General features: G+C 36.8%; 3 protein-coding genes, 1 long non-coding RNA gene, 1 other non-coding gene and 1 pseudogene across 6 annotated transcripts; 4 read left to right on the forward strand and 2 right to left on the reverse strand.

Annotated features, from left to right (window-relative positions):
• Positions 1 to 9,275: 9,275 nt before the first annotated feature.
• On the reverse strand, positions 9,276 to 85,254 carry LOC112717450 (organic cation/carnitine transporter 4-like; annotated as a pseudogene).
• On the forward strand, positions 12,684 to 16,303 carry LOC140175830 (uncharacterized). 2 transcript variants are annotated; one of them, XR_011866535.1, is made up of 4 exons: positions 12,684 to 13,481; positions 13,553 to 13,635; positions 13,745 to 13,858; positions 15,477 to 16,303. It is a non-coding gene; the product is annotated as an uncharacterized lncRNA (long non-coding RNA). The 2 variants fall into 2 exon arrangements; XR_011866534.1 differs by having other exon boundaries at positions 16,026 to 16,303.
• LOC112715458 (glutathione S-transferase T1-like) lies at positions 18,219 to 21,524 on the forward strand. The gene is given in 9 exon segments (XM_072205700.1): positions 18,219 to 18,273; positions 18,850 to 18,880; positions 19,066 to 19,124; positions 19,423 to 19,483; positions 19,806 to 19,859; positions 20,107 to 20,186; positions 20,349 to 20,557; positions 20,807 to 21,031; positions 21,270 to 21,524. Coding segments are annotated over 8 exon segments (708 nt in total). The 3' UTR covers positions 20,966 to 21,031; positions 21,270 to 21,524.
• LOC112715459 (uncharacterized) lies at positions 30,855 to 33,720 on the forward strand. Its single transcript, XM_072204730.1, has 7 exons — positions 30,855 to 31,002; positions 31,112 to 31,217; positions 32,221 to 32,366; positions 32,498 to 32,666; positions 32,805 to 32,999; positions 33,187 to 33,287; positions 33,398 to 33,720. Exons 2-5 carry the CDS (start codon positions 31,122 to 31,124, stop codon positions 32,850 to 32,852), a joined length of 459 nt encoding a protein of 152 aa, XP_072060831.1. The 5' UTR covers positions 30,855 to 31,002; positions 31,112 to 31,121; the 3' UTR covers positions 32,853 to 32,999; positions 33,187 to 33,287; positions 33,398 to 33,720.
• Positions 43,536 to 43,643, forward strand: LOC112719382 (small nucleolar RNA R71). Its single transcript, XR_003161686.1, has one exon. It is a non-coding gene; the product is annotated as a small nucleolar RNA R71 (small nucleolar RNA).
• An 11,735-nt stretch (positions 85,255 to 96,989) lies between the features above and the next one.
• On the reverse strand, positions 96,990 to 99,861 carry LOC112717451 (protein FAR1-RELATED SEQUENCE 5-like). Its single transcript, XM_025769474.1, has 3 exons — positions 98,998 to 99,861; positions 97,823 to 98,950; positions 96,990 to 97,196 (listed from the first exon to the last, which is right to left on the reverse strand). Exons 1-3 carry the CDS (start codon positions 99,859 to 99,861, stop codon positions 96,990 to 96,992), a joined length of 2,199 nt encoding a protein of 732 aa, XP_025625259.1.
• Between the last annotated feature and the right edge of the window lie 12,456 nt (positions 99,862 to 112,317).

Below are 112,317 nucleotides of genomic sequence, written 5' to 3' on the forward strand. Positions count from 1 at the left end.
AAATAAGAATAAAAATAAAAATAAATTATTCCTAATCTAAGAAATAAAATAAACCTTCAATTGTTCAAACTCAATAATCCCCGGCAACGGCGCCAAAAACTTGGTGGACGAAATTGTGATTCTTAATTAATGGCTCCTTGGCATGTGCCAAGGAGAACTAATTTAACTAACTGATTACTTGCACAATTCCGTTCAACTAACCAGCAAGTGTACTGGGTCGTCCAAGTAATACCTTACGTGAGTAAGGGTCGAATCCACAGAGATTATTGGTTTGAAGCAATCAATATTTATTTTATTAATCTTAGTCAGGATATCAATAGGATTATTTGGATTAAAAGTGAAATTACTAGATTTGATTATAAAAATAAAAGAGGGAACAATGTTACTTTGATATGCAGTACTGGGGAATATGTTGGAGTTTTGGAGATGCTTTGTCTTCTGACTTCAACTCTTCCTTGAAATCCTCTTCTCACACGCAGGTTCCTTCCATGGCAAGCTCTATGTAGGGTGTCACCGTTGTCAGTGGCTACTTCCCATCCTCGCAGTGAAAACTATGCTCACGCACTCTGTCACAGTACGGCTAATCACCGGTTGGTTCCCGCTCCTACTGGAATAGAATCACTCTTTTGCGTCTGTCACTAACGCCCAGCAGGTTAAAGTTTGAAGCACGTCACAGTCATTCAATCCCGGAATCCTACTCGGAATACCACAGACAAGGTTTAGACTTTCCGGATTCTCATGAATGCTGCCATCAATCCGGCTTATACCACGAAGATTCTGTTTGGGGAATCTAAGAGATATTCATTCAATCTGATGTAGAACGGAGGTGGTTGTCAGGCACACGTTCATGGATTGAGGAAGGTGATGAATGTCACGGATCATCACCTTCTCCACAATTAAGCGCGAATAAACATCTTAGATAAGAACAAGCGTGTTTGAATGGAAAACAAAGGAATTGTATTAAATCATCGAGACGCTGCAGAGCTCCTCACCCCCAACAATGGAGTTTAGAGACTCATGCCATCACAAAGTATGTAATTCAGATCTGAAAATGTCATGAGTTACAAGAAATGTCTGTAAAAGTTGTTTAAATAGTAAACTAGTACCCTAGGTTTACAGAAAATGAATAAACTAAGATAATTGGTGCAGAAATCCACTTCTGGGGCCCACTTGGTGTGTGCTGGGGCTGAGACTAAAGCTTTCCACGTGTAGAGGCCTTTCTTGGCGTCAAACTTCAGGTTATGACGTGTTTTGGGCGTTCAACTCCGGATAATGACGTTTTTCTGGCGTTTAACTCCAGACAGCAGCATGAACTTGGCGTTTAACGCCAAGTTACGTCGTCTATCCTTGCGCAAAGTATGGACTATTATATATTGCTGGAAAGCCCTGGATGTCTACTTTCCAACGCCGTTGAGAGCGCGCCAATTGGACTCCTGTAGCTCCAGAAAATCCATTTCGAGTGCAGGGAGGTCAGGATCCAACAACATCAGCAGTCCTTTTTCAGCCTAAGTCAGATTTTTGCTCAGCTCCCTCAATTTCAGCCAGAAAATACCTGAAATCACAGAAAAACACACAAACTCATAGTAAAGTCCAGAAATATGATTTTTGCCTAAAAAATAATAATATTCTACTAAAAATTAACTGAAACATGCTAAAATCTACATGAAATTACCCCCAAAAAGCGTATAAAATATCCGCTGATCAGGAGTCGTATACGAGTAGTCGATCAGGTTCAAATTCCCCATTTCAAACAACCAAGCAGAATACGAAGCCCTCATAGGGGGCTTAACCCTAGCAGCAGAAGTCGGAGCAACAAGGCTGGAAATATGCAGCGATTCGCAGGTCGTCACCTCCCAAGTAAACGGGAACTATCAAGCCAGAGACTCATTATTACAAAAGTACTTGGAAAAAGTCAAGAACTTAAGCCAAAAGTTTGAGGAGGTCACGGTCCACCACGTTCCCAGGGAGAGGAACACACGGGCAAATCTTCTATCAAAATTGGCCAGCACAAAACCGGGAGAAGGCAACCGGTCCCTCATCCAAGGCATGACGAGGGAGCCGGCGGTCACCCTGCATCTATCAAGGCTGGGCTCTTCATGGCTAGACCCCATCACAAGCTTCCTTGAAAATGGCAAACTCCCTGAAGATGAAAAGGACGCCGCGAAATTGAGAAGGGAAGCAGCCAAATACGCGGTCATTCAAGGACAGCTATTCAAGAAAGGGCTCAACCAGCCCCTACTGAAGTGTTTACACCCCGACCAAACGGACTACGTCCTCAGAGAAGTCCATGAAGGCTGCTGCGGACACCACATAGGAGGCAAAGCCCTAGCAAGAAAGTTAATTCGAGCTGGATACTATTGGCCGACAATGATGGCAGACTCTAAAGAATTCGTCAGAAAATGTGTCAAGTGTCAAGAGAACGCCAATTTCCACAGAGCACCGGCCTCCGAGTTAAGCCTGTTAACGTCCTCCCGACCATTCTCGCAGTGGGGAGTCGACCTCTTGGGGCCCTTCCCATTCGGTCCCGGGCAAGTCAAGTATCTCATAGTCGCCATCGATTACTACACCAAATGGATAGAAGCCGAGCCGCTGGCCAGCATATCCTCATCCAATTGCAAGAAATTCATGTGGAGGCAGGTGATAATGCGATTTGGGATTCCAGAAGTTGTTATCTCGGACAACGGCACACAGTTTACCGACAAAAAGTTCACGGAATTCCTCACCGGCTTGGGTATAAGACAGAAGTTCTCCTCGGTAGAGCACCCCCAAATAAACGGACAGGTGGAATCCACGAACAAGATTATCCTGTTAGGGCTGAAGAAGCGATTGGATAATAAAAAAGGTGCTTGGGCCGACGAACTAGCCTCGATCCTATGGTCTTACCGAACAACCGAACAGTCTTCCACTAAGGAAACTCCTTTCCGACTGACATACGGGTTAGACGCGGTAATACCCATGGAGATCGGGGAACCGAGCCCCCGTCTACTTTTGAAAGGAGTGGAGGAAGCCATGGAGAAGGACCTAATAGATGAAGCAAGAGAAATGGCCCATTTGACGGAAACAACACTGAAACAAAGAATGACCCTGCGCTACAACACCAAAGTGCTCAAAAGGGAGTTCGAGCCAAACGATCTCGTCCTAAGGCGTAACGACATCGGCTTACCGACCCCTGGAGTAGGCAAACTAGCAGCGAATTGGGAAGGTCCCTATAGAATCAAAAAAGTGATGGGCAAAGGCACTTTCAAGTTAGAAAGGCTCAATGGCAAGGATGTCCCAAGAACATGGAACGCGGACAACCTGAGAAGATTCTACTCCTAGCACATGAGGCGACATACCGACCAATCGAGCTAAGTATTAGTTCGTGGATTTGCACTTTTCCTTATGTCCTATGGGCCTTTTATGCAATTACCGAATAAGATATACTTGTGCAAATTTTCTGTCTTTTGTTTTGTTCGCCTTTTCTGGACAACCCACTACGCAAGCGAATTCATCACAAACCGACAACGATGCGCGGCCCCAGGACTGATCACCCCGGGAGCCCATCAATAACAACAATAGTAAAACGGCTACACCAAAAAGCCACGACCCGGCCCAACCGAGATATCATCAATACGGCAAAACGAACAACAGCCACAAGTCAATAACGGTTAATATAAACGATAACACGACCAGGCAAATAAGAAAGTATTAACTACAATAGAACGCGTAAGCAACTCAAAGAGTCAATTGTTCACCAAAGCCAAAACAAAACGGCTAAACCAGAGTTTTAAAATAGAAAAAGAGAATTCACTTCTTGGGTACGTCAACAATTTTGCCATCCTTGATCACCTTGAAGACACCAATTGCCGACGTGTCAAAGTCAGGAGCAACAACTTTGACCTGAGCTTTAAGAGCCTCCTCGGTTGCTAGGATCGCACCTTTCCCCTGCTTGACGACGTCTTTATACTTTGTTTTTAACGCTGCCAACTCAGCCTCCACAGCTTGCTTCTCCTTCTCCATCTCGGCCACCCGTTTTTGTGCTGCGCCGACCTGACTCTCTAAAGCCATTTCGCGATCGACAAGACGTGAAACCGTGGCGTCCGACTCCTCCAACTTCTTCTCGGCGGTAGTGGCTTTCTTCTCGGCGGTAGTGGCTTTCTTCTCGGCAGCAGTAGCTTTCTTCTCGGCGGCATCAAGCTTCTCATTTGATTGGGTCAGCTGCTCCCGGAGAGTCTCAACTTCACTTTTAAGCTCGTTGTTAGCCTTCCCAGCAGATTCCAACCTTCTACGAAGGGACTCCATCCCAGATAGCTCGAACTCGGCCTTCCGAGCTATCACTGCGCCGCGTAAAAAGGTACGGTACATCCACCTCGCCTGCCCGGCAAGGGATGACTCATGAAAATGCTCCTCAGTACCAGGAATCAGCTGGGAATCTATGAAGTTTCCGGCATCAAAATTCCTCTCCATGACAGTAAGAACCCCCTCAGGACTGGACGACGTCTTTCTTTTCCTCTTGAGGCTAGGAACCTCTTCCACCTCGTCGTCGGCGTCCGGGTTAGATGTCGAACCCCCGGTGCCGATCACCTCACGGAAGGGAGAAACACGAACCGCCTTGTCACCTTGAGCCGAGGTGCCGGTCTCGCCGACCTCGACCCCTTTTTCCGAAGCGGCCTTGTCCTCTGGGGGAACGGCAGATTTCTCAGCAACAGACTTCTCACTACCTCCCTCGTCGTCACTTGCACACAGGAAGGTTTGAAACAAGTTAGGGAGACCCGTTATCTCGGCAGACATTCCCACTGAAAAGAAAAAGAAGTCGGTTAGTGACAATAAGATATTAAGGAAAGCAAGAAGCTGACACAAGACAAGCAAAGGCTTCTCACAAATATAATTGCGACCGGCCTCCCGATCACCCATGAGGAGGTGAGGATTCACATGATTCCTCCCAAAGATTGCCATCAACACGTCGGCAATCTTTCTATCCACCGCCGACATGCCCTTATAGGTTACTTTAACGAAGGCATTGGACCCTGCCCCGAAGCTCCAATAGGTCGGGATAAGGCGTGCCCCCTCCAACGACAACCAAAAGGGATGACGACCTTTGACAGGGCGGACCTTGAAATATTTATCCTTAAATCCGTGATAGGAGTCCTCAAATAAACCAAAAATCCTCCGACCTTGGGCAGACCGGAAGGACATGAACCCCTTTTTATGTTTCCCCTCTTTCGAAGGGTTTGTAAGATTGAAAAAGAAAAGAAAGACATCTACAGACACCAGCAGCTCAAGGTATTCACAAACCATCTCGAAACAGCGAATCGAAGCCCAGCTGTTCGTATGCAATTGCGACGGCGCAACGGAAACCCGACCTAGAAGCGCCATCTGAAAGGCGGAAAATGGAATACGAACCCCGACTTGGGTAAACGGATTTATAGAACCAAATCCAATCGGTGACCCGGGGATGGTTGAAATTAAGCTCATACAAGCGCTCATGAGGAGCCGGGACGAAGACGTCATAATTGGCTTCCTCATCGGTCCCTCCGCACAAGTACTCGGCTTGACGGAACTCGGTGAGCTCTTCCTCGCCCATTTGGTTAGGAGAATCCCTTACGTCGGAAACGACCCAGGCGTAGGGATCATACGCCGCGGGAGAAGGGGAAGCCCGGGAGGTCGTGCGAGCCATACCTACATGAGGGGACCATCCAGTCAGTCTAAAAGGTCGGGTGCTCGTGGCGAATACAGATACTAACCCCACTACTCCCCAACTAAGACCAAACGCAGTTAAAAATGTAAAAACCCCAAACAAAGCCTATCCTGGAATGGTACTCCTCCCCTAACACGCCTAACCAACTTCGAGAGACCACATCACAATAAAAATCAAGCAGGACAACAGAAATGATAAACAAGCACAAACAACAAGCATGTAAGAACAAAGCAGAAAAGAGAAAGATCCAAGAACTACCTGAATTAGTTGAAAAAAGCTAAAAAAGATGAAGGGAGGATGCACAAGGGCACTGCAACAGCACTTTGAAATTTTTTGAAGAAGGGAACAGGAAAATAGGAAGAATGGGAGAGTGCAGAAGTATAAGAGATAAAGAAACAAAACCAACTGTTTAAAACTGCCTCCCAGAAAGCGCGAAAAACCTGGGGGCAAAATAGTCTTTGCAAACAGGGTTTTCCCCTCTTTTATGAGCATTCAATGCCCGACGCGAAAGACGAGGCGACGGAACGGTTGTTGGGCAACCAAGAGACGCGCGCATAGGGGGCACGTCCCTCCCACGAGCGACCAACCTGACGAGGGGCGTGAACATTACACGCCATTGATAGCTCCCACGACTACCACTGGCGCATGGGGGCACTGTTACGGCCTGGCCCAGGCCACTTGCGGGCCAACCCGACCCGAACGGTCGGGCACATACGGTTCACTGCGCGACCCGGACACGCGTCCCTGGCAGCTCCCCACTACAGCTGGGAGGAAGTTTCGAGGAAGGTGGGCCTGTCCTTGAAGGGCCCACCTCTGACACGGTATAAATGGGGAAGGACCTACCCTTCCCCCAAGGTACGTCACTTTGTCCACCTATCATATTCCCCACCTGCACACTAGCTGACTAGAGCGTCGAAGTGTCTTTGCAGGTGGCATCCCCTCCTTCCTTCCACAACAAGAGCTCGGCTACCCGGCTGATCTAAATCTGGCACGACCGCGATTGAAGCGTTTTTCCCCTCAAATAACCACCTGATCTGTCCGGCAACCGACCACCGAACAATATCATCGCATTTCTTTTTCGCTATGTTTTTAAAAGCACTCAAGTGAGAATATACATGTTTACTTACAGGTCAATTATTACAAAACTGAAGTTCTTAATGTATTTCACTCATATTAATTCCCGGCTAGCTAACAACAACATTTCAAGTTCCATACAAAAGCTAAGCTGTCGTGTAAATTACAAAGCACTAAAATACCCCGCTTCAATTGAAGAATTTGGTAACACATTGAAGGACATGCTTGCATTTATTGGCTGCTGTCACAGTTTGACTGTAGAAGAAGATGAGTAACTAAGACAAATGCATTATGAAGTCTGTCAGTGGAAGGAGAAAGAGATTAATGGGACCGAGAGAGGATTGCTTGGAGGCTGCCCGTTAACTCCTAGGGAAACTTCCGTGTTACTTAGAGCACTTGGTTAATGCAGGATGAATTTTGTTAAACTTGTTGACCAATTAGATGATAGTTTTAGTATGGTTGAACAATATATTGAGAATTATAGTTGATGTATCAATACACTTTATTTATATTTTGAATTATATTGACTTGCTTGTTTATAGTATTTTTCTTTTAGTTTGATAATATGATGAACTTGTTTATTTTTTGAAATATTATAAATGTTTGAATATAAGTTGGATGAAAATTTATATTCATTAAATTTATACTTCTTTTGTAAGAAAACAGGTTTATTTTATAATGAAAAAATCTAAAAATTTTGTTTTATCTTATTGACGAATTTATAGATGGATTTTCTATTTGTATTCAAAGTTCGGAATGCTTTTTCAGGCTCCAATTACCGATGAAAAATCTGTTGAAAAATCTGACTCTAGTTACCGGCGAAAAATGTCGGAAAAATTGATATTTTTAGTGAAATGGAGGAGATGATTATCGAGGAAAAATTTGTCGGTAACGAAGAAAAATCTGTCGGTAAATTACAAATGGAAAAAATTATCAATAAATAAATTTTAACAAGACTTTTATAGAGGGACAAAATTCGTCGGTAATTTTATTGGTAACTAAAACTCCATATTTGTCTATAATAAGCAATTTTTTAGTTGTAAATATTCTTTTTAAAATCAATCATTTTAAAAATTAAACACATATCATCATGTTTCACAATTAAACCTTATCCTTATGACTACATTATATCTTGATTATTTTTCTTATTAGTTTCTTTCTATTAAAAAAATAAAATCTAATTTATTATATTTTTATTTTTTTATTACATACTTAAAAATGAGGATTGATTCTTTCTTTAAAGGTATATATAGAAGGGAAGCAATTCGAAAACATACAGGTCTCCTTTGTATTTTTATTTTGTCTGTTATATTTTTATTTCTCCGACCAGTTGGACTAAAAAATTGATAAACCGTACATAAATTCGGTCCGGTTGAAGTTTTAGACCACAGAAAACAAAAAATCGATATGACCAGGTTTAAATTGGCTGGTTTTACTGTAAACCAGAGAACCGATGTTTTTATAACTCGACCGGTTCAATGTTTTTTAAAAAAAAACCTAGCTAACCTAACCCTCGAAGAAGTGAATCCCAGCCTCCTTGTCCCTTAGGTTCGAAGAGGTGAAGAGGACAAGAGGCACTCTCTCTCTCTCACACTCACAATCGCAGGCTCCTCTGTGTGTCGTTGCGTCGTTGCCTTTGTTATTGGCTCGCCTGCCCTGCGTCGTCACGTCTCTGTGTGTCTCTCGTCGTTGTCATCGCGTCTTCATCCAGTGTGGCTCGCCGTCGCTACTGCCTCCCCCCTCGCTAGTCACTACTTCGCCGTGAAAACTTGGTTTCTATCTTCTCTCTGGTATTCTGCAACTTGGTATTTATTGTTGTTTTGGTTGCTGTCAATGTGCTATACTGTTGCTGTTAATTTTCAATTTATAGAAAAATTAAGGAGAGTAAGAATGTGACCTTGCCATTTTAGTTAGAAAAAATGGTTTGAGCATTTGAAGTGTTGTTTGTTTAGTTAATGAGAATTGAGAGGAGAGGATTTTATGTAGGTTTGAGTTGAAATTATGAAAATTGTGGATCAAAAACATTTTAGCAGAAAATGAACTAGGCATGCATTTAGAACAAATTAGGATGAAATGAAAAATGTGATTTGGAATGCAAGGTAAGATTAAATGAAAGTTGAAACACATCATTTTCTCTCTTACAAGTACTAATATGTAAATTAGAAATTTAGAATTGCTCGATAACCTTGAACTTTACCAAAATTTGACTACTAGAAAACAATATTAATTGAGATAACCATATTTTTTTCTTTTTTTAAATGGATTGGATAGTCCCCAGTTATAGACATTACAAATTCAGTCCCACCATACTCACACACACAATATTTAAGGGTTTCATCCATTACTTGGCCTAACCAAGTTTTTAACCATTACAAACTTACCCACACCACACTCATTCATACACACAATATTCAAGAATTCCATCCAAAGTTGTTGCAAGACATACATGATCACCATAAGATTAAAGTCTTGCTTGAAGATGATAGTAAAAAGTTAATCTTAGTGGACCAATAATATAAAAACATCAAACAAGCCCAGCTTCCAACCTAAAGAATGTATCATACAGTGGTTGATTCAAAGTTTTCGGCAAATAAAATGCAAACATGCCACCCATAATCCCACACACAGCAAACACCACGAATGGCAGCCTTCCCAAAACCACCACCACTTGCGACAATATCGCCCCCATTTGCCCCGCTTGCGTAGTGTGGCATTCCTCACCACCGTGGGAATAACTTGTCCGTGTAAATAAACAATGAGTTGTAGGTTCCCGCCATCTCAAATATTCTCAAAATACCACACACCATTCTAACTAACTTCCACACTCCAACATTTCCCATTAAACTACCCAATAAACAAAACAAACCACTGAACCACATTGTTCCTATTGACAACGGCTTCCTCCCAAACTTGTCCAACAAGCGCCATTATCCCATATGCCGGCATCTCCGCCACCGCGTTCAGCACCACGTTCATGTAAAGGTTAGTATCAAGATTCACCATGTTCAAACTCAGACCATAGTACACAATAGCGCAAAGGAAGTTAATTGCCACCATTAGAATCAACCTTATTCTAGTGACTGGCGATTGAAGCACGTCAATGATAGAACCACCAACTACATATTTGTTTTCCAAAGACTTGTTCTTATAGGTCAAGGTTAGTGCTTCTATTTTTGCTTCTTTTTTCTACTTCGACTTCTTCATCGAGTGCAAGAGGAACACCATTAGGGACGTGTTTTCCATTGGTGGAAGCAATGGTGGACATGATTTTCATGGCTTCGATTACTCTCCCTCGAACAAGATACCATCTTGGAGACGTTGAGAGGAAAGGGACGACGAGGATCAAGAAGAGAATGGAGGGGATGGAGGATGCAATGTAAAGCTAGCGCCATGTTTGGAAGACATAGGCAATGGTGGAGAGGATGGCAATGCCGATGGAGAAGAAGTAGAAGGTGGACATTCTGGCGATGTCACTTTTTGCGGGGCCGATGGATTCGGTGGCAAGGACAAATGCACATAGGCCAACGCCACCGATGCTAAAACCGGTGAAGAAGTGGAGAATGACGTAGATCCAATAGTTTGGGGAGAATGTTGTGAAGCAACCAAAGATGGCGTTTAAGACACAAACCACCATTAATGACACTTTCCTTCCAAAAAATGAGTCTGACAGGTGACCAAATATTCCGGCACACTAAAAAATACAAATTAATTCTATAATTAAATAACAACGATAATAATACTAGTATATAAATCATTTTTTATATTGATATCAAAATTACTTTCATAATTTTGAACCTACATAATTTTTCCTTTTTGTGATTAATGGATTCTTTCATAATTCTCTCTCTCTCTCTCTCTCTCTATATATATATATATATATATATATATATATATATATATATATATATATTTTGGAGAAGAATATATTTTGAAATTAAACTTTTAGTTTATGAAAATACTTTTAGATTAAGAAAGTGTTCAGAATTATTAAAAAAAAATCTAATTATATTACAGTATTTTTTATGTAAATTTAAAAACAAAATATTTTCTATTTTATTTATTAAAATATTTTGTTATTAAATATTATATATAGTCTAAGATAGAAAATATTTATTTTTCTAGTAATGCAAATATTTTAAGAAAAACGCGATGAGTTTATATTTTTAATTTTAAAATTGGACTAACAATAATGTTTTTTAATGTTATTAGGATTTGGTATGTTTTACTATAAAATAGAGTTGGATAATTAGATTTAAGGCTTTACAAATCTAAATGTTAGATTTATAGTTTTAATTTTTTTAAATATACAAATTTGATCCTTAAATTATGTTCTACTAAATTTTAACACTAATTAAACTTTTCTATTTATGTTATACGACTAAATTTTAAAATTTGCCAACTAGATTTATTAATTAAATGAAAAAATAATAACCATAATAAAAAAGACATCAAATTATCATTACACTATAGGATGATATTCACGTGTGTCACTCTACTTGGTTGGAATATAATATTTCAATTTCTACCACCATTGAGATATATATTAAATAATACATGTGGTCAAGATTTGGTGAATAAAAATATTGTGCATATCAATCATGGAAAGTCTAAAAAAGCCTGCAATAGATTTTTCTTCTTTTCATTTTGGAATGGATGAAAATATTCAATTTATCCAACTTAGACTATTTCATTAAAATATATAATGAGTAAATCTGTCCATGACTTATGTGAATTATGTCAAGCCATTTTTTTTAAACAATTTTTTACAGTAAAATTTTATTTTTTATTTTTTATTTTTAATTTTTTTAAAATTAACTCTTAAATACATATGTTATCATTAATTTTGTAGAATTAAAAGTTCATTGAAAAAATCGATGAAAAATAATGCTAGAATATTTAATTTTGGTATTTTTTTCATTTCTCTCAATTTTTTTTAATTTGTGTAAAATCTTAAAATTTAGTATTTTATATATCATTTTCATATTTCACTAACAAACTAACAAAATATATATTAAAAGTTTTAGTCATATTTTGTAATTTTATATATGAAAAATATGTAAATATTTTACTTAAGTATTTTGCTTCTATATAAGTAAAACATACACAAACTGAACCAAAGAGAAAAAAAAATCAAAAGAAAAAAATATATTTTAGATCCTATACTAAAAAAATTGTATTTTTACGTTTAATGTATTTTTTATTTTTTATTTTTATCTAAGTTATTTCTCAAACATTACATTAAATAGTTTAAATTTATTGTCTTTTATACTTTAAGATTGAAATAATTGAGTTATTCTTTTTACCTCGTAAATATCAACCTTTTTTTTACAATTTTTATTAATTATTTAGACTTTTTTACAAATTTAAACTATTTTTAATATATATCTTGTATTATATGTCTTTTTTTATTTTTGTTTTTAGCATATAACCTTTTTCATTACAAATTAAGATTATATCTTTGTAAGACCCAAAATCTTTGAAAAGTTTTATTATGATCAAGTCTCAAATCATAGTTATTTATAATCTTAATTTCAGAAATTATTTTATTAAAGATAATTAAGGCAAATTTTGATTTATTGGATTTGAGATGAGTTATGATTATTATCTAATTTTATAATTATTGGAATATTTTCTAAATTTTAAGTATAAAGTTGATAGTTATGAAATAATAAGGATTTTTATGATTTGGATTAGATAAGTAATATTTTAAATATTAATACTCCTATTTTGGAAAGTAGAGAAATTAACTATATTATTTCTAGATTTTTGGATTTGGGCATTTTATTGAAAATAAAGTGTGAAATTGATGAACAAATAGTATTTTTATACACTATTATTGTTGAATTAGAATTTATTTCTAATTACTACATTATACCTATTTTAAGTGAAATTACAAAAGTACCCCTAACCCTAATTTTATTCAAAAAACCCTAACCCTAAAACCCTGACCCAGTACCCGTTTCCCCTCCTTGAACCACCAGCAGCTGCTGCTGCTCCTCTGACCTAAACACACACATACAATATCTGAAGCAAAGAAGAAAGGGAAGGCAGAAATCGGGGGAAGGGAAGAAAGGAGGAGCGGCGCCGGCGAGGAGCCCACTACCGCCGCCGCTGCATCGTCGCTGGGTTTGGAGGGAGGTCATACCTGGAGCTTGTCACCGTCGATCCACCGCGAGCCGCCATCGCAAGTCAGGCCCGAGGCGAGAGACAGAGAGCTGCCGTGAAGGAGAAAGAGGAAGGAGGGGGGAGATCGGGCGTGCCCAGTCGTCGTCGCCGTGCCTCCATCGCGACTGACCCGCCGCCGCTAGGGTTTGTGACCGCCATCTCTGTCAGTGCCGACAAGCACCGAGGGAGAGGAAAATCGGAGTTTGCACAGCACACAGAGAGAGAGAGAGAGAGAGTCGCCGTGGAGCCACGAGCTGCGCCGTTCGCCGCCACGTCGCGTCGGAGAAGAAGGCTGAGACTGAGCTCCGCTGGGAGAGGACGACGCGAGCTAGAGGTCCGGTTGCTGCTGTCCTATGGAGTAGACTGAACCACGCCGCGCTGATGGGGTTCTCACCGTCGCCGGAAATAGATTCAGGCTACCGCAAGTGTCGCGGTCGGAGGAGGAAGCTGCGCCCCTGTGTTCTGACCGCCGGGAATGGTTCTGTGACTTCTGGGATCACCGCCGGAGCTCCAGACTGAGCTTCTGCCACTTGAGACCCTGCTGCTGTCGCCGAAAAAGTTGCCGGTAAGGGTTTTATTTGAGGTTTCTGCCTTTTTGGTTTTCGAGAAGGTTTTGATGTTGTGCGGTTTTTACAGTTGATCCACCGGAGCTTCTGGCCACCGCCGGAGCTGTTACCGGGGCCGGTTCGGAATCGCAGCTGCCTCATTGTGTTATTTCGGTAAGAAATTATGTTTCGAATAATCTCGCGTTAGTATTCTGTTGTTTTTGGTTAATGAATGAGTCTTGGTAACGTGGATCGAGTCCTGATTATTATATGTTGCGATTAGTGATGCTATGGTTATTGCGAAAGTGGCTGGGAGCTGAGGTTTTGGTTGCCGTCAGTTCGGGTTGAGGCGGAAAGGACTCTATGAGACATTTGGGTTATGGAATTGCGTTTTGAGGTAGGGGCGCTTTCCAAAAACTATGTTTTATGTATTGGAATTATTACATATGGATACTGATGTGAGATATTGTGTATTTGGTGATTGTATCTGCCTTATGTATTATTTGATTGACTCGAATGATTATGGATGTTGGTTTGGCTGAGTTGTTGTACGGCTTTGTGAGATGTAATGTTTTGAAGTTGATTCTTTAAAGATTTGAAATCTGAGTTTAAACCGTTGAGGATTGGTTTGAATTGAGTCAATTATTTCAATGATGTGAAAAGTCGAATGCACTTTTGAATTCAGCCTGGTTTACTTTAATTGATTTGGTTTTGATAAATGATTTGTTGCTGAACCGATTCTTTAAAGCTTTGGAAATGAGTTAAATCGGTTGATATTGAGTTGATTTTGAAATAGTTTCCTTGAGATATGCCACTGAGGCGACTGTTGGCTTTAACTTGTTTTTGAATTGATTTCTGGTTTTGAGTTGTTGAAAAGGAATGAGGAACGGTTTAGTTGGGACCCGAACCGGATGGCAAAGTCCAAGTTTTAGGGGAGGTGCTGCCGAAATTTCTATAAAACCTGAGTCTTTATTGAAATGTTGTCTGGCAAAATGATGAGTTAAAGACTTCAACTATTTTATTTGAATTATCAAGAAAAGGATGATTCGTGCTTTTGAAATGAGTTATTAAAGCGGAAATTGTGATTTAGTCTTGCTTCTTAAGAAAGGCCTTGTGTCTCTTTCAGGAGAAGGTTATTTAGATGAAACTTGTGTTTTAAAGCTGTTTGAAAGTAAAAAGGGTTTATGCCTTTGAATTTGACTTGGGGGTTTCAATTAAAGAAGTTTCAATGACTTTGAAAGAACCTGAATGCCTATTGACAAGTCTCTTCTTGAAATGTTTTGAGAAATATTTTAAGTACTTTTTGAATTTTGAATTACTGCAAGACTAAAACAATTTTGATCAGTTGAAACGTTCTACAATTTATCATGGGGGTTGAAGTTGGTTTTGCCTAAGTAAAGGAAACAGCTTTGATAGAAGTAAATGATTACGTGACTCGGTTTGGCTTAGATCCTATTTTATTACTCAAAACGGAAAGCCAAGGTTTTAATGATTTTAAATGAATTTGGCGAATTGAGTTTTATTATTCTCCCCTAAAGACTTGGGACTCTGCCGAGAAGCTTTTTTTATAAGATCCCATTATTGGATGGGTGGTTTTGAGTACTTTGAAATAAATCATTAACTTGCCATGGTTTTGGAAGTTTTGGAAAGAGAATGCCGAGAGTGGCTTTGTTTTAAAAAGGGAACTCACTTTGAGTAAATTTGGCTTATGAGCCTGAGATGATTTGAGAAATGAGATCTTTAAAGCCAAGGCTGAAAAGAGTTGAAATTTGATTTCAACGTGAAATGGCTTGAGAAAAGTGATTTATGGCTTGAATGCCGGTTTTATGAATTTGATGATGTTGAATGGTGGAAGTGCTGTTTTGTTATGGGCCGGAATGGCAATGTATGATTATGAATATTGGCTGGTTCTGGATTGAACCGTGAGCCGGAATGGCTATGTATGATATTGATTTATGGCTGATTGCCGAATGAATTATGGGCCGTATGACTGACTATGAAATTTTGAATTTAAGCTGGATGGCTGAGATGGATGTTGATCCATCGCTAGGACTGAATGAATATATGCTTGAGATACCTGGGCAGTAGCAAGGGTTGTGGTTCGTTCCACTTGCTCCAGGTCAGAGACTGTGACGCCTGGGTAGTAGCGGTAGTAGTGGTGAATCCACTCGCTCCAGGTTGAGCTTTTAAACACCCGCCTGGGTAGTAGCCGCAGTAGTGGTTATTGCACTGGCTCTAGGTTGAGCAGGTAGTTGTAAGGGGGTTGTAGCTCAAACTTACTTGCTCCGCGATGGGTGTTTCTGTCCATGGTTAGCTACCAGGACTTGTCGGGTTGGCTCTATAACCGACAGATGATATCATCAGCCACTAGGACAGGCATGCATCATAGATTTCCGACTTTACTTTTATTGTAAACTGTTGTTTTTGAAAAGAGGCATAGGACGGTTATTAATCACTGGTATGGTTTATCTTCATATATCCTATTACAGTAATTCCCAAAAATCCTCTACTGAGAACCCTTTCGAGGATGATGTTCTCACCCCCCTATATTTTTCCCCTTTCAGGATATGGGTGCAGAAGTCATAAAGAGTTTATTTAATTGTTGTTGAGATGCTTTGTATTGCTTTAGATTATTATTTTTGTACCCTCGCCTTCACCTTGATATATTCTGTAAGAGGGATAGGAATTGTATTGGGTAATGTTTGTAGTATTATTTATATATATGTATGTATATATATATGGATGCACTCTTTATGAGTTTCTGGAAGTTGTATGGTATGTATGGATGTACGTTGTATAGCAAAAGTATTTTTGGAAGTGGTATTGCGGTTTAAAGTTTTAATCAGGCTCATATTTTAGTATTAAATAGTATAAGTGTCGTCGTAATGTCCGATCTATCAGAGTTGCGCAGCCGAAAGCGTGAGTTTTGGTAGTTAGGGTGTTACAATCTTAATTAAAGCGTACGTGTATTTAATATTAACAATTAAATAATATTCTTTTCATATATAATTTTGTTAATCTTTTATCTTTTGGAGCCAAATTTATAATTTTTTTCTTGTAAATTTTGATTTGATATATTCATAATTTGCTTTTACAGATTTTATTTTCTAGAAAATAAAGTTCTTAAATTTTTGAGTTAACTTTTAAATTTTTACAAGTTTACGAATTTAGATTAATAAAATAAATTTAATAATTAATAATTTATATTTAAATAAACTAGGATGAATTTGTGTAAATTTTATAAATTCACATAAATATGTATAAATTTGATAACCCTTGAATATATTATTTTAAACCTATTTTGGCCTCTTAAGTATTAAAACATGTAATTTCATAAAAAAATTCTTCAAATTAAAATTTTAAAATAAAAAATGATATTTAGCTATATCTAATAAATTTTAGTTTTCAATATCACATGTTTATAATTTTTCAAAGATAGATAATCAAAAAAAATATTTAATAAAATAAAGTAAAATTTTATTATTGAGTTTTGATTGCTTAATTGATATGAAAAAAATAATTTAGAAAAGACTTGAAGTTATTTTATGGTAAAATATTGATATATAAGTTAAAGAATTTGCATCTTTCAACTTTCAAGTAATCTTTAAAATAAATTCAAATTCTATTTAGATGATTTATTTGATCAAATCAAACTTTATAATTTAATTATCAAATAATAATTAAATAATAATTTAACAAATATTAAAATACTTATTAGTATATGATGAACTTATAAATTTTAACACTAAACAGATACTAATTTAACAAATAATAATAAGTATTGCTATTTAACACTATATTAGTAACTATTGCTATTTCACTACTAGAAAACTAGTTATTACAGACAGATATTTTCGACGAATTTTATCCTACAGAAATACAGACGAAATTTCAAGAAATTTTTTGTCAAAAAACAAAAAAAAATGAATTAGCATAAATTACAGACGGAAAAGAGAATCCGTCGATAATTCCGTCGAAAAAATTAATTTTTTTCGTGGGAAATGGTTACAGACGGAAAAGCCGTCTATAATTAAATGGACAAAACGCTGCGTTTTATTAAATTATTACAGACGGAAAATCCGTCTGTAATTTAAAATTTCCATCGAAAATGTTATATTCTGCGTTTTATGATCGATTGTGCCCAAGTTCTATTCATTCATAGCACCAAATCAAACGAGCTCAACCTAGCATTCTCCTCTCCGTCGACGAGCTTCTTCTTCTCCTTTCCTCACTCACAGCGCCATCGCCGGCTACCGTAACCGCCGCAGCTACCTTATTCTTCTTCTCTTTTTTAAACACTGAACCAGTAGAACATAGCTCCTGTCTCTCTCGTTCTTTCTTGTTCGCAGAATAAAGCAAGCTCAAGCTCCACCCCCGTCGTGCCTCTCTCGTTCTGGCTCGCATATCTTCTCAGTGCTACAGCCAACATCTCCTCTAGTCAATGCCGCGGCTACCTTTGCGCAAGCCCTAGCTCCATGGTGACCAAAATCGGTTCCACCGTCAGCCGCGGTTCCACCTCTCTCTTTCCCCCTGTTCGAACCGTAGAGAGTTCAATTAATTTTGTTTAGTTAGTTTGATTGTCTCTACTTCCAGCTTTTGGTTTCAAAATTCTTTTAATTTCTGTTGAGTTCAATTAATTTCGTTTAGTTAGTTTGATTTTAGTAATTTGTTTAGTTAGATTTGTTTTCTGATTAGTGGATTTTTAGGTTGTTAAAATAGGATTAGATTAGGTTTTGATTCTGAATAGCTGATGAGAAATGTTTAGATTGTTAATCTGGATTGCTGAACAAAACGGAATTCAGAGAAACACTCGTGAGTTTTTCTTTTTCTTCTTCCCTCCCCTCTATGAATTTCGCTGTGCACACCAAGTGTTCGATGGTTTGCTTATTTGTTGGTTTGACCTAACATGCACATCAAATATTTGTTAATTAGTCTCAGTGGATAATTAGGTAGATATATGTGCTCAATGTTGTGTTTGTGCAGATGAGGTGTTTGATCTAATGACTTAACTGCTTTTGAAATAGGTGTTGTTTTCTTTCTTTGGAGCCATAATGGATTATTGTTTTCTTTTTTTGAAAATTGATTAGGCCTCAATCTGGCTTTGATTTTTCTTCTTTTGTGGTGTTTAGGCATTAGTGACTAGCTTCTGCTCGTAGTAATTATATTAGTATCTTCAATTGAGTCTCCATTTTTGAATTCAGATTCAGTCTCTGTTTTCTTCACTGATGTGCTTTTCTTTTATGTGTACACAAGTAGTAATATGTATCTTTATTCTTGCTATTTCACTCATAATTAATTATTTTTATGTTGCAAGTTCTGTCAAGGGGAGGGGAGGTTGTACAGATGACTACTGACCATGAACCTAATACTGAGCGGGGCAGCATTGAGAACAGAGGTGGCTTTGTCTCAAACATGCCAGGTTCTTCAACTAACCCTGAATTCTATTCTTTGTTGCTACTGATATTCAATGCTAATTTTTGTGTTTTCATTCATCATTCCTTTTACTATAGGAACTTGAGTTTCGTTTGTTGTGATATTAATTTACTCAATTTCTTTTACTATAGGGCAATGTTTCTTCTCTAAGACTGATATTCTCTTTCCCAGAAAAAAAACTTCTTTTGGAACAGAATGGGCCACATGTTGCAAGAATATCAGTTTACGAGGTATGCTATAAGAACCGTTTACTCAATTAAAACCTCCTTGTCTTTTTATTGTTCCTTTGTTGCTTTTTATAACTCGAGTTTTTGTGCAGGGGTGTGAGAGAGAGGTTGTTCTGATGAGTTCTTGCAATAGTTATCTATTTATCTATCTATCTATCTCTATTTGTTGGTGTCTATTATCTCTGCTCTACTGATTCAACAAATTTCTATCTAACACGTCTTATATTTCTTGTATGATTTGGTTGCAATAGTTGGTGATGTCCGCTCTGCTACTTACATCCATTGTTTGATGCCTTTGCAGAAGTAAACCCTCTGCAAAAAGTTCCGGCTATTGTTCATGGAAACTTGAAGCTCTCCGACAGGTAATTCTTGATAAGGAACCATGCTTTTTAACCCTCCTTTCTTATTTTAATGCTTATGGCGGTGCTCCATTGCACCTGTTGGTTATCATTGGGTTGTCAAGGTTATTTATGTACATCTTGGCTATCAAAATAAAGGAAACATGTTGGGATATCCTAATTTAAATCTGAAACATGACATGTATTTTATTTAAGTATCCTCCATTCTGTTCACTTTTTGGTTTTGTTAGTCTAATTTGTGTAATTCACTTTATAAATACGTGAATTTGTGTTTCTTTACAATGCTTATGTAAGTGGTGGAATTAATCTTGTTTTCTTTTGGCAGCCATGCAATCCTAGTATATCTTGCTTCTGCTTTAACTGGAATTGCTGACCAATGGTTAGTAGAACCATCTCATCTGCTTCTTGTGACCTGATGAATTGCTATTGTTCCAATCTATATAGAGTACTCATTACTTGGGAACTCATAGATTTCAGAATTGAACCGTTACATTGTCCATTAGTAAAACACGATTTTGGGTTCATTTCCCTCATTTCTGTATGTTCATTGAAAGGATAGATTAAGGTGACAGAGATTAGAATAAATAACTTAATAAATTATAACATCTTCCATTTTGATTCATCAGGTATCCAACTGAGCTATCTAGAAGAGCCAAAATTAACTCAGTAATGGATTGACATCATTCTAATTTATGAAATGGAGCAGGTAGATACATTCTAATTTCCATTTTGAATTCCTTTAAGTAATGTGACTAGCCATGAGCAGTTGATTTTTTTTTTATAAACTTGTATGCTACTTAGCGATTAATTACTAGAAGAAAATCTAGGAATGTGGTTATTATCCATCATTTGTTGTATGACTTTGCAGTGAATTATGTAATACATACTACACTAGCACATGTCCTTGGCCGTCAACTAAATCCAAAAGCAGCTACTGAAGGAGAAAAAGTTTTATTATCTTCTCTGAAAGCACTGGAGGATTTTTGGCTCAATGGAGATAATGGAAGCTTTCTGTGTGATAGCACCCAACCATCGGTGGCTGATCTCAGTATGATTTGTGAACTTATGCAACTTGAGGTAACTAGATATGACTTGATCATTATTATTTTCATTAATGGTTCATTACCTGATAAATAGCTCTTGTGAGTATGGTAGCTATATTCCTAATTTGTGAGCTTAAAATTTCTTATTGTAAACGATGCTATCAATTGACTCGTCATCTTGAAATCTTTGGTTGAACCACAATGGTGGTTGGTAATGTGTGATATCTCTTAGCATGAACCTATAAGATATCTAATTCTCTAATTGAACTCTAAATTAGCACAGGTTTTGGATGAGAGGGATCGCAGTCGAATATTATCTCCTTACAAGAAAATTTTTCAGTGGATTGAGAATACAAGAAAGGTCAAAGTAATAAATTTGTGGCATATTGTGGGCTTTGTTCTATATGCAAATCAGGAAGAAATAGTCTTTCCTCCCTGGTAGGTCTGTCCTTTTCATGGGTGAAGATGATCAAGCATGCAAATCAATGGTGCCACATAATGGTAGCAGGTATTGGTTGTTGTCTTCACTTTAGTTTTATTGCTCAGAGTTATAAGTACTTAATGTCAGTGTATAGAAAGTACTGTTAATTAATTAATAGAGGTATGCTAGAAGAATGGATATTAATCATATTATATGTGGCAGAAATATGAACTGAGTAAATCACAGTCCTTCGTGGAATACTCAATTATATTGAGAGACAGAATTTTGTGGAATACTCAATTTTTTTATTTATTTATTGTCACAGGCTGCTGGTGCACGGAATTGTGATCATCAACAATGGCGCCAAGAACTCAGTAACGCTCTCAAACGTGAATCACACTTAGTCACAACTCCGCACAACTAACCAGCAAGTGCACTGGGTCGTCCAAGTAATACCTTACGTGAGTAAGGGTCGATCCCACGGAGATTGTTGGTATGAAGCAAGCTATGGTCATCTTGTAAATCTCAGTTAGGTGGATAATAAATGTTATGGAGTTTTCGAATAATAAATAAAGCAAAATATAAAGATAGAGTTACTCATGTAATTCAATGGTGGGAATTTCAGATAAGTGTATGGAGATGCTTGTCCCTGTTGGATCTCTGCTTTCCTACTGCCTTCCTTCAATCCTTCTTATTCCTTTCCATGGCAAGCTATATGTAGGGCATCACCATTGTTAATGGCAGCATCCCATCCTCTCAGTGAAAAAGGTCTAAATGCTTTGTCACGGCACGGCTAATCATCTGTCGGTTCTCGATCATGTTGGAATAGAATCCCTTGATTCTTTTGCGTTTGTCATCACGCCCAACAATCGTGAGTTTGAAGCTCGTCACAGTCATTCAATCCCTAAATCCTACTCGGAATACCACAGATAAGGTTTAGACTTTCCAGATTCTCATGAATGCCGCCATCAATCTAGCTTATACCACGAAGATTCTGATTAAGAAATCCAAGAGATATGCGCCCGGTCTGAGGTAGAACGGAAGTGGTTGTCAGTCACGCATTCATAGGTGAGAATGATGATGAGTGTCACGGATCATCACATTCATCATGTTGAAGTGCAACGAATATCTTAGAACAGGAATAGCTGAATTGAATAGAAAATAGTAGTAATTGCATTAAAACTTGAGGTACAGCAGAGCTCTACACCCTTAATCTATGGTGTGCAGAAACTCCACCGTTGAAATTACATAAGTGATGAAGGTTCAGGCATGGTCGAATGGCCAGCCCCCAAACGTGATAAGAAGACCGAATGGTCAAAAGACCTTACAATCCAAAGACTCTGAATACAATAGTAAAAAGTCCTATTTATACTAGACTAGCTACTAGGGTTTACAGAAGTAAGTAATTGATGCATAAATCCACTTCCGGGGCCCACTTGGTGTATGTTTGGGCTGAGCTTGATCTTTACACGAGCTGAGGCTTATCTTGGAGTTGAACGCCAAGTTGTAACGTGTTTTTGGCATTCAACTCTGGTTCGTGTCGTGTTTCTGGCGTTTGACTCCAGAATGCAACATGGAACTGGCGTTGAGCGCCAGTTTACGTCGTCTAATCTTGAATAAAGTGTGGACTATTATATATTTCTTGAAATTTCTGGATGTCTACTTTCCAACGCCGTTGAGAGCGCGCCATTTGGAGTTCTGTAGCTTCAGAAAATCCATTTTGAGTGTAGGGAGGTCAGATTCCAACAGCATCAGCAGTCCTTTGTCAGCCTTTTATCAGATTTTTGCTCAGGTCCCTCAATTTCAGCCAAAAAATACCTAAAATCACAGAAAAACACACAAACTCATAGTAAAGTCCAGAAATGTGAATTTAGCATAAAAACTAATGAAAACATCCCTAAAAGTAACTAGATCATACTAAAAACTACCTAAAAACAATGCCAAAAAGCGTATAAATTATCCGCTCATCACAACACCAAACTTAAATTGTTGCTTGTCCCCAAGCAACTGAAAATCAATTAGGATAAAAAGAAGAGAATATACTATAAATCCCAAAATATCAATGAATATTAGTTCTAATTAGATGAGCGGGACTTGTAGCTTTTTGCTTCTGAACAGTTTTGGCATCTCACTTTTTCCTTTGAAGTTTAGAATGATTGGCATCTCTAGGAACTTAGAATTTCAGATAGTGTTATTGATTCTCCTAGTTAAGTTTGTTGATTCTTGAACACAGCTACTTTTATGAGTCTTGGCCGTGGTCCTAAGCACTTTGTTTTCCAGTATTACCACCGGATACATAAATGCCACAGACACGTGACTGGGTGAACCTTTTCAGATTGTGACTCAGCTTTGCTAGAGTCTCCAGTTAGAGGTGTCCAGAGCTCTTAAGCACACTTTTTTTGCTTTGGATCACGACTTTAACCACTCAGTCTCAAGCTTTTCACTTGGACCTGCATGCCACAAGCACATGGTTAGGGACAACTTGATTTAGCCGCTTAGGCCTGGATTTTATTTCCTCGGGCCCTCTTATCCGTTGATGCTCAAAGCCTTGGATCCTTTTTACCCTTGTCTTTTGGTTTTAAGGGCTATTGGCTTTTTCTGCTTGCTTTTTCTTTTTCTTTCTAATTTTTTTTGTCACTTTTTTTTCGCAAGCCTTTTGCTTTTTCACTGCTTTTTCTTGCTTCAAGAATCAATTTTATGATTTTTTCAGATCATCAATAACATTTCTCTTGTTCATCATTCTTTCAAGAGCCAACAATTTTAGCATTCATAAACAACAAGATAAAAAATATGCACTGTTCAAGCATTCATTCAGAAAGCAAAAAGTATTGTCACCACATTAATATAATTAAACTAAATTCAAGGACAATTTTCAAAATTTATGTACTTCTTGTTCTTTTGAATTAGAAATATTTTTCATTTAAGAGAGGTGAAGGATTCATGGAATTATTCATAGCCTTAAGACATAGTTACTAAATACTAATGATTATGTAGGAAAGACACAAACATAAATAACATAAAGCTTAGATATCGAAAAACAGAGAAATAGAACAAGGAATGAGTCCTCCTTAGTGAGGGTGGTGCCTTCTTGAAGGATCAATGGTGCTTTTTGAGCTCCTCTATGTCTCTTCCTTGCCTCTATTGCTTGATCCCTAGTGATTTTGGTGCTCCTATCCTTAGTTGCTCCCAATAATTGTGTGGAGAAAAATGTATCCCCTGAGGTGTCTTAGGGATCTCTTGATTTGCAGTCAAATGCTCTACTACTGAGCTATGGACCCTTGAGATGAATCTCTCCATCTCCCATGACTCAGAGTTGGAAGCTTTTGTCTTCTCTTTTCTCTTCTTTTTTTTTTGAGGTTTCTCTGGCCTTAGGTGCCATCAATTGTTATGGAAAAACAAAAAACCTATGCTTTTACCACACCAAACATAGAATGTTCATCACCATCGAGCAAAAAAAGAAAGAATGGAAGGAGAAGATGTTATGGAGGAGAGGGAGAGATGTGTATGTGTTGGCCATATGGGTGGGGAAGAGATGGATGGATGTGAGTGTTGAAGAGGTGATGGGGAAGAGAGATTGAGGTAATCGGGGATCCTGTGGGGTTCACAAATCCTGAGGTGTCAAGGATTTACATCCCTGCACCAATGAGGCATGTAAAACGCCCTCTGCATGCAATCTTGGCGTTTAACGCCAGATTGATGCTTGTTTCTGGCGTTAAATGCCAGCTCTAAGCTTATTCTGGGCGTTCAATGCCCATCTGCAGCATGTTTCTGGCGTTGAACGCCAGCTTTTCTCAGTGTGCAATCTTGGCGTTTAAACGCCAGATTGCTGCATGTTTCTGGCATTCAACGCCAGATTCATGCTCTGTTCTGGCGTTGAACGCCAGCCAGATGCTTCTTACTGGCGTTTAAATGCCAGTAAGTCCTTCTTCCAGGGTGTGATTTTTCTTCTGCTGTTTTTGATTCTGTTTTTAATTTTAAAATTTTTTTCGTGACTCCACATGATCATGAACCTAATAAAACATAAAAGAACAATAAAAATAAAAATAAAATTAGATAAATAAAAATTGGGTTGCCTCCCAATAAGCGCTTATTTAATATCAATAGCTTGACAGTGGGCTCTCATGGAGCCTCACAGGTGATCAGGTCAATGTTGTAGACTCCCAACACCAAACTTAGAGTTTGAATGTGGGGATTTAACACCAAACTTAGAGTTTGGCTAAGGCCTCTCAACACCAAACTTAGAGTTTGATTGTGGGGACTTTATTTGACTCTGTACTGAGAGAAGCTTTTCATGCTTCCTCTCCATTGTTAAAGAAGAAGATCATTGAGCCTTAAACACAAGGTAGTCCTCATTCAATTGAAGGACTAATTCTCCTCTATTAACATCTATCACAGCTCCTGCTGTGGCTAGGAAAGGTCTTTCAAGGATGATGCATTCATCCTCCTCCTTCCTAGTGTCTAAGATTATGAAATCAGCAGGGATGTAAAGGCCTTCAACCTTTACCAACACGTCCTCTACCAATCCATAAGCTTGTCTTACTGACTTGTCTGCCAATTGTAATGAAAATATGGCAGGCTGTACCTCAATGATCCCCAGCTTCTCCATTACAGAGAGTGGCATAAGATTTATGCTTGATCCCAGGTCACACAGAGCTTTTTCAAAGGTCATGGTGCCTATGGTACAGGGTATTAAGAATTTTCCAGGATCTTGTCTCTTTTGAGGTAAGGTTTGCTGAACCCATGTATCTAGTTCACTGATGAGCAAGGGAGGTTTACCTTCCCAAGTCTCATTACCAAATAACTTGGCATTCAGCTTCATGATAGCTCCTAGATATTGAGCAACTCACTCTCCAGTTACATCTTCATCCTCTTCAGAGGAAGAATAGTCTTCAGAGCTCATGAATGGCAGAAGGAGGTTTAATGGAATCTCTATGGTCTCTATATGAGCCTCAGATTCCCGTGGGTCCTCAATAGGGAACTCCTTCTTGCTTGAGAGATGTCCTATGAGGTCTTCCTCATTGGGATTCACGTCCTCTCCTTCCTCTCTAGGTTCGGCCATATTGATTATATCAATGGCCTTGCACTCTCTTTTTGGATTTTCTTCAGTATTGCTTGAGAGAGTACTAGGAGGGGTTTCAGTGATTTTCTTACCCAGCTGGCCCACTTGTGCCTCCAGATTTCTGATGGAGGACCTTGTTTCATTCATGAAACTTAAAGTGGCCTTAGACAAATCAGAGACTAAATTTGCTAAGTTAGAGGTATTCTGTTCATAATTCTCTGTCTGTTGCTAAGAAGATGATGGGTAAGGCTTGATATTAATGAGCCTATTTCTTCCACCATTATTAAAGCCTTGTTGAGGCTTTTGTTGATCCTTCCATGAGAAATTTGGATGATTTCTCCATGATGAATTATAGGTGTTTCCATAAGGTTCACCCATATAATTTACCTCTGCCATTGCAGAGTTTTCAGGATCATAAGCTTCTTCTTCAGAAGATGCCTCTTTAGTACTGTTGGATGTATTTTTCCATCCATTCAGACTTTGAGAAATCATGTTGACTTGCTGAGTCAACATTTTGTTCTGAGCCAATATGGCATTCAGAGCATTAATTTCAAGAACTCCCTTTCTTTGAGGCGTCCCATTATTCACGAAATTCCTCTCAGAAGTGTACATGAACTGGTTATTTGCAACCATGTCAATAAGTTCTTGAGCCTCTGCAGGCGTTTTCTTTAGGTGAATGGATCCACCTGCAGAATGGTCCAATGACATCTTAGAGAACTCAGATAGACCATAATAGAATATATCTATCATGGTCCATTCTGAAAACATGTCAGAAGGACATCTTTTGGTCATCTGTTTGTATCTTTCCCAAGCTTCATAGAGGGATTAACCATCTTTTTGTTTGAAGGTCTGAACATCCACTCTAAGCTTGCTCAGCTTTTGAGGAGGAAAGAACTTAGCCAAGAAGGCCGTGACCAGCTTATCCCAAGAGTCCAGGCTATCTTTAGGTTTAGAGTCCAACCATGTTCTAGCTCTGTCTCTTAGCAAAAGGGAAAAGCATGAGCCTGTAGACTTCAGGATCTACTCCATTAGTCTTAACAGTCTCACAGATCTGCAAGAACTCAGTTAAGAACTGGTAAGGATCTTCTGATGGAAGTCCATGAAACTTGCAGTTCTGTTGCATTAGAGCAACTAATTGAGGTTTCAGCTCAAAATTGTTTGCTCCTATGGTAGGAATTGAGATGCTTCTTCCATCAAACTTGGACATAGGTGTGGTATAATCACCAAGCATCCTTCTTGCATTATTGTTGTTAGGTTCGGCTGCCATCTCCTTTTCTTGTTCAAAAATTTTAGCAAGGTTATCTCTGGATTGTTATAATTTAGCTTCTCTTAGTTTCCTCTTCAGAGTCCTTTCAGGTTCTGGATCAGCTTCAACAAGAATGCCTTTTTCCTTGTTCCTGCTCATATGAAAGAGAAAAGAATAGAAAAAGAAGAGGAATCCTCTATGTCACAGTAAAGAGGTTCCTTATTATTAGTAGAAGAAGAAGGGAATAAAGAAAGGAGAATCCAAACACAAGGGTAAGGATAGGGGCAATGATTTGAGATGAAGAGAAGTGAAGATGGGTGTTAGTAAATGAATAAATAAATAGGAAAAGATGAGAGAGGGAGAAATTTTTGAAATTAAATTTTGAAAAGGAGTTAAATGATTTTCGAAAATAAAGATAAGAAATAAAATTAAAATTAAAATTTAAAACAATTAATTAATTAAAAAAAGAATTTTTGAAAAAGAGGGAGTTATTTTCGAAAATTAGAGAGAGAAAAAAGTTGTTAGGTGGTTTTGAAAAAGATAAGAAACAAACAAAAAATCAAATAGTTAGTTGAAAAAGATTTGAAAATCAAATTTGAAAAGATATGAAGATAAGAAGTTAGAAAAGATATTTTAAAATCAAATTTTTGAAAAAGATAAAATTTTGAAAAAGATATGATATAAAAGATAAGATAAGATAGATTTAATTTTTAAAATTAAAATTAATTACTTGACTAACAAGAAACTAAAAGATATGATTCTAGATTTTAAAGATTGAACCTTTCTTAACAAGAAAGTAACAAACTTTCAAATTTTTGAATCAATCACATTAATTGTTAGCATAATTTTCGAAAATAAAGATAAAATTAAGAAAAAGATTTTTGAAAAATATTTTTAAATTTCGACAATCATAAGATAAAAATGAAAAAAATTTGATTTTTGAAAATTTTTTGAAAAGATAGGACTTTTAAAATTGAAAATTTGACCTGACTTATAAGAAATAGCTAAGTTTTAAAATTTTTTTGACTAAGTCAACTCAAATTTTCGAAAATTAGGAGTAAAATAAGGAAAAGATATTTTTTATTTTTGAATTTTTTAATGAAGAGAGAGAAAAACACAAATATGACCCAAAACATGAAAATTTTGGATCAAAACATATGATGCATGCAAGAACACTATGAATGTCAAGATAAACACCAAGAACATTTTGAAGATCATGATGAATATCAAGAACATATTTTTTTGAAAAATTTTTTATGCAAAGAAAACATGCAAGACACCAAACTTAGAAATCTTTAATGCATGGACACTATGAATGCAAAAATTCACATGAAAAACAATAAAAGACACAAAACAAGAAAACATCAAGATCAAACAAGAAGACTTACCAAGAACAACTTGAAGATCATGAAGAACACTATGAATGCATGAATTTTTGGAAAAAAAAAGTGCAAGAATAAGATGAACATGCAATAGACACCAAACTTATAACTTGACTCAAGACTCAAACAAGAAACACAAAATATTTTTGGTTTTTATGATTTTATGATTTTTTTGTATTTTCTTTTATTTTTTTTTTGAAAAACATATAGGAAAAGAAATTAAGAGATTCAAAATTTTTAATAAGAATTCCAGGAATCTTTCAATGTTAGTCTAAAGCTCCAATCCAAGGGTTGGCCATGGCTTAATAGCCAGCCAGCTTTAGAAGATATAAATCAGGCATGCAACAGCTGATATTTCATCCAGCTCCATATACATACCCGTTATGTTGACAAGTGGAAGCCTCAATCCAAAAGGATTTGGATATGGCTTTACAGCTAGTCAGGCTTCAACATGTTACCATGAAACTCTAGAATTCATTCTTAAAAATTTTGGAATAAATTTCGAAAACAAAGGGAAAAATTTTGAAAAATATTTATTTTTGAAAAAAAATTTTTTTTTGAAAAGAAAATAAAAAGAAAATTACCTAATCTGAGCAACAAGATGAACCGTCAGTTGTCCAAACTCGAACAATCCCCGGCAACGGCCCCAAAAACTTGGTGCACAGAATTGTGATCATTAACAATGGCGCCAAGAACTTGGTAGCGCTCTCAAACGTGAATCACACTTAGTCACAACTCTGCACAACTAACCAGCAAGTGCACTGGGTCTTCCAAGTAATACCTTACGTGAGTAAGGGTCGATCCCACGGAGATTGTTGGTATGAAGCAAGCTATGGTCATCTTGTAAATATCAGTTAGGCGGATAATAAATGTTATGGAGTTTTCGAATAATAAATAAAGCAGAAAATATAGATAGAGTTACTCATGTAATTCAATGGTGGGAATTTCAGATAAGTGTATGGAGATGCTTGTCCCTGTTGGATCTCTGCTTTCCTACTGCCTTCCTTCAATCCTTCTTATTCCTTTCCATGGCAAGCTGTATGTAGGGCATCACTGTTGTCAATGGCTACATCCCATCCTCTCAGTGAAAAAGGTCCAAATGCTCTGTCACGGCACGGCTAATCATCTGTCAGTTCTCGATCATGTTAGAATAGAATCCCTCGATTCTTTTGCGTTTGTCATCACGCCCAACAATCGCGAGTTTGAAGCTCGTCACAGTCATTCAATCCCTGAATCCTACTCGGAATACCACAGACAAGGTTTAGACTTTCCGGATTCTCATGAATGCGGCCATCAATCTAGCTTATACCACAAAGATTCTAATTAAGGAATCCAAGAGATATGCGCCCGGTCTGAGGTAGAACGGAAGTGGTTGTCAGTCACGCGTTCATAGGTGAGAATGATGATGAGTGTCACGGATCATCACATTCATCATGTTGAAATGCAACAAATATCTTAGAACAGGAATAGCTGAATTGAATAGAAAATAGTAGTAATTGCATTAAAACTTGAGGTACAGCAGAGCTCCACACCCTTAATCTATGGTGTGTAGAAACTCCACCGTTGAAATTACATAAGTGATGAAGGTTCAGGCATGGTCGAATGGCCAGCCCCCAAACGTGATCAGAAGACCGAATGGTCAAAAGACCTTACAATCCAAAGATTCTGAATACAATAGTAAAAAGTCCTATTTATACTAGACTAGCTACTAAGGTTTACAGAAGTAAGTAATTGATGCATAAATCCACTTCCGGGGCCCACTTGGTGTATGTTTGAGCTGAGCTTGATCTTTACACGAGCTGAGGCTTATCTTGGAGTTGAACGCCAAGTTGTAACGTGTTTTTGGCATTCAACTCTAGTTCGTGATGTGTTTCTGGCGTTTGACTCCAGAATGCAGCATGGAACTGGCGTTGAGTGCCAGTTTACATCATCTAATCTTGAATAAAGTGTAGATTATTATATATTGCTGGAAAGCACTGGATGTCTACTTTCCAACACCGTCGAGAGTGCGCCATTTGGAGTTCTGTAGCTCCAAAAAATCTATTTCGAGTGCAGGGAGGTCAGATTCCAACAGCATCAGCAGTCCTTTGTCAGCCTTTTATCAGAGTTTTACTCAGGTCCCTCAATTTTAGCCAGAAAATACCTGAAATCACAGAAAAATACACAAACTCATAGTAAAGTCCAAAAATGTGAATTTAGCATAAAAACTAATGAAAACATCCCTAAAAGTAACTAGATCATACTAAAAACTACCTAAAAATAATGCCAAAAAGCATATAAATTATCCGTTCATCAGCTGCTCTCAAGGCTGGCAAACAAACACAAGATGGGAGAGATGAGGAAAATCATAGCCCTTTGTGTGGAAATTCAGGTAATTTTTGAAGAAATTATGCATTTCTTTCCATAGTTAGATTATTATATATATATGGTGTACTCTGATATTCGATGTGAAGTTATAGTTATCTTCTTTTCTTTGTTAGAATCTAAAAGATGATGCAACAACAGCAGCTTTTGAACAACAACAAGAAGCTTCAATCTTTCCCCTGCTTCTGGATTTTGATCTCTGCCTCTAAAAGTGAAGAAAAGGTGAGTTTCTCTTTCATTTTTTCATTTTGCTTCTGATTCATGTTGATTTTCTCTGGACCCATATTGACATTCTGGTAGCATCTGGAACTCATGTTCATTTTCTCTGGAACCATGTTGATTCATATTCATTTTCTCTTCTCAGCGTGCTTCTAATCTTCATCTAGTTGAGGTTTGTGCTAAAATGGTTGTGACTATACTGAGGAATCCAGTCTTTGATAGTTTAACGGTTTCTAATAAAAAACCATCCTTGATGTTCTTATTATACAGTGATTTTGCTTTATCCATTGAACCCAGAAAGGCAGAAATAATGATATAGATTGGTACTTAATTATTGCCAGCCAATAAGGATTTTGATATTTTATTAATTTTAGGGTAAACTATATTTGCTGCTTCTTGGGACCACAACTCTTAGTCTGGTACGAAACATTTTTATATATTTGCATTAACAGCTACAGGGATCCTTTACTTTGCTAATATGTAGAAACTATAATCAGATATTTAGTCATGTTTTGCTACATTTGTAAAAGTAGTTGTGTTCATGCTTGCTATTTGAATGGTTTGGGTAAAAGATTGGATTTGATAGAATAAGATAATACTAATGTGGGATTGGTAAGGTGATAAAGATCTTGGTTCCTTAATTAATGAATCTAGGGAACAGAAAAAATATTTGCTAAGGGATCAACCCTCTTCATGGGACTTAAGCTAGGTCAGGCCGGGTTAGCAAGGTTCCTGTTAAAGAGCTTGATTCTGTAAATTTTGTGTAAAATTATTTTTTAAACTGACATCTAATTAGGTGTTTTATATAATTAAAAGTAACTTCTTTTTGAGATATTTGGTGTGAAAATGAACTGTTTTTCTTTTTTCCTTTTTTAATTTATCTGTAAGATCTGATTGGAAGTAATACATGGAAATCAAATTATTATTCCCTAATGTCATCCATTTTCATATCTTTTTATTTTGTATTAAATTTTTGGATTAATTCTTCCCCCGCCCCCTGTATTAGTCAAGGGACATGTATTTCCTGCAAAAGCTTCTGAATTTGAAAGGAGATGATGGTTTCAGAATGAATGAAGTGCTTGTGTCATTGTGGTACATAATGGGTTTGTGGCCTTTGGCCTATAGCATGCCGTTACTTCCTACAGAAATGAGGTATTTCACTCTGAATCTGATATTCCCTTAAAAATTAACATGGTTTGCTAATGTTAATTACACTCTAATTGCAATGTTAACTCTGTTATTACTTTGCATGCCCTTGCAATGTTGACTATGATGTTCTACAGCTTAAAAAGCAAAGTTCCTGTTTGGCCCTTCCTTTTACTTTCATGTTTTGGCGGTGCATATGCGCTTCTTCCTTATTTCATACTTTGGAATCCACCAGCACCTCCGATAGAAGAAACTAAGCTTAAATCATGGCCATTGATCTTTCTTGAATCAAAAGTAACTACAGTGGTAAGCACTCATCTTAGTTTTATCTTGAAAATTGTTGCTGGCAGATACTTGAAATTTAATCAAAAGTAACTATAGTGGTAACAACTCCTTTTTGGTTCTTTTTTTCTAATAATTGCCTTATTTATTGTCTGAGTGTAGATCAGATATAGTAAGGTAGACATCCTCTGCTCAGAAAGTGGGAAGTAGCAAATAATTTTGATGGACCAAGAATCTCATGATTCTTGATAAGTGCCTTTTTTTTGCAAGACGTAAGTTTTGATGGGTTCTCCAAGGTGGTGTTGATAAGAATTTCACCTAACTGCAGTTTTTCAGAAGGATGCTACTCCTCCATCAGTGAGTAACTACTCTTAAGATTGAAATTATGACATTTTTTCTGTCTTTACCCTGTTTAATTTTAGGTTAATATTGTTGTAGCTATTCTTTGGAAATATATTTTGAAGTTATGAGAAAATTTGATTTGTTAAACATTCGTTGACTGTTATTAATCTCGACATTCACTTCACTTATTGTTGTTTACTAGGGTTCAACTGTGGAAATGATAGATTTAGATAGGGATGATGCGGGATCAGAAGATGCTAACCTTTTGTTTAGTGGTCATAGAGCAAGAATCACCTGTATGAGGTAATAATGCTAACCTTTATAATTTACATGTTCCTAGTTATATTTCTACCCATATGAAATTTTTTGTTGCCTCATTGGTCATAATTAATTCTCTACTGAATTGGAAGCAGAGATAGACTGCCTCAATCGGATATACATTCGGCGGCGGCATGTTCGAGATGAATGAAGTGAAGGGTGGCAGTCAATACGGTGCCCGAACTTATGCTGGTGGTGATGGATCAAGACAACCAACTAAACTTGAGTTGGAGCAAGCATTCCACCAAGGCAAGTATATTGCCACCATCACTAAGAAGCTCAAGAAAGAATGAAACTATCCATAAATTAGGATATTGAATCCTTATGAGTCCACTAGTAGTTACTTATCATCTAATGTATTCAGATTGTGTTATTGCATGGAAATAATTGCTTCTTATTATAAAGAAAGCGCTTTGTACTCACTGGTGTGTTTTTCTATTTGTACCATCATTAAAAATTTGTATTTATTAAATTTATATTTATTTTGTATGAAAACAAGTTTATTTTGCAATGAAAAAATCTAAAAAAATTCTATTTTGCAATGGAAAAAAATTCTAATTACAAAAGATATGAGGTTATTTGCAACTCAATTAAAATTTAATATTATTAGTAAAGATTTGATAATAAGCAATGTTATTTCATTTGATTTATACTAATTTATTACAAGAGCAAAATTGTTTGTTGTTCTAGGGATATGACTTTAGTTATTTCACTTATTTCTTGCCAAAGAAAATTGATATTTGTAAAACTAAATTGTTGTTTGTTTTTGCATATTTAATGTATAAGTAACTATTAATTCTATAAAAAATTTTAGGTATCAAAAATTAAATTTAGGTTAATATCTCAAATAGATATAAATTTAAGTTGGAAATAATATTTGACATTTGATATATCATTTTCTACCAAGCGAGTCATAAGTCAATGATAATAAGGTGGTACGACTCTTAAGGGGGATTATAATACACAATGTATAAGTATAATTGAAAGGAGTATTAATCGAGAAGCCTGAAAAGAGTGAAAATAAAATCGCGAAGTCGTATCACTCATGCATCGACAACTAAAAGATAAAGCATGAAGTCGAAAGCGATATATAGAAAAAGGCATTAAAAAGAATAAGAGAAGGACAATATATAGATATATAACATAAGTAAATAGCCATTAGTCGCGACCTGCGAAGTTTAGGCCGACTAGGATACAGTATAAAAGAAGATGACAACGGTACCTCCTAATCTCTCCCAAATAGAATATGAAACCTTCTATAGGCAAGCTCAAAAGAGTTCAATACATAATATAAGCTTTTCAAAATAAAGGTGGACATATTCTAAGCAAAAAATAAAGTAAGGAATATAAAGATCTTTGCCATCTCTCAGATGAACCACAGCTCACTTCTGAGCACCTGGACCTGTATCTGAAAAATAAGAGATATATACGGAATGAGAACCCCCGACCCATGAGTTCCCAGTACGGTAAAAGTGCCAAATAAATACAATGCATCGTAATAAAAACTCACTAAGCATCCTAAACTTCCTTTCACCAATTATTCATCCTATGTTCTCGCTAATCCATAAATAGGCAACTGTCACAAGGGAATGCTAATCTGATTTGTGTTCCTCAGGCTTCCCAACTTTCTAACTCTTCGACAATTCACAATCAGAATTATAAACGAAACCACCCCCAATTATTCTGTCTCAACAACTATATATCATTATCTCATATCCTCACATGGAGCAAGTGAAATCACTTCACTGCATCTACCCAGGGAGCTTAAATCATCACATTATCTACTTGTAGCAAGTGAAATCCCTTCACTACGTTTATCTAGGGATCTCATTTATGTCATTCAATAACCGTCATCATTATTCAATTATATCATCAACTCATCTCATCAAGAACAGCCCTCAGCGTCAACCGACACCAGCATGAGGTACCTCTCAGTTGTACAAACACAAGCAATACAGGCAAGTAATACACAATAAGGTACAAGTAGAACAAGTAGCACACAATCAGGTAATATAGCATATATGATATAGCAATCCAAAACAAATAGGCAAACCCAAATAATTTAAACATATACAAATGATGTATGCCTGCCCTATGGCTGATGAGTCTCATCTGTCGGTTATAAAGCCAACCCAACAAGTCCTGGTAGCTAACCATTGGACTGTCCCTCTGTCGTGCATCCCCAACTCGAGTTATTCACAATCATAATCATAATCACACAACACCCACACTGGTGTTTATCCACGGGGGCGAGCTTATCCGGAACTTTCATAGTGTCCAACAACACTTACGACATAGGGTCAACAGAATCTCGGATCTCAACTTGGAGCAAGTGGAGCCGACTCACTACATCTACCCAAGGAAATCCGAAACTCAAATAATTTCACAAATCTCAAATCAACCTCGACTGGGAGCAAGTAGGGGCTAACCACTGCATCTACCACAGGAGTTGCAAACCAAACCCAGAGCAAGTGGAATCAATGCCACTGCATCTACCCAAGCAGGTATATCTCACTACATCCTGGAGCAAGTGGACCAATGCCACTGCATCTACCCAGGCAGGTGTTTAAAAGCTCAACCTGGAGCGAGTGGAATAACCACTACTGCCGCTACTACCCAGGCGTCACAATATGTGACCCGGAGCAAGTGGGACGAACTACAACCCTTGCTACTACCTAGGCATCCCAAACACACGTTCATTTCATCTCCATAATTAAACTCATTTAACATAATCCTCCTTCACCATCTCATACCCGAAGCAAGTGGACATCGCCACTGCCTACTACTCGAGGTCACACATCACATTCAACATTTTCCATCATTATTCATTTACCACATTTAATCATTAATCATATACATATACATACTCAGCCATAATTCAATTCTTATCACAGCCATCCGACTCATACTATACACAACACTTCCACCATCATACTCAGCAACTCACACAATCATCATTACTCATCATTCATCATTGATTCTCATTTTACTTCATCCACAAGTTACCACATGTCCTACTGGTGCACAAAATTATGATACACAATGGCGCCAACAACTTAGTACGCACAATTGTAATCTCACTTCTTTTTCACAACTTTGCATAACTAACCAGCAAGTGCACTGGGTCGTCCAAGTAATAAACCTTACGTGAGTAAGGGTCGATCCCACGGAGATTGTCGGCTTGAAGCAAGATATGGTCACCTTGTAAATCACAGTCAGGTGGATTCAAATGGTTATGGAGTTTTAATGATTAAAATATAAATAAACAGAAAATAAAGATAGAGATACTTATGTAAATCATTGGTGGAAATTTCAGATAAGTGTATGGAGATGCTTTATCCCTCTTGAATCTCTGCTTTCCTACTGCCTTCATCCAATCCTTCGTACTCCTTTCTATGGCAAGCTGTATGTAGGGCGTCACTGTTGTCAATGGCTACTTCCCATCCTCTCAGTAAAAAAGGTCCTCTACGGTTTTCCGCATGGCTAATCAGCTGTTGGTTCTTGATCGTGTAGGAATAGGATTTACTATCCTTTTGCGTCTGTCACCATGCCCTACAGTCGTGAGTTTGAAGCTCGTCACAGTCATCCCAGCCCAGATCCTACTCGAAATACCACAGACAAGGTTTAGACTTTCCGGATCTCAAGAATGCTGCCAATGGATTCTAGCTTATACCACGAAGACTCTGATCTCATGAAATGGAAGGCTCTGTTATTAGGAGAGGCAACCATGCATCATGGACCAGGAATCCAAGAGATACACACTCTAGCTTTCGCAGGTAAAACGGAAGTGTTTGTCAGGCACGCGTTCATAAGTGAGAATGGTGATGAGTGTCACGGATCATCACATTCATCAGGTTAAAGTGCAAATGAATATCTTAGAATAAGAATAAGCATGAATTGAATAGAAAACAGTGGTAATTGCATTAATACTCGAGGAACAGCAGAGCTCCACACCCTTAATCTATGGTGTGTAGAAACTCCACCGTTGAAAATACATAAGTGATAAAGGTCCAGGCATGCTCGTGAGGCCAGCCCCCAATGTCTAAGATTGCATAAACTGATCAAAGATAGATACCAAGATGAAAATATAATAGTAAAAAGTCCTATTTATACTAGACTAGTTACTAGGGGTACAGAAATGAGTAAATGATGCAGAAATCCACTTCTGGGCCCACTTGGTGTGTGTTTGGGCTGAGCATTGAACCTTTCACGTGTAGAGGTCTTCCTTGGAGTTAAACGCCAGTTTGTAACTTGTTTCTGGCGTTTAACTCTACTTTGCAACTTGTTTTTGGCGTTTAACGCTAGAATAAGGCAGAAAGCTGGCGTTAAATGCCAATTTACGTAGTCTAAACTCAGGAAAAGTATGGACTATTATATATTTCCGGAAAGCCCTGGATGTCTACTTTTCAACGCAATTGAGAGCGCGCCATTGGAGCTTCTGTAGCTCCAGAAATTCCATTTCGAGGGAATTCCTCATACTCTTGTTGAGGTCCATGAGTGGGCTCTCTTGATGTGCAGTCAAATGCTCTACTACTAAGCTATGGACCCTTGAGATGAATCTCTCCATCTCCCATGACTCGGAGGTGGAAGCTTTTGCCTTCCATTTCCTCTTCCTAGAGGTTTCTCCAGCCTTAGGTGCCATAAATGGTTATGGAAAAACAAAAAGCAATGCTTTTACCACACCAAACTTAAAAGGTTTGTTCGCTGATGCACCACTATTTCGTGGTACATCTTGTATTTAATTGAGTAGATTTTATCCGCTAGTCTCACACTTATTCATTGAATTCGCATGTTTTACATTTTCCTTCCTGATTTTGTGCTATGATTGAAAACATGCTTCTTTGGTCTTAATTTTGCTATGTTTAATCCTCTCTTATTACCATTTGACACCTTGATATGTGTGTTAAGTGTTTTCAGAGATTACAGAGCAGGAATGGCTCAGAGGATGGAAAGGAAGCATGCAAAAGTGGAAGGAATACAAGAAGTTGAAGGAACTGCAAAGCTGTCAGCCTGACCCTCTCGCACTAAAATAATCATAACTTGAGCTACAGAGGTCCAAATGATGCGGTTCCACTTGCATTGGAAAGCTAACGTTCGGGACTTTGATTTGATATATAATTCGCCATAGTTTCCATATAGATAGGCGACGCGAACACGCGCTCCACGTGGACACGTCGCATCTGCGAATCTCATTCCACGCAAACGCGTGGATGACGCCTCCACGTCACTTTGCCGTGACCTGTTGATAAATCCCAATTTTTGGTTTATCTTGTATTTATTTTGGGGGATTTTATCACATTTTCTCATATTTATTCAATGAAATAGCATGGTTTTATAATTCTCCCTTAATTTGTGCTTAAATGTGAACACATGCTTTTTAGGCCCTAAAATTGGTGATTTTAATTCACTTTAATTCCATTCGATGCCTTGATATGTTTGTTGAGTGATTTCAGGTTCATAAGGTAAGTATTAGATGAAAGAAGTGAGGAGAAAAGCATACAAAGTGGGATAACTCATGAAGAAATGAAGGAACCGTAAAGCTGTCAAGCCCGACCTCTTTGCACTCAATCAACCTTAACTTGAGCTACAGAGGTCCAAATGAGGCGGTTCTAGTTGCGTTGGAAAGCTAACATCCGGGGCTTCAAAATGATATAAAATTTGTCATATGTTACTTCGCGTTAAGGGGCACGCACGTGCCATGTTCGCGCGCGCACTGATTCTGTCCGTGGGTCCACTTTAATGAAATCGCCCTCAGCGATTTTGCAGCTCATTTTGGGCCCAATCCAACCCATTTCTGATGCTATTGAACCCAAGGATTGAGGGGGGAGTGAAGAAAGTAGTCATAGTTTAGTTTTCATCATGTTTTAGGGGAGAATTCTAGAGAGAGAAGCTCTCTCTTCTCTCTAGAATTTAGGGTAGTTTAGGTTTAATTTTCTTAAATCCAACTTTTAATTCTTGTTTTGATTTAGTTTCTCCTTTTAATTTCTTGTTGCTACATCTCTACTCTTCTAGTTTTTACTTGTTCATTTCTTTTATTTTGTTGCTTTTATGTTCCTGAACCTTGTTGGATCTTAATTTTCCTTTAATGCAATTTTATGTTTGATGTTATTTTTATTGTTGATTTGAGTTATTGATTTTACTTTTCTTGCTATTGGTAGTTGGTAGATTTTATTATTCTTGCACATTTACTATGCTTTCCTTTTGTGCCCACCAAGTGTTTGACAAAATGCTTGGTTGGATGTTAGAGTAGATTTTGAGCATTCTTGGCTTGGAAAGAGTAATTAGGCAATCTTGAGTCATGAAAACCCAACTTATGTTGGTGATCTAGAGTTGTTAGCTAATATTGTTTCCATTGACGCTAATCTTTTGCTAATTTAATTAATGAGTTGATTAGGACTTATGGAATATTGTTTCCATTGACGCTAATATTTTGCTAGTTTAATTAGTAAGTCGGTTAGGACTTTTGGATTGAGATTATCTAGTCTCGTTAGACTTTCTCCCTATTTGTTGGAGTTGACGTAATGAGATAAATTCTTGTTTATCATTGTGATATGATTGATTATCTTGTTTGACTTTCTCCCTATTTGTTGGAGTTGACTAAATAAGATGAATTAATCATGCATGACTAGGATAGAAAGCCTATGATCTCAATTCATTGCCATGAATGTCTCTTTTTCTTTAATTGCTTCCTTTAATTGCTTGTTTGATTTACTTTTCGTATCATTTACTTTCTTGCTTTTACATTTCCTTGCCCAATATCAAATCAAACCCCCCTTGATCCCCATAGCCAATAATTAAGCACTTCATTACAATTCCTTGTGAGACGACTCAGAGTTTTAATACTTCGGTTAATTTTCATTGGGGTTTGTACATGTGACAACCAATATTTTTGATTGGGAGGATTGTTTGTTGGTGTAGAACTATACTTTCAACGAGAATTCATTCAATTGAGGAAATTCTATACCACGACAATTTTCTTAAATCACCTGTACGGATCAGAAAGCGCTGGGAGTGATTTCTTGGCTGTTTTTGACCCAGTTCTCGGCCCAGAAAACACAGATTAGAGGCTGAGAGTGGAGCAGAATCAGATAATTCAATCATTACTCACAATTTTAGGTTTTAGATGTAGTTTTTAGTGAGAGAGGTTCTCTCCTCTCTCTTAGGTTTTAGGATTAGGATTTCTTTAGTCATTAGGATTACTTCATCGTATCAGGTTCAATAATTTATGTTTCTCTTCTACTTTTATTTACTCCGATACTTTTATTTGTGTTTGATTTATGTCGCCAATTTGGCTTAATGACATTCATGTTAGGATTTTCTTATTTAATATAATTTGAGGTATTTCAGACTTATGATTATTTTCTCTAATTTATGTTATTGATGCTTGGGCTCTATCCAAATTATTTTCATTCAAGTAGATTTTATTCCCTTTTTGGCTTTGGTTGATTAATTGGTAACTCTTGAGTTGTCAAACTCAGCAGTGGTTAAAATTGGCAGATTCTAATTGATCTAGATCGCTCTAAAGCTAGTCTTCCCACAGGGATTGACTAGGACTTGAGGATCAAACTAATTAGTCCACTTGACTTTCCTTTGCTTTAGTAAAGGTTAACTAAGTGGGAGAAAAATCTAATTCTCATCACAATTGATAAGGACAACTAGGATAGGACTTCCAGTTTTCATACCTTGCCAAGAGTTTTACTTTACAGTTATTTATTTATTTTACTTGTCATTCAACATACTCCTTCCTCACTTTCAAAACCCCCAATTTACAAGACTCATAACCAATAATAAATCATACCTCCCTACAATTCCTTGAGAAGACGACCCGATGTTTAAATACTCGGTTATCAATTTTAAAGGGGTTTGTTACTTGTGACAACCAAAATGTTTGTACGAAGGGATTTTCTGTTGGTTTAGAATCTATACTCACAACGCGACTATATCTTTATAAAATTCTTTACTAGCAAAAATCCTAACGTCGTTTGCTCTCGAGCAAAAGAAGAAAGAGGGGAGTAGATGGGGATCCTGTGGGGTCCACAGATCCTGAGGGGTCAAGGATTTATCATCCTTGCTCCTATTAGGCGTACAAAATGCCCTTACTGTGCAATCCTGGCATTTAACGCCAGACTGCTACTTGTTTTTGGCGTTAAACGCCAGCTTTTATTCCTTTCCTGGCATTAAACGCCAGGTTGCAACCTGTTTCTGGCGTTTAACGTCAGATTGTAGCCTGTTTCTGGCGTTTAACGCCAGTCTGGTGCTTGTTTCTGGCGTTTAATGCCCAGAATGGTGCTAGACTGGGCGTTAAATGCCCATACTGCTACCCTTACTGGCGTTTAAACGCCAGTAAATCTCTCCTCCAGGGTTTGCTATTTTTAATGCTGTTTTTTATTTTTCTTTAATTTTTGCAATTATTTTTGTGACTCCACATGATCATCAACCTAAAAAAAAGAAAATAACATGAAATAACATAGATAAATAAAAATTGGGTTGCCTCCCAATAAGTGCTTCTTTAATGTCAATAGCTTGACAGTGGGCTCTCATGGAGCCTCACAGATATTCAGAGCATTGTTTGGACCTCCTAACACCAAACTTAGAGTTTGAATGTGGGGGTTCAACACTAAACTTAGAGTTTGGTTGTGGCCTCCCAACACCAAACTTAGAGTTTGACTGTGAGGGCTTTGTTTGACTCTGTAGTAAGAGAAACTTTTCTTGCTTCCTCTCCATGGTTACAGAGGGAGATCCTTGAGTTTTAAACACAAGGTAGTCCTCATTCAGTTGAAGGATCAACTCTCCTCTGTCTACATCAATTACAGCTTTTGCTGCGGCTAGGAAGGGTCTTCCAAGGATGATGGATTCATCCTCATCCTTCCCAGTGTCTAGGATTATGAAATCAACAGGGATGTAAAGGCCTTTGACCTTTACTAGCACGTCTTCTACCTGTCCATAAGCCTTTTTCATGGATTTGTCTGCCATCTCTAAAGAGAATATGGCAGCCTGTACCTCAAAGATTCCCAGTTTCTACATTACAGAGAGTGGCATTAAGTTTATGCCTGACCCCAGGTCACACAGAGCCTTGTCAAAGGTCATGGTGCCTATGGTGCAGGGAATTAGGAATTTACCAGGATCCTGTTTCTTTTGAGGTAAAGTGTGCTGAATACAGGTATTTAGTTCATTAATGAGCAATGGAGGCTCATCCTCCCAAGTCTCATTACCAAATAACTTGGCATTCAGCTTCATGGTTACTTCTAAATATTGGGCAACTTGTCCTTCAACAATATCTTCATTTTCTTCAGAAGATGAATAGTCATCAGAGCTTATGAATGGTAAAAGGAGGTTCAATAGAATCTCTATGGTCTCTAGGTGAGCCTCAGATTCCTTAGGTTCCTCAGTTGGGAACTTCTTTTTGTTCAGAGGACGTCCCAGGAGGTCTTCCTCACTGGAATTTACGTCCTCCTCCTCCTCTGTGCATTCGACCACACCAAGCAGGGCTATGGCCTTGCACTCTCTTTTTGGGTTCTCCTATGTATTGGTTGGGAGAGTACTAGGAGGAGTTTCAGTGACTCTTTTACTCAGCTGGCCCACTTGTGCCTCTAAATTCCTAATGGAGGACCTTGTTTCATTCATGAAACTGAGAGTGGCCTTAAATAGATCAGAGACTATGTTTGCTAAGCTAGAGGGGCTCTACTCAGAATTCTCTGTCTGTTGCTGAGAAGATGATGAAAAAGGCTTGCTATTGCTAAACCTGTTTCTTCCACCATTATTAAAGCCTTGTTGAGGCTTTTGTTGATCATTCCATGAGAAATTTGGATGATTTCTCCATGAGGGATTATAGGTGTTTCCATAGGCTTCACCCTTCACCTCTGCCATTGCAGGTTTCTCAGGATCATAGGCTTTTTCTTCAGCAGATGCCTCTTTAGTACTGTTGAATGCATTTTGCAATCCATTCAGACTTTGAGAAATCATATTGACTTATTGAGTCAATATTTTGTTCTGAGCCAATATGGCATTCAGAGCATCAATTTTAAGAACTCCCTTCCTCTGAGGCGTCCCATTACTCACAGGATTCCTTTCAGAAGTGTACATGAACTAGTTATTTGCAACCATGTCAATGAGTTCCTGAGCTTTTGTAGGCATTTTCTTTAGGTGAATGGATCCACCTGCAGAATGGTCCAATGATATCTTAGACAATTTAGACAGACCATCATAGAATATATCTAGGATGGTCCATTCTGAAAGCATGTCAGAAGGACACTTTTTGGTCAGTTGCTTATATCTCTCCCAAGCTTCATAGAGGGATTCACCTTCTTTCTGTCTGAAGGTTTGAACATCCACTCTAAGCTTACTCAGCTTTTGAGAAGGAAAGAACTTGGCTAAGAAAGCCATGACCAGCTTATCCCAAGAGTTCAGACTATCTTTAGGTTGAGAGTCTAACCATACTCTAGCTCCTTCTCTTACAGCAAAAGGGAAAAGCATAAGCCTGTAGACCTCGGGATCAACCCCATTGGTCTTAACAGTATCATAGATATGCAAGAATTCAGTTAAGAACTGAAAAGGATCTTCTGATGGAAGTCCATAAAACTTGTAATTCTGTTACATCAGAGAAACTAATTGAGGCTTTAGCTCAAAGTTGTTTGCTCCAATGGCAGGAATTGAGATGCTTCTTCCATGGAAGTTGGAATTTGGTGCAGTAAAGTCACCAAGCATCTTCCTCGCACCTCCACCATTGTTATTGGGTTTGCCCATCTCTACTTCTTTTTCAAAAATTTCAGTAAAGTCTTCTTCAGAGTGTTGTGTTTTAGCTTCTCTTAGCTTCTTTTTCAGAGTCCTTTCAGGTTCTGGATCAGCTTCAACAAGAATATTCTTATCCTTGCTCCTACTCATGTAAAAAAGAAGAGAACAGAAAAGAAGAGGAATCCTCTATGTCATAGTATATAGATTTCTTTATGTGAGTAGAAGAAGAAAAAAATAGAAGAAGGAGAAAATTCGAACACAGAGAGAGAAGAGAAGAGGGTTCGAATTATGAGTGGAAGAGAAATGTTAGTAAATAAATAAATAAATAGAAGGAGATGGGAGGGAGAGAATTTTTGAAAATTAACTAAAATAAAAGAAAAATATTTTTGTTTCTATTTTAAATTAAAATTAAAATTCGAAAATTAGGAGAAGAAATAAAATTAAAATTAAAATTTGAAACAATTAGTTAATTAAAAGGAATTTTCAAAAAGGGTGAGGAATTTTTGAAAATTAGAGAGAGAAAAGTAGTTAGGTAGTTTTGAAAAAGAGAAGAAATAGAAAAAAAAAAAACAAAAAGTTAATTAGTTAGTTGAAAAAGATTTGAAAATCAATTTTGAAAAGATAAGAAGTTTGAAAAGATTTTGAAATTAAAGTTTGAAAAAGATATGATTTGAAAAAGATATGTTTGAAAAATATATGATTGAAAAGATATGATTAAAAAGATATGATTGAAATTTATTTTTGAAAAAGATTTGAAAAGGAAATTAAAAAGATTTGATTTTTAAAATTAAAATTTATTACTTGACTAACAAGAAACTAAAAGATATGATTCTAGAATTTAAAGATTGAACCTTTCTTAACAAGAAAGTAACAAGCTTCAAATTTTTTAATCAAAATATTAATTGTTAGTGTAATTTTGAAAATAAAAGATAAAATTAAGAAAAAGATTTTTGAAAATCAATTTTAAAGAGTTTTCAAAAATAATAAAAAATAAAAAAAATTTGATTTTTGAAAAAGATTTTGAAAAGATAGGATTTTTGAAATTGAAATCTTGACTTGACTAACAAGAAACAACTAATTTTAAAAATTTTTGACTAAGTCAACCCAAAGATTTCAAAATTTATGAGAGAAATAAGGAAAAGATATTTTTTTATTTTTTTGAATTTAATGAGGAGAGAGAAAAACAACTAAATGATTCAAAACATAAAAATTATGAATCAAAACACATGATGTATGCAAGAACACTATGAATGTCAAGATAAACACCAAGAACACTTTGAAGATCATGATGAACATCAAGAACTTATTTTTGAAAAAATTTTCAAGAAAAGAAAAACATGCAAGACACCAAACTTAGAAATTTTTAATATTTAGACACTAAGAATTCAAAAATGCATATGAAAAACAAGAAAAGATACAAAATAAGAAAATATAAAGATCAAACAAGAAGACTTATCAAGAACAACTTGAAGATCATGAAGAACAGCATGCATGAGTTTTCGAAAATTTTTTAGAAAAATAAAAATATGCAATTGAAACCAAACTTAAAAATTGACTCTAGACTCAAATAAGAAACACAAAATATTTTTGGTTTTTATGATTTTATTAATTTTTTTGGATTTTTTTCGAAAATTATTTTTTTGAAAAACGAAAAAGAAGAAAAATTTTTCAAAGATTATTGAAAACTTTTTGAAAATAAAATAAAGGTTGAAATAAGAAGAAAATTACCTAATCTGAGCAACAAGATGAACTGTCAGTTGTCCAAACTCGAACAATCCCCGTCAACGACGCCAAAAACTTGATGCACGAAATTGTGATACACAATGGCGCCAACAACTTGGTATGCACAATTGTAATCTCACTTCTTTTTCACAACTTTGCACAACTAACCAGCAAGTGCACTGGGTCGTCCAAGTAATAAACCTTACGTGAGTAAGGGTCGATCCCACGGAGATTGTCGGCTTGAAGCAAGCTATGGTCACCTTGTAAATCTCAATCAGGCGGATTCAAATGGTTATGGAGTTTTAATGATTAAAATATAAATAAACAGAAAATAAAGATAGAGATACTTATGTAAATCATTCGTGGGAATTTCAAATAAGTGTATGGAGATGCTTTATCCCTCTTGAATCTCTGCTTTCCTACTGCCTTCATCCAATCCTTCATACTCCTTTCTATGGCAAGCTGTATGTAGGGCGTCACCGTTGTCAATGGCTACTTCCCATCCTCTCAGTGAAAAAGGTCCTCTACGGTTTCCCGCATGGCTATTCAGCTGTTGGTTCTCGATTGTGTAGGAATAGGATTTACTATCATTTTGCGTCTGTCACCACGCCCTACAGTCGCGAGTTTGAAGCTCGTCACAGTCATCCCATTCCAGATTCTACTCGAAATACCACAGACAAGGTTTAGACTTTCCGGATCTCAAGAATGCTGCCAATGGATTCTAGCTTATACCACGAAGACTCTGGTCTCACGGAATGGAAGGCTCTGTTGTCAGGAGAGGTAACCATGCGTCGTGGACCAAGAATCCAAGAGATACACACTCTAGCTTTCGCAGGTAAAACGGAAGTGTTTGTCAGGCACGCGTTCATAAGTGAGAATGGTGATGAGTGTCACGGATCATCACATTCATCAGGTTAAAGTGCGAATGAATATCTTAGAACAAGAATAAGCATGAATTGAATAGAAAATAGTAGTAATTGCATTAATACTCGAGGAACAGCAGAGCTCCACACCCTTAATCTATGGTGTGTAGAAACTCCACCGTTGAAAATACATAAGTGATAAAGGTCCAGGCATGGCCATGAGGCCAGTCCCCAATGTCTAAGATTGCATAAACTGATCAAAGATAGATACCAAGATGAAAATACAATAGTAAAAAGTCCTATTTATACTAGACTAGTTACTAGGGGTACAGAAATGAGTAAATGATGCAGAAATCCACTTCCGGGCCCACTTGGTGTGTGCTTGGGCTGAGCATTGAAGCTTTTATGTGTAGAGATCTTCCTTGGAGTTAAACACTAGTTTGTAACTTGTTTCTGGCGTTTAACTCTGCTTTGCAACTTGTTTCTGGCATTTAACGCCAGAATAGGACAGAAAGCTGGCGTTAAACGCCTGTTTGCGTCGTCTAAACTCAGGAAAAAGTATGGACTATTATATATTTCTGGAAAGCCCTAGATGTCTACTTTCCAACGCAATTAAGAGTGCGCCATTTGTACTTCTGAAGGCCCAAAAATTCTATTTCGAGTGCAGAGAGGTCAGAATCCAACAGTATCAGTAGTCCTTTGTCAGTCTCTGAATCAGATATTTGCTCAAGTCCCTCAATTTTAGCCAGAAAATACCTGTAATCACAGAAAAACACACAAATTCATAGTAAAGTCCAGAAATGTGATTTTTGCTTAAAAACTAATAAAAATATACTAAAAACTAACTAAATCATACTAAAAACTATATAAAACAATGCCAAAAAGCGTATAAATCATCCGCTCATCACCTACCTTCTTTACATTACTAGGCATATTATAAAAATTTAGGACTTAGAGGATAAAAACGGAGGCTTAGAAGTCTAAAATTCGGCTTTTAATAACTCAAAAATCAACTTTTACTGAAAACGGAGTCATGCGTGCACGTCGCCCACGCACATGCGTGGAAGGAGAAGAAGTAAAGTGACGCGTGAGCATCGCCCATGCGCATGCATGGAAAGCAGAGAGGTGGTGTGACGTGTGCACAGCAGTCACGCATACGCGTGGGTGCATTTTGTGCTCCTCGCACAAAACTGGCACAGTAGCTGCGCAACTCTCTGGATTTTCTATTGGGGCACCTGCATCAATACAGTGACGCATACACGTCGGCCAGGCGCATGCGTGAGAGAGTAAAAATCATGGGTGACGCATGCGCGTCGGCCATGCGTACGCGTCGGAGTACGTTTTACAAAAAAATTTACTAAGTTTAAAAAGCTGCAGGATTTCATTTTCAAATCCCAAACTTCCGCCACACATAACTTCTTCTACAAAATTCCTTTTTCAACCATTTTTGAACCGTTGGAAAGATCGTTGAATTAACTTTCATGAAAAATTGGTTTTGAAGAATTCCTAACTTCGAGGACCGAGTTACGAGCCGCCGAAGTTGGTCAATAATCAATTTTTACCCAAAAACAAAAATCACCAATTTTCCAATCTTCGCAAGCCAAATTCATTTCCACTCATCCAAATTACCACAACCCAACCAGATTCACATAGTTAAACTCAACCAAAACCAAACTTACCTCATCTACACAATTCAATTCAATTTCGTCACTTCCCCCTTCCAAACTCCTAATTTCTTATTATGCGACATTCCTCCCATTTATTCACACACTCAATATTCAATATCCATTCAATCTCATATGACATCACACAATACACACATCACTTACCTTCCTTACCTCTTTCCGGCATCCGGCCCGAGATTCACGGCCTCCGGCCTAAATTCATAATTTAAATGCATATTTCACAAACCAATATTCATTATCCAATTCATCAAATTCTCAACACACCAAACATATAAATTCACACAATTCTCAACTCAATCATTAATTTACATTATATATCAACTATACATATTAGTACCAACCATTCACACAATCCAAACTTAATCCTAGGGGCATCTAGCCTAGGAATTCTCATCACACCACACGGTACTTAAATGAAACTTAAACCGTACCTCTTGTAGCCAAAATAATTGAGCCTCTTCTTGGAAGTCTCCACCAACCTTAGCTCCAAACCTCACCAAAGCTCCACAAGAAATATTAATCTTTCAATTGTGCACCAAAATCACCCAATACTCTAACATAACCAATTTTCACACTAATAATCAACCTAGGGTTCATGAAATTGATAAATCACAAGGGTTAGAGGGTTTCTTACCTTAACTCACTAAATTTTATGATGAATATCATCAATGGCTCATACTAGAGTATCCCTAAACAACCAAAATCAAAAGATTTCCTCAAAACCTAAACTAAATTCGAATTTAAAGGGAAAAATGAATACTGGGTAAAGGACAGTAAAATACTCACCACAAAACTTAGATAGAATTGTAGAGGATGAGAAGAGCGACATGTGGCTGCAAACGGCTCGTCAATCGGAGTTTCGGAGAGAAACTTATAGTGATTTGAAGTTTGGGAAGCTAGGTTCCCTTTCTCTATTCTCTCTATCCACCCCTCCCTCTCATTTTTAGGGTAAATGAGCTGAAATGCTCATAACTAATATTTATATATGTTGGGTCTTAGGCCCACTTGGGCCCGATTCACATGGTTTAGTTCATTGGCCCAACTTTGGGCCAAAACTTTTAAGATTAGAGTTTTAAATCGTATTTTAAATATTTCTATCTTCCCAAATAATAAATGATCATTTCTTAACCTTATTCACTTATAATTAATTTTCTCAGCTGCAGTACCGAACAGATCTCAGCCGGTGCTGCCAGTCAAATTTCCAGTATGCATTTTTATTCAGAAAACTATGTTTTTCGACTCAGAAAAATTCACTGAATCCAAATATCATATTTAAATTATTAAATTCTGATTGCTAGATTTTCTAACCATATTTGCTCCTATTTAATTTATTATTTAATTACTCATGATTTGACCAGATTTTACATTCTACCACCCAAACAGAAATTTTCGTCCTCGAAAATTCAATATCAAATCTTCACATAAGCTCTCTCAATAATATAATTAATCAGTTGTTATGTTCATCTCACCCTTCATAAGACCTTCCCTAAAACCGAAACTTACCACCCTTCACCATTTCCCTCAAATTAACTTCAATACGATCTCAATATTTCAATTCACTGTCTTCCAACTTTATCATCCAATGTGCAATAATTTATGCTTCAAAATTTAAGCATGAATTCAATTACACCTCTAGTACTAATTCTCACTTATTTCCTCAAGTATTAAACCACAACTTAGCATGACCGACATTCATTAGATTTCTATCTATGATAGCCAAAATCAAATACCAACTTAAGCGTACTTTTAACATGTTGTTACCGATTTTTCACTTACCTCTTTCCAAACCGTCGGATCTAGCGATATCCTCCGTCGTCATAATGAACACGTGACCTGGTTGTTGGCCCTTGGTAATATTTCGGTTGAACTTCTCAGGGCAGTTCCAAAACATGTGTCCAGCCCCTCCACAACTATAGCAAAGTCCCAATCCAGCTCGACACGGAGTTCCCAGATGATAACTTCCACACCGCCTACAAGTCATCTCATTCTGAGGTTTCTTTTCATACCTCCTCCCTTGATGATTGTTGTTGTTGTTCCTTCGAGAATTGTCTTGGGCTTGCTGGGGCTGTGGATTATAATGTGCTCTCTTAAAATCTTGATCCCTTAGAGAAAAATCCCTCCCTCAGTTCTGTTGAAAAGGTCCCATATGACTTTCTTTCTTTGTAGTGGCCTTTTTCACACAATCTTCAGCAACCCTGCTCTTATTCACCAACTCTGAGAAAGTTCTGATCTCCATTGGTCCCTCTAAACTTAAGATATCGCACCGGAGCCCTCCTTCATACTTAATACACTTCCATTCCTCGGAGTATCCCGGAGCTCCCTGACATATGTGGAAAAACCTGAATAGCTCTTCAAATTTGTCTGTATACTCAGATACGGACATAGCACCCTCCTTAAGCTGCAGTTACTCAAGTTTCTTGGCCATCCTGGCGGAATTAGGAAAGTACTTTTTATAAAATTCCACCTGGAAGGCATCCCAGGTGATAGGGTCATCCTCCTACTACAGGAGACGTCGGGCTCCTTTCCACCAATGTGATGCTTCCCCAGTGAGCATATAGGTGGTAAATACAACACATTGCTCCTCAGGTACCAACTGCGCTTGCAGTACTCACTCCATAGCCTGAAACCAGGTATTAGCTTCAGTCGGATTGGTGGTTCCCTTGAACTTAGGTGGATTAACCTTTAAGAAGGTTGCCAGTGTCATCGGGCCCTGAGTTCCACTTCCGCCATTGCCATTATTATTTATCTGTTGCCCAAGAGCTTCCACAGTGGCCTGCATAGCAACATCCATGTTCTCCAATGCCGCAATAAAGTTTACAGGGTTATTCGGGTTGGTTTCTGGTTCCTGAGTACTAGTACGATCTCTCTCACGGCTTCGACTGCATCCACGAGGTGTCATCTAGTTCCTATACACACCAAACAATCGATATCAAATTGATCAGTCTCAATATCTCAAGTTAAGTGGTTCAATTTACCAAAGGTACACTCATGAACTTCATGCTAGACGTATCAGTCACCCTAACTACCACAGGCACAGACTCAGAGTATGCATTGAAGGATAAGCAATTTCATCCCTCAGGCTCACGAGGACAAACTGCTCTGATACCATAATGTAACAACCTAATATTCAAATCCTTATGCTCAAGTCATAAGTCAGTGATAATAAGGTGGTACGACTCTCAAGGGGATTATAATACATAATGTATAAGTATAATTGAAAGGAGTATTAATCGAGAATCCTGAAAAGAGTGAAAATAAAATCGCAATGTCGTATCACTCACGCATCGACAACTAAAAGATAAAGTGTGAAGTCGAAAGCGATATACAGATAAAGGTGACAATAGCCAAATTGCATAGGTTTGGATTTTCACACTAAAAATAGAATTTGTCCGTTGCAAGTATAGTCCAAACCCAATAATTGGCCATCAATCAAATGTAAATTCAAAAGATGTAACAATTCGAACACAAAATATATCGAGAGTATTTAGACTCCCAGGTCGTTTTCCCTAGGAGTTGCGATGAAATGTATATTATTGACTATGGGAAAAGGTGGTCTTGATGGCATGAGATAAGGGATGTAAATGGCAAGAAAGTAAAGGGGCATGCACGTAATTAAAAGAAAGCAAGCAAAAGTAATGAAAATGAAAATCAAATGGTAAAAGAGCTCTTGGCAAGAATTGGATAATTAGGGCTTCCTATCCTAGTTATGGACCACAAACATGGTAATTGTGTGTGGATTAATCCTAATTAGTCAACCCTACATCGAGGATAAGTCAACTAGGCATAATTAATCTCAATTCCTAAGTCCTAAGTCAACACTATTTATGGGTCACTTAGAGTTAAGGGAAACCAAATTCATTAACAACCCTCACACAATGTGGAATGGACATCCACCACTCAAGTTCACCCAAACACCCAATTATCCAACCAAGAGTGAGAAAACCTAGGCTAAAACCAACCCAATCATTTTATTAAACACTTGGAGGTATAAAAATAAAGCATGGTAAAATGACAAGAAATAATAAATTCTATAACTACCGAAAGCAAGAAAATAACAATAACAATTAAAGGAAGCAACAATTGACATGAAAACATAAAATTACATTAAATATAAATTAAAATAACAAAGAGTGCAAATACATAAAAGTAACTAAAATGAGAAAATAACAAGATAAACTAAAGAAATTAAAGATAAGAACAAGGAAAGGTAGAAGAAACTAAATGAAAACAAGAATTAAAAGTAGAAATTACAAAGAAATTAAAGCTAAGAAACCCTAATTTTAGAGAGAAGGGGGGAGCTTCTCTCTCTAGAAACTAAACTACATGATGCTAACTAACTCTAATTGCTCCCCCTTCTCACATGGAAGGAGGCCCTCTTTGATATAGCACTCAATCAGGTTCAGAAGATCCAAAACTAGGCTCTAGAGGCCCAAAAATTGTCCCCACCAATTTGCAATAAATGAGTCACGCGCTGGGACTTGTGCGTACGCACACTTGCTGATTTTCTTCTTGTACGTATGCACAGGATGATGTGCGCATGCACACATGGCTGAGTGGTTCTTGTGCGAACGCATAGTAGGTTGTGCGTATGCACACGCTAGTGTGTACTTCTCCTTTGATTTCTTCATGTTTTCTCCCAATTACATGCTTCTCCTCCACTCCCATCAAGCCATTCCTACCTATTCTACCTGAAATCACTCATCAAAACCATCAAGGTATCGAATGGGATAAAAGTGGGATAAAATTGACTAAATTAGACACAAAATAGCATGTTTTCATAATTAAGCTCAATTTAGGGAGAGAACACAAAAGTATGCTATTTGGATAAATAAATGTGGGTTTATTTGATGAAACCCACTCAAATCAATCCAAAATTTATCATAAAGTATGGATTCATCAATTCCCTCACACTTAAAGAATAGCATGTCCTCATACTAATCATAATCAAAGGAGAATGATCAAAGGGTAAGCAATTTATTCAATGCAACTACTTATATGCATGCAACTATGCTAAATGCTATATATATATATATATATATATATATATATATATATATATATACACACACACTATGATTTCCTATTGAGTTTGGCAAAAACAAACAAAAGAGTCTCAATCAATTCAAAATAGAACTTACGGCCAAGACAAGGGAATATAGCAATATAATTAATGTCCAAAGATTTGATTCAAAATTTTCAAAATTCATTTCAACAACTTGCAAGAAGATACGAGATAAGCAATGGAATCATAGAATTGAATGATTGAACCCCTCACCGGATGTGTTTACACTCTAGTCGCTCAGTGTTTAGGGCTTAATCACTCAATTCTCCTTTAATCATGCTTCTCAAAGATTTGCAAGTCAACTAACAATCAACTAATATTTGATGAATGAATGAAATTATCATGAGGACTTTTGAGGGTTGTAATGGGGCTAGCGTCAAAGTAAGATTAATATGGTTAAGTGGACTTAGTGAATAAGACCTTTGATTAGCTCAAGTGTCTCACCTAATCCTATATTAACCTATATATACATAACAAAACAATCTAACTACCCATTTATTCCCTTTTTCACACATTCACTCATGCATCTTCTTTCTAATTCAACCATATATGCATCTTTTATTTACATTCTTATTATTATTTCTTTTCTTTTCTCTTTTTTTATGCAAAGTATATACACCAAAAATTTTCTTTTATCAACAAAAAGAGATGCATATGTTTTAAGTAATGAATGCATGAGTGTTTACCCATTTTTTCAAAATTTTCTCAATGAAATCCAAAGTAAACTAACTACCAATGTTTCCACAAATTCCCCCCACACTTAATTAACACACATACACACACACATTCAAACCCAAGCTAATCAAAGATACAATTCATGGTCATAAATGGTTTTTCACTTAGGGTGAATGATGTGCTTAAAATGAGAATAAACGGGAATAAAAGGCTCAAAAAGTGGTTTACAATGGTAGATGTAAGGGTTGGCCATATGGGTTTGTGAGTTCAATATCAAGAATGGCCTCAATCATACTAAATTCAATTCAAAAACATCAAACATAGGACATATAGACTAAAGCAAATCTAAGATCATAATCATGAAAGGAGTGTATCACACAAGAACAAACTTTGTGGTTGAAAATGTGCAACCACACAATTAAAGCTAAAATCTCACTTGATATTTTGTTCAAGCTCTTTTCTACGTTCCTTAAGAATACTTCAAGCAAGTTCAAAAACAAGTTTTTAAATCTAATCAATGGAATGCCCTAAAAGGGAATTCTTAAAAATTCTCTGTTGTTTTGCCAAACTTATTTACTATGCTAGCAACATGCAAATATAACTATCCTAAAACTATAATCAAGCAAAGATATATACAAACAAACTAAGTAAAGCATAATGTAATAAAATACTAACAAATATTCACAAAAACATAGCTACTAAAAACTAAAGAATAATGCGAAGTGTTGAGAAAGAGAGAATTTACGCTTTGAAATTGCGGATCCTCCCCCACACTTAAGCGTCGCACGGTCCTCCGTGCACGAATACAATCCGGGGATGAAGAGATGTGAGGTGCCACCTTCAGCTGGTGGGCACTGGGGCTTGGGTCACCTTAGAAAACAAGAATTGAGGAAAAAATCATAGTAGTGTGGTATGATAAAAGACAGTGTGCGTATTCTAAATGCGCACGGTTTAAAACACAACATATTGGTCAGTTAAAAAGGTAACCACATAATCAACAGCAAAAGCATGTATTTCTCAACTAAGTGGCCTAGGTTGCATGAAGAAAAATAAGAGATAGGATACAAACAAACCTAGATAGCCACAACCAAAGTGAATTGAATATATAAGATATTGGCTATTGAAGTTGTGCATGTGAAAGCGCAAGATTGATAGAAAGTGGCACAATCAACAATAACCAATTCATGATAAAAGGAAAACTGCTTATTCATCATGACACATAATACAATAGTCACATGGTAAGGGTACTTGTTGCAAAAAGTGATAAGTTTGATAAGAATTAAGCTAAGTCACTCAAACAAATGCAAAGTATTAAAAAGAAACAAGTATCGGTCATGTGATGAATTTGAAATAAAAATCATGATGAACAAGTAATTTCAACTCAATTCACTTCATTCAATGTACTTACATAATTTTTCCTAGGCTGCAATCTAAACATGAATCATCAAACCCACTAGGTACTAGTATTTAAACCAAAGTATAAGTGCATTGATGAAACCTAATCTTGAATAATGTCAATAATCATCCAAGGTGCACAATTCATGATAAAGATGCCAAATAAGGATACAGTCTAATGTATATGGTGGCTACAACATATGAATCAAACTCAAAATGCATTTAGGCAATCAAATAAATACTTAATGCTTAATGCACATATTCATTAAACTAAAATTCAAGCAAGAAGCAACCCATTCCACATCAATCAAACACTTGCAATTTATTTAAAATCAACAAAAGCAAAATTAATATAATTACTAAAATGAAAATGAAATGCAAATAAAACTAAGTAAAGCAAGTAGAGAAGAGTGCAAAAGAAGAAGAAGAAGAAGAAAAAGAAGAAGAAGAAGAAGAAAAAGAAGAAGAAGAAGAGTGCAAAAAAAGAAAAAAGAAAAAGAGAAGAAGTAGAGAGAAGAGGAGAAGAGAAGTATAGAGGTGAGAAAACAGTGGCGTGCATACACACAGGTATGTGTGCGTACGCACACTAGGTGAAACAGGGGAGGTGTGCATCCGCACCAAGTATGCGAAAGCTTTGAACAGAGAGGAAGTCAAGGTGTGTGCGTACGCACCTAGGTGTGCGTACTCATAGAGGACTCTTTTTTTTTCACATGAAGCATCAAAATTGCCAGCTATTTTGCGGTCTGTGCGTACGCACACAGGTCTGTGCGCACGCACAAGGGGCAAAAAGAAGGGGATGCGGATGCACAAGGTATGCGAATGGTCCCAGCAGAAGGTGCATAAGCTGGTGTGTGCACGCACAAGTGGGTGTGCGCGCATAGAACGCGAAAATGGGAGTTGTGTGCATACGCACAGGTGTGTACGCACGTACATGCTCTGCTTTTCTAAAAAAATTTTAGTGCTCTAAGGTACCAAACATGACCTCCAAAATAATTTTTCAACCCCAAACCATATTATTCATAAAAAATACATGATCTAAACTAAGATTTAATCAAACTAAGCTTGAAATTAAGCTAAACCTAAGCTATCTATAAGAGACAAAATGCAATAAATTGAAACTATGTACAAAGAGAGGGTTAGAAAGGTGTTATCATAGTGGGGTGTCTCTCACCTAACACTTTTATTTAGAGTCCTTAAGTTGGATTTTATTGAGAAGCTCTAATGGAAAATTGTGCTTGTATTCATCATGGAGCTTCCAACAAAAAAAAAAACACAAAGCAAACAAGCAAAACATATTCACAATATTGACATATTCACAATAGCAAAAAATAAGCAAGCAACATATGCACAATCAAACAAAAATTAGGCTATTCACAATATTCACATATGTACAATAGCCAACATTAACACCATTGCAACCCCCCGGCAACAGCGCCAAATTTGATAATAGCCGAATTGCATAGGTTTGAAATTTCACACTAAAAATAGAATTTGTCCGTTGCAAGTATAGTCCAAACCCAACAATTAGCCATCAATCAAATGTAAATTCAAAAGATGTCACAATTCGAACATAAAATATACCGAGTATTTAAACTTCTGGGTCGTTTTCCCTAGGAGTTGCGATGAAATGTATATTATTGACTATGGGAAAAAGTGCTCTTGATGGCAAGAGATAAGGGATGTAAATGGAAAAAAAGTAAAGGGGCATGCACGTAATTAAAAGAAAGCAAGCAAAAGCAATAAAAATGGAAATTAAATGGTAAAAGTGTTCTTGGTAAGAATTGGGTAATTAGGGCTTCCTATCCTAGTTGTGGACCACAAACATGGTAATTGTGTGTGGATTAATCCTAATTAGTCAACCCTACATCATGGATAAGTCAACTAGGCATAATTAATCTCAATCCCTAAGTCCTAAGTCAACACTATTTATGGGTCACTTAGAGTCAAGGGAAACCAAATTAATTAACAATCCTCACATAATGTGGAATGGACATCCACTACTCAAGTTCACCCAAACACCTAATTTCCCAATCAAGAGTGAGAAAAACTAGAATAAAACCAACCCAATCATTTTATCAAACACTTGGGAGGCATAAAAGTAAAACATAGTAAAATGACAAGAAATAATAAATTCTAACTACCAAAAGCAAGAAAATAACAATAACAATTAAAGGAAGAAACAATTAACATGAAAACATAAAATTACATTAAATGTAAATTAAAATAACAAAGAGTGCAAATACATAAAGGTAACTAAAATGAGAAATTAACAAGATAAACTAAAGAAATTAAAGACAAGAACAAGGAAAGGTAGAAGAAACTAAATGAAAGCAAGAATTAAAAGTAAAAATTACAAAGAAATTAAAGCTAAGAAACCCTAATTCTAGAGAGAAGGGGGAGCTTCTCTCTCTAGAAACTAAACTACATGATGCTAACTCACCCTAATTGCTCTCCCTTCTCACATGGAAGGAGGCCCTCTTTGATATAGCACTCAATCAGCTTCAGAAGGTCCAAAACTGGGCTCTGGAGGCCCAAAAATCACCTCCAGCGATTTGCAATAAATGAGTCACGCGCAGGGACTTGTGCGTACGCATAGGATGATGTGCGCACGCACACATGGCTGAGTGGTCCTTGTGCATACGCATAGTCGGTTATGCGTACGCACACACCAGTGTGTGCTTCCCCTTTGATTTCTTCATGTTTTCTCCCAATTGCATGCTTCTCCTCCACTCCCATCAAGCCATTCCTACCTATTCTACCTGAAATCACTCATCAAAATCATCAAGGCATCGAATGGGATGAAAGTGGGATAAAATTGACTAAATTAGGCACAAAATAGCATGTTTTCACAATTAAACTCAATTTAGGGAGAAAACACAAAAGTATGCTATTTGGATGAATAAATGTGGGGTTTATATGATGAAATCCACTCAAATCAATCCAAAATTTATCGTAAAATATGGATTCATCAAAAGGCATTAAGGAGAATAAGAGAAGAACAGTATATAAATATATAACATAAGTAAATAGCCACTAGTCGCGACTCGCGATGTTTAGATGGACTAGGATGCAGTATAAAAGTAGATGACAACGGTACCTCCTAATCTCTCCCAAATAGAATATGAAAGCCTCTATAGGCAAGCTCAAAAGAGTTCAATACATAATATAAGGTTTTCAAAATAAAGGTGGAGAGATTTTAAGCAAAATATAAAGTAAGGAATATGAACCACATCTCACTTCTGAGCACCTGGAACTATATCTGAAAAACAAGAGATATATACGGAATGAGAATCCTCGACCCATGGGTTTCCAGTACGGTAAAAGTGCCAAATAAATACAATGCATTGTATTAAAAAATCACTAAGCGTCCTAAACTTCCTTTCACCAATTATTCATCCTATGTTCTTGCTAATCCATAAATAGGCAACTGTCATAAGGAAATGCTAATCTGATTCGTGTTCCTCAGGCTTCCCAACTTTCTAACTCTTCAATAATTCACAATAAGAATTATAAATGAAACCACCCCCAGCGATTCTGTCTCAACAACTATATATCATTATCTCATATCCTCACATGGAGCAAGTGAAATCACTTCACTGTGTTTACCCAGGGAGCTCAAATCATCTCATTCTCTACCTGGAGCAAGTGAAATCCCTTCACTGCGTCTATCCAGGGAGCTCATTTATCTCATTCAATAACCATCATCATTATTCAATTACATGATCAACTCATCTCATCAAGAATAGCCCTCAGCGTTAACCGACACCAGCATGAGGGACCTCTCAGTTGTACAAACACAAGCAATATAGGCAAGTAATACACAATAAGGTACAAGTAGAACAAGTAGCACATAATCAGGTAACATAGCATATATGATATAGCAATCCAAAAGAAATAGGCAAACCCAAACAATTTAAACATATGCAAATGATGTATGCATGTCCTATGCCTGATGAGTCTCATCTGTCGGTTATAAAGCCAACCCGACAAGTCCTGGTAGCTAACCATTAGAGTGTCCCTCTATTGTGCATCCCCAACTTGAGTTATTCACAATCATAATCAAAATCACACAACACCCACACTGGTGTTTATCCACAGGGGTGAGCTCATTAGGAACTTTCACAGTGTCTGGCCACACTTATGACATAGGGTCAATAGAATCTTGGATCTCAACTTGGAGCAAGTGGAGCCAACCCACTACATCTATCCAAGGAAATCCGAAACTCAGATAATTTCACAAATCTCAAATCAACGTCGACTGGGAGCAAGTGGGGGCTAACCACTACATCTACCCCAAGAGTTGCAAATCAAACTCGGAGCAAGTGAAATCAATGTCACTGCATCTACCCAGGCAAGTATATCTCACTACATCCTGGAGCAATTGGATCAATACCACTATATCTACCCAGGCAGGTGTTTAAAAGCTCAACCTGGAGCGAGTGGAATCACCACTACTGCCACTATTACCCAGGCGTCACAATCTGTGACATGGAGCAAGTGGGATAAACCACAACACTTGCTACTACCTAGGCATCCCAAACACACATTCATTTCATCTCTATAATTAAACTCATTTATCATAATCCTCCTTTCCCATATCATACCCGGAGCAAGTGGACATCGCCACTGCCTACTACTCGGGGTCACACATCACATTCAACATTTTTCATCATTATTCATTAACCACATTTAATCATTAATCATATACATATACATACTCAGCCATAATTCAATTCTTATCACAGCCATCTGGCTCATACTATACACAGCACTTCCACCATCATCCTCAGCAACTCATACAATCATACTTACTCATCATTCATCATTGATTCTCCCTTTACTTCATCCACAAGTTACCACATGTCCTAGATTCTTTTCATTACTAGGCATATTATAAAAATTTAGGAGTTAGAGGATGAAAATGGAGGTTTAGAAGTCTGAAATTCGGCTTTAAAAACTCAAAAATCAACTTTTGCTGAAAACGGGGTCACGCGTGAACATCGCCCACGCGCACGCGTGAAAGGCGAAGAAGTAAAGTGACGCGTGAGTGTCTCCCATACGCATGCATGGAAAGCAGAGAGGTAGTGTGACGCGTGTTTATCAGTCACGCGTACGCGTGGGTGCGTTTTGTACTCCTCGCACAAAATCAGCACAGAACCCGCACAACTCTCTGGATTTTCTACTAGGGCACCTGCATCAATACAGCAACGCGTACGCATCGGCCAGGCACACGCGTGAGAGATTAAAAATCGAGAGTGACGCGTGCGCGTCGGCCATGCGTGCGCTTCGGAGTACGTTTTACCAAAAATTTTACTAAGTTTAAAAAGTTGCGGGATTTCATTTTCAAATCCCAAACTTCCGCCACACATAACTTCTTCTACAAAATTCCTTTTTCAACCATTTTTGAACCGTTGGAAAGATCGTTGAATAAACTTTCATAAAAATTTAATTTTGAAGATTTCCTAACTCCAAGGACCGAGTTACGGGCCACCGAAGTTGGTCAAAAATCAATTTTTACCCAAAAATAGAAATCACCAATTTTTCCAATGTTCATAAGCCAAATTCATTTCCACTCAACCAAATGACCACAACCTAACCACATTCACATAATTACATTCAACCAAAACCAAACTTACGTCATCTACACAATTCAATTCAATTTCGTCACTTCTCCCTTCCAAATTCCTAATTTCTTATTATGCGACATTCCTCCCATTTATTCACACACTCAATATTCAATATCCATTCAATCTCATATGACATCACACAATACACACATCACTTACCTTCCTTACCTCTTTCCGACCTCCGGCCCGAGATTCACAGCCTCCGGCCCAAATTCACAATTTAAATGCATATTTCACAAACCAATATTCATTATCTAATTCATCAAATTCTCAACACACCAAACATACAAATTCACATAATTCTCAACCCAATCATTAATTTACATTACATATCAACTATAAATATTGGTACCAACCATTCACACAATCTAAACTTAATCCTAGGGGCATCTAGCCTAGGAATTATCATCACACCGTACGACACTTAAATAAAACTTAAACCGTACCTCTTATAGCCAAAATAATTGAGCCTCTTCTTGGAAATCTCCACCAACCTTAGCTCCAAGTCTCACTAAAGCTCCACAAGCAATATTAATCTTCCAATTTTGCACCAAAATCACCCAATACTTTAACATAAGCAATTTTCACACTTATAATCAACCTAGGGTTCATGAAATTGATAAATCACAAGGGTTAGAGGGTTCCTTACCTTAACCCACTGAATTTTGTGATAAATATCACCAATGGCACATCCTAGAACACCCCTAAACAACCAAAATCACAAGATTTCCTCAAAACCCAAACTAAATTCGAATTTAAAGGAAAAATAAAAAATTGGGCAAAGGATAGTGAAATAATCACCACAAAACTTAGATAGAATTGTAGAGGATGAGAAGAGCGACGCGTGGCTGCAAATGGCTCGTCAATCGGAGTTCCAGAGAGAAAGTTATAGTGATTTGAAGTTTTGGAAGCTAGGTTTCCTTTCTCTCTTCTCTCTATCCGCCCCTCCCTCTTATTTTTAGGGTAAATAAACTGAAATGCTCATAACTAATGTTTATATATGTTGGGTCTTAGGCCCACTTGGGCCCGGTTCACATGGTTTAGTCCATTGGCCCAACTTTGGGCCAAAACCTTTAAGATTAGAGTTTTAAATCGTATTTTAAATATTTCTATCTTCCCAAATTATAAATTCTCGTTTCTTAACCTTATTCACTTATAATTAATTTCCTCAGTTGTAGTAGACATATCTAAGCTGGTGCTGCTGGTCAAATTTCCAGTACGCATTTTTATTCAGAAAACTATATTTTTCGACTCAGAAAAATTTACTGAGTCCAAATATTATATTTAAATTATTAAATTCTGATTGCTAAATTTTCTAACCATATTTGCTCCTATTCAATTTATTATTTAATTACTCATGGTTTGGTCGGATTTTATAGGTTCAATACATGTAATTAGCATCTATATATACTAGTGGTTCGTTAAATGAGTTTACAACATTTTTGGCAAAATAGTCTGTGACGATCAGATTTTCTATCGATAAAGAATTCACAAATAAGTTCGCGTTGTAAGTATAGTTTCTAAACCAATGGAGAATCCTTTCGTACAAAAGTTTGGTTGTCACAAGTAACAAAACCCAATAAAATTTATAACCGAAGTATTTAAACCTCGGGTCGTCTTCTCAAGGAATTGCAGGGAGGTGTGTTTTATTATTGGTTATGGAAAATAGTATTTTTGGATTTTTGAAAGGTTTGAACAAGAGAATTAAATTACAGGAATTGATAAATCAATAGCTAAGAAAACTCTTGGCAATGTATGAAAATTAAAAGTCCTATCCTAGTTATCCTTATCAATTGTGATGAGAATTGCTTGTTGCTCCCACTTAGTCAACCTCTAACTATGAAGGTAAGTCAAGTGGATAAATCAATATGAATCCTCAAATCCTAGTCAATTCCTAAAGAAAGACTAGAGTTAGTGGAATTCAAGTCAATTAGCAACTTCCAATTATCAATCAACAAAAGATTTTGATAACTCAAGAGTCTCTAATTACTCAACCAAAGCCAAGAATATAGAAAGCTAAATAAAAATCATATATCAGAAATACCTCAAATTATATTAAATAAAGATATTAATTCTAACATGAAGTTCATATATTAAATTGGAAAAATAAATAAAAGGAACATTGAACTTGAAAATTGAGAAGTAGAAATCTTAATCCTAAAAGAAATCCTAAATCCTAAAACCTAAGAGAGAGGAGAGAACCTCTCTCTCTAGAAACAACATCTAATTCTAAAATTGTAAATATAAAAGTTGTATTCTTGTTGTATGGATGCATTCCCTCACTTTATAACCTTTAATATGTGTTTTTTGTGCCGAGAATTGGGTCAGAAACAGCCCAGAAATTGCTAGAAACGAATTCTGCCACGCTGATTTTCTGCAGAACGACGTGCCCGAGTGATTCACGCATGCGTGTCATTTTTCTGTATGGCCACTATAGTGAATTATATATCAAATCGAAGATCCGGATGTTAGCTTTCCAATGCAACTGAAACAGCATCAGTTTGACCTCTGTAGCTCAAGGTATGGCCGTTTGAGTGTGAAGAGGTCAGGGTTGATAGCTTTGCAGTTCCTTCAATTTCTTTTATTCCTTCCACTTTTGCATGCTTCCTTTCCCTCCTCTAAGCCATTCCTGCCCTGTAATATCTAAAAACACTTAACACGCATATGAAGGCATCGAATGGTAATAAGAGAGGATCAAACATAGCAAATTTAAAGCCCAAAGAAGCATATTTTTAATCATAGCACAAAATCTGAAAGGAAAAAAGTAAAACCATGCAAATAGTATGAATAAATGGGTAAAGAGTTGATAAAAACCACTCGATTGGGCATAAGATAAACTATGAAATAGTGGTTTATCAACCTCCCCATACTTAAACATTAGCATGTCTTCATGTTAAGCTCAAGAGAAGCTACAGGAGAGTGAAGAGGAATGTTAAAACTTATGAAATGCAACCTATCTATATGAATGCAACTACATGCAAAATGCTTTTATCTACTAGGTTAAAGGTAAACAAATCTTTTAAGAACAAATATGAATTGGATTTCACTAATTCAAATCAAAAAATAAGGTACAAGTAAACTTGCAAAAGAAAATAGCTCATGAAAGCATGGAACAAGGAATCGAGCATCGAACCCTCACTGGAAGTGTATACACTCTAATCGCTCAAGTGTTTGAGGTTCGATTCTCTCAATTCTCTACTAATCTTGATTTCTAAGGCTTGCTCTTCATATAACAATCAACAAAAATTTAATACACCAATACATAAATCAAGAGGTCTTTTAAGGGTTGTAATAGGGTCAAGGTCAAGGTAGGATTGTATTTGGCCAAGTGGACTAGAATCTGAATCCTTAATTAACCTAAACTTCTCACCTAACTTAAGACAATCCATGTAATCATAATATAAAGCCTAACTACCCATTAACTGTGTTTGCTACATATTTATGCATTCCAATTTTGAGTACAGTACATATGCATTGATATTATTACTTAACTTGGGGCATTTTGTCTCCTTTTTATTATTTGCTTTTTTTCTTTTTCTTTTTCTCTCTTTTTTTTATTTCTCTTTTTCTTTTCTTAATCTATTTTTTTCCTTTTTCAATGCATATGATTAAGGTATTGAATGCATAAACATGTTCTCAACATTTTTCACATTTTCACAGAAAGTCTAACATACTCAATTTCCAGACCAAATGTTTCCAAACCCACTTTCCCCATACTTAAATTATAAGCACTCTCACTAGTCTAAGCTAACCAAGGATTCAAATTAAGAACATTATTATTTTTCGCTTAGAGTTAATGATGTGCTAAAGTAAAGAATAAAAGGGGTAAAATAGGCCCAAATTGGTTTGCAAAGGATAATAAAAGGTTAAGGCCATATGGGTATGTAAGCTTAATGAAACAAGGCCTCAATCATATAAGTGCATGCATACATCAAATAATGAAAATATAGAATTAAGCAAGACAAAGATCACAATTATAGAGAGAAAAACACACATAAAAAATAAAATATTGGTTGATAAAATGCAACCAATCAAATAGGCTCAAAATCTCACTAGTTTTGTGTGTTCGAGCTCTAAAACCACGTTCCAAAATAATATTTCTTCAAACAAGTTTAACAAAAGTTTTAATTTAAATTAGTGAAATGCTATAAAATATTTTCTTGAAAAAGAAAATTATTACTTTAACCAAGTAGTGGTAAAATATGCACAAAATCAAGCAAACATGCAATCAAACATGCAAATGCAACAATGAACTAACAAAGAAAAAATAAAAATTGGTGTTGAGAAGAAAGTGACTAACCCACGGAGATTGGTATCGACCTCCCCACACTTAAAGATTGCACCGTCCTCGGTGCATGCTAAGATGTACAAGTGGACGGGTGGCTCCAACTGACGCTTTTCTCCGAGGATTGTGCAGATGGACTTGTTTGTCTCCCTATTTAGACGTCTTCCGGTTCTCTTCTCGGTGGCCATCCTGAAAGAAGAGAAAAGGGAAGAAAAGTAACCCAAAAACAAGGATAGGAAACAAATAAAATATGGTTGGGTTAATGCCAAATAATAAGGGTCTCAAGTACATGGTGTGTGTTTGGATTTCAGTTTGCAAACGGGAGTTTGCACAAAATTAATTTTGTAAAATTGATTTTGATTAAAAGTAAGTTTGGGTTAATGTGATTTATGTTTGGCAATCTTTATATCAAAATTGATTATAGTAAAATAAATATTGTTTGGATTATACTACTCAAAATCACTTTTAGATGAAAAATTATTAAAAAAGGCATTCATCTAAATAATTTTTTTATATACATGCAAAATCAGAAAACTAACAAAAATAATATAAAAAATATTTATCATATAAATAAAATAAATACAATAAAAAATAAAAATATGAAAGAGAGTATTATAAATTTTATAATGTCAAACAAAAATAAAATATTCTATAATTTTTCTAGTACTGTCAGTACTCTTTAATTTAGTATTATTTTGGACTATAGATTTTTATTATTTATGACTCTATTATTATTTATAATTAATTTTTATTTATTTGTCCTTTTTTATAGGATCATAATTTATATTATACAAAATTTTGATAATAAACTTAGTATATAATAATTACAATTACAAATATTACAAAGTCAGAATAAATAGATAAAATTAATACAAAACAAAAATAGAGTACATCAAAAAATAGAAAAAAATGATAAGAAATAATAAAAATTTCATAAAAACAACCACATATATCATATGAACAAAAAGTTACAATAAAATCAAATAAAAAAATAAAAAATTTCATACACAACATAAATACAATGCAGGAAAAGATAGAAAAAAATTATATGAACAAAAAATAATAAAAATATCATAAAAAAAGTCAATAACATTTGTCATATGAATAAAAGAGCACTACACAAATAATATAAAAATATTTATCATATAAATAAAAAATATAATAAAAAATATAAATAAAAAATACAATAAAAAATATAAAAATTAAAATATAAAAATGAGTATTAAATATAATAAAAAATTAAAATATTCAATTTGCTGGTAATTGAAACAAATCTGAACTACTTTGTTGGGGAAAAAAGTTGTAACTAAGAATTATGAAGAAGCAGGAAGAACTACAAAGAACTAATCCTTTTTATAGAAGAAAATGGAGGGTATGGTTGGTAAAAAAGAAATAAACTTTTTCCAAGGGTGATCACCAACCATGAACGTGAAACGCAGAAGCTACAAATTTTAGCTTCTCCTGAACGTGCGTTCAAAGGCAGAATCATTTCTGCGTTTAGAAAAATAAAAATTGCCAAACATAAAAGTGAAACTTTCAAGAAGCTCAAACGCACTTCTATCCTCTCCAACGTGGTTGCCAAACACACCCATGGTAGCTACAACATGCAAATGAGAAAATAATATAAGCAAACGGCATATAAGCAGTGCAAACATTGCAACAAAGAGGAAGAGTGTGGGTAATAAAAGACAGTGTAAGTTCATGTCAATGCAAAAGGAATACAGGTGTCGTAAAAGATTGACATTGACAGAAAAATAATATCACCCAAAATTGGAAAACAAGTCACTAAGCACCAAAATAATACCAAAAAAGATATAACAGTTGAATATGAACAAGTAACACCAATGGAAAAATAATAAATTTAGAAAAGAAAATATAAACATGCATAAAGTTAAAATGCAATGAATAAAAATATGCAAACAAATTAAGTAATATAGAATGAAAGATAATAAGTAAGTAAGAAAAAAGGAAGGAAAAACTAGGATTGGGGAAGAAAAGATAGGAATTCTGGCGCTGATATGGATAAACTGTGCGTCGCATGCGACACGGACGCGTGGGTCACGCGTTCACGTGAGTTGCGATATTTTCAAGTGACGTGGATGCGTCGGTCATGTGGACGCGTGACTTGATTTGCGGTAGTGGCGCGAGAGCAGTCTCACGTTCGCGCAACTTTCTGTTTCGTTTGCACATTGCCAAAATTTAGGGTGACGCGCACGCGTGGAGGGCTGGATTTGCAAATGACGCAGACACGTCAGGGACGCGTTTGCGTGGGCGTGTTTGTGCCTAAGGCACGCCTCCAGCCACGCTTTCGCGTGACTTTCTGTTCAATTCTCTTTTCTTCAGAATGCACCTATGACGCGGACGCGTCAGCGACGCTGGCGCGTCGCGTGCTTCCTTTTTTTCTTTTTTTATGCGGAATGCAAATGCAAATGCAGGTGAATATGCAGAAATTATGGATGGACACTTAAGAAAAAATATAATAAAATTAAAGTAAGAATAAAACAAAATAAAATAAAACTAAGACTGAAAAAGAACGAGTATACCATGGTGGGTTGTCTCCCACCTAGCACTTTTAGTTAAAGTCCTTAAGTTGGATATTTGGTGAGCTCCTATCATGGTGGCTTATGCTTGAACTCATCCAAGAATCTCCACCAATGTTTGTAACTCCAATGGCCTCCGGGATCCCAAACTAGGCGTAGAAAGCCTTCAAGCAAGTTAAAGCAAGTGACAAGGCCCCAAGAGTATTGATTGCTAGACTGAATTCCAGGGTCCCAAATCTTGCTTTTGCACCTATCTTCTGGTTGAGCAATATTGTTCCATCCGGGTGGCAAGCAGTCTGAATTCTCACTGAAGCGGCCAAACAACATCCTAGACCTATTCAATTGAGCTCTACACCAACCTTTGCGTTTAAACTTTGAGCACACAACTATGTTGAACCTTGCTTGACAACTCCAACAACTAACCATCTTCCTCTTACTCTTAATGCCACAAAGAGCTCTAAGTTGACCATCCGTCTCTAGTAAAGCATATTCAAGTGAGCTAATTAAGCTTAGAGATGAGAGATTTACCCACTTGAATAAAGGAATAGACGGTGATAGCTTTGGGGGAGAGGTCTCTAACAACTTTGGCAAGGTGATTTCCAACTCCATTTCCTTGAGCTCTTCTTTGACAACTTCCACCTTCTTGCAAGCTTCTTCAATATCAATCTCTTCCTCTTGGTAGCTTTCTTCTAATTCGATCTCTTCTTCATTGTTCACCAAGGGCATGGGAGGTTGTGCTTCTTCTTTTTTAATCTCCATGTCAAGTCCAATGGGAGAGGATTTAATTGTAGATAAGAATTCATCAATGATTGAATCCATCTCTTGATCATCCCCTTCAAAGTCTTCAACCATGATATGCCTTGGAGGTTGTACACCCTCTTCAACATCAAATTCAAACTCCTTAGAAGGGGGTTCTGTGACTTGAGGTTCCCATGGACGTTCTGCATCTCCTAAGTCTTCGACCACTTCTTCCTCTTCCTTGGGAGGTATGGCTTCTTCCAATTGTTTCAACACAAAGTCATGCTTTTCACGGTTCACTGGAGTTTCTATCTTCTCATTCATGTTGTGTTCTTTAGTAGATTCTCCACATGAATCCATGGGGTTCCTTGAGTGTCCGAACATTGGGAAGGTAATCGATTGATCGCTTGATCCAGTTGGCGAAGAGTTGCATGAAATTTTTCCACTGTTTTCTTGGGACGATCCTTTGATTCTTGTTGCACTCGGCTATCATAAATAGGATCATAGTGCTCTTGGATTGATGGATATGGACATGGTGTATATTGAGGTGGTGGTTCTAAGTATGGCTCATAAGGTGGTTGGTATGGTAGATATGGGTTAGGGTCATATGGAGGTGAATGGTGGTAGGTGGCTCTTGAGTATGGTGGTTCAAAGCTATGTTGAGGAGGTAGTTCATAGGCATATGATGGGGCTTGTTGGTAACCATAAAGGGGTCCATCATATCTATCATCTTGGTATGCACCTCGGAATGGCTCTTGACCATAGTGATTTGGTGGGTGTTGGTTGTCACGAAATGGTCCACCATAACTATTGTCTTGGCATGCATTGTAGGATGGTCTTTGTCTGTGGTACTGTGGAAGGTGTTGTTGCTGAAAGGGTTGATCAGATCCTCGTGGCTCCTTCCATCTCTGATTGTTTTGACCTTGATGCATGTTCCTGTTATAATTTTCATTCCTTGCAACAACATTGGAACCAAACTCAAAGTGATAGGGGTGAAAACTCATAGTAGCTAATAAAAATTAAAAATAAAAACAAATAAACAAGCAAAAGAAAATAAAATAAGATAAGAGAAAAGGTTTGAAAAAGATTTGATTTTAAGATTAGAAAAGATAAGATAAGTTAGGTAAGAGAAGATAAGTTTTTAAATTAAAAGGTTTTGAAATTTAAATTTTGAATTTGAAAATTAAATTTTGAATTTTAAATTTTGAAATTTGAATTATGAATTTTGAAATTTGAATATTGAAATTTGAAATTTGATTTTGAAATAAGATAAGATAAGAGATTGAAAAAGATATGATTTTTGAAAAATATTTGAATTTTGAAATTTAAAACTAAGATAAGATAAGATAAAAATTTTAAAATAAAAATCTGAATTTTTTTTGTAATTTTCGAAAAAAAAATCAATTAAAATAAAGAGAAAAGATATTTTTGAATTTAATGAGGAAAGAGAAAAAACAATAAAATGACACCAAACTTAAAATTTTTAGATCAAAGCAAAGAAAACAAACAAGAAAAATATTTACAATAACCAATAATAAGGCACACGTTTGCAATTCTCCGGCAACGGCGCCATTTTGACGATCGGATTTTCTATCGGTAAAGAATTCACAAATAAGTTTACGTTGTAAGTATAGTTTCTAAACCAACGGAGAATCCTTTCGTACAAAAGTTTGGTTGTCACAAGTAACAAAACCCAATAAAATTTATAACCGAAGTATTTAAACCTCGGGTCTTCTTCTCAAAGAATTGCAGGGAGGTGTGTTTTATTATTGGTTATAGAAAACAGTATTTTTGGGTTTTTGAAAGGTTTGAACAAGAGAAATAAATTGTAGGAATTGATAAATCAATAGCTAAGAAAACTCTTGGTAGGGTATGAAAATTAAAAGTCCTATCCTAGTTATCCTTATCAATTGTGATGAGAATTGCTCGTTGCTCCCACTTAGTCAACCTCTAATTATGAAGGTAAGTCAAGTGGATAAATCAATATGAATTCTCAAGTCCTAGTCAATTCACAAAGAAAGACTAGAGTTAGTGGAATTCAAGTCAATTAGCAACTTCCAATTATTAATCAACAAAAGAGTTTGATAACTTAATACTCTCTAATTACTCAACCAAAGCCAAGAATATAGAAAGCTAAATAAAAATCATATATCAGAAATACCTCAAATTATATTAAATAAAGATATCAATTCTAACATGGAGTTCATAAATTAAATTGGGAAAATAAATAAAAGGAACATTGAACTTAGAAATTGAGAAGTAGAAATCATAATCCTAAAAAAAATCCTAAATCCTAAAACTTAAGAGAGAGGAGAGAACCTCTGTCTCTAGAAACTACATCTAATCCTAAAATTGTGAATATGAAAGTTGTATTCTTGTTGTATGGATACATTCCCCCACTTTATAGCCTCTAATCTGTTTTTTCTAGGCTGAAAACTGGGTCAGAAACAGCCTAGAAATCGTTGGAAACGAATTCCGCCACGCTGATTTTCTACAGAACGACGCGTCCGCGTGATTCATGCGTTCGCGTCATTTTGATGTATGGCCTGTAATACCCGGTCTAACCGAAATTAATTAAATAATGAGTTAAGTAGGAGCGAATATGGTTGGAAGATTTGGCGATTGAAATTTGACGATTTCAATGTGATATTTGGATTCAGTGAATTTTTCCGAGTTGGAAGACATAGTTTTCTGCGTAAAAGCGCGCAGTGGAATTTTGACCGACAGTACCGGCTGAGACCTGTCTGGTACTGCAGCTGAGAAAATTGATTATGAGTAAATAAGATTAAGAAATGAGGAATTATGATTAGGGGAGGTAGAAATATTTGAAGTGCGATTTAGAGCGCTAATCTTAAAGGTTTTGGTCTAAAATTGGGCCAACGGACAAAAATAAGTGAACTGGGCCTAAGTGGGCCCAAGATCCAACATATATAAACATTAGTTATGAGCATTTCAGCTCATTTTGCCCTAAAGAAGGGGTGTTGGGCGCTGAAATTGGGAGAGAGAAGAGAAGAGAGAAAACCTAACTCTCTTTGATCTTCAAACCACCATAACTTGAGCTACGGAGCTCCGATTGACGAGCCGTTTACGGTCACGCGTCGCTCTTCTCATCTTCTACAATTCTATCTAAGTTTTGTGGTGAGTATTCTATTCATCTCTGCCCAGTTTTCGAAATTCCCCACTGTTACACGTTTTTGGGAAGTTAGTGTTGAAATCTTGTGATTTTGGGTGTCTAGGGATACTCCAACATGGATTCTAAGTGGGTTCTATCCCTAATTCATATGGGCTGAGGTAAGAAGTGCTCAAACCCTTGTGATTTATCATCTTTATGAGCCCTAGGTTGATGTATGTATGTAATATTGGTTATGTTAGTGCATTTGATGGTTTTGGTGCACGATTGGGAGATTGGTGTTGCTTGAGGAGCTTTGGTGAGGCTTGGAGCTAAGGTTGGTGGAGACTCCCAAAGAAGAGGCTCAATTAATTTGGCTACAAGAGGTACGGTTTAAGTTTCATTTAAGTACCGTGTGGTGTGATGAGAATTCCTAGGCTAGATGTCCCTAGGATTAAGTTTGGATTGTGTAATGGTTGGTGCTAATATGCATAGTTGGTATGTAATGTGAATTGATGATTGGGTTGAGAATTGTGTGGCCTTGTATGCTTGGTGTATTGAAAATTTGATATATTGGGTAATGAGTATTGATTGGTGGTTTATGCATTTAAATTGTGAAATTGGGCCGGAGGCCGTGAATTTTGGGCCAGGGGCCGAAAAGAGGTAAGTAAGGTAAGTTGAGTGTGCATTGTATGATGACATAAGTGATTGGATGAATTTCAGATAATGAATATATGAATGATTGGGTTGGTTATTGAATAATGAGGTTTGAGGAGTTGAAGTGTGGAAATTGGTAATTTTGGGTGAAATTGTGTAGATGAGGTATGTTTGGTTTTGATTGAGGTATGTTATGTGGTCATATATGTGATCATGATTATTGATGCCTTGATGGTATGATAATGCATGAGAGATATGTATGTTGTGATATATGTTTGAGGAATGATTGAGGTTGATTTGGGGATGAAACCACGTGATAGTGAGTATGATATTGATCATGTATAATGATGGTTGAATCGAAATAGTATTGTTGGAAATTGGGATGAGGAAGGATGTATGACATGTTGATGTGTTTGTAATTTAGCCATTTGTTGAAATGGGTAAAAATGGTTATATGGCGGTTTTGTGAATTGTGGTAATGTGTCAATGTGTGAGTCGAGGAGGCTTGACGTTGAATTTGATACATTTCAATTGATTTCAAAGAAAATGGATGAAATTGGCATGTTTTGATTGATTTTGAAAAGGGTTGAAAATGGTTTGTTTTGAAATGGCACTTTGTGGTTTTTATGAAAAATATGGTTTTTGGGCATACTTTGGTGAGACATAACTTGGACTACGGATCTCTGTTTTGCGCCAAATCTGTTTAGAAATGAAATGGGATCCGGGATGTCCATGCCGTTTGAAGAACGGATGAAAAATGATTTAAAATGAGGAAGTTATGTCCATTGGAAGATTGGGGTCTAAATCTGTGAATTCTGCAGTTTTTAACTTAGAAAATTTCTAGCAGAATAACCCCTTGCGCGTGGGCGCACTTGGCGCGTACGCGCCGATCTTGCAGAAAGCGCCATCCACGCGTGCGCGTGATGTGCGCGGGCGCGCCGATAGTGCTGCACCCCAATGCCCAGCCATTTTCCAGAGAGTTGTGCCAGAACTGTGCCAGCTTTGTGCCTGGGGCACGAGAGTATCCACGCGTACGCGTGGTTGACGCGTGCACGTCGATTTGGCAAATTTTTAATCCACGCGTTAGCGTGCATGACGCTTGCGCGTCGATGAGTTTTTAAGGCCATCCACGCGTGCGCGTGGAGTACGCGTACGCGTGGCATTGTTTTCATGCCAAAGTTGATGTTTGAGTTTTAAAAGCTAAATCTCATACTTCTAAGCCTCCGATCTCACCCCTTATGTATTAAATCATTATGATATGCTTAGTAATGAGAAAGGAACTAGGGGATGTGGTAACTTGCGAGTGACGCAAGGGAAAAAGTTATGATCAATGGTGATCAACGATGATTATATGAGACATGGAGGATGGCGGTAGGAGTACCGTGTATGCCATGAGCCGAAGGGCTATATTTATTGATAAATGGCTGGTTCTTGATTGGACCATGAGCCGGATGGCTGAGTTATTGCCGGGTCACGGCAAAGCCATTATTGATTATGGCTGAGAATAATTGCATATATGATTAATGAATGAATGTGTTAAATGGATAATAATGGAAGATGTTGAAATGTGATGTGTAACCCCGGGTAGTAGGCAGTGGCGTTGTCCACTTGCTCCGGGTATGAGACGAAAAAGGATGCTTATGATAAATGAGTTAATTATGGAGTTTTGAATGAATGTAACTCTGATACCTGGGTAGTAGTAAGGGTTGGGATTCGTCCCACTTGCTCCAGGTTAATGTTTGAGATTTGATAACAATGAGGATTGATAATAGGAAATGAGATTGAATGAATATATGTTTAAGATACCTGGGTAGTAGCAAGGGTTGTGGTTCGTCCCGCTTGCTCCGGGTTAATGCTTAAGATACCTGGGTAGTAGCAAGGGTTGTGGTTCGTCCCGCTTGCTCCGGGTTAATGCTTAAGATACCTGGGTAGTAGCAAGGGTTGTGGTTCGTCCCGCTTGCTCCGGGTTAATGCTTAAGATATCTGGGCAGTAGCAAGGGTTGTGGTTCGTCCCACTTGCTCCAGGTCAGAGATTGTGACGCCTGGGTAGTAGCCGCAGTAGTGGTTGTTCCACTGGCTCCAGGTTGAGCTGTTAAACACCCGTCTGGGTAGTAGCCGCAGTAGTGGTTGTTCCACTGGCTCTGGGCTGAGCGGGTAGTAGCAAGGGGGTTGTAGCTCAAACCTACTTGCTCCGCAAGGGGTGTTTCTGTCCATGGTTAGCTACCAGGACGTGTCGGGTTGGCTATATAACCGACAGATGATATCATCAGCCATAGGGCAGGCATACATCATTTGCATATGTTTGAATTGTTTGGGTTTGCCTATTTGTTTTGGATTTCTATATCATACATGCTATGTTACCTGATTACGTGCTACTTGTTCTACTTGTACCTTATTTGTTGTATTACTTGTCTGTATTGCTTGTGTTTGTACAACTGAGAGATCCCTCATGTTGGTATCGGTGGATGTTGGGGGCTGTTCTTGATGAGATGAATTGGTGATGCAATTGCATGATGATGATTTTTGAATGAGATAATTTGAGCCTCCTGGGTAGACGCAGTGATGTGATTTCACTAGCTCCAGGCGAGGGTATGATGTATTGATATAGAGTTGCTGAGACAGAACAACTGGTGATGGTTTTGCTTATGATTCTGAGTCTGATTCGTGTAAGAATCAGCGAGTTGGGAAACATGTGTAACATGAACTAGATTTAGTATCCCCTTACGACAGATGCCTATTCATGGATTAGTGAGAATCTAGGCTGGATACTTGGAGAAAAGGAGTTTAGGATGCTTAGTGAGTTTTTATTGCAGTGCATTGTATTTATTTGGCACTTTTACCGTACTGGGAACCCATGGGCCTGGGGTTCTCATTCCGTATATATCTCTTGTTTTTCAGATACAGGTTCAGGTGCTCAGAAGTGAGCTGCGGTTCGTTTGAGAAACGGCGAAGATATTTATTTTCTCTACTTTGTGTTTTCCATAGAATCTCTCCACCTTTGTTTTGAAAAGATTATATTATGTGTTGAACTCTTTTGAAACTTGCCTATAGAGGCTCTTATGTTTCCTTTGGGAGAGATTAGGATGTACTGTTGTCAACTACTTTCATACTATACCCTAGCCGGCCTAAACTTCGCGGGTCGCGACTAGTGGCTATTTACTTATGTTATATATATCTATCTGTTATCTATCTCTTAATCTCCTTTATGCCTTGTCCATATATCGCTTTCGGCTTCACATTTTATCTTTTCGTTGTCGAATCGTGAGTGATACGTCTTCGCGATTTTATTTCTACTCTTTTCAGGCTTCTCGATTAATACTCCTAATTACATATGTTTATATATTAAAAATCCACCTGAGAGTCGTACCACCGTAATATCATTGACTTATGACTCGAGCATAAGGATTTGAATATTAGGGTGTTACAATATGGTATTAGAGCAGTTCATCCTCGTGAGCCTGAGGGATGGAACTGCTTATGCTTCAATGCATACTCTGAGTTTGTGCCTGTGCTAGTTAGGGTATCTAACTGATACATCTAGCATGAAGTCCATGAGTGTACCTTTGGTACTTTGAAGCACTATACTTCCGATATTGAGACTGATCAACTTGATATCGATTGTTTAGTGTGTATAGGAACCAGATGGCGCCTCGTGGACCCGGTCGGGGACGTGAGAGAGATCGTTCTAATACACAGAAACCGGAAATCAACTCGAATAACCCGGTAAACCTTATGGCGGCATTGGAGAATATGGCTGCTGCTATGCAGGCCACTGCGGAGGCCCTTGGGCAACAGATAAACAATAATGGCAATGGCGGAAGGGAAGCTCAGGGCCCGATGACACTGGCAACTTTCTTAAAGGTTAATCCACCTAAGTTCAAGGGAACCACCAATCCGACTGAAGCTGATACTTGGTTTCAGGCCATGGAACGAGCACTGCAAGCGCAGTTGGTGCCTGAAGAGCAGCGTGTTGAATTTGCTACCTATCTGCTCATGGGGGAAGCATCGCATTGGTGACAAGGGGCTCGACGTCTCCTGCAACAGGGGAATGATCCTATTACTTGGGATGCCTTCCAGGTGGAATTCTATAAGAAGTACTTTCCAAATTCCGCCAGGACAGCCAAGGAATTGGAGTTACTACAGTTGAAGCAAGGTGCTATGTCCGTATCTGAGTATACAGACAAATTTGAGGAGCTATTCAGGTTTTCCCGCATGTGTCATGGAGCTCCGGAAGACTTCGAGGAATGGAAATGCATTAAGTATGAAGGAGGGCTTCGGAGCGACATCTTAAGTTCAGTGGGACCAATGGAGATCCGAACTTTTTCAGAGTTAGTGAATAAGAGCAGAATTACTGAAGAGTGTGTGAAAAGGAGGGTTGCAGAGGAAGGAAGTCATAGAGAGCACAACCAAGAATTCGCACCAAGGGGTCGAGAGTTTAAGGAGAGAGGATACATACAACACTTTCCCCAAGGACGGAATAACTTTGCGACGAGTGAGGAGTCCCAAAGGAATGGTAAGGGAAAACGGGCAGCGGCTGCTTCTAATGTTTTGAGCTGTCAGAGGTGTGGAAGTCATCACCCAAATAGGCCATGCCAATTGGGGTTAGGCGTATGTTCAAGTGCGGGTTACCAGGGCATGTATCAAGAAATTGCCAACAAGGAGAGAGTCAGGATGCGGGCCGATTGCGGCAGTAAGATTGAGGTAATTTCAATAATCGAGCTTAAATGGTAGTGTGTGATTTTATAATACCGCCTGTACGGCAAAAACTCGGAATGCCGAGCTTAATATTAGACTGAGAAGCAAACCAGATGGTCCGAGTAAGGAATTGCCTTAATACAAATGGATAAATGCCTCTGATGTAAATGATTTTCTGTTAAGAATGATGTGTTGTGTTTGTTATATAGTTGGTTAATTTTTGGATTTTTGGTGAAACAGATTGAACCCGTGACTTTTAGTTCCTTTGATTTGAATAGATAAGGAATGGTCCTAAATGATGGATTTGGAAACGTTGATTTCAAATGCCAGTCATGCTAAGTTGTGGTTGGGTACTTGAGGAAATAAGTGATGGAGCTAATACTTGACGAGAAATCAAAGTGGCATAGCGGAAGCTTGCTAAAAGCGTTAGCATAGTATGGTAATAATAAGAAAAAGTGGAGTATGATTAGAAATGCTATATGCTTTGAGTACTTAAAAGTTTAATGAGCTTATACAGATACTGATTCTCGATAATTGGAATTAATTGCGGCTGTGAGCCTTAATGGTTCTGAAACGGAGAGGAAATTATCATTGATGTGTAGTCGGATTTAGATGATGATTGAGTGCAAGTTGTCGTGTTCGAGAGATGAGCGCTATGATGTTTGGTCATGGTGACCTTGGATTTAGATCAAGATTTGTAATGATCGGTTTTAGAGGAATCGTTTGGAAACCTTTAAATTGCAATACTGATGCGGTACTGAGATTGGTTTGAGGGAACCCGTGACGGGTGGTAAACTCCAATTTTTGGGGAGGTGCTGTTGAATTTCTTTTTCCCAAGAATTTGAAGGAGTGTTGGTTATATTTTTGAAAATGATTTTTGATCTGGGTGACTTCAACAAAAGAGATGTGTCTCGGAAGCTTTTATAGATTAGTAAAAGAAAGCGGATTCTTAAGAGTCAGCTTCTTAGTCCAAACTCATTGAATTCTAAAAACGAAGAAAGCTTTGATTGATTATAGTGATGTGGGATGATGGCTATGATTAACGAAGATGGCAATATTATCGATGACATGATTTGAGATTTAATAGGGTGTGGGTTGATGAGACGATAAAAGTAAGGAACGAGGCTGTTGGTCGGCGTTGAATGAACGACCGAGACCCTCAGGAATAGAGAAATCAGAGCGCGGCAACGGAAGCGCGCAGAGTAAAAGGACCTTGGAACTGTTATGCGTTTGATATAAAGGCATACTATGCTCGCGTACTCGTAGGGATGGATGGAATTTTCGAGGGCGAAAATTTCTGTTAGGGGGGTAGAATGTAATACCCGGTCTAACCGAAATTAATTAAATAATGAGTTAAGTAGGAGCGAATATGGTTGGAAGATTTGGCGATTGGAATTTGACGATTTCAATGTGATATTTGGATTCAGTGAATTTTTCCGAGTTGGAAGACATAGTTTTCTGCATAAAAGCGCGCAGTGGAATTTTGACCGACAGTACCGGCTGAGACCTGTCTGGTACTGCAGCTGAGAAAATTGATTATGAGTAAATAAGATTAAGAAATGAGGAATTATGATTAGGGGAGGTAGAAATATTTGAAGTGCGATTTAGAGCGCTAATCTTAAAGGTTTTGGTCCAAAATTGGGCCAACGGACAAAAATAAGTGAACTGGGCCTAAGTGGGCCCAAGACCCAACATATATAAACATTAGTTATGAGCATTTCAGCTCATTTTGCCCTAAAGAAGGGGTGTTGGGCGCTGAAATTGGGAGAGAGAAGAGAAGAGAGAAAACCTAACTCTCTTTGATCTTCAAACCACCATAACTTGAGCTACGGAGCTCCGATTGACGAGCCGTTTGCGGCCACGCGTCGCTCTTCTCATCTTCTACAATTCTATCTAAGTTTTGTGGTGAGTATTCTATTCATCTCTGCCCAGTTTTCGAAATTCCCCACTATTACACGTTTTTGGGAAGTTAGTGTTGAAATCTTGTGATTTTGGGTGTCTAGGGATACTCCAACATGGATTCTAAGTGGGTTCTATCCCTACTTCATATGGGCTGAGGTAAGAAGTGCTCAAACCCTTGTGATTTATCATCTTTATGAGCCCTAGGTTGATGTATGTATGTAATATTGGTTATGTTAGTGCATTTGATGGTTTTGGTGCACGATTGGGAGATTGGTGTTGCTTGAGGAGCTTTGGTGAGGCTTGGAGCTAAGGTTGGTGGAGACTCCCAAAGAAGAGGCTCAATTGATTTGGCTACAAGAGGTACGGTTTAAGTTTCATTTAAGTACCGTATGGTGTGATGAGAATTCCTAGGCTAGATGTCCCTAGGATTAAGTTTGGATTGTGTAATGGTTGGTGCTAATATGCATAGTTGGTATGTAATGTGAATTGATGATTGGGTTGAGAATTGTGTGGCCTTGTATGCTTGGTGTATTGAAAATTTGATATATTGGGTAATGAGTATTGATTGGTGGTTTATGCATTTAAATTGTGAAATTGGGCCGGAGGCCGTGAATTTTGGGCCAGAGGCCGAAAAGAGGTAAGTAAGATAAGTTGATGTGTGCATTGTATGATGACACAAGTGATTGGATGAATTTCAGATAATGAATATATGAATGATTGGGTTGGTTATTGAATAATGAGGTTTGAGGAGTTGAAGTGTGGAAATTGGTAATTTTGGGTGAAATTGTGTAGATGAGGTATGTTTGGTTTTGATTGAGGTATGTTATGTGGTCATATATGTGATCATGATTATTGATGCCTTGATGGTATGATAATGCATGAGAGATATGTATGTTGTGATATATGTTTGAGGAATGATTGAGGTTGATTTGGGGATGAAACCATGTGATAGTGAGTATGATATTGATCATGTATAATGATGGTTGAATCGAAATAGTATTGTTGGAAATTGGGATGAGGAAGGATGTATGACATGTTGATGTGTTTGTAATTTAGCCATTTGTTGAAATGGGTAAAAATGGTTATATGGCAGTTTTGTGAATTGTGGTAATGTGTCAATGTGTGAGTCGAGGAGGCTTGACGTTGAATTTGATACATTTCAATTGATTTCAAAGAAAAGGGATGAAATTGGCATGTTTTGATTGATTTTGAAAAGGGTTGAAAATGGTTTGTTTTGAAATGGCACTTTGTGGTTTTTATGAAAAATATGGTTTTTGGGCATACTTTGGTGAGACATAACTTGGACTACGGATCTCTGTTTTGTGCCAAATCTGTTTAGAAATGAAATGGGATCCGGGATGTCCATGCCGTTCGAAGAACGGATGAAAAATGATTTAAAATGAGGAAGTTATGTCCATTGGAAGATTGGGGTCTAAATCTGTGAATTCTGCAGTTTTTAACTTAGAAAATTTCTAGCAGAATAACCCCTTGCGCGTGGGCGCACTTGGCGCGTACGCGCCGATCTTGCAAAAAGCGCCATCCACGCGTGCGCGTGATGTGCGCGGGCGCGCCGATAGTGCTGCACCCCAATGCCCAGCCATTTTCCAGAGAGTTGTGCCAGAACTGTGCCAGCTTTGTGCCTGGGGCACGAGAGTATCCACGCGTACGCGTGGTTGACGCGTGCGCGTCGATTTGGCAAATTTTTAATCCACGCGTTAGCGTGCATGACGCTTGCGCGTCGATGAGTTTTTAAGGCCATCCACGCGTGCGCGTGGAGTACGCGTACGCGTGGCATTGTTTTCATGCCAAAGTTGATGTTTGAGTTTTAAAAGCTAAATCTCATACTTCTAAGCCTCCGATCTCACCCCTTATGTATTAAATCATTATGATATGCTTAGTAATGAGAAAGGAACTAGGGGATGTGGTAACTTGCGAGTGAAGCAAGGGAAAAAGTTATGATCAATGGTGATCAACGATGATTATATGAGACATGGAGGATGGCGGTAGGAGTACCGTGTATGCCATGAGCCGAAGGGCTATATTTATTGATAAATGGCTGGTTCTTGATTGGACCATGAGCCGGATGGTTGAGTTATTGCCGGTTCACGGCAAAGCCATTATTGATTATGGCTGAGAATAATTGCATATATGATTAATGAATGAATGTGTTAAATGGATAATAATGGAAGATGTTGAAATGTGATGTGTAACCCCGGGTAGTAGGCAGTGGCGTTGTCCACTTGCTCCGGGTATGAGACGAAAAAGGATGCTTATGATAAATGAGTTAATTATGGAGTTTTGAATGAATGTAACTCTGATACCTGGGTAGTAGTAAGGGTTGGGATTCGTCCCACTTGCTCCAGGTTAATGTTTGAGATTTGATAACAATGAGGATTGATAATAGGAAATGAGATTGAATGAATATATGTTTAAGATACCTGAGTAGTAGCAAGGGTTGTGGTTCGTCCCTCTTGCTCCGGGTTAATGCTTAAGATACCTGGGTAGTAGTAAGGGTTGTGGTTCGTCCCGCTTGCTCCGGGTTAATGCTTAAGATACCTGGGTAGTAGCAAGGGTTGTGGTTCGTCCCGCTTGCTCCGGGTTAATGCTTAAGATATCTGGGCAATAGCAAGGGTTGTGGTTCGTCCCACTTGCTCCAGGTCAGAGATTGTGACGCCTGGGTAGTAGCCGCAGTAGTGGTTGTTCCACTGGCTCCAGGTTGAGCTGTTAAACACCCGCCTGGGTAGTAGCCGCAGTAGTGGTTGTTCCACTGGCTCTGGGCTGAGCGGGTAGTAGCAAGGGGGTTGTAGCTCAAACCTACTTGCTCCGCAAGGGGTGTTTCTGTCCATGGTTAGCTACCAGGACGTGTCGGGTTGGCTATATAACCGACAGATGATATCATCAGCTATAGGGCAGGCATACATCATTTGCATATGTTTGAATTGTTTGGGTTTGCCTATTTGTTTTGGATTTCTATATCATACATGCTATGTTACCTGATTACGTGCTACTTGTTCTACTTGTACCTTATTTGTTGTATTACTTGTCTGTATTGCTTGTGTTTGTACAACTGAGAGATCCCTCATGTTGGTGCCGGTGGATGTTGGGGGCTGTTCTTGATGAGATGAATTGGTGATGCAATTGCATGATGATGATTTTTGAATGAGATTATTTGAGCCTCCTGGGTAGACGCAGTGATGTGATTTCACTAGCTCCAGGCGAGGGTATGATGTATTGATATAGAGTTGCTGAGACAGAACAACTGGTGATGGTTTTGCTTATGATTCTGAGTCTGATTCGTGTAAGAATCAGCGAGTTGGGAAACATGTGTAACATGAACTAGATTTAGTATCCCCTTACGACAGATGCCTATTCATGGATTAGTGAGAATCTAGGCTGGATACTTGGAGAAAAGGAGTTTAGGATGCTTAGTGAGTTTTTATTGCAGTGCATTGTATTTATTTGGCACTTTTACCGTACTGGGAACCCATGGGCCCGGGGTTCTCATTCCGTATATATCTCTTGTTTTTCAGATACAGGTTCAGGTGCTCAGAAGTGAGCTGCGGTTCGTTTGAGAAACGGCGAAGATATTTATTTTCTCTACTTTGTGTTTTCCATAGAATCTCTCCACCTTTGTTTTGAAAAGATTATATTATGTGTTGAACTCTTTTGAAACTTGCCTATAGAGGCTCTTATGTTTCCTTTGGGAGAGATTAGGATGTACTGTTGTCAACTACTTTCATACTGTACCCTAGCCGGCCTAAACTTCGCGGGTCGCGACTAGTGGCTATTTACTTATGTTATATATATCTATCTGTTATCTATCTCTTAATCTCCTTTATGCCTTGTCCATATATCGCTTTCGGCTTCACGTTTTATCTTTTCGTTGTCGAATCGTGAGTGATACGTCTTCGCGATTTTATTTCTACTCTTTTCAGGCTTCTCGATTAATACTCCTTTCGAAATTACCTATGTTTATATATTAAAAATCCACCTGAGAGTCGTACCACCGTAATATCATTGAATTATGACTCGAGCATAAGGATTTGAATATTAGGGTGTTACATGGCCACTATAGTAAATTATATATCAAATCGAAGCCCCGAATGTTAGCTTTCCAACACAACTAGAATCGCATCGTTTGAACCTCTGTGGCTCAAGTTATGGTCGTTTGAGTGCAAAGAGGTCAGGGCTGACAGCTTTGCAGTTCCTTCAATTTCTTTTATTTCTTCCACTTTTGCATGCTTCCTTTCCCTCCTCTAAGTCATTCCTGCCCTGTAATCTCTGAAAACACTTAACACACATATCAAGGCATCGAATGGTAATAAGAGAGGATTAAACATAGCAAATTTAATGTCCAAAGAAGCATGTTTTCAATCATAGCACAAAATTCGGAAGGAAAAAGTAAAACCATGCAAATAGTATGAATAAGTGGGTAAAGAGTTGATAAAAATCACTCGATTAAGTACAAAATAAACCATGAAATAGTGGTTTATCATTCTGTTAACATTGTAATTGAATATATATATATATATATATATATATATATATATATATATATATATATATATATATATATATAGTATTCAAGACACAAGGGAATAAGTTGCACTTGAATGAATCTATATACTTAAATAGTGAAAGATTCTATATAAATGAATTGCATGAAATGACTCATACCTATGACTATATAACTTGATTTTAAAGTTTAACTAATGATAAAATATAATAAAATAATATATATATATATATATATGATTGAATTATTAATGAAATAAGTTTGTGTGTGAGTTGTTCAATCTCAATACATATATATAATTTGATAGAATTATTAATGAGATAAGTTTATTTTAGCAATTTAATCATGTGAGATATAAGATGTTATGTAATAATATGTGTGAGTTGTTAATCTAAATATATAAACAATATGATAAAATTATTGATAAAATAAGTCTATTTTAGTAATCTAATCATATAAAATATAAATTGTTAGGTTTAAGTTATCTATTTCCAAATATATAAATAATAAGATGAGATCCCTAATATATAAACAATAAAATTTTAGGTTTAGATTAGTAATTATTTAAAATTAGTAAAATTAGTAATTATCGTATTGTGAGTCAATTTAATAATTATATTTATATGTATATAATTTAATAAATAAGATATATTAATTTTTTTACAATGAAAATTATTATTATTAATAGCAAACATAATTATTTTATTGAGAATTAATATATAACAATTACAGTACTTATTTAGACAACAAAGTGAGAGAACGTTAATAATTTATACCGACACATTCAGTTAATATTAGTACTGTTTTATTAAATTATTATGATTTAAATTGAAATTTTAAAAAATAATTATTCCGATACTTTTCAAAATGTTAGAAAATAATCATTATTATTTATATATTATTATATAACAAACTGAATTGCATACATATTATTATCATATCATTTCTACCTTTCCATGTTGTAAAACTGAAAAAATATATACATGAAATATATTTATATTTAATGTGTTTTTAACTTTTTTTTTTTAATTTTGTTTATTTAAATTCTTTTGGTAGATAAGATGAATCTAGAAAATAGCTGTTAAAAAGGATTTTACGTGTATTATGAATTACGTTATTCTAGGGATATGACTTTAGTTATTTCACTTATTTGAGAAAATTGAAGAGGAGGGGGGTATGTAAGGGTGTCAAGAAAATCAGTTGCAGTTGAACGACTCTATATACTTAAATAGTGAAAGGTTCTATATAAATGAATTGGGTGAAATGACTCATACCTATGACTATATAACTTTATTTCAAGGTTTAACTTTACGTACAAAAAAAGAAGTGAAAGTGAAAGTAGCTCACCAATCATACATCCTGCAAAGAATAAGGCTTGGACGAGCCTAACTTTAAATTTGTCGCCGCAAATAAGTCCCCACTTCGACACGGTGGTGCTACCGCGTCCAGCAATCCACTCCCACTCCTTCGGTGGGATCCCACAGGTGCTTCCAACCACTCCGCAGGCGGTGGCGGTGCATCGCCACTCCGGCTCGCGGTTGGCGAAGATCATAACCATGGTGTGGCAGGCATCCAGTGCTCACGCAAGGCTTGTGAAGATGAAGTGTCTCAACTTTTATTTTTTAAACTCTCCGCAGTACTTTCGGAGCATCTCATTGATGCAGAGCTTCTCCATCTCTACCTCCTTCACTATCGTCTGCACTAGCAGCGTACTGAGCTCGTGGTTGTTTGAGGAGAGCGTGGTTGCCATTTTAAAACCCTCTTAACACAGATATATAAAACTTGTGTTAATTAGATAGGGTGTGGGTAAAATAAGGAGAGAAAAAGAGATTAGAGAGTGGTTGAGTTATTTATAGTTTTGGAGGACGTCGTTTAACAGAAGTTTCTGAATGTCTTTAGCAGAAGTGCTTAACGTGGCAGGTTATTAATATATGTATGTCTCTAATCTAATAGAACTTCAACATTGTTCAATAGAAATTGGGAGCTAATAACATTTTGGAATTCCACTGTATTGTCACCGTAGTAATATCATAAGTCCTACGGGTATATGTGAACGTTATTATCATGAATCTAATTACAAAAGAGATGAGGTTATTTACAACTCAATTAATCATTTAATATTATTAGTAAAGGTTTGATAGTAAGCAATTTTATTTTATTTGATTTATACTAATTTATTACAAGAACAGAAATTGTTTTTTATTCTAGGGATATGACTTTAGTTATTTCACTTATTTCCTGCTAAAGAAAATTGATATTTGTAAAATTAAATTGTTGTTTACTTTTGCATATTTAATGTGTAAGGTAACTATTAATTCTATAAAAAAATTTTAGTTATCAAAAATTAAATTTAGATTAATATCTCAAATAGATATAAATTTATGTTGGAAATAATATTTGACATTTGATATATCATTTTCTACTAGGCGAGTATTTTCAATTTTGTGCTCCTCATTTTTAAGCCAACCCACATCATGTTTAACTATTTTATTTATGAAAAACTTTTTGTTTATTGATTGATACCGAATACCTACTTTTATTTTATAAAAAATAATAGAAGGTTAAGTGGCAAACTGTCCAAAGTAGTAAAAAAAAGTTTCACGTTGGAACAAAAAAGGAGGTGATTCTAAATTGAAAAAAGTGATTGGCTGGTTGGAAATGAATGGTTTGAATGGAGTCATGGACAAAATAAGAGACTGTGATTTTAGGGGTGGTTGGTATTAGGTAACATATTAGTTCAATACATGTAATTAATATCTGTATATACTAGTAGTTCGTTAGATGAGTTTACAACATTTTTGGTAAGATAGTCTGTTAACATTGTACTTAAATATATGGCGGATTCTTCGGTGTTGAATGGGAGAGCATTTCACACTTGTAGAAATGTGTTGGAGAGTTTGGATGTGCAACAAGTGTCCAAGGGAGGGACAACGTCTGACAGTTAAAAAGAAACTTGACTACACTCTCTCACGTGATGAGGTAGGCTGGTTTAGATTAGTTAGTAATTAATATTTGGAAGATATAGCTAATTAGTTTGGGTTAATTAGTGGGCTTATACGCAGCCCATATTCTAGTGCAGGTGAGGGGATTCTTTTTTTTTTTTGAAAGTAGTTAAGGAGTTTTTAAACAATCAGCCCAATTAATTTATTGTTTTGTTGGAGGTTTGTATTCTTGATATATGATTGGGCACTAGGTCCAACCATTTTTGAAAATTATTTAATAGGTCATGACCATTTTTGTAAATAATGATAAAAATATTGGGCTAAGGCCTAATAACTTACCCAAAAATTATGACAAGATAACTTTGATATAATTTTGTGAGAGCTCTGTTAGATAAAATGAGTTGATTTTATGTGTAGAATTTGTATTTTTTTAAGTAGATACATTGATTTGTTTGTGTTGTGAACAAGTAATAATAATTTTAGAAAATAAAATTAAATAAAAATATAGAGATAAGATGTTGATTGATTTTTGTGCATATTGTTGAAACAATTATGTAAATTTTTATATAAAACTTTGAATCTAACGTATACTGAATTTGTCCCGGTTTAAATGTATTTGAAGTGACTTTTGTCGACGATAAAATTCTGGTGTATTTTCTTTGGGGAGAAAATTATTGAATTGGATTATGAGATTTATCCCACTAAAAAAAATGCTAATTTTTATGCACGTATATGTAGCTATGTTGAATATATTAATTTCTTAGTGTGTAAATCATATTTAAGAGTCTAAGTTAAAAAGTTAGTCGTTAAAAAAAGGAACTGAATGAAGTTGTAGTTGATTATGTATTTTTGAAGGTGATTAAGTTGGAATTTCAAAAATTAGGATTTTGGTATTAGGTTTCATATTTAGGGGTTAGAATTTTAGATTTTGGACTATGGCAAAGGATTCTGGTTTAAGTGATTCGGAATGAGGATGGATCATAAAGTATATAGTATGATGCCCAAAAACAAAACCAACAGTCATAGACTAGTATGCATACCACTCGGTTATGAACTTAATTTAGAAAGATATGTTTATAATTCTATATAAGAAGCAGTGTTTAATGCATTACTAAACTTGTCAATTATTAATGTTTTCACTCATTCTAATTATGTTAATTGTGAATCATTCCAAAGGTAAAGCTCTCGAATAAACCAAATACATGCCAAAATAAAGCGAATCATCCAAAGGCAAAAATGTTACGTTGATGGCCTGAAGCTTGTAACTTTATAATTCGAGTTAGACGAATTGGACTTTCACGTTAGCGGAGTCAATGGAATTGAGTTGAATCGATTTTAATAGGAATGTTGTGTTAACCATAAATCGAATGGAGCGTCGGCAAATTAGATAAACTCGAAAGAAATCGACTCAGACATGTTCGATTTACACGATTCATAGTTGTAAAAACCGAACTGAATCGGCCAGTTCGACTAAAAAACTGGTGAAGCAGACCTTAGTCCGGTTCGGTTACTCTTTGGACTGTTTAAGAAATGCTTACCGGTCGGATCAAACTAGTCAAAACCGATGAGAACCAATGAAAATCGGTCTAACCGAAGTGGTCTGCTTGAAAAATTTTTTAAAATGTCTCCACCAGGTCTCGAACCAAGAACCGTGGAGCAAAAACAACATCCACTTGCCACTTAGCCATTGTACTTCCGAGTACTATATTTGAGAAGTACTAATTATATAGTATACATAGATATCTAATTTAATTTTTATTTTTTTATTTTTCAAATTAATTATATTTTAATTATAAACCATTATTAATGTAAATTTAAATTTCAGTAAAAATTTATTAATTTACTTGATCTATTTTATTGCTAGTATTGTGATTAAGGTAATTTATGTTGATATTAATGTTAAAATCTACTCACATAGTGATATAATAGTTAGATGCTAGGTTTTGTGAATTCATTATTTTTTTTATTGTGTCAAATTAAAATACTATTGTAGTATTACTAATAAATTTTATGGTTTTTTATATTAGTTATTTTTAGAAGTTGAGACCTGATTCTTCATAAAATGTTAGTGAAGATATGTATTTCAAATTTTAATTTTAAGTTTTTAATAATTTTATATTTTATATTTACGTGAGACCGGTTTTATCGATTTAACGAGTGATTTATAAGTTGAACCAATAAACTAGTAAACCAGTAGCTTGACCGGTTTGATCACCGGTTTGGTTCTGACAACTATGACATAAATCAACAATAAAATGAAATAAGCCAATTTGATTTATAGAGATGGTGGCTTTAGTAAATCGAATACAACATTGTCGATTTAATATGCACGTAGCCATAAATCTTGAAAAAAAATTTACATTATAACAAAATTATAATAACAAAATTAGAACCCTTGTCGGACAAGGTAAGTAAGAAATTATAAGTAAAAAATTGTATGTTACAACTCTTTTCACAGTAAGAAAATTGATAATAACTATGTATATTATCTTATGTGTTATTTATAATTTAATAAATATATATTAATTTGTATTATAAACAAGATATTTAAAAATTATGAAGTTTTATATTTTATTATAATTTAATAAATGGATATTAATTTTTATTATGAAAAGGATACCAACAAATATAAATAGATTTATGTTAAGTGAAAGTTAAAATTAAAGTATTAAAAATAAAATATAATTATGTTATATTAGTAACTATTAAATATAGTTATGTTATATTAATAAATATAAATAATATATAACCGTTATGTACTTAACCAAGTAAATGAGTATGTAGGAGTTATTTTGTAGTCTCAATGTTAATTTATATGTTTTGAATTTTCTTTTAATAATTTATATGCAGCAGGCTTATTTGGTAACCAAAGTGTTTAAAGGCGTGCAGTATCTCCCTATATTACTCAGGTATTAGCATCATGAAGGCTTGCCTTTTTTCAAGACTCGTTGGACCCCACACCGAGTTTTCATATCAACATTGAATACTTTCGTGTGAGACGCTGAAGCTGGATTATATAGTCATTGGGGTGCCTAGATTTGTCGTTGAACACTCATTAGAGAATTCAAATCACATAGCGAGCAAGAATGGAAGGTGGCCGATTTCAATACTACGCGGTGATGAGGGGGCGTGTTCCTGGCATATACGGCACATAGTTAGAGTGCAAGCGTCAGGTAATCGGGTTTAAGAACAATGACGACAAGGGTTTCAAAGACTTGGATGAGGCTAAGGCGTGGCTTGGGGCCGTTGCAGAACCAGCAGATTTTGGGGGGGGGGAGCCTCAGCAGCTTGCTATCGAGGTAGGGGAGCAACATCAACAGGGAGACCTCGAGCAAGACCTTCCGAATCTGATCCAACTACCGGACTATGGAAGCCCGCCATCCCATGAAACTGAAGACATCCGTGGGAGCTCCTCAACTTGTTTGGATGTTCGCGGTGGCAGCAGCAACTCGTATGCCTTAGGAGGTCTATGAATAATTGATTTAGAAAGCTTTTGTTAGCTTTTAGAGTATGATTAGTTTGAGGGATTAAGGAATTAAATTTGGTTTTCTGATGTAGGTGGTGTCGAAGGTTGTCCGATGAAGGAGGGACCTTTCTTGCACGTGGAGGACATAGAGTTGTTGCTAATGCATGCATGCTCATCCCTTGGCATCAGGGCTCCCATTTTTGTATGCCAGGAGAACATGTCTAGTGAGGAGGCCGTTCGCTTTGTGTTCACCGTGGTTCTGCCTTATAACAGCAGGGGTCTGGAGCTCGTTGCACATGGACCCACTTCAGCAGATGTGCGAATGGCTCGTCAGGAAGTATCATTTGCAATGTTGGAGAAAATGGTAGCAGCAACTGGATATGGCATATGCGACTACAACTACCGCACAGTTGCTCGCATGGAGGAATGCTGGAGAGAGATTTAGGATGCCACTTTAGCTTTCATGGCACAACGGATTCGTCTTCTAGAAGAGGAAAATGCTGATCTTCAGCATCAGGTTGAGATGATAAATGAAATGCTGGAAGAGTAGTGGTTCATTTTACAATTTAGGTTTGGGTCTGAGGTATGTGTGCTTAGGACAGTGGCTGTTGAAGGTTAAGGTTTTTACTCTAGTAGAATATGTTGTTACTTTAGGATAAGTTAGGGTAAGTTTTGGTTGCTAACATTACTAGGATTGAGGTGAGTATCTCTGGTGGAGTTGTAGGCATTCATGTTGAAGTTGAATGTAACATGGATATGTATATTCTAGTTATGATGAATATGGTGGATGATTAAGAAAGTGAAGGTTTGATTTCCATTTCTAAATCAGTATTTGATTATGTGTTTAAACACTAACAATGTGGTTTTGTTGCTAATTTCATGGTGTTGGAGTCTTGATTTTTTTTTATTCTTCCTGTTGATGCCACCGGCAAGCACCGAGGGGGTACGTTGTTATTTGGTAGGAACACGGGTGGAAGAAGCAAATTAGTTGTAAATAATGGTTAAATATTTGGTTGATTAGATTTTTCAATATTTTGGTTTAAAGTGAATCCAATTCCATTCAGTAATGGTTATTTTGAAATTAAATTTGTGATTGTTTTACCATTTTAACAAAATAGGTGGTGATTAGTGTATTTTAGCTGTGAAGCCGTGGATAAAGGGGTCGGGTAAGAAGTAGCCAACGGCCTAAAAGAATATAAACCTGTAACTCACTTTTGAAAAATAAATGTTTAAGTTTTTGCAGCCTATCTAGTAGCATGATAGATAGTAGTGGGAAGGATTTGGTTGAGTGGCTCGGTGACCACCTCGTGACTCGTAACAAATCTTGCAACAGAAGATTACCATCAAAAGATGGAAGAAATTTTGTTGGGCCTCAATGGTTGGGCCTTTGGATGCATTTCATTCCCTTTGTGTAAAGCGGGGCCTATCCCAGTGAAAGAAAGGAGGAGTTGACACCTGGGTTAATAAAGTAACTGGTCCCGTTGTACTGGTAGTAGGAACCCCCCCAGCAATCTTCCCGAGTTCCATTTGGTGCGTAAAGTTGGATTCTTGAGGGATGAAAATGGGTGATCAAAAGGATGGCATTGGTGAAGCTCCAAGATCAACTAAAGTTCCTCCAAACTTTGCATCGGTGGAGGCATCTGTGTTAGACGAGATTGTGAGGTATGTCTATGTTTTCTATGTCTATATATGCATATCCATGTGAAGGGTTCATGTTTGAAGGTACTCAATCATTTGTTATTTGCATCAACAGGGAGAAGAATAATGCACATGAAGAGGATGGATCTGCTCCGGAGGACAGGATCATGGCTGTGTTTAACAAGATACATGAGGTCAGTATGGTGATATTGTTAATGGTACTAGTGTTGCATGTTTCCATACTCAGTTTATCATTGTCGACATTACATGTTTTTCTGTTGTAGCTGTTGATGGACAACGATCGAGATGTGGGAAAAGTCATGGAGTCTCAAGGAAAGCAAATAAAAGGATTGTTGGAGCTTGCGGCAGAGAACTGCAAAGTCATTGCCTTGTTGTGGGAAGACTACGTGGCGAGGTGCAAAGGAGAAGCTATGGTTGCTGATGTTGACATGAAGAAGCAACGTTCTGTGGGTTTTTCAAGTACACGAAGTGGTAATGTCACTTATGCGAGTTCCACCAAACAGAGGATGAGAAAAAAGGGGATCAGCCAACTAGAGAGGTGGAAGCTGTTATTAGAAATGCTGAATCCATTTTAAGAAACATCATAGGGGAGGCGGAAGACCCTGTAAAGTCAAGTAAGTGCTCGGCAAAAGGAAAAAAGCATGCCAGGACGTCCAAGGTTGTGTCCAGGAAGGGGACACCAAGGCAACCTTTGAACGTGGTTAAGGTATGTTTTGTTTTCTTGGTACCGTTGGCAGTTAGTTTTGGTTAATATTCAGCGATTCGAAGGTTCTTACAGCTATTTTGTGGTGCGGCAATTTGTGCAGCGAAAACTTGATTATTGGTCAGTGGACGATGCTGTGGGTGGTTTGGGCTCAAACCAAATCCAATAGGAAGTCTTGAAGTCATCTGAGCATGTTGATGTCGTGGCGTCTGGTTTCGTTGAGCTATGTGACCTGCCGCTTTTGTTAGATCTTTCGTTCTATCCGCCGGCCGGAATGAACTTGTCAACTTTAGAGTTGGTGGTCGTGTCTTATATCTTCATGCCTGATCTAGATAAGAAGTAAGTTTTACCATAAAAGAAAGAGCTGCAATATTATGGTTGAAAAGATTTTTTCCTACCTTGTTCAATATTTTTTGGTAACTGTTAAGCTTGGTTACTCGGGAGGATCCTTCACCCTGAAAACCAGTTTGTCTCAGGTATTACGAAAGCTTGGCTCCAAGAAATGTGACCTTAGTTGCATGGAGCATTGGCCAAATTGCTCCATCTTCAATTGTGGAGTCTGCCAGAGTTGCACTGTGTCGAATGTTATTTGTATTGTGGTTTTCATTGACACCCCTGCATTTTCTTCCACTATACCACATGATATAGTAGACCCATTATGCATTATGCACTATGAGCAAACCATGATGAGTGTCTGTGCCTGTATCTTTCAAATTATTTCCTTTGGCGCTGTTGGTGGTATAATGCCTTTGTTGAGGATGGTTTCTGCAGGCGTTGTTAATTTTTGTACGTTAGCATCAGTTGGGGTTCCATTATTTTTACCAATTTTTTGTCTTTTATATGTTAGGCTTTATTTATTTTTGCTGATATTTTGTCCGGGCCTTTAATCCTTTAGATCCACAAGTTCAGTAGCCTGAATGGTTGTGACCTGAATATTTCAATGACGACACATGTTTCTATCTTATAAGTGACAAGGGATGTGACCTTCAGATGCTGGTGAGCACAGACAATTGGACAAGAGAGGAAGTCATTTTTGAAAAGGGATTTAATTTGGGGGGTTTTCTTTTTCTGTTTAAAAACTGCATATAGTCAAGTATTCTAATTTTTGCATGGTTTTCTATCATTTTAATTGTGTTGTGTAATTGTTTAAGAGTTAAGTAATGCTATCTTCCTGCCGACAGTATTGCTTAATTTGTTTCATTTGTTGTGTTTTCGTTGGCGCCAACATTTCTTCTACTATAGACTATCATGTAGAAGACCCAGCATGCGTTATGCACTATGAGCAATCAATCAAGACCGCACTGGTGGGTTTTTCTTTCAAAGCCTTTCCGTTGGCACTGTGGGTGGTTCGAGGTTGTTGCCGGTGATGTCTTCTGCATGCGATATTAATTTTCCTTACCTTATGAATGGAGTTTCCGTTTGTTTAACAAATTTTTCTCCTTTCTTCTGTTAGGCTATTTTTTTATTCCTGATATTTTGTTTTAGCATTTTAATTGTTATGCATATTGATTAACAGTTAATTGATGATATCTTCCTACATATGTTACTGCATAATTTGTATCATGTCTGGGGGGTATTCGTTGACACCCCAACATTTCTTCCACTATACAGTATAATATAGAAGACCTAATATGCACTGTGCACTATGAGCAAACTATCGAGACTCCCTGTGGGTTTATGTTACATAGTTATTCCATTGGCGCTGTGGGTGGTTTGCCGGTATTGCCCATGTTTATTTCTGCATTGCTTGGAAGCTAATTTTTTTACTTTATCAATGGGTTCCCGTTTGTGGTCCCAATTTTTCTCCTTCTTGTATGTCAGGCTTTATTTTTCTTATTGCTGATAATTTGATTACGCATTTCAACTGTGATGCGTATCATTTAAGAGTTTAATGATGCTATCTTCCTGCCTATGTTACTGCATAGTTATCTAATTAAATGATAATTATTTATCAAAAAATTAAAAGGTCATGCAGCGAATTTTTTGTCTAATGTTGTGCTGGTTTTTGTAACTGAACCCATCATGTTGTCGTCTTCCATGGTGCAGAGAGATATTGGTGCCCATTGATCACTGTGTTGGAGACAAGAAAGCGTTCTGGACGCTTCGACCAGGGAAGGAAGTCATCGACGATGTAAACTTGTGTTCAAAAATTAATTTATCCTGGATTTGTACGCTATAACTGGTTTTATCAACTGTTGCTAGCCATTAGTGATCTTTCTTTTGCAACGACGCAGGTGCTAAACTTGGTTGCGACCATGTTGACAGATGAGCGGACAGAGAATACATGGTGGCTTTCGACGACTTTCTCGGTGAGTTCTCATTCTTCTCGCGTAACCTTGTAGAGGGAATCCAAGCGCTGTAGTTATTTATGTAAGTTGAATTTATAAAACAGCTAACAAGGTGTTGTTCTTTTAACCCAATGAAGCAAATAGCTCTCAACCCAACAACCTACTACAAGGAGTCGTTGGAGTACGTTGAACGCCGCTACATGGGTCCAGTTGACAACATTACTAAGGTAAACCAGTACCCCATTCTTAACCCGTCTTGCTTAATACATAACATGGTAAGGACTGGGAAGTAATGCTGTTGCACTCGTGTGTCAAAAATTTACTAATATAACCCGTCTTGGGAACCAGATATACATACCAATGTACACGGAGGGGCATTGGTACTTAATGGTAGTAAACATGTGCAATCAAAATCTAATTTATCTTTACTCCTTCAAGGACGACAAGTTTTACGACCAAAGGGTCGGCCAAATGCAATTTGTGGTGCGATACAATATCTCAAGATTACGCAAAATGTTTCCTTATAGTTTCATCAAACCCTATTAATTCTGATCTCACCTTTCTATGGCACAGGCTCTCTTTTTGCATACAATGCTCAGGGGGAGGAGATTTTATAAAAAAACTAGCGTTCCTGCAATGATTAAGGACTTCAAACTGACAGAACATATTACTGGCCAACAAGGAGAGTATTCGTAAGATCCGAGAGATACCTCGAAAATTTGTCCATGTATCCTTAATGTTTAACACATTTTTGGTAACATCGAAGTTGAGTTGTCAAATTTCAGGAGAGACTGTGGGGTTTGGGTAGCACAGTGGATGGAATTGTCGCAGTTGTGGACTTCTTACGACCTAGAGGTAATCAAAATTCAAAACTCATCATGAAGGTCATATCTCGAAATGCGGTTGATGATCTAATAAACTCTCACACATTATCTTCATACAGGTGGTAAATGATCAGACAAGAATGAGGCTGGCATTAGATTTAATTTTGTCAAAGTCTAATTCTAAAAATGATGAGATTTGTAAGCAAGCTGTGGAGCATCATGACACACTGCTACACAAGAAAACAGGTTACAAGCATGGAAATGGCGGAAAAGATCCCAAGATGGATGTCTGCTGTGTTGATAGCAGTAGTAGCCAAAGTCTCACCATCTAAGTTGGGGGAGGGCTTTTCATCAATTAGGTATTGAGGTGCAGTGCTGACAGCTCCTTTTGCATTTTGATGGTCTGATTGACATGCTATTGTATAAGCACGCATGTTAGATGCCTCTATAGATTGGTACTCCCTTTTGTATTTTGTTAACATTGTGCAAGCTGTTGTTAAATTTTCCTTTTATTTGTGAAAGGAAAAGCCAGCAACACCTTATTGCAAGTCTATTATGGAGGCGGTTGTAACGGATGGACCAATTTCCTGTAGTAAATTATCCTACGTGTTGATGATCAGTAGTGTCTATGCTTGCTTTGTAACTTTGTAGTTTGCCTGTTTCGTATATTTTTTATTTTTTTCTCCCTTTTTATTCACTCTAATTATGATAATATTTTTTAATAGGATAATACATGTTTTATCCAGATTTTTGAAATTGTTTATTTTGAAGACCTAGGCTAAGAAGTACATATACATAACCTAAAAGGTAGATAGTACATATAACGCTGGTACTTATATATCACTTTTTCCACAATTGAAGCATTTTTTACCGGTTCTTTTTTTTCCAGTTAATTTTATTTGTTAACTTTGAATGGATAAGGTGATTACAATATATCATAAGAACTTCACATAGGTCGGATTTTGTGAGCAAAACTGTTAACAAGCAGATTTGCGACTACTCTTCTTTCTTTTAATGGATAAGATGATTACAATATATCATAAGAACTTCACATAGGTCGGATTTTGTAAGCAAAACTATTAGCAGCTAGATTTGTGGGTACTCTTCTTTCTTTTAATGGATAAAATGATTACAATATATCATAAGAACTTCACATAGGTCGGAGTTTTGTGAGCAAAACTATTAACAAGCAGATTTGTGACTACTTTTCTGAGTTAGATGCCTCTAATAATGAATTGGGATGATTTAGTGCATGCCAATGTATAGGAAAATCAACCCGGTTAGATTTGAAATTTTTTGACTTAGAAACAAGGATATTAAAACAAACACAACTGAGCCTCTTGCTGCGGGTACCTTGCTAAGATCCATAATAACATGCGTCTTGACCATGTCAAGACGCCCAAGTTCGACAAACCAAAAGCATATTAATATAAGACCAAACTCCACATAGGTCAACTCGTCAATAATGTTCTAACGGAGTACTAATGTGACCACCCACATATAATATTCATATCATACAAATTAGTATACCAAAGGTCCCTTTAAGAAGTACATTGCTTCGACATCATCAACTATGTAACAAACTCATGAATGGTAAAACTTGTCACTTGTGCTCAACGTGTGCATGGAGTGAACCAATGAGGTCCAGCACCTCAGTGGCCCAGTTTCCTTCCGGCTTGCAAGCCTTGGCTTTAACTGTCTCACTTTGCGCTGTTCCAATGACGCAATCAAACTCACAATCGGCTGCTATGCCTTCCTCTCCATCTACCTCAGCAGTTCTACCCTTTGCTACTTGGTTCAATTTTGGGGACTTACTCCAAAAATTACTTCACCGGGTACAGAATAACAACATATTGCAACAATGAATCAGCAAGAAAATGAATGTGACATATAACCACTAGGGGTGGGAATGCTTCGGATTTTGAAAAACACGAACAACATGCACTTTAGCCCCATTTTTTAGATGCCTGCTTCAAATTCGGATTTATCAAGCCTCAAAAAACATATTTTTAAACCAAAAATCCAATTTCAAAACCAGATTTCATAAATCCAATTTCAAAGCCATACTTTTGTTATCATCAACCCAGATTTAAATCTAAAATTCAAAGAGTGCTATTTTTCATGTCTTTATCAGAAACGACCAATAAAACTTAATGGTAATGCACTGTTATTAAAACGACAACTTTTCACAGAGAGGACACAAACCGAGAATCAAGAACAAGAGCACAAAGACAAATAACGAAATATACTCTAGAAACTTTTTTTTATCATAACCAAACCTCCTATAAGTTTTAATATTCAACAAAAAAATAGTTCAAATAATCGACAAAAATTAGAATCAAGGACAAAAACTTTTAAATTCTAAGTCCACCTATACACCATAACCACAATCAGATACCTAGTTCAGCACAACAAAATGAACATGTTTAGAACAACCTTTTCTTTGTGTGGTATCACATCAGCATCCTCTTCCAAGTCGTGCAGCTTTACAGATGCTTTTTTGAACCCTTCAGCGCACCTTCGCTTGGTGTGTCCAGTCCGCCTGCAAGTCGTGCATCTTCTTTTTTTACCACTTATCCCCCAGGTACTAGGAGCCCCTTTCATCCGCACGATAGCTGAATCACGCACACCAACTTCAGGATCTGTGTTGGTCTGATCATAGCCATCCCCGTGCAATCCCTCCATGTCAACACACATGCTACGAATTCCCCTCATCGCTACATTAAATAGCTCATGGCTCTGCGCACCAAGAAACAACAACCATTGAGCTACCGCATGTAAGGCACCATGCCGAAGCAAGAATCCCCGATCATCGGCTACGTCCTTCTTCTCCGAGTAGTCTTCAACGGCCTTAGCGTCCTTACGCCATCGTTTCAAAATTAACCGATGAGGAATTGTCTTCAAGTGCTCATGCTTCATCACAAAAAACATATGTCGACAAGGTATCCCCTCTCTAGCACAAAAGTTACATCTACACTCCAACTTTGTCGTGTTTATGTCGATCAAAGTAACCACTGGCTTCCCGGGATTACCATACTCCTCCATTGTGTACACTACCGTCATCGACACCCTCTGCTTACTAACAAAGTTTAGAGCTCTAACCGCATCTATCTCCTTTTTCACGTTGGTGAAAATGGTCCGCGTATATACCATGGCAGCACATTTTTCGATTGGATCAAGGCACGTCGTCATAACAGGGACATTATAAATGGAGTTGAACTGTGCAACCATCTCATTGTTACGATATTCACGAAGGACTAGCTCAAGGTTTTGCACAAGCTCCAGTATAGTGTGCTTCGAGCTAAGGAATTTCTTCACATGGGAATTTATACCCTCACATCGCGATGTGGTACGAAACCCAGCATAGAACTTGTCGCCAAGGTATGCATTCGCCCATATCTTTCTCTTTTCGTATATCTGCATTGCCCATAACTTATCATGTAACTCGTATTCATCCGCTGCTTCAGCCCATTCCGCTTCAAAGTCATCTATCGACATATCCGCATACAACCACCTTGAAAACAAGTCCCTGAACATCTGCTCGTTCCCATTAGATGTAACATTCTTTTGTAGATGCCAAGCACATAGTGATGGGTTGCACTAGGAAAAACTTCCGTAACTGCTGCAATAATAGCATCATCGCCGTCTGTGACTACAACAGATGGAAATTTATTACACATAACCTCAAGGAGATTTTCTAGCATCCACTTGTATGAAGTAATCGTCTCGTCCAACACTATCCCGAATCCAAAGATAGTCGTCTGTTTGTGGTTGTTTGCACCTGATAATATTACAAGCAGTCTCCTATACTTGTTCTTTTTGTACGTCGAATCAAACGCAAGGACATCACCAAAGTGTTGGTAATCAACTCTGCTCATTCCATCGGCCCAAAATAAGTTGGACAACATACCCTCCTTAGTCAGGTTATACCTCGCCATTGCCATATGGTCCACAGAAGCCTTTCCCTCCAAATAGACAATGGCAGAATTTACATCCCCATCTGCAATCCTTGTGCGCTTAGTCTGGTCAAGGTAGTTATAAGCATCATTCTTTGTGAAACCCAATAGTGAATACCCCCCCCCAGCAATCCCTGCCATGTACCCAAGTATCTTTGACGTAGGTAGCCCATAACTTTGCATACCATCTAGCTGATCCTTTGCCGCACCTGAAACCCGACAGAACTTTGGAATCAAGTGTACCATACACCTAGCTACTAAGTCATGGTTGTGCTCGAGGATGACTTTCTGGACCTTCCAGTTTGAACTTTCTTTGTCAAGATATATCGACAACTTAGCCTGGCAGTTCGTTCGTGTCTCAGGCTTATGACATCTTTTTCTGTCTAATCTATTATAGTGTTTTTCATCCCTTAACCCAACTCTGTTGCAAAAGAATCTCCTCCTAATTACATTTTCGTCATCATCCTTCCCATAGTCTCCCTTGCGTACACTAAATCCATGGCACTTTCCAAACCTCATATAGAATTCTTAAGCATGCTCCTCGGTTCTGAAAACCTTGCTCTCTATTTCAGCTGCAATAAGACCAAATACATCTCCATAATCTGATAGGTCATCCTACCCACTTGGATCCAATTGCTCAACATCAAATTCATCAGCATCTGAACTGACTACTTTGCCAAAACATTCGCTTTCATCCTCCATGCAGAATTTCTTGCTATGACTAGTGTATTCCATCTAAAAATAAATTTTTTTTAAAGGAATTACTCATCATCTAATTTCTTCACGCTCTCTAATATATTCCAAGTCCAAAAAGGAATGGAATGTTGCTACTACTTAATATTTCTGTGACACATTACAAATCCCTCCGTCAGTACTAGGCACATTCACGCTAACAAGTATCACTCCACAAATACAACCACTACTAAAATTGCATCCACCACATACTTCGTCGCAGATACTAAATTAAATAACAATTACTCAAAATTCAGATAACACTACCATGACTACATTAAACAAGTGGTCTAATAGATTTTCTAACTTAAATTCCCAAGGCCTAGTATCACCGATTTCAGTTTACCACAACTCACAACTCATCTACTGAATACTTACGTAAACCGTCATGATCATGATTTTTGTTTGGAACAAGTTGTTCATCTGATTTTCACTCGTATATATATATTATTTTCATTAAACTTCAACAACATCTCAATTTGACTCTTATTTTTTACTTCATGATAGCAAATATAAGCTTATCATGTTAAATTACATCGAACTAAATGAAATCCAACAATGAAATAGTAAATAATACAAACAAATAATTTTATACTATTTTATTCATTCTGATATTTCATAAAAAATTATTTTTCACCTAAATTATAAAAAGGATAAACATGTCTCAGCTAAATTATAAAATAGATTACCATTTATACCCTTATGAATTTTCAACAATTCTTTATGTTTGCATTACTTCACAAGCAGTCATATAGCTCTAAAATCAGAGGCATAAATAGCAACTAAGAATTCGTTCACACATTCATACCTTTAATGCCATCGACTTTACATTGATGGCACGCAGATTTCCCGTAAATCTAACACGTTAAACCAAGGTTCTAAGAACCGGACTGGTCATCAAATCATTCTAGTCACTGGTTTATTGGTTTATTGGTTCAACCAGTCCAACCGTGGTTCAACTGAAAAAACCGTTTTAAAATAAAATAATAAATAAATTATAAGGTGCTTTATACAAGTAAGCTTATTAAAAATATGCAAAACTCTAAAAACATGAGAAAGTTCCAGTTGAAAGTTCCCAATTACAACTGTTACCAAATATATATGTCCTCTGTATAAGGCTAAATTTTAATGGAAAAGCATCTTATGTGCAATACATCATAGAGGTGACATTCAATAATTTTATTGACTTGAAGGTTATTAAAAAAACAAAATAAAAATTAAAACTCCTTGATTCTTTGGCAACCAAATGATTGAAAAGATAAGTGAACATAGACCAAATATGCAGGGGGTTGAGCACTGACATTTTGAAAATTAGCAACACTCAACATCTAAAACAGATAGCACAATTGTACAAAAATAGATATTAATAGTTTATAATTTGTAGAAGCATTGACATTTGCTTATGCTATCGCTGTGAAGCATGATCATTAATAAACTTCAATACATGGAATTGATCTAAGTTGTTTATGCTACTGCTTATTAACAGTCTATATATTTTGCATAACTCATGACATTTGCTTATGTTTTTTTGTGGGAATTAACTTAATATTCTATAGTTTGTGGAAGCTTTCTTCTCCTTTTAGTTTCTTTTTTTCAATGAAAACAAGATTTAACAACAAAAATTCAACAATAAAAATTCCATCATTCATTTAAATCGGTTCAAAACAAGATACAACTTAGTGAAATTTAAGTTAAAAATTTAATAAATAAATTCAGTTCAATACAATAGAGAAGACTCAATCATTCAGATAAAAGCGCATGCTTTAGTATCATTTTAACATAGTGATTACATTGAACAAATAAAAGCTCACACCTCACCATAATTTTAACAAAGATTAGTAACATTTTTAGCAGACAGCATATTGATCAAAATTTTAAGATAAGTTAACAAAGAATTATCAAAGTTTAAGCATAATTTTTTTCAATACAACATTAAAAAACAACCAAACAGAGTATAGCCCAGCAATAGCAGCAGCGTTAATCATTCAACAACAGCATTAACAGTGCTAAAATCCTAAACCCATTGTTCTCACTTCTGAACAGAGCACAAAAAAAAAAGAAGAACAAGCACTAGCAATGTGCACCGACCTTCGATTTGAGCAGCTGAGCGTGACAGCGAGTAGACAATGCCGAGCAGGATGCCCACCAGACGACAACCACTGTTATTCCTTCTTTTCCACTTTAACACTTCCTCAGAAATTAAAAAGAGCAGCATAAGAGTTTTAACAACACAAAATCAACAATTTAATTTCAATTCCCCTTTCAGAAATCCACTAAACAGAGCATAAAAGCAAGACCCAAAGAAGTGAAAAAACCTGTAAGCTTGTAAGCAATGCCACTAACCTCCGACGAAGAGCAGAGCGACGAACAGACGATGGCGACGACGGCAACAAACACACAGCAAGTAGCTCCAACCCTCAACTAGACGATGTCCCGAGCTACAAGAGAGTGGCTGGGTTTGAGACACGGGGAAGGAGGAGGCCGCGGAAGCGCCGAGAACAATGGACGGTGGGGAGGCGCTGAGAATAACGGACAGTGCAGAGGCGTCGAGAGCGACGGACGGCGCGGCAGGACCTAGAACCCTAATTTTTTTACTTCCAAGCCTTGCTTTTCAATTTTGAATTTCACTTAGGAGGTGTTTCCGTGTTGGGTGAAAGGGGGTGGGTGAGGCCTGAGGGTGAGTGTTTATGCTTTGGTTTCCTTTTTTTTGAAAAAAAAAGAGCTCAAAACGATAACGTTTAAATGAACCGATCGGTTTCCGGTCCGGTCCAACTGTCCGGTTCAGAGGTTTATTAACGGTTTTAGATTGAGCGATTTTATACACTGCATCAGACCGTTTTCGTTGTCGGTTCCTGGTTTAAGTAGTTCGACCAGTGGGTCAGGTCCGATTTTCATAACACTGGGTAAAACCCTTGTAGATAAAAACCCCAATTGATTTTGATTTTCCAATTCATTTTTTTCTTTATATTTTTTTCTTCTCCTGTAAGATTTTATTCTGAGTCCTGTATATCACAAAGCCCAAGAAAACTTAGCCCATCAACATTTTAGGAAACATTCCACATGTACAAAAAAGGCCCAATAACATGAGGCCCATGTTAAACTAATACTAATTATCCTTACTTAGCCTAATTACACAAGCTGATAATGTTTCCTGATCACGTGCAGGGAGTTGCACTTCCTGAATTGAGAGGACGCCTTTCCTATAGCAGGTCACATCTGCTACTTTAATCACACACTTGTCACCTGTTGGAGCTGTCCACACCATTTCTACATGTGTAGAAGCCACATCAGTTACACCAGAGACTCCGCCATGTATACAAGACTCAAGAGAATCAATTGCACTTGAATGATCTATATACTTAAATAGTGAAATGTTCTGTATAAATGAATTGCATGAAATGACTCATACCTATGACTATATAACTTGATTTTAGGGTTTAACTAATGACAAAATATAACAAAATAATATATTATATATAATATATATAATCTTTTTATCTAATTTTTTATCATATTTTTTTAACATAAAATTTCAACTTATTTAATTGATTTATCAATTTCTTTTACAATTTTGTTTTACATTTAAATTTTTTTAACCATTAAATGTAAACAATATACATATAATATGATTGAATTATTAATGAAATAAGTTTGTGTGTGCGTTGTTCAATTTCAATATATATATATATATATATATATATATATATATATATATATATATATATATATATATATATATATATATGATAGAATTATTAATGAGATAAGTTTATTTTAGCAATTTAATCATGTGAGATATAAGATGAGTTGTTAATTGGTGTGAGTTATTAATCTAAATATATAAATTAATAAAATAAGTCTATTTTAGTAATCTAATCATATAAAATATAAAATGTTAGGTTTAAGTTATCTATTTCCAAATATATATAAACAATAAGATGAGATCCCTAATATATAAACAATAAAATGTTAGATTTAAATTAGTAATTATTTAAAATTAGTTAAATTAGTAATTATTTAACACTAACCAAATACTAATTTAACAATAAATTAATAATTATTGCTATTTAACACTAAATTATTGCTATTTAAATTAGTAATGATTTAAAATTAGATAAATTAGTAATTATTTAACATTAAATAGATACTAATTTAACAAATAAGCAATTAATGATACCAATTAAGATTGCTATTTAACAACAATTTTTAAAGACATAATAACATAAAGTAATTATCATAATAATTGCACGCCAAAAAAAATTAGAACTATTTTGTATTTTCTCATTAAAATATCCTATTATTAACAAATATTTATATAATAATTGTCACCATGTAAAATCCGGTTAATTAATGGCTAATTAACCCATAAATAAGAATTATTCTAGAAAGCCAAAAATGTGATTTTTATGGCTTAATATGATAGAGGAGATTGAGACGAGAATTTCGATACCAATTTTATAGAAAACAGACCAAGATTGGACCGAACGGGCTAAATCGGACCAACCGAACAAGTCAAGAAAATCTGAGATAGGATGCTCACTACAAAGAGAAGGTAAGAAGAAGAAGCTAAGAAAAGGAAAGGTAAAGAAGCAACAAGAAAGCCATGAAAGGAAGCAAAGAGAAGCAATGTTGGAGCCAAAGTTGGTGCTCCAATGTTGCTGGAAATGTTGCTCCTCACAACCTGAAGGGGTATACTTCAAACAAGAATAACTTGAGTTACAGAGCTCCAAATGAGGTGATTCCAAAAGCATTGGAAAGTATCAATTTAGAGCTTTAAATCTAGAGCTTTTCAAGCATATATGGCACTGCATGGTGGGTACTTAATTTGAGGGGGAAAACTTGCCCCGAAAGTGCAACGATGAACATAGTATCAACATGTAGTCAGGCCAGCTGACCTCGACATCTTCCATGGGGTATAACTCGAGTTGTAGAGCTCCAAAATACGTGCTCCCAACGGCATTGAAAATTAGACATTCAGGGCCTTCCAACAATATATAATAGTATGGGATGGACAATGCGTTTGAGCTCCAGAATCTGGCATTTTTGACCACGTTGGTGTGCCAACGTTGCCTCCAACGTTGCACACCGATGCCAGTGCCCTGTCCCCTTCAAAGGAGCATAACTTGAGTTTTATATGTCCAATTGAGATGATTCTAGTTGGGTTAGAAAGTTGACATTTAGAGCTTTCCAACCATATATAATAGTCTATAGTGGACATAAAATTGGCAACGTTGACAAGAGGACAATGTAACGGCTTGATGTGCAATTTTTTGGAACGTTTTGCTTTCTGGAAATTGAGAAAAAAACAATCCACGTGTACGCGTACGTGACGCTCATGTGTGGATGTGCCAATGTTGGAGGGAGCGTTTGTAGTCCAACGCTAAGGCCAACATGCACGATGAGAAGGCAGAATCTGAGATTGGAAATTTTTGCATCCACGCGCACGCGTAGATGCATATTTTGGACCCAATTGCGCAAATGCGCAAAGCACGCGTACGTGTGGATAGAAAAACGTTGGCACTCTAATGTTGAGTCAAACGTACATGACAGTAAGCAGAACTAAATTTTAATAGAAATGTTTGATTCAACGTTGGCCATCAAACGTGGACTCCAACGTTAAGGCTAATCTCATTCTAAAATGCACAAATACAGAATATGAATGATAGTTGCCAACATCCATCATCAAGGAATCAATCATAACTGCTTCAATCAAGGCCAAGGCCCACATCCAAGTATTTGACGATCCAATTGAAGATGGAAAGAGGGTTATAAATAGAAGAATTGTTGAGGATTAAAGGAGCTCTCTGGGAGGCCCTGAGGGGGGCTTTAGGAGTTCAATTCCCTGATTTCCATTCATGCACTTTTCTTTTATTTTCCTATTGTACTTTCTTACTTTTCTGCATTTTTTCTTTTCTTTGTAATTTGAATTGAGCTATGAACAACTAGACCCCTTTCATTGGGTTAGGGAGCTCTGTGTAATTCAATGGATTATTATTAATTTTTATTCTTCTTCTTCTTTCTTTTCTCTTGATTTTGCTAGAAATCTTTCGGTCTTCATCCAATTGGATAGTTATCTTAGGAAAGAAGCTATTTATAATTGGATTTCCTCTGAACTCTGGAAGAGGAATGAGGAGATCATGCTAGAAATGCTTTCTCACATTGGATTAGATTGGGGTTTGGATGGATATAGTGACATGTAATCCTACCAACACTTTGATCTATGAATTTGTGTGGTATAATCAGCGACCAAACTTCATCTCTTTCCATGAGCACTTAATCAAGGAATTGGACAATTGTTCATGCTTAGAGAGATTAGATTGCCAAGGAATTGGGATCTAATTACCTAAGATTGCCAAGGAGATCAATGAATGTATTGATTGAGGAAGAGATGAAAATGAACTTGATCCGGAGAATTATCACATCTCCTGACCCCAATGAGCTTCCCATTCTCTGATCTTACCCATTCTTTTACATTATGTTCTTAAATTTCATGCTCAATCCCCATTCCCATTTAATTTCTTACAATTTAAGCTTATGCTCTTTATACTCCGCAATTTAATTTCTTTCATTTAATTTCTTGCGATTTAAGTTTCCTGCCAATTTACGTTGTGCAATCCCAATTCCAATTCTGATTTAGCTCAACTAGAATAATTCTTCAATTAAAGTTGCTCAAACAACCAATCCCTTTGGGATTCGACCTTACTCAATAGTGAGTTTTTACTTGACGACAAAGCTGGTGCACTTGCCAATAGAAAATTGTTGAGAGACAGTTTTCGAGTGTATCACTCCCTTGGTCCTTGTGTAAGGTAAGATATCTTAAACCCTAGTGAGAATGTTGAATTTGTGGTTTTGGGTATTGAGCTTTTGTGTTTTTGTGTTTTATATATGTATATTGGAGCTTGACTGGTGATTTTGGAAAGCTTGGAAGAGGGCTTTGTGTGCTAAAATCTGTTCTTGCAGGTGTTGAAGCCTTGAGGGCTTGTGGAAAAATGGTTTGGAAGTGCTCCGGGTTGAGCGAGGAAATCGGCTAAGGTATGGTCTCAGTTTCCTGTATCTAAAATGTAATGTGGTGGGAAATACTTGGGCTAGAGGCCCTAAGATAGGGATTGAATTGTTGAGGTTGTTGAATGGTTGAGATATATTGTGTGGTCATATATATATGATTATGAATATTGATGTTTTGTTGGTATGATGTATGAGAAAAATGCATGTTGTGATATATACTTGATGACTGATTGAGGTTGAACTGTGGGTGAAACCATGTTGATGGTGAGTATGATATTGATTTTGTGTAATGATAGTTGATTGGAAATGGTGTTGTTGAAAATTGGTATGAAAAAGAGTATATGACATGAAAATGTGTTGAGATTGAGCCAATTGAGTGAAGTGGGTTAAAATGATGGGATTGTATTTTGTGAATTTGATAAAAATGCTAATGTATGAGTTGAGAAGGCTTGAGGTTGTTTTTTGGTATGTTTTGGTTGGTTTTGAAAAGGGTTGAAAATTGCTTGTTTTGAAAATGAAACTTTGTAGTTTTGTATGAAAAAGTAGTTTTTGGGCATACTTTGACGGAGCATAACTTGGATTCTGGATCCTCGATTTGTATCAAACTTATTTAGAAATGAAATTGGATCCGTGATGTTTATGTCATTCGAAGAACGGGTGAAAAATAATTTGAAACAGAGAAGTTATGTTTCACTATCCACGCGTACGCATGGTCCACGCGTACGCATCGATGGGCTGATTTGGTTGCCCAGCCAAAGTTCCCGAGAGTTGTGCGGGAATTGTGCTGGTTTTGGGCGTGTGGCACAAAACGCACCCATGCGTACGCATGGCTGACGCGTAGGTGTCCCTTGACTGTTTTCCCATCCACGCATGCGCGTGGGCGACGCTTACGCGTCGATGTACTTTTTGGCATTCCACGCGTGCGCATGGGCGATGCACATGCGTGACCCTGTTTTCTCTCCAAAGTTGATTTTTGAGTTTTCAAAGCCAAATTTTCTTGTTTCTAAGCCTCCGATCTCACCTCATATGTCTTAGATTGTTATGATATGCCTAGTTATGAGAGAAGAACTAGGGGATGTGATAACTTGTGGATGAAGAAAGGGAATAAATAATGATCAATGATGATCAAGTATGCTTGTATGAGATACGGAGGATGGTGGTGGAGGTGCTTTATGTGCCATGAGCCGAAAGGCTGTATTTGTTAATGAATTGGCTGGTTATGGATTTAACCATGAGCCAGATGGATGGGTTAATACCGAATTACAGCGGAGCCATTATTGAATTATGGCTGAGTATGAAATGCATATATGCTTATTGATTGAAATGTGAATTGTTGCACTTCCACTATCTGAGATACGAGTTTCCCTGGGTGAAAGCAGTGGCCACCACGTGCTCCAGGTAGAGACTCGATACTCTGCTGACCCTATTGATAAACCACTATTTTATGGTTTATAATGTGTTTAATTGTGTGGTTTTATCATCATCTTTACCCACTTATTCATATAATTAGCATGCATTTATATTTCCTTCCTAAAATTATCACATGATTGAAAACTTACTTCCTAGAGACTTTTAATTAGGTATTTTAATTCTCCTTTATCCCATTCGATGCCGTGATCTGTGTGTTAAGTGTTTCAGGCTTTATAGGGCATGAATGAATTGGAGATTGGAAAGGAAGTTTGCAAAAATGGAAGGAATACAAGAAATTAAGGAGATGACCAGTGAGAAGTGACGCTGCCGCATGGCTCACGCGACCGCGCGAAAGAGAGGAAATCGCAGTGACGCGGCCGCATGGCTCATGTGACCGCGCGGATTGGAAAAGCATAAGTGACGCGGAGGCATGGACGACGCGCCCGCGTGGGAAAGCAAAACGCCGAATGACGCGTCCGCATGAATGACGCAACCGTGTGGCGTGCGCGATCTGCAGAATTTCAGAAGTCACTGGCAGAGTTTTTGGGCCGGATTTTAACCCAGTTTTTGGCCTAGAAACACAGACTAGAGCCAGGGAACATGTAGAAACAGAAGAGAACAATTCATTCCGCATAATTTTTTAGTTTTAGATCTGGTTTTTACTCCTCCCTTAGGGTTTTACACACCTGAGCATTCACAATTAGGGATTGGAAGATTTTGGCTTTAGCTTTTGAGAAGAGTTTACCTCTGGTACTAGTCATTATATTTTGTTATTTATTTTGTGCTTATTCTTCTATGTTCTTAATCCCCCTAGAGTTGACATTGGCTTATTTTTACAAGTTATTAATATAGACTATTTTTATTTTTAATTAATCCTTTTCATTATTATTTATCATGTCTCTTTTTAATTCCTTTTCCTATGTTATGAGTCCTACATTCACAATGAGCGAGTAGTTCTCTTACTTGATGGGGAGTTGATTGAAAGGAACCCTTGAGTTGGGGTACTTAAAGAAAAAATTGTAATTGGGTTCATTGTTGGAATGTCCTCTAGTCACTAACACTAATCCTTTTCAATGAGCGGATTGGGACTTGTGAATATAAACAACATTCCAACTTTTTTGACTATCTCTTACCTAGTGAGGGATAACCAAACAGAGCAACCTTCAATTATCAATTAATCTTGAGAGTACTCAACAAGAATAGGGTTTCCAACTAATCTACTCTCAGTCAAGGCTTTTATTTAAAATTAATTAAATTCTCTAATTTAAATTTCTGTCTATCAACTCAACCATTTTTGAAAACACCCGATTGATGAAATAGCACATCTCTCTGCAACTCGTTGGGAGACGACCTGAGACTCATACTCCCAGTATTTTAATTTAAATTTTGTGACAACCCTTCTAAATTGGTAAGCGGATTTTCGGTTGGTTAAGGACTGTACTTACAACGCATTTCTATTAATAATTCTTAACCCACCAATTTCCGCCATGTCACCTATCTCGTAAGTGTGGCCGGACACTGTGAAAGTTCTGGATGAGCTTGTTCCCGTGAATATACACCAGTGAGGGTGTTGGATAAAACTTATGATTATATTGAGTATAACTCAAGTTGGGGATGCACGACAGAGGGATAGTCCAATGGTTAGCTACCGGGACTTGTCGGGCTGGCTTTATAACCGACAAATGAGACTCATCAGCCATTAGGACAGGTATACATCATATGCATATTATGTGAATTGTTTGGAATGCCTATTTGACCGCATATTACTTGCTAATTGTCTAAATGCTATATTTGTTTCCTATTTGTATATCTCTTGTTTGATATAATTGTGTTTGCAATATTATACTACTGCTGGCGGTTGGGAGGTTTGAAGGATTTGGAAAGGGAAGTATTAGTTAGACTGAAGATCTTTAATCAGTTGCCATTTATGGTTTAGTCTGTTTATAAACTTTGAATTATCTATTGAAATTTCTAGGATTGCCTTCGACTTTCCCAGGATATTACATGTTAAATATGTGGGAACTGTTACCATGATGGGAACCTTTGGTTCTCACCCATGCAGATTTTATGGTTTTCAGATGCAGGACGTGAGGTTTCTCGCTGAGGCATGCTGGAGACTTCTGGTTTAGCGAAGATCCTTTGTTTTCGGGACTTTATTTTGGTTTTATATTTTTTCTTAGATACTTTTATCTCCACTAATAATACAAATTGTGATGACTCTTCTTAGAGGGAATTTTGGAGAATAGATTTTTGTATTCTTGACCCTTTGGGTTTCCTTGGGGTTTATTGCTTTATATATTTACATGTATATACCAGTCATCTCCGCAACCGGATTTTGAGTTTTGATATTTCTATTTTTGGCACTTCTTTATATATATATACGATTTTGTTTTACCTTTTTTCTTCAAAGGCTCCTAGCTATAAACATTATTCAAACTACTATACGTACTAAATATTATTTTTAGAGGTCGTAATACCTTGCCATCTCTGAATTATGACTTAAGCATAAGACTCTGTATGGTAGGGTGTTATACACTATAAATAATTATCATATTGTGAGTCAATTTAATAATTTTATTTATATGTATATAATTTAATAAATAAGATATATTATTTTTTTGAATGAAAATTATTATTAACAACAAACATAATTATTCTATTAAGAATTACATACATAACAATTACACTACTTGTTTAGACAACAAAGTGTGAGAACGTTAATAATTTTTACCGACACATTCAGTTAATATTCTAAACTCTCCGCAGTACTTTCAAAGCATCTCATCGATGCAGAGCTTCTCCGTCTGCCTCCTTCACTGTCATTTGCACCAGCAGCATACTAAGCTTGTGGTTATTCGAGGACATCGTGGATACCATTTTAAAATCCTCTTAATACAGATGTATGAAGCTTGCGTTAATTAGCTAGGGTGTGGGTGAGAGAAGGAGAGGAAAAGAGATTAGAGAGTGGTTGAGTTATTTATAATTTTGGAGGGCGCCATTTAACAGAAGTTTCTGAAAGTCTTTGGCAGAAGTGCTTCACATGGCAGGTTATTTATATATGTATGTCTCTAATCTAATAGAACTTCAATATTGTCCAATAGAAATTGGGAGCTAATAATGTTTTAGAATTTCACTGTACCGTCATCCTAGTAATATCATAAGTCCTATGAGTATATGTGAACGTTATTATCATGAATCTAATTACAAAAGAGATAAGGTTATTTACAACTCAATTAATCATTTAATATTATTAGTAAAGATTTGATAATAAGCAATGTTAATTCGTTTGATTTATACTAATTTATTACAAGAACAGAAATTGTTTGTTATTTTAGGGATATGACTTTAGTTATTTCACTTATTTTCTGCTAAAGAAAATTGATATTTGTAAAACTAAATTGTTGTTAACTTTTACATATTTAATGTATAAGGTAACTATTAATACTATAAAAAAAATTTAGTTATCAAAAATTAAATTTAGATTAATATCTCAAATAGATATAAATTTAAGTTGGAAATAATATTTGACATTTGATATATCATTTTCTACCAAGCGAGTATTTTCTATTTTGTGCTCCTCATTTTTTAAGCCAACCAGCATCATGTTTAACTATTTTATTTATGAAAAGCTTTTAATTTATTGATTGATATCGAATACCTACTTTTATTTTATAAAAAAAATAGAAGGCTAAGTGGCTAACTGTCCAAAGTAGTAAAAAAAGTTTCGCTGGAACAAAAAAGGAGGTGATTCTAAATTGGGAAAAGTGATTGGCTGGTTGGAAGTGAATGATTTGAATGGAGTCATGAACAAAATAAGAGACTGTGATT

Source organism: Arachis hypogaea, chromosome 10 (genome assembly GCF_003086295.3).
Source record: "Arachis hypogaea cultivar Tifrunner chromosome 10, arahy.Tifrunner.gnm2.J5K5, whole genome shotgun sequence".
Lineage (NCBI taxonomy): Eukaryota > Viridiplantae > Streptophyta > Magnoliopsida > Fabales > Fabaceae > Arachis > Arachis hypogaea.

Coding starts and splice junctions, on each gene's coding strand:
- LOC112715459 (XM_072204730.1), top strand. CDS start 31,122: ATGATGCAACAACAGCAGCTTTTGAACAACAACAAGAAGCTTCAATCT. Junction 31,218..32,220: donor CCTCTAAAAGTGAAGAAAAG/GTGAGTTTCTCT, acceptor CCCCTGTATTAG/TCAAGGGACATGTATTTCCT. Junction 32,367..32,497: donor TTACTTCCTACAGAAATGAG/GTATTTCACTCT, acceptor GATGTTCTACAG/CTTAAAAAGCAAAGTTCCTG.
- LOC112717451 (XM_025769474.1), bottom strand. CDS start 99,861: ATGAGGTTTGGAAAGTGCCATGGATTTAGTGTACGCAAGGGAGACTAT. Junction 98,951..98,997: donor TTATTGCAGCAGTTACGGAA/GTTTTTCCTAGT, acceptor CATCTACAAAAG/AATGTTACATCTAATGGGAA. Junction 97,197..97,822: donor TGATACCACACAAAGAAAAG/GTTGTTCTAAAC, acceptor TTTTGGAGTAAG/TCCCCAAAATTGAACCAAGT.